Source organism: Sturnus vulgaris, chromosome 9 (assembly GCF_052056855.1).
Source record: "Sturnus vulgaris isolate bStuVul1 chromosome 9, bStuVul1.hap1, whole genome shotgun sequence".
Taxonomy (NCBI): Eukaryota; Metazoa; Chordata; class Aves; order Passeriformes; family Sturnidae; genus Sturnus; species Sturnus vulgaris.
The window spans coordinates 9,129,335-9,268,969 of NC_142251.1; the positions used below are offsets into that span (position 1 = coordinate 9,129,335).

The following is a 139,635-nucleotide window of genomic DNA, read 5'->3' on the forward strand; positions in this document are numbered from 1 at the left end:
CAACTGGGAAACGATCTCAAGGTGAATTTCCTGTTTAAGCACTTCCTATTAGGCAAGCATTTTTCGTTTTCTTTTTAGTAGCACTTGCTCAAAGAGGACAAAATATTGGCCACATGCTGCTGGCTGGGAGAAAATAAAGGCCAAATTTGCAGATTATTTTTGATTGATACTGTTTCCTCTTTGATCTTCAGTGAAGTTTAAACTTTATTTAAAAGTTACAGGGTTTTCTTTTTGGAGAGCATTTTGGTCTTACTTTGACAGTAGATAGTAATAAAAGTTTCTTATGGACTCCTGGTGTGTTCATACACCATGAATTTTATGGTTCTTTGACAAAAACTTGATTAATGCAATCTGTGTCTAGAAAAAAATCTCTGATCGCCAAATTCTGTTCTCAAGCCCTCGGTCCAGAAAGTGGTTATCAAATGAGAATGTAACAAGTGAAAAATTATGAACTGCTGGAGGCAAAGCAGGTGTAAGCAGGGGCTTTATAGTCTCTTGGGAACTGAGGGGGGATAGATGAAATGCATTGCCAAAAATGCAGGGTTTGCAAGTAACCAAAATTCACCAGCTTCAGAATTATTGCATTGAACAGTTTCAGTCTCATTCCATTGGAATGACCCATCGTTCACCCTTGGGTGGTTTTCCTTGTTGAGAAGGAATGTTTCTGCCAATTTAAGTCACTTCTTTTTTTTTTTTCTTCCTCTTCCTAACCAAATAAACATTTTGGACTCACTGCTATTACTCTGAGCATTAAGGAGGGATGATGTTCACATCTCATCTCTAATATTGCCTAGGGTCAAAAAATCCAGAGTGCCTCCGGGGCAGGTGTTAAGTTTGTATCCCAGGAGTGTTGACTTTGTGTGTCACTAATAGACTGGGCAGAGCTGGGCTGTCTCTCTGCAAATAATCATAATTAATTTAATGTCAGGTGTAGACCCAGAGCCACCCAAGTGTGGCCCCTCTCACTCCCACCTTGCTTCATACTGGGGCAGCAGCTGGGGGCCAAATTACCTATTTAAACATGGAGGGAAATAGTGTTTTCAGCTACACTGTTAATTCTTGAAAAATCATCTAACTCCCACAAATAGAGACCTAAGAATAGCTTTTTGATGGGAAATAATGGTTTATCTCTCATAAAGTTGTAGCAGGAGCAGACCTCCGGAGGGGGCAGCTCATCAGCTGCACCAGCTTCCAAGGAAAATGGAGTATCTTCCATGAATATTTCTGTTGTGCCAAATACTTCGGTTTGGGGCTTTTCTCTCATGCTTTAGTTTTCCTGACTGTGTCAAATCAGCCCCAGTGACCGGCAGAATTCTCCACTTTGCCAAAACCAAATGTATTTGTAGGAAGCAGATTTTTGGCTGCTGCTTTCAAAGGAGTCTGAGTAAATTAAAACCACCAAAGCACATTTACTCTGTCCAAAAAGAAAGTCACAGCTTTCATTTTTTGCTGTCTGTCACCCAAACCAGGGACACCCAAACAAAGCTTTAATTTTCCTCCGCCTTCCTTGAAAGGCTCTATTCACCTATATTTTTTTCTATGCCCTGCTAACCCCTGCACTGTTCTAGGACGTGGAGTTGCTTTGGGAGAGCAGAGCAAACACAAATTTAATTAACATCCCTCCTGATGTTGTTCTCTGGTGCCAGTGAACAAGTGAGGTAATTGGGTGTGAGATCAGATCTGCACTTGAGCTCTTTTTTAATTAATACAAGATGCCCATGAACCTGCAGCTCATGTCAGTGAATGTTTCAGGCAGAGAGCAGAGGGTTGCAGTCGCTCTTGCAGCATCCTAGGTAGGACTGGCATCTCTTCTTCCCATGGGGTTGGAAAGGGAGGCATCACACCAGGGCAGAGCCAACCTTACCACGGCTCACCATGGAACCCCAGCAGCCGCCACAGGAAGGTCAGAGCACACGGATTTATGGCAGCTCCTGCAAGGCAGGATAAACTCGCTTGATCCAGCACTAGATTTGCCAAGACGCCCTGGAGGGAGACAAGACCTTCCTTACTGAGCCAAGGAGGGAAACTCTTCCCTGTGCCCCAGTGCAAAAATTAATTCTAACCTTCACATCCTTCACACATCCTGACCGGCCCATGACCCTGACTCCCTTCATCCCTGTGTCACTGCTGATCTCCTTCCCCACAGGGGCTCGGAGCTGCTGCCAGGAACTTTCCCAGTGGAGCATCCCTCACCATTAAAAACCACTATTGGGATGAGGCCAGCACAGCTCAGGAAGCAAACTGGGAGAGGAGACATTGGGATCTCCATCAGTCCATAGGGATATTTGTTCAACACCATCCTCATCTGCCTCTGCAAGGAGCAGTTGACTGAGGTGCAGCTGGTCCTGGACCGGGGCATGTGAATATTTCCCACCTGGAGATTATTTCTCCCATTCTGAATCAGGTTGAAAATATTTAAAATTTTAAAATAAGCAGGAAAAAAAAAGAGATTGCCTTAAATACAGATGAGTCCCTGCAGTATTTTATGCAAAGTTTGGGGTTTACCTTCTTATGGTCAAGCTTAAATTCACCATGAGGTGAGTGAGCTGAAAAGCCAAAATTGACTTAGAAATGCAAAAATGCAAGAATTTAGGCTCACAGCTTGCAAAAGTTTAATAATTAATTATCTGTCAAAACTGACTCATTCCTGCATATTGTTATAAAGTCTCTGAGCTCTCGGGCTATTTGTGATCAAAAGAAATTTGTGAAAAAACATTGGGAAGAAACTCCCCATTCAATTTAATCCAGTGTATGTATTGGGAAGGCTGGAGGGACTGATTTTGCATCATTCTTCTTTGAACTGTGCAAAGCGGGATGTTTCTCTAGCTGGGAAGAACCCCTGCAAATGTCCTGATCTGCAATGTGAGGTCTGCTCGCCCTCTTTCCTTCCACCAGCCCCAGATATTTAGGAAAATGAAGTCACTGATGAGTCTCAGAATCAAAAAAGATTGAGGTGCCCCCTCCTCACTTCCAGACAGATCTGACACTTCTTAACAAATATTTTAGTTGGATATAATGTGGCTTCTTCCATCACAGGCATAAAATGAGATCCTACCTCACCAGATAACTGAGCTGTTTGGAAACAGGTTATAGATCTGGAGATTTCCCCTGCCAGCCTTTTGCCCTTCCTAGGGCTTTGTTTGCTTTGCTTCTCCTTGGTGAGCAGCTCCAGCTCCAAACCCTCCTAAGTGAATTTATAAAGGTTTTGTACATGGTCCTTGCAGGATCAAGGCCCAGGAGAAAATCAGTCACGATATTGAGGGCAAAAGTTTCCAGTTAAATGTCTTATACACTGCAAGAGAAGTCTAATAAGTATTAATTAAAAAAAAAAAAAAAAAAGAAATATTTAAACAGTGCAGGAGAAATGCTAAATGAGAAAGTATCCAGTAATGATACTGGAGGCTGAAAGGAAGCATCTTTTTTTCCTTTTTTTTGTCTTTTTAAATTTTTTGTCTAAGAAGGGGAAATGTCCTTGATGGTGAATTTGGGAATAAAGAGACGCATTTTTTTTCTTATATTTCCTTCAATAAAAATCATCATCTGCTGTGTAAGAAAAACAAAAAATGCTGCCAAATATGAAAATAACCATCAGCAAGCAGATCCCTCCACATCTCCTTTCTCATTTAGATGTTTCACCATGTGAAGAATTTTAATGAGCTCTAGGTATGTGTTGCCACTTCAGCCGGCCAAAGAAATGCTCGTTTTTTGCTGAAGAAGCACCAAAGTGGGTGGACACAGAGGTGGGAACTGTGATTATTTCTGTCCCTGTGTTCCACGTGTGGAACTTCCATTGACATGACAATTTTGAGCAACATCAGGACATTTCTGAAGAGTTCATACATAAAGGATTAAATAAACCTCTCTAGAAAAGGAATGCAAATTAAAATCCACCATATTCTATTAATTTAATTACAGTAGCTATGAAACCTAATTCAATTAAGCTTGAAAGAAGTCAATTACAGAACTTTCCTGCTGTTTTTTACAAGCTGTGTTGATTTTTCTTTTCCTCCCTTCTTAGCTCTCCATGTGCCCCTTGCTGGTTTTTTATGATCTGTTCTAGAGCAGCATAATACATCTCCTGATTTCTTTTTCCTTTTGAGTGAAAAAAAACCTATTTCTCTGCATAGGTCTGCTCTGAGCCCAAATCCATAGTGGAAGGATAAGAAGAGGTTGGTGCAATAAACAACAAAAAGAAAAAACCCCCAAAAATTTCAGCAATGCAAGATCAAACAAACAAAAAAATCCCCTGCCCTGCCGTGCGGCTGCGACTCTCCCCCCGTGTTACACAACAGCCCAGCAATGATTCAGGTTCTCTGTTTTCCACAGATTTTGTGGATTCTGTTTGGTTCCCAGCTGCTCAGGCAGCAGCATCCACATTGTCCCTGGCTTTCCCAGGCTCCTGGGGAAGAGATGCAAAAGCTGAGGTGCACAAATTAAGACCCTCATCACTGCTGTGATGCCAGAGTGGAATTACTGCACCAGTTCCACTGGAGCAGTGCTACAGCTGGGAGCAACACTTAACCCCCACGTTAATTTGTAAAGAATATACAATTTTTTGTATACTAACAGAAATAAATGAGATTATTTTTTTAATAGTCTGGGTTCCAGGCTGGAAGTTCTTTTCAAAATCTCTGTAAGACACACATTAAACCCATAGCAAGTTAAATGGTGCAGCTCGTGGCCTATGAATGGCCAAAGCCTTTTCCAACTGCTCTGGCAATTGAGTGGGGCCATCTCAAAAGGCAGAACTTTAGATGTGTCTGTGCGATGGAAAATAACTTTTTAGTTTATTTTCTCGTGCCAGGAGGCAATCAATTTATTCTTTTTTTCCCAGGTTCTGACCCAAGGCGTACAGTTAGCTCCAAAGTGTATCTGTGTTTGTATGTCAAACCCATCTTGCAAAGGAACAAAGGCTTTTAAATTGCAAAACGGAAATCAAAGTAATATACTGTACAGATCGCTGTAAAATTGAGCTGTAGTGTAAGAACTTGTGTTTTAGAATTCACTATTGAGGAACTCAAATGTGTATCATATTTATTTATTCTGGTAGGTAAAAGAAGAAGGGAAAAAAAAAAAAGAGTTTATATTCATTTCTGAAAAGCTGCAGCATGATGCTATGTACCGATTGTGCCAGTCCTGCTTTCTGTAAAATTATTGCCTGTTTTCATACTCCGCTAATAAAAAGGGAAAAAATCAAGAAAAATGCATTTTACAAATCATTCATTAACCTGAGGCTGGGACCACACAGAAAAAGCTGCACAAAAAGGTGCTGAGTAACAGCTTCCTGCTGCTGGGGTTGACATCTCCAGCTGGGGGGGCAGGTGAAAAGTCCCCCTTGGGCACAAGACACCAAAGCAGTGGCTGCAGCACCTCTTGTCACCTTCCTGCACAACCCAGGAAAAAATTCCTGCCTGGTGAGGTGATGATAGAAAAGACCTGACCAGACAGCCCATCTCTAAAACAAGGGTGCACAATGGAGGTGAGCACTCTCAAACCACCAGGGTTTCTGTGTGATTTTCAGGATGTTTCTGTTCTTTTGGTGAAAGACCTGTCCCATTTTCTACACCCAGCCATGGGGGGCTGTGCTCCAGGGGATGGCAGAAACGCTTCTGCAAACTTCTTCCTCCTATTCATTCAGGGTTAGTTTGAACCTAAAAGGTGAAACTGCTTCTTGGGCAAGAAGTTGGCAGTGATTTCATGGGCTTTTCACCTTGGGTATAGACCCAATTTATGTCTGGTGAAGCAGATGGAAAAAAAAAATACTTTTCTGAGGTTATCGATATTTTCCTGAAGTCATCTGATAACGAAGCTCTTTTTTAAAAAAAATCAAATTATTAAATTTCAGAATGTCATCCCCCATTGATATGATTTCCCAATTTCTTTTCTCAGCTGTAGAAATAATGTGAAGGAAAGCACATAGAAGGGGAAAAGGAATTTGGAAGGAAATGCATTTGTAACAATGATTAATAACTTTTCAGACATTCTCAAGAAAACTGACTTTTTCTTAAACCAGGCAGAGCACCAGAACAGTGGGAATGTGGGCAGAGACTGGGAACACCCCCGCCTGCAAAAATTTGAGTGCTAATAGTTTTGACCCAGTTCCATCAGTGCCTTTGAAGACTGTTTGATCACATGAACCCAAAATATCAGCCAGCCACAACTGTCCTACACTGCAGCCATTGCTATTTTTTTTTTTAATCCACAATAAGGGAAATATTAATCATTAGATCTCATTTTCCACTGCAGTTACAGATCTGCTTTGAATATTAAAAACCAAGTGGGTAAGGACTGTCTGTGACCATCAAGGACACCAAATTGCTCAGTAAATTCCTGCCTTCACAAAGAGGGAAATAAATGGATGAACTATGATCACATCCTTGTATGTGGTTATCTTCAATTAAAAACTCAATTTTTCCCTCACACAAGGTTGATGAGGTAAAGTCAGCCACCAGCTAAAACTGAAACCCAAACTTGCAGGAAGTTTAAGGTGGTGTTTTGGCCTTGAAGACCATGTCCTAAAGTTATCAGGAGGTTTGTTCCAGAAAAATACAATGTGAGGGGAAAAATAAGATTTGAAAGAGCTCCAGAGCTCAGTATTAACTGCACATGTGGCATTTTGATCCATTTCCATAAGGCATAACATAATATTTGCTAAAGAAGGAGGAGGAGGAAGGGGAAAAAAAAGACCAGAGTTAATATTCTCCTTCGGATTCCCCATTTGCTGATTACTCTGCAAGCTGTGTAATTGGGTGTCTCTGGCAATATGATGAAATGTGCCACAAACATCAAAAAACGGTGCTATATTAAATCTGCTTTTCATAATCTCTTCTCATTTCCCAGACCTGAGACATTTTATTCAATTTTTCCTGACTAAGTTGATATGTAAAGCCATATAAACATATCAATGCAAATAAATACATATATATTTTTCAAATGCTCATCGGAATGCACTCATTACAAAGATTTGCATCAAGGCTCTCTCACAAGACTGGTAGCCAAAGAAACCATTTTTTTTTAAATATTGCATTATTTTTAAGAATAGTTTACAAAAGTACAGGCTACTTCTTTGTATTTCATTAACAAACCAAACTCTAGCTATCATGTTTCAGCCTAATCTTACCTGATTAGAAAATCATTTCCCTATTTGCATTAAGGGCAAAAATCTATGCAAAGTCACCATAATGTTATTCAAGCCCCAGAAGAGCAGTGAAGATCCTGTTATACACTGAGGCTGCCTCTGTTTTCAGGAGCTGCCAGTCCAGCAGGGACTGTGCTGGTGTTTTATTTTAACCTGCTGCAAGGCACACATCAGAGAAACACGTCTATTAATAATGCCTAAATGACTTAAATACCTGCAGCTTTTGTCTGTGCATCACTTGGGGCTTTTGCTTACATTTTACCTGGTGTCTCCATGCTCCGTAGCCCCTTTTAGGATTAAAGCTGGATTTGAGCTCAGCCCTGGAAAATTCTTCAGCACCGACCCTCCAGTTCCTGCCACCAGCACATCCAGGTGAGGATGGGGGATGATGGGGATGGGGATGACGGGGATGGGGGAGGATGGGGATGATGGGGATGATGGGGATGATGGGGATGATGGGGATGATGAATCCCAGCCTCTCCACTGTCAGACTCCAGCCTGTTCTCTGCCTTTTGCAGCTGATGGAGGAGAATATTTCCATTCCTGTAGTGGAGGGATAGTGCCCAGCTGCAGAAATGGCAGGATTGCATCTCGCCTGCACCAGGCTCACCAGATTAGACACAGAGTCTGGAAGGTGTTTAACTCTCTGACTTCCATGAAAATCAGCAGATGTCAGGGAAACAATTTTCTCCAAGCCCTGATTTACCAAAGAACCATCCAGGTCGCTCAGCCCAGCCCAGTTAGTCCCAGACTCACATCCACATTGCAGGACTAGGAGCAGGGTGATCTATTGCCCCCTTGCAGCCCTAATCCTGCTCCTCTCTTTCACAAACCTGCACCCCAAGTTGTTTTCCTGCTGGGAGCAGGGCAGTGCTGGGACAAGCCAAGTCTATTTCTCAACTGTGCTTTTCCTGGAAGCCACGAGAGCAGAGATCATGTTTACAGACCTTTGAGCTTCCAGCAGCATCCACTCTGCATGGCTTTCCAAATCACCTTCCTGACAAGTGCTGAGCAGGGAATGCAGTGCCCTAAAGCAAAGTTAGTTCACTCACACACAGAGGCAAAAAGCAAGGTACAGATTTCCTTCAGCTTGGCTTTCTTTCCAGCACATTCTCTCTGCATTAGTAAGGTGAAATATCAATGTGAGACTGCACCATGTCCACAAAGAAACACATGGGCAAACTGAGACGTGGGAGCATGAGGTTATTTCAGCAGAACACAGCACCATCAGGAAGCTCAGGTGAGGCACCTGCAATTCCCAGGCTGACTTTTTTCCTGTCATTTTTGTACTACACAGTAAAATTTTTGTACAGTAAGCTTATTTCAAAGGCAGCTGCAAGAAATTTAGTCTGACATGCAATACTTATGCTAATTTTCCAATTATTTCTTTCTTATGAAGTCAATGAATAGGTCACAAGCATCACAAAGGCTCTGTGAGTTAAGCCAAGTGTCCATATCAGTGGTTTGGTGGCCATGGCCAGGGTGGCTGTTGGGGACAGGAGACCATCTCTCCAATGACACCATGAAAAGAAGCAGAGAAAGTTCCAAGCCACCTTAAAATCCCTATGCAGACCTCCACAGCTGCCCTGGGAAGCATGAAGAAAACTGAAATACACTGTGTAACCCTGGAAAAACATTTGCTGATGGATTGTCATGTGTACAGTCTCATTCTGTAGTTAAAAAATGAACTTTCCTATAAAAAGATAAATCACTTGCCTGGTGGAAGCAGCTCAGCTCCCTCCAGCTCGGCCTTGTTGAAGGCAAAAAAAATACTCAGAAATTATTTGTCAGCCTCAGTTTTGCTTCATGTCACCAAAAAACCCCAAAAAATCTTGTCTGATACCTCATGTAGTCCAGTCCTATCTTCCCCAAGGAAAGCTGGGAGCTTTTTAGTAAAAACTTCTTGGGATTGCCCTGTGGAGACCACTGGAGGTGAAACTCTTCCCCCAAGAGATTATGTGCTGTAGAGGGACCCACATGCAGAATTAAGGACATATTTATTGCTGTGTCAAGAGAAGCATCAGAGCTTCCTGAAGACCAGCCCTGCTTCACCCCAGCAAACCATACAAAATATTTGCCTCACCTCCCCATAACAGGCACCTTCAAGGAGAAAAAAAAAAAAATTTAAAAAGGCCCCTGATCTACTCTGAAACGTGAGATATCTCTCAAACCCTCAGTAGCATCTTAATTTCCTCTCCTTGCTCTCTGTGCTGGAGATGATTACACAGGCAGGAATGTTTCTGAAGACAAAAAAAATAAATTACATTAGTGGGGAACAATAGAGGAGAGACCTGGTGAAGCAGAAGTGAATTAGTTTTGCCTTCAGAGACACCCACGGAGAAAAGAAAGGTGTCTGAGTTACCTCAAAGTAATTCCTCTGCACACAGAGCTCCTCTAAACAGCTTAAGCAAAGAGACACGAGAGATGTGCTTTTGATTTCACTCCATTTCCCGAATTTTATTTGTTTGCTTTGCTTCCACCTGGGTTTTTAAGCCCCTGCACCTCCCAGGACGTTTGCAGGGCTGTAAGCTGCAGGTGCCAGGGGTGGGAGGGGGCTCCACTTCTGCCCATGCTCCTGCAGCTTCCAGCAAGAACAATTGCACTTCCCAAATAAAACTTTAGGACAAATTGACCTAAATTGACAAAAACCAGCAGGGAGAGCTGCAAGGAAAGCAGGGGAAAACAGGAAAGCAAGGAAAGGAGAGGAGCCTTTCACACAGGGAATCTGGAAGGGCTGAAATCCCAAATAGTTGAAATTTTATCTAGATGCCTTTTAGGTCCAAACACATTATCACATACTTTTCTCCATTTCACTTCATTTTCAACTTTTGAAAAATCAACTAAATACTTCTTTTTAGCATAAAGTAGAATCTTGCTAGTGAAGAAATTTTTCTTTTTTTTTGTTTTAATTTCCTAACAACACCTGCAAAAATCTCTTCCCCCCCAAAAAAAATCCCCAAACCCCAAAACCTAACAACTTGCTTTTCATTCATCTTTACTTGAAAAAAAAATGCTGAGGTTAAGCCCTTAAAGCCTGAAGCAGGACCTCAGCTCAGGCCTTCCAGTTGGCCTTTAAATCACTGCTTTTTTGGCACATTTCTAGGGGCACGAGGGGCTCCTACCTCTGAACTTTCAGGCTGTCAGGCCAAACAAAAGTGAGCACTGCTCTCTTTTTCTTGAGGGTGAAGTGGAACACACACTAGTCAGGATGCCTCATACACTGAAAAATTCCTGTGCTGTCACGCTTAACTGATAAATTATCAAGCTGTGTAAACAGGGCCAGGGATGCCCTTTATTTATTTATTTGTTTGTTTGTTTGTTTAAAAGGGGGGGAAATAAAAGATAGCTTGCCCATAGGTTGCTTGCAAAATGCATGCCAAGTCACGGGGGGAGGAAAAAATCAACAACAAAGGAGCTTAAAGAGAAAATATTAAGAACCCCAAATTGGGTGAAAATTGCTTTCTGACAGATATCACCTATTGCAAATGAGACAGAAATACAAGTAATCTTGTAAAATGAAAGCCAAGGACAGACTTGTACCTGCCTTAGATGAATAAGTATCCCATTATCTTGAAGAATGAGGGCCCTAGGCTGTGATTATGCCACTATTGTATTCTAAACAGCATGGTTTGTCAAATGGAATAAATCCTAGCAAAATCAAATTAAAAAAAAAAGGGGATCCAATTTGAGGGCCAGCACACAATTTATTATTTTGTTTAATGTCGCCCTCTCGATGTTACTGATTATTGGGCAAAAAGCACCGTGTTTAAGCATGTGTTTAGAGCCTCCTGTCCCCCTCACAGCTCCCAGATGTCCCCCTGAATGTCACCCAGCACTGGCCAGATGTTTGCTGCTGCTGGTGGCCACAACCCAGCCCAACAGGCTCAGAATGGCTCTAGATGGCCACAGCCCGGGCCAGCATCGTGGGGAAAGAAACTCAGTATTTGGGTTTCTGCTTGGATGAGTGTCATGGTGACACTGAGGGGTGGGGGCAGAGCACTTTGCACCATGCTGGCAGTGGCAAAACAAGCAGGAGCTAAAGGCACACGGTTGCATCAGAATTTATGAGGCAAAAGGAAATTTCATACCGATCTTGTTCTTTATGGATTTGGAAAAACAATCCATGTCCCAGTGTATCTTGAAAAGATTTCTCCTCTTCCACTTCTTGTTTCATGATGTCTCGAGCTTGATTAAAAAAAAAAAAAAAAAAAGGTAGTTAAAAGGATCAAACAGGTTACATACATCATGAAGTGTTCTATGAAATACTTGATATTGCTTTACCTGCTTGAGTCACAGGGGAGTGGACATGGTCCTCCCTCTGCCCAGGGGGGAGGAATTGTTGTAAAACTGTGATTATGAGTATTAAGGAGCCAGATCCAGAATCACAGAATCATTCAGGCTGGAAAAGGCCTCTAAGATCACTTGGACCAACCATTAACCAAACACTGCCAAGGCCAGCCCTGCTTTGCATTCAGCTGACTTCCAGAAGTTGGAAAAAGTTTCTGAAAGTTGGAAAATTCCTCAGAAAGCTGGTCCTGACATCTCCCACTTGCACTCAGAAGTGGATATTCAGGAGAAGTTGGTACAATCACAATCACAACCACAGGCAATGCAGACAGGAGGGAAGCTCTTGGAAATATTTCTGGACAGCAGTTTGCTGAGGAAGGAGCATTCCTGCACCCTGGCTCACTTCAAGGAGTTACTGCAGTTTCTTCACTTTTCTTTGATGGGGACTCTGATTTCCTCAGCTGTGAGAGGAAGGTAATAACACTGCCTTTAACTGGCTTGATCTATTCTCTGTGTATAAACCCTTGAGTTATATAAAAAACCCTGAGCCAGAGCAGAATGGGAGATGGAACATGTGAGTGACCCCTGTGGACAAGGACCTCAGAGCACCTTTTGCCCAAAGAGCCCTTGTGATGACCCCTTCTCCTCCCATAAACCCCATCTCCTTCAATTCTCCATGGATGAGCACTGGTTGTTCATTTTCTGGCACTTTAAAGGAACAAGGGGTTTTGGAAATGTAAGTTTCAAGTGCAAAAATGCAGCAGTTTGTCAGGTTCTTGGGGCAGGAGCTCTTAAGGCTTGAAAGTAGATTGCCCTCACCCAACATGGGCTGATTCCAGCAATGAGTGAGCTGACAAAGTCTAGGAATAATTGCAAGAAATTATGGATTTAAAGAGTCAAAAATAAAGTGGGCATATTTTATTTAGGCAAAGTTACAATTGAAATCAATAAGAATGAAAGAATATTGCCTTGTAATTTGACTTGAAAGCATTATTTGTTAAGGACTATGACAAACAGAGGAATTTTAAAAGTATTAATTTATTTTACATCATTTTGTGTGGACTATTTAACTTTCCTGAACCTCATTGCTTCTGAACATGGTAATGCCACTCAGTCTCTGTTTCATTCAAGTTTTATAGTACTGCCAGCCACAAGCATAATGAAAGTTACTGCTGAGTTTCTAAAATAATTAATGAGATTTTGTCATGTAGATAAAGGACAACTTGATTTCTGTACTTGACTGTCAAATTTCTGTAAACCACAAGAGAAAAACTCATTTAAAACCAGAAATGTTTTCATATTCACAGGTCTCCAGGAGCTGGATTTTAACCCCTTTGGCTTTCACACCCTCAGTCCCCAGACAGTGCAAATTCTGGGCAGCGACTTCCTCTTGCTGGATTTTTACAGCTTCTGCAAAGTTCTCGTTCATCAGCAGGTCTCTTGACATAGTTTGAAAAACACAAACTGTCATTATAGAATAACTACAAGTAGTCATGATCCAGAAAGTTAAAAAGATAGAAGTTGTTCCTTTCCCCAGATATTTTGAGCAGCCCAGAAATGACATTACCTGCAGGACTTCCTTTTCCAACATAAACCAGGAGCAATGGCAAGGTTTCTGTTTGCTTTGTGCAGAACAAGTGAAAAATATTCCACACCCACAGAGGCAAACGAAACCCAGATTTTCCTAAATGAATCTGAATATTTTACCAGAAATGCTGCTTTTCTACTGAAATGTACAGATCTGAGAGGGCTCACACAGGTCCATCCATCATGTTTCAGGTCGGGAAAAGTGAGGACACTGACCCCTTCAAAATCTTTTCTATCACAAGGTCCTAAACTGTAAAAAGACAAAAGCATCTTCCAGGGAAAATATCAAAAGCCTGCATGTCCTCAGCTTTCTGAAATGAGCACACAGGGGAATTTGATACTACCTGATTCCATTCCCCAGGAAAGCTCAGTGTGTTTGTATTTTTGTTTTATATGAAAGTAGCTTCCAAACTTTCCAAATTTTTTTCTCTTTCGCAACTATTTTTGCCTCTTGGTTTTCAAAACACGCTTTTTGTTTTCAAAATACACTTTCTGGTTCCTCCCCCACCCTCTCCTTATTTCAAAATTGTTCTGCTTTTCTGGAACTTCTGTTTCCTATCACCTGGAATGTTCAGAAGCAAGCCCCAAATATTTCCAATTAAGTTCCCACTGGGATTCCAATTCCACCTTAAGAAAAGGAGAAAAAGAAACCAAAAAAAACCAACCACTAAAATGCCCAGTGAAAGCCATGAAATCTCATGCCAGGAAAAAAAAATCAAGAAAACGAGCTTGGGACTTTCAAAAGGGAATATTCTCATCTTAATATAGAGATTTGCACCTAAAAATCCTCCAGCCATTTCAGCATGAATTCAGCATCACCACTGCTATTTTTTTTTTATTATTTTTATTTTTTGTTATTTTTCCCAGGCTGCCCACGAGCAATGCCCTGACCCCCTCTCCCGGCTCCTGCGCCGTGGGGCGATGCTCCCCAGATCCCACCTCTCCATTCAGGACCAGGATTGTGCTTTCCCCAGCAGGCTGAAAGCCCTGTGAGGAGGGGAGGGAAAGAGGGGAGAAGAATCCAAAGGCATTCTGGCACCCTGGCCCAATAAGAAACTTTAGCCCTATTCAGAGACTGACAAGCGCTTGTAGAATATGATCTTAATCCTGTTTCTAACATTCTCTCGCCCTTCGGCCGCCCTATTCCCGGCTGTATTCTTCCAACCGTCGCTCCAGCAAATCCCCCAAAGAGAATTACTGGGGGGAGATAAACATCAAAGGGAAATTCAAGAAATCTACAGTAGGTTCACACAGTGGGGGAAAGAGGGGCAGGTGGGGGCTGGTGGAGAGGGCTGTCTGTCCCTTCGCCCTGGTTGCATTCCTCAAGGCTGAGTGTCTGCAGAGCAGCCCCCCAAACCTGCTCAGCAGAGTGCCATTTTTAGGATTTTTTTTTTTTTTTTTTTTTATCCTGTTTGAGGCTTTTTTTTTCCCCTTGGGAGTAAGGGAGCCTGGTCATGCAGAGCTCTGTACACAGCCACTGTGTGTAAAAAAACACCCCTTCCCCAAAGAGGGGCATGACCTAAACAGAGAGGATGGAGGTGGGAGAAGGAGGGGACATTTTCCTGGTAGGAAGCAGAAATGGGGAGAACCAATGGATTTGCCCAGCAGCATATGAGAAGTCTGTTGTAGAAACTAAATGATTGAACATCATTTGGGAGCTCCCAGTAATTCCCATCAGGTGCAGGAGCCTTCAGCTCTCAGAGACACAGTCCCATGGTCTGCCCTACAGAGCTTCCAGCAGCTTGCCAACACCAGCTTGGAAGGAGCTTTCCTGTGAGCCCATGGGAAGCCATTCATATGTGTCACAAAACTGTGGGTCTCCTCTGATGTGTAACCTCCAGGACTAAGGAAAAGGTGGGATTTTGAGGATAGTGTCAGTCTTTCCATCCTGTCTCACTTCAGTCCTCCAGATATCAGGGCTCTGCTCTCTGCTTACTGTGCAGTTGGTAAAGAAGGATGAGCTCCTACCACCCCCAAATTCATGTGCTGCTTCCCATGGCTGAGGTGACACGTGGATCAGACGTCCTCCAAAGACCCCTTCTAACCCAAGTTACTGCTGCAAACACTGATTCAAAGGGAACTGACTTACAACAGGGCACAAAAAAATCAGGTTGTTAAAGAGAGTGCAGAAAATTGAGATGGCTAACTTCTTCCCAGCACTGCAAAAGCATCCCCTTACAAACTCCCCTTGGGTCTTTCCTTCCTGCTGGCCCTAGTCCACAGATATGTTCACACAAACTCCACCAGCACTTTCTTCCCAGCCCTTGCTAGCAGCTGTGAACGTGGGTAAACACAGCCTTGACCTGGAGCTGGCAACAGCCTGGCTCCAGGCAGGAGGTGGGTTTGAATTGCTCAGAGGTGCCCTAACCCCACCCAAGCGTGCTCCTCAGATCCCAAATGTTTAAAAAGAGGTTTCATAGAAAAAAAAAAAAAAAGGCTGTTTCAAGACGAGCACTATGAGGCTGTAGCAATTTCCAGGAGGTAAAAATCTGAAGAGCTATAAAAGAATGGAGAGACCTAAAAATAGAGCTCCCACCACCCACACTAAAGGATTAGCTTTCTGTTAGGAAACAGGACAGCCTTGACCTTGAGCAGGGCAGAGATGCCTGGCTTGCTACTGCTGTCTCTGCTGCCCCATTACATGTGGTTTGGAAAAAAAGCTTCACATTCTTGGTTCTGGTTTTCCTGTTTGTCAAAGGAGGCTGAATATCCTTGTACATTTACTGATGCTGTAGATTCTCAGCTTGTCAGATTTACTCCAGATCTCAAGGGCCTACCTGGACTGTGATGAATCATCTCCAGTTAACAGGGGAGGAGCAGTGGTGGAGTCCTTTCAGCTCTTTCCTCTTGCAATTCTATGTCAAAACCTGTTTTATTTGATGCAGAAAACCTTTAAATATAGGAGAGTGATGAAGACGTCCACCTTACAATAGTTATTTTACTTTCTTATAACTCATTTTGTGGTTTTGGCATCTCACCTTTGCAAAGAAAGTTGGGGGCGGAGGTGGGTGGGAGGAGACACATTCCTCATTTCCATCACATTCAAACAGAAAGAAAAAGTCACAAAAGAGTGTTCCATTTCCAGCCTAGACAACCCCTGTCACAGATTTTTGGTGCAACTGCTTTATTAAAGCCATACAACACCCTCGAGGTACTTTTACAACCATGGACAACCCTGAGAGAGCCCACAGGATATGGGAATGCATCTTCTTTCTGCTCATCTCTGGTTAAACCTGAGATGGGAAAAACATGTCTGGTTTTGAGAACCAGTTCAAAAAAGATATGTATTAGCTGGAGAGAGTCCAGAGAAAAATAATGAGAATAACTGGAAAACAGGATCCATAAAGAAAAATTAATATTATTGATGTTACGTAACCTGGAAAGAGAAAGCAAAGGGAGTTTCAGATACATGGGTGCTGTAACTACATAAAGGTCTGTTAAAGGGCAGGGACTAGCCCCTTTACTATGGTCTCAAAGAACAGGGCAAGATCCAGGCATAGAATACAATCCTTGAATTTTGCTGATCAGAATACATCCAGGGCTTTCTGCCCTGTTAGCATTTCCTAGGTCTCCTCTCTCCCTGGGATGCTCTCTCTCTCCCATGTCATCTGATACGTTGGGAATAGTTATTTACTTCACACACTTTGTGTGGCCTGAGGACTCTGCTATTGCTAGATTGGTCCCCAAACCTCTGTTTCAGCTTCATAATCTAGTCTGTCACTCTGCACATCACAAGCCTCAGTGAACTGAAACAGGGAATCCATCCTCCAGTCTATATTCTGCCAACAAGGAGGTACCCCCTACTTCACCTTCAGCAAATAATTACTGTGGTTAATCACCCCCTTAGCCCATGTTAATCTCACTATGAGATCCTGTCTCATCTTAAGGCTCACATCTCCTTCTCGGGTTGCTTGAGATTTCACCCCTGATTGCTGATGGCATCCATGGTCCTGATGGATATGAAAAGCTCAGATAGATCAGTTGCACAGGGAGGCTTAAGTGTTTCCAAGACCGTAATGAAAATTCCTTTCAGTAGAAACTGTGACCCAGACATGAAACCCAACCCTCAGTGGGAGACTTCTGACTTCACAGGAGACAAAAGCCAAACAATGCTAAAAAAAATTGTCACTCTCTCGGAGAATGGGAATTTATCATTCAGGTGGGAAGGGCTCCATTAGCCTCCACACATTGGTTTACTTAGGGATGTTTTCCTTGGATTTATTTTAAATCAACAGAATGGGTTTGGGAATACTTTGTGTTTGGCTTGTGTGGACGACAGAACAACCAAAACATTGTGTGGTTTTCAGTGTTCAAGGCTCCTTGCACACAAGGCATCCCAGAAGTGTTTATTTGGACTTGAGAACTAGTTTGTTGAAGATTGGGAGATGGGGTGGTGGCTACATAGCACTCACTGAGATGGTGCCACTAGGCAGAGGAAACAACAGGGTGAAGCTCATCCTGTCCACGGGGATGGGTTATCCCTCCACCTCAGCCTTGACTTCCATGTGCTGTTTGTTTGATGGCAGCTGCATTCACCAGAGTCTTCTCTACATGTCCAGGAATCATATCCATGCCTGGCTTGGTGTCAGGGTGTAGGAGCCCAGATCCAGAAATTCCATCACATGGAAAAGAGTAAAGATATCTGGGTATATGCATGGTTATTTGATTTCACCCATGACAATGTTAGCTCTGATTTAGATTTAATATTCCCACAAAATCTGTGCTTAAGGGAAAAAGAGCCCATGGAAATCCTCATCTTCACCCCCATAGGTTACCATGGTGTTAACAGAGAGAAGAAGGACCCAGTCAAGGGGCATGGTGATGCTGTCCCCATATTGGTACAGCAGCTTTGTGTTTTGGAGTCCCAATTCACTCAATTTCCTTGAATTTGTCTCATCACCTCTCTGCTTTATCCCTCCTCAAGCAGGGCAAGCAGGAAAGTGTCCATATTCAAAGTGCTGGAGGAAACAGGTTATAAATCTGGGCATTCCCTGTTTCTGGCCAGAACAAGAGATGTTTCTGTATGGCCAGGCTCAGGACTGATCCTGCATGTTCAGCCTGAGCACCACTTCCAGATGAGTGCCATGACCCCACCATATTCCTGCTCCTCTTTCCCAGGGCACACAGTTAAAGAGGAGAGCTGGAGGAACAGGATTTGTGAGCTGCAAAGTGCCCACATGCCACACAATGTGATCACAGCCACAAGGATGTTCTCATGCTGGGGAGGCTCTTGCCCATTCCCCATGACAAACCATTGCAAAAGCAGCTCCTGGGAGGATTCTGCTTCTCATTTATTTCTTATAGGTCTGTCCATGCTTCTCCCCATTAGCTTTGCCAAGTTTTAGCTCATTCTGCATGCTGAAAACAGTTCCAATTAAATGGCTTTTCAATCAGTTTGATCACAAGTGCACTTGCCAGAAGTGCGGCATGTCCATGAAATCAGGAATTTCCTGCAGGACAGCTACTCTCTGAAAACAAAAATTTGGATTTTTTCTTGGAAAATGATCAGTTCAAAAACTATTCGGCCTTGTAGCCAACATTTTTCTTTTTATTTCTTCCAGAATTTGGAGTAGATTCTCCCCCTCCCCCTAAAATTTTGTTCCCAACAAAATATTTCATGGATAGAAAACAAACCAAAAGCACTCTGTTCTGGCTTGGAGTTCAAACAGGCAGGAATTTTCACACAGCCCAGACCTGGGGCTTGGAAATACTCTGGCTTCTTGACAAAGCCCATTTGGTAAAGGAGCTCAGAGTGCCCATGTTTGTCCAAGGCACACCTCCAACCAGTTTAACACTGGAGAGGCAAACCCAGTCTGAATAATTCCTAATACAGACCTGCTGAGACTTCCCTTTCCAGTAAATATTTATTTTTGTTAGCAGCAACTATGCAAGACACATACTTTTGGGGCTGGCTCTTTCCCCTTTTCTCAGCTTCTTGAAGACCAAGTCATGCTTTTATGTCTTTTTTTCCCCTCGTTCCACACTCACCAGTCCAGAGGATCGCTGTGATTTATTCGAGAAACAAGGGTGCACCTGGTGGTTATTCCCTAAACCAGATTGCTGTGCAATAGAAGAGCTGGGCTGTGCTCCCCCTGCTCCTGATGAGCAGAGATTAGATGGGGAAGCCTGATAGCCTGGCTCTGGAAGTGAGCAAATGAGCAAGCCTAAATACCTTCCTAGACCCAGTGACCGTGAGTCCTTGCCAGTGACTGGGCTTGTGGGATAATTCCAGGAATAGGCATATTAAGCACATGAATGTCAAGTCCTAATTCATCTCTCTAATGTTGTACAGTAGCAGGACTGTACCCTCCTGCTGTGGTGTAATTTCACGCTGAGGAGTCTGATGGGGCTTCCTGCAGACTGATCCTTTATGGATCAGAAAACTCACTTTCTCTTTGTGTTGGTGGGTCCGGAGATTATCTTATTAACCACATCCATGCCAGCTCTATAAAACACTGGGCTCTGCCTCTTCTGAGGACTCCTTTTTGTGCTGCTTTTCCCCTCCTGTGGGTTCACATCGCAGAGGTGAAGATCATTAAACCTGAGCCTCTACCAGCAGGTTTCACACTTGCATCAGCAGATGGAATATTTTGCATTTTCTTGGCTCAGGTGCAACACTGACCCAGCTTGAACCCTCATTCAGTTTAAGGAGCTTGCTGCATCCACATTAGGGCTCCTGTGTCCCCTTTCCAGGCTCCTTTCACCTCTCCTTTCCCCACAAAGTCAATGTTTAAACTACTTCAGGTGATGCCCTGCAGGTACCACCTGCCCCATAGCAGCAAGTTTGAATCAGGAGTGGGTCCACCTCAAGTACTGCTCTCTGTAGACCTAGGCACCTGGAGGAAGGGCTTCTTCTCTTCCACCATCTCAGTCTACCAGCCTGCCTCTTCACAAACCTCTCCAGACCATGCCATGGTGACAGCAAATGTGGCAGTGAGCAGTTAGGATGTTCTCGTGGCCTCTGAAGGTGTCAGGCACTGCACACAGGTCAGGAAAAGGCTGCAGGAGGGAAGGCAGGACTGCATACATTCTCAGACACTCCTCAGGATGTGGGCTTTTCCAATCTGACAAGACAAAAGGCTTCTGCTTTCAGCACCAGACCACGGCTGCCTCCCCGAATGATGCCAGAGGGCCACCCTGCAGTCGCGTCCCAGCGTGTAACAGGGGATGATAGTTTATAATCTCATTTTCTGGGCTGGCTGCCCTTCTGGTGCCCCTCATGCTCCATGTAAATCATCTGGAGTCTGATTTCTTTGGCTTGCAGGGCTGTTCTTTCCTTGGCTGCTTCTAACAGGCTCCTGGCTCAGCAGGGACTTTGTCAGGGAAGAGAGTACCAGGACAGTCCCACCAGAAAAATTTCAATTCAGTCTTGATTGGACAAAATGCTGCAGCTAGGGCCAGGCTCCCATCCACATGCAGTTCCAGCAGACTGGAGTGGTTCTGGCATGCTCACATCTCCTGTTCAATGTGTATGCACCACTTCTTGAATCCCAGGGTTATCCCACTCCTTTTTGCTTCACCTGATGCACTTTACAAAGGCAGCTCAACAGAGCCCTCAGTGGATTTCAGTTATTTTTATGATATTGTTCCTATCTGCTCATGTTGTGTCGAGCTACAGACCTGGTGGCAAGCTTTGCCATCACCAACAGCCTTTTGCAGCTAATGAAAAACAACCTGCTTTTTATCTGCACAAAATAGCATCGCCTGGGTCTTACCATGGCAAACTATTTAATAGCTCTCCAGGTGGAAAAGTCCTTCCCTGTCTATAGGGCTGCATAAATCTCCTTCCAGCTGTTATCTTGCTGCATTGCTGAGCACCTCAACCTGCAAAGCAGAGCCACAAACTGTCCCATTTCTAGGCAGGGAGGCAGAGTTCCACTTGTTTGTAGAGAAGAGAAATCCACTGATCCCACCCCAGCACCTTGCACGCAGCCAGAGCATCCTCAGGAGAGCCCAGGGCAGGAGCCCAGCCTGCAGCTGCCTCTCCCTATGCCACAGTGGTATGGTCAGAAAAAAAGGGATTGTCAGAGGGATGTTGCTAAGTCAGGGGCTGGCTGGTTTTGAGAATTTGATCATTAATAGGGTGATTTGGTTCTCTTTTCTAATACAGGGAGAGTAGTGAAGGAATGGTTTAATTTGTTTAATTGCAATATTCCTCTTATTATTATTTTATTTTCCCATAAGGGAAGAAACAAATCCTTCTTTTCTAACCCAGCTCCCCTTTACAGCAATATGGCAAATGGACAGTAGTAAGAAATATCATCAAATTCTCCAGGAAGACTGAAGTATTCTTTTCTTCCTTCTTTTTGTTGGTTTGTTGTTGTTGTTTGGTGGGTTTTTGGTTTTGGTTATTTTTTTGTTTTGTTTTGTTTTTTGCAAACGACCTACTAAAGAAACACCCTGAAGAAAATGTGTTGCTTGCTTGAACCCTCTATTTCTGCATTAATAACTGGCAACTCTCTCCTTTGCCCACATGAGCTGGGTCAGGTTTGGCTTGGACTTGGGACATTTAGGCTCTTTCCAGATAAGCCTGTAAAGGTGATGGGGAGAGGCTTATGAAGGTGACAGGGAAAGGCTGGGGAAGGTGATGGGAGAAGGCTTATGAGGTGTTTGAGGGTGTGTGGGTCCTGAGATCCCACTGGATGGGAAGCAGCTGGCACCTACAAGGAAAGCTCCCCAGCAACAGAAGCAGAGCTGAAGCCATGACAAGTAGAGATCACTGCAGATCACAGGTGAAGCCAGAAGGGAGGTCCCCAAAGGACAGGTCAGAGTTCTCTGCTGCATGCAGAGCTGCCCAGCTGCTGTGGGACTGGAGCAAAAGCCATGGGAGAACTTTTTCCACCCTGTGCTGCTACTGCCCACAGAGCTGCAGGCAGAGCTAAGGGGACAAGTGGGGATGGAACATCCCTGTGGCACAGACCAGGGAGAGCCTTCATCCTGCAAAGGGGAAGATTTTCAGCCTGAATAAATGCAAAGCCCCCTATTCTGCCTGGCACAGTAGGTTTCCCTGAGACTCAGCCCATGCCTTACCGAAGGACCTTTTCCAATCCGTGAGCCGACAGATCCCAGAGCAGAAGGCAGGACTGTTTGTTTAGACCTATGTGGGTTAGGCAGCTCAGACTTTATTCTTGCACTTTGATAGGTTCCTAAATGAAAATCCAATAATATTTTAAGCAGAACGAGTTCCCATGAAAGTCATTTCTAAATCGCCCAGCTCATCCTACCTGTCGGCTGGATTCTCCATCCCCACTGGCCTAAGCCTGGCGTAACCTCACTGCTGCCAGCACTTTACTCCAGGAGCTGAGTCTGGCCCTGCTGCAGAGAGCAGCGCTGCTGCTGCCTTTAATGAACATGTAAATAGACAGGAGGCTTCGGAGCAGAGCGACCCTGCAGTCAGGAAGTTCTCCAAAGCAGCTCGGGAGAAATAATACTTTATTCCTGGCGGTGCAAATAACTGATAGGGACTGGCTAAGAAGGGTTCATGCAAATACTCCTGAATTAAGCTCCGTCTGAAGTTAGAAAGGAAAGATGATAAACACACCCGGCTTTAAAACTGCAAAATATGCTTTGCAGGCATGAAACTGGAGGAGTAACAAAACTATCTGACATCACATTTAACAGCAAAGCATTTCTTATTCTCAGGGATGCAGTTACCTAAACTAGAGTCCCACTAAAGATTCCTACCTATTATTTACATTTCCAAATCTTAAAACCATTAACAAAAGCCCCTTAATTCAATTACTTTCCCCGAGACCTGATGTTATTACATTAATGTCGTGAAGGCGAGTTTTGGCTCTGGTTTTCTCTTTTTTTTTTCTTTCTTTAAATTCATTCCTCTTTTCTCCACGCCGAGTGCCTCCCCACCACCTCCCCATCTTTCTCTCCCCCGATGTCATTGTGTAGAACTAATGGGGTAAACTGAAATGGTATCTGTCCTCATTGACAGGTTTATGAGAATTTAATAAAGCGTGGCGCGGATAAAATGAGATATTACAAGGCCACACAAAGCTGATTGACTTCTCCACGTCAGCATTTTTATTTGGTTATCTATTTATTTATTTATTTATTTTCAGCACAGGGGTGATCTTACCAGTCCTTTGGTGGTGCTGGACCGGGAGGGATGAGAGGGGAAGGGAAGATGCAGGCAATGGGAGGGACTGATCAAGGCATTGAGGTGTTTGCTGTGAGCACGGGCCATGATGCCCAGAGCTTTCCAATGGCTCTGGGAAGATGACACAGATGGCAGGAGTCACCACTGCCCGTGCACATCTCTGCCCCTCGAGCCTCCATGGTGATGGGATGAACTCACCAAAACCAGCTTGGCACGGGGGTCCCACCACTGCTCCATCAGGGGTGTGAACCTGGGACCAGCTGCTGGTTGTACAGACCCTGCAGAGACACTCAGCACAGATGGGGCAGGGGCTGCACTCCTGCTGTGCACTGTGTGTCCCTGCAGAGGTGACATCTGTGGTGATGCTCAAATGGACCCCACAGACCACCTGAGGACACACCTCAGACCACAGGGATGTTTTCACTGATCAACACAGAGCAATTCCAACTTTCAATAGGGCCCAGGAGGTCATCACAAAAATGCCACTGACCACATCCCTCCAGCTCCTGCCCTGTGCCTCAGTTTCCCCTCCTGCCCAATGCCTACCTTGCTCGTGTAAATGTAAATAGAGGGTCAGGGTGGGGGGGCTGCACAGATGAAACCTTCCCCCTGGGAAAGTCAGTGTGTATATCTAAAGTGTGTTAGCTTCCATCCCAGTGCGAATAGGGAGAGATGGAAATTTGGGCTGTGCTGTAACTGGCTGGCTGTCTCCCTCTCCTGGCTGTAAAGTAGGGATCTCGAAAGTAGGGATCTCGAAAAGGAAAGAGAGAAGAGAGAGAAAGAGAAAGAGAAGCAGGAACAGGGAAATTTAAAAAAGAAAAGGAAGAGGAAAAGGAAAAAACAACAAAAAAGGAAGCCTCGGTGTGTGTGTACTTTTTTTGCCAGGCAAGCAAACCTACAACGGCAGTGGCCAAGGAGGTTTGGATTCAGCCCAGTCATTCAGGACTTAGGACCCTGCTATGGCTCAGGACCCCATTTGAATCCACACTCCACACTACAGAATAACATAAATTTTGGGGAAGACAGTCAGGTTTAAACTTGGACCAGCCCCTGTTAGCCTCAAAACTTGGGCCATGGGGCTTCAAATGTAAATAATATCAAGTGTTTCCCCTTCTCTGCAATGAGAGGGTGGAGATGCCCTTGCTCATTCAATTCATTCCGGTGCCAAGCACTGGAACAGGCTGCCCAGGGAAGTGGCTATGTCACAAAAACTGAAGATACTTAAGAGCTGTGCAGATGTGGCACTTAGGGACGTGGTTTAGTGGTGTGCTCGGCTGTGCTGGGTTAAGGCTTGGAGTCAGTGACACCAGAGGTCCTTTCCAACCCAAAAGATTCGGTGGCTCTCCTCGAAAGGGCAGGCAGCCTGCCAGACCTGAGGCATGATCCTGGCCACGGCAACAAATCCTGGCAGCAGCAAAGCTGACAATTTGCAGGATCACATTCTGCTGGGATGCAAAAACAACGTGGTCCCAATGGATCAACAGCAGAACTCCCAGCACTTTATAAGAGCATTTAAACCCACCTGAAATCAAAGGGCTGCTCCCCACAAAAGCTCGGGATGCCTCATCATCCAAATAGCCCGAAAAGAGCTTTCTGCTTCCTGCAGTACTCCAAGTTCAGAGCACGTTAACACAGGGTTTAGGGTGCAGAAACCTCCGCGAGATTCCTGCCAGGCCAGCAGCTCAATCCTGCTCTCTGGTGGCTGCACCCGAAAGGCCAAATCATCCAGCAGCGATTTCTCCTGGGTGCTCCAAGCAATGCTCACCTGGTGTTCCACCTGCGCTGCAAACGCTCTTCGCCCTCTTTTCATTTAGCTCAAGGTTGGGCTCGGAAGGCAGCTGTGCACAAGGAGATGGAGATCACGGAAGGTTTTATGTTCCCTGCTTGAGCAGAGCATGGGTCCCTCACTGCCTGGGCTTTGTAAAGGGGCTGGAACCATCACACTTCTTTTAAAAACCCTTCCAAAGCCATGGAAAGCTTCATGCTGCTCGACACGCATTGCCCACAGTCCCTGCAACACCTTTTCCTGCAGACATTCTCCACAGTATCATCTCCCTTGAAGGGCCACAGGGTGGGGAACAAGCTGGGGAGAATTTCTTCTGCATTTCTTCACCCCACCTCTGCTGAGACGTGCCCATGCTCCCAGCCCCAAAAACAGCAGCACACTGGGCTGTCCCAAAGCACATGGCATGAGCAAATGTCCTTTGGGGACAACACCTCTACCCTTCCCACCATCACCATCAGTCTCTCAGGGCTGAGCAGTGAGTGCCTAGGACCCCAGGACTGATTTTATCAACTGATCACACCATGAAGCAGCATCCTACAAAGACAGGACTCATCCCTTGATATTCTGAGGAGCATTTAATCATCTTTTTCCATACTGGCTTTGCCCTATCAAGTTTTAAACAGAGATTACCCCCATTCTTCACTCTGTAATGCATGATAAAGAAAAAGGATGTGTGAAACTTGCCCCCCTGCTCACCAGCTTTTTTGCCCTGGCTCTGCTCTTCCCTGCCCGAGCTGCTCAGTGTGTAAGTGTATGTAAATGTGTGGCAATACACACAACACCCCCATCTCCTGCTCTCCTCCTCCGAGCAGACAGAGTAATTACAGTGCAGCAGTGCCAGCACGAGGCATTTCTGCTGATGAATGCACTCAATCTAAGCACAGTTTTATGTATCATTAATTCCTTTAGCGTTCAAAAAATAACTTTTTTGATGGCAGATAATACTGTAATCACTCATGATTGCCAATAAAATTATCTTCATTGAGCTGTGTAAAACAACTACAGGAGTAATTTTACCCACTTAAAAGTCTTCCTTTTTTTTCGTATTTATTTTTTAATGCAAAGCTGTTTGGCCTCAGATTCCTGTAACACAGACACTGATAGAAATAAGTCCCTACTCCCTTATTTATATAGAAAGGAGCTTTTCAGAGGCTGTTGCTTAAGGTGCCTTCAGCAGTAACAGGGATCTCCCAGGGGGTCCCTTCCACCCTAGGGACCCCTCTATTATGATTCTTCAGCTTTTCCTTCAAGCTACCATGCAACAGCTGCTACGTACACAAGGAGCAAGAGACTTTGTAAAAATGCAAGTTGCACTTGCAAGTCATGGTCCTCTCCTAGGACAGCTCCTCCTCCACTCTGCTGGTGAAGAAAACGTGTGATTACTTCCTAATCTGCTTCAGAACAGAGTCCACGAAGCTGGCAACGAACCATGTGCTCAAACTGATTATGGTAGCTCACTCACTCCAGCTTGAAGCAGATTTGGGAGCAACCAGCTCTCACACTGACAGAGCTCTGGGGCACAGGCAGTGAGGAGGACAAGTACCTTTTTGAGGCTGAAGTGACTAAAAAGTGAACAATAAAAGCATCACTGAGTGAGCAACTTGGTTGAAACATGCAGTTTTCTTGCAGGGACAAAAGAAAATACTTCCACGTGGCACTGCTCTTGCCCAAGCTGCTGAACAACCTTAAATTCCAGCTCTGAGTGGAGCTGCTTCACCTTCTTGCAGATCATGTTGATTAATTCCACTAGAGAGTCAGGAACCTACAAAGAGAGGAGAAATGAAGCAAGAAGGCCTGCTGGCTGTTGTAAATGTAGTTTGGATCTTCTTCCAGAGAGCCAGATCCCAGGAAGCAGGTGACTGGCAATTGGAGGCAGGAGCAGGTTGTTAATTTCTGGGAAACAGTCTAAAAGCAGCAGAGTGAAATGGAGAAACAAAAGTGTAAAATTCCTGGGTGAATAGCAAACAATTTCTTATTTCCTCCTTGGAAATAAGAGGAGTAAATTAAATCAGCTGTGGGAGGCCAACAGGAGATGCTGCTTCCCTACAGCACATAGATAAACCATGGATCTCCCTGCTCCAGAATGCTGGGAGTGCCAGAATCTGATTGCTTCACACAAGAAATATCTGAGTGAGACACAGCTATTAGTCACTCCAACCTAACCTCTGGCTTAAGGAGCCACAGCATCCGGATGCCAGGAGACAGTGCTAAGGAAAACACCACTGTGTGTTTGCCATGCTCTTGGCTCTTGGCACAGCTCTGGTGTCAGGTGAACAGGAACTAGCTGGTCCTTCAGCCCCAGCCAGTCTGGCTGACCATGTGTGATTGAAGAAGATGACAATTTTGTGCCCCTCCTTTGGTAACTGCAAGTCACAGCTCTGTGGACACAAGGAGGTATATGAGCAATAAGGAAAGAAGCTTCCCAGATCCAGCAGATCCTTTGGTCCTCCCTTAGCCACAGGCTCCAGCCCTGCCAGGCAGTGGAGGAGGAGTAAGAGTAGGACCAGTCCTCAATTCCAGCACTCCAAGCCCCATTTGCAGTAGCATATGGGCAGCCCTATGGACACAACAGCAGAAAGGTACTGTAAGGAGACACCAGTGCCCCAAAGGGACATCAGGGTGTCACTTGGCCCACGAGCCAGCAGCTGGCCATCACCCCAGGCCATGGGGAACAGAACCAGATCCATTTCACCTCACTTAGCCAGTCCCAGGCACATTGTCCTGGGCAGGGCATTGCCACCACCTGTGTATGCTGGAGCTCCCTGTCCTCTGCCCTGTGCCATCCACTGGCCCATCTCTGCTGGCAGCTGGGTCACAGCACAGACCTGCTGTGTTTTGGGATTTCCCATGCCCTGAGTCATCCTCCTGGACCTGGCTGACCTCAGCAGAGACCCAAGCCTTACCACTGTCCTGACTGATGCTTCAACCCCACTTATTCACCCCCCACATATTTCTCCAGGAAAGGGGAGGAGAGTCTCCTGCAGCAGCTCCTGGAGGCACAGGTGCTCCAGGCATAACTCTTTTGTTTTGTTTTCTTCCCTTTCACAAACTGACCTGCAGAAGTCGAAAATTGTTCCTGCATGAGAGACTTCAAGCAGGATTTAAATTAGAGAGAAGAAGGCTGGAGAAGTAATTTTGTCTTCCACAAGAAGTAGTTTCAACTTCTGTTTCTCCAAAGTTCCCCACCTTTCTTGTTCTCATATTGAAAGACCTCAGTGCACATGGTTTTACAGCCTGCAAGGGAATAGTCCCATTTTGGCATTGTGCTGCCATGGGGTGAGATCGGTGCAGGAGCCTGGAGACTCTAGGGTGAGAAAGAGGGAAAGGGGAGATAAGGATCACAGACATCCTGTGCTCTGCAGCCTTGAGCTGATTACATCTTCCTGACTCATGGGAAGGGCTCTCCTGCCAACCCACCCCTCTCTCCTGAGCCGACTGTAATGCCCTTGGCAGTTTGCAATCTTATAACCCTCTGAGCCCCATGGTCTGAAAAAGGGCAGGGAGGGGGAAGGAAAAAAAGAAGTTAAAGAAAAAGAAACTGCTGGGAAAACCGCTGTTCTTGCATGTGATTTCCTTGACGCGGGAGATAATGGGCAGCTGCATGTCCTCAGAGCAAGAAGGCCATGAAGTTCATGAGGACAGAGTACTTTCGAGGCTTCAGTACCCTTCCAGCAAAGAGCCCAGGACAGGGAGTGCGTCCAGCACACCCCAGGACATTGTGGATGCACAGCACAGCAGCTCCCTCCAAGGGTGCCAGGCTCTGGCAGGAGTGGCTGCCAGAGGAGCCCTGAGATCCTGAACACTGAAAGAAATAAAGCCAGTGGTCTGAGCAATAATACCAGGAAAATCGAGTCTGGGTGCATCTAGCTCCACCACAGTTTCTGGCTCAGCATCTGCCCAGGGTGCCTTATCCTGCTGGGAGGTGAGAAAACACCCCCGATTCTTCCCAACAGGTTTTTCACAACCCTAGGGGCAGTATCTAAACTAGATAGCTTGAAATATTTTCTGACAGACTTTTGGAAGTCGTGGGCAGTTTTTTTTTTTTTTTAAAGACAGACATTGTGGGGCTGGTGATGAAGAAATTATTTTGGAGTTTCCCTCACCACGGAGTGCAAGGCTGCAGAAAGCAGGGATGCCAGATACCGCTCTTAGAAGCCGCGGCACTTTGCACAACCCATGCTCTGCCAGCGACAAGTGAACTCCGCTGGGCACAGCCTGCGGCACTTATTGTTTCTTTTTCCCACACAGCCGCTTGGCTCCAGGAAACGCAGAACAGTCGGGTACCTTTGGGACTCCCCTCTGTGCTGCCTTCGTCCACCAAGCCATCACTGTTCCCAGAGGGGCTGAAAAACGACGGAGAGACCAGAACTTCCCTGAGCGAACGGAAAAACCAATAAACCTTATCAGACAGAGACCACCCAGCACAGGGAGGGGCGAGCTGTCCTCCAGCAGCTTTTCCTCCTCCCGAACCTCCCCCTCCCTGCCCGCACGGCAGCAAACCGGTTAAATCCCTGTCCGGCTCGGAATCCCGCCCAGGTTTTGGCTCGCTCTCCCCACGGGCGGGTGCCCTTGGCCGGCCGGGCGGGGCGGAGCGCGGTGCGGGCGGCTCGGTGCCGCTGCCGCCAGTGCCGGTACCGGTGCCGGTACCGGTGCCGCAGCCTCGCCATGCGGGTGCCGCTGCCAGCCCTGCTGGGCGGCTCGGCGCTGCTGCTGCTTCTGCTGCGATGGCGGCGGCGCCGGGCGCTCTGGAGGAAGGTGGCGGCGGCGCAGGAGCGGCAGGAGCGCAGCCTGGTGCGGATGGAGGCGGCGGCGCAGCGCTTTCGGGAGCAGGTGAGCGCCGGCAGCCCGCTGCATCCCCGCAAGGAGCTCCTCACCTGGGCCCCATGGCCGGGGACAGCCCGCCTGTCAGGTTCTTTATATGGACCCACGGGGATTTAGTGTTGTTATTTTCCCTTTCTAAGTCAGTGTGTGTGTGTACCCGCCAGCATCGCGGCGATCGGCGCTGTCACAGGGATGGGGAGGAAGCGCTGTGTGGGGCAGCGGGAGGTAACCCGTTATCCCAGTTACAGTCACGGCGAGGAGGGGGAAATCCCTGTGTGAAAGCTCCCCGTCGCTGTGGTGGGAGGCTGAGGCTGGCTGAGGAGGCAGCAGGAAGAGGCGACATGCGATGTGTTATCGGCAGAGGCCAAAGTGCAGCCGCAGCTGCAGGCAGGGATGCGATGGTGCCCCGCGGTTCCTGCGGGCAGCCCGGCGTCGGGCTGGAGCAAAGCTGCTCAAGTTCAGAGTCCAGTGATGTTTAATACATTTTTCGTGATGTTTGGTAGGTGGTGAAGAAACCTCTGCTGACCCAAAAATTACCAGCCCAGGGGCTCCCTGGTTTTTGCACTTCTCTGTGCAAAAATATCTTAGGGTGCTAGGAGAATAGCTGGCTCCTGGTTCATTCCTTGATGGAAAAAATTCTATAAACATGATGCCAACTCCTACTGTAGTTCAGCAAGAGCATTGCACTAAGCTGTTCCCCCAGGCCTGGCCATGATCTGCCTGAACAAGGCTGTGAAAGGCTTTATTTTAATTAGTAGGTGCTTGGTGAGACTGGTCTGAACAGGAAGAAAGGCTGAGAAAGCTGGGGCTAGTACTGGCCCTGAGGGTTTCACACCGTGCTCACAGGTGTCAGATAGAGCCAGATGTGGTCGTGAGGCAGATATCACCTTCAGTGACTAAATGGCAGATATTTTTGGGGTGAGTTACAGAGGGGACCAAGGAGAAAGGAGGAACCTATCAGCTGAAGTATAATTGTGATATTGCTTGTTCAACCTTTCCCTTAGCATCCTTCTGTGAAGCCGGTCTCCATCCTCTCTCTGCCTTTGCCGGAGCTCTCCAAGAAACTCCGAGATGGCTCCCTGCCTCCAGACCACGTCTTCTATGCCTATGTGGGCAAGGTGAGGAGCAAGGGTGGCAGGGCAGCATCTCACCCACCGTGGGGGCTGGCTTTTTTGGGGAGGAATAGAACACAAGGTTCAAACCTGCCTCGAATGCTGCAGAGCTGTCACTGCTCACTAACCAGTGGTGGGTCCTTCTGTGAGTGGTTATGGCATCTGGCTGCCATAGCTCTCAGCGTGGTTTGGAGGAAAAAGGAGCAGCAAGCAACATCTGCAGAGCCCATGCCTCCCTGGGAGAGCCCACACATCCCTAGGGCAGGTATACCTATAGGGAAGTTGCAGAGTGCTGCTGTTGTCTCCCCTCCATCTCCAAATGGTTTGCTAAACCTCAAAAAGTCAGTGTTCGTGTTCATTCTCTACTTTTGCCCTAGTGTTCTGGTCCCTTCCTGGGTTCCCTCTTTGGGACTATCATTTATGCCACTCCAGAAGCTCAAACAAGAGAACAGTCTGTGGTATTCATCTGAGCTGAGTGCCTCCCTTCATCACACACAAGCTGGCACTTTGGCTCTGCTGTGTCCATTTTAGACTTTGGCTTGAAAAGTAGCAGGAAGGCCCTGATACCAACTGTGCAGATGAGGAGGAGGAAAAGGGGGAAGAGGCAGGTGTCCTTTGCAGAACAGAGGTCATTGTGCAGCACCATGGGCTGTGGCTCACCTGTGGCCTTGTCCTGCTTTCCCCAAGGCCCTCCAAATTGCCACAGAAACCAACTGCATCACGGAGTTTCTGCAGGAAAGCGAGAGCCAGCTCCGCAAAGTGAAGCTGATGGAGAAGCAAGGTCTGCTCTATGGAGTGCCTGTCAGCATCAAAGACTCCATCGACTGCCAGGTACCACCAGCACAATTCCCCATGTATCCCGAAATCCCTGTGAGTTAAAGTTTGGGAGGGGGGAGCTTAGACCTCAGCACCTGGCTTGACTTTGTCATGGCTCCTGTGGAATGGGCTGCCTGGACAGGAAAGGGGCTTTGGGAGCCAACAGAGAAGTGTGCTCAGATCTGCCATAGACACACCTTTGAAGTGTGTGTGATGGCTGGGCTACTGGAGGTGCATGTATGCACTTAAATGTGTAGATAAAAGTATAGGGGCAAGGAGAATTGCAGTCCTCCATCTGAAAATCTCATTGTCGTCTGTTCTCAGGGTCATGATTCCACGTTGGGGTTCATAAAACACCTCCATAAACCTGCAGCAGAGGACAGCGTGGTGGTGCAGGTGCTCAAGAGACAGGGGGCAATTCCATTTGTCAAAACCAATGTTCCCCAGTCCCTCATCAGGTAGGTGGGTGCTCTGTTCCCTCAGCAGCATAGCAGCAGTGCTCTCTTCCTCCTCTCAGCTGAGGGTTTCTATCTGGTCTCATTCTCATTTCTCACTTCTTTTTATGTAACACCTGGTCTCCATTCTTTGTGTCTATACATTTCACTTTAAAAAGTAAACATGTTTACACTGAGGATAAAAATGATCTCTAGTTCCACATGAAATAAAGAAGCAGAAGAGGAGGAGGAGAGGAGAGAAACTGTTTTTATGTTTTTTTTTAGTTAACCTCTCAGAGATGCTCCTATTAACTGTAAAGTGCAAACACATATTCATGGGAGGGGAAGCTAGTTAAGCTAATGGCCTTAAATTATTCTGCCCCCAAACCTCCTGCTCTATCTGGCAAGACAACTCTTGGTGTCATTGATATGTGGTGAGCTCAGGTGGGCTCTGCTGTACAGCCACCCTTCTAAATGTCTTTTCATCCTGCCAAGTGAGCTCTGGCAAAGCTCCTCTGTGGGTGACTATTGCGCAAGCCCTATGCCTTCCTTAAGGTGATTTGGCAATGACTGATCACAGTTCCAAAAAGCCACACAAAGAGGTTGCCCCACTTTCAGATTTTACACCATTTTCTGGTGTAAAGTCCAGTGTCATATTTGTGCAGTTGGCACTTGGCCTGTGCTCAAGCAGGGACTCAGCTTTGGGTGACCTGTGGCACTTGGCTACCTGAACAGGAGCTTTCCAGGAGGGTTGATGTCTTTGTGCCAGAGGTTCTCTCTGGGATAGGTTTAATGGCAGTGAAATAAGCTGTCAGTGAATTCAGGTCCTGGGACCACCAGGAAAAGGCTCGTGGTCTTCATGACCACTGTAAATGATGTCAGTGTAACAACTAGTGAATTACCTGCTTGCCTTCTCAAGGTCTTTTAGTAGTGACTGGGCTCCACAGCAGCAGATACCTGAATTCTCATTTGCAATATCTCTCTCTCTCTCTTTTCAGCTATGACTGCAACAACTTAATCTTTGGTCAGACCCGCAACCCTCTGCTGTTCACCAGAAGCCCAGGAGGCTCCTCTGGTGGAGAAGGAGCACTTATAGGAGGTGGTGGGTCCATCCTGGGCATTGGGACAGATGTAGGAGGGAGCCTACGTTTTCCTGCTGCCTTCTGTGGGATCTGTGCAATCAAACCCACAGGGAACAGGCTCAGGTACTGTGAGAAATGCAGTGATGTCTCTGTGTGACACCCACTCTACCAACCACTGTGCTGGGATGCTCCTGTGGGCAAAGGAAACTCAGGAGGAGCTGGGAAGAGCTCCTTTATCCCTCCTGCCTGGGCAATATCTGAGGCCTGTATGGAGGGAAGCATGGGTTCCCCCAGAATGGAGGTGGGGACACCTCTTCATCTGCATGCTAAGGGGAAGGTTCTTCCTGACTGACACGGCCTAAATCACTCAGACCTAGACTGTGTCTCTTGAGCTTTTTCTTGGCCTTTCCTTCAGCTGACTTTCACATCTACAGTTTTAATTAATACTCTTGCTTAAAGCCTTTCCCTTCAACGAAAACTACTCAGCTGCTGTATTTTGTGTGTCTCTTTTCTTTACAGCAAAAGAGGAGTAATGGCTGGAATCGTTGGGCAGAAGGCAGGTAGGAGTTGATGTCTGTCCCCCAGCAGCAGGGCAGGGGTGAGAAGGACCCTCAGCTGGTTATGGGGGACTTTATCCATCACCTTTAGAGAGAAGCAGGTTCCCTTTCAGGGATTTTTTCAGAGAGATGCCCCCATACTGTGGTGGTTTTTTTTGTTTTTTTGGTTTTTGTTTTTTTACATGAGCTGAGAGGAGCTGTTTGTGTAGCATAAACCACAATATAACCTGTTACCTACAGGGTGTGGCTATCTGTCACTGCTTTGTGAGGGTGGGATTACCAGTCAAAGGGAGTGTCTGATGTTTTCCTTGTGTCATAACTGACAAAGCTTTTTGTTGTTTGTTTTTTAAGTCCTGAAATGGAGATGTCAGGGTGCATATTAATGGATAGTAACTCTGGTCCTTAATGATGGACCGGTGGGTGGGAAGACACTTGTGGGTATCTGTGCTGGTTTGAAAGCAAAAAGAGAAAAAAAAAATATATGCAATAGTACAAAAGAAAACCACTGACAGAGTCAGAATACAACCTGACACCCCGCTAGTTAGGGTGGTGGTAGCAGTCCAGATGAAGTGGTCTTATTGAAGTAGTAATCCTGTAGAAAGGTCTGGTAGCTCTTGTCCTCCGGAAACCAGTGGATAAGGGCTGCCTTGGTGTTCCAAATCTCAGTTTTTATCTAAGTAGGAAATGTTTGGCTCCTCCCCCTGGCTGGAGCATTTCGCAATGTATGATGATGTAATTTTATGAGTCATGCAGTAGGACTCAATGGCCCATTAATAACAGATATCTTCCTGGAGGAAGAATAGGTTGTGGAAAAGAACACTGCCCCACCTGTTATTTAACAACTGTCCCATTAGCAGAGGATATCTTTCATGAAGATAAGGATCACTGCTCCACCTGGTTTCAACAGATGGTAATAAAACACATACTTTTGGGCACATCTTTACATTGTAACCCAGAACAGCATCCCCTGCCCAAATTCTTAAAGAGGAACTGTTGCCAACACTAGATTAAGAGAAAACAGTGCCAAGGGGTCCTGGTTTTGCAGAACGTGCCCTTGAAAGACCCTGAGCCGTGAATCTCTCTTGTGCTCCCTTCAGTGGCTGCAGCAGTGGGACCAATGGCAAAAGACGTGGAGAGCCTGGCGCTGTGCATGCGGGCGCTGCTGTGCGAGGACATGTTCAGCCTGGACAGCACCGTGCCACCCCTCCCCTTCAACGAAGAGGTACAGAGCCTCCAGGGGCCAGAGATCTCTGGGGACAGCTGCAGCTGAAAACACCTGACCCATGGGTGGGCACCTGGGCAAAGCCAGGTGCTGCTTTCCAGACTCACCCCGTGGTGTGGATGTGCTGCTGGCTCCAGTGGCACCATTCCAGCCAGCATTTCCCTCTCCTGCAGGTGTATTCCAGCACAAAACCCCTCCGCATAGGCTACTATGAGACTGATTTCTTCACCATGCCCAGCCCGGCCATGAGACGTGCCGTCCGTGAGACCAAGCAGCTCCTGGAGGAGGCTGGCCACACGGTAGGGGCCTTGGGGCTGCCTGGACAGGGGGACAAGCCCATCCTGTGTCTTTTGACTCAGCAGTTGTTGCTCAAAGGGAAAACATTGTTTTCAGGGAAGGATGGAGGTTTTCCTGTGGGCTTATCAGGAAATGCTCAGCCCAGCTCAGCCCTTTACAATGGCCTCTCCCAAAGAAGTGCCTGTGCCACTGATACCCTCCTCTGTTGTCCTTCCAGCTGGTGCCCTTTGAACTCACAAATGTGGACCACGTGGTCTTTAACTACTGTGTCAGGGGAATGTTTGCAGATGGAGGCAGGTCCTTTGTCAAGAAATTGTAAGTATGGCCTGGAATAGTTTGGTGGGATTGGTGCCTGTCTATAAAAATCCTCCCTAGGGTCTGGCTGGACTTGGGATACAGCTAGCAGATCTGGTGGATGTGGGTAGTAACTGGTAGGCACTGGGGGGGTGAACATCACATGATTCAGCTGCACCTTTATTCTCTTTGGGATTGTTACCATCCTTGGAGGGAGGCTGGGAGCTGATATCCTGTAAATGCTGTGAGAATCAAATCAGAATGGAGCAAACCTCTTTTTGTCACTTGGGTACACTGTTCAGAGGGGTTGGCCTGGGAAGAGCTGATGTGCTGTGATTGCTTCCTAGCACTGCTCAGCTAACCCCCCTGTCCATTTCAGCAAAGGGGAGCTGGAGAAGGGCGGCTCTGCACTGTTCATCTGGCTGGCAAAGGCACCACGCTGGCTGAAAACTCTGCTCTACTGGATTTCCAAACCTTTCGTAAGGCCCATTTCTTTCTAGTGTAGACAGAGTTGAGCTGTATGTGAGCTCAACTGTGTACGTTGGCTCTCATTGCAGTAAGGCATTCTCATAAAGAAGTCTCTGGGCATTGTTATCTGGCTGTGGTCAGACACATCTCCAACCTGGAGTGATGCTATTTCTGTTCCTTCTCTCCCCACTCTGGAGAGAATCCACAAGTTTGGCCTGAACCCTGAGGAAACAGCTTCTATTTGTGACTAAGCTGTCTCAGAGAACAGAGCTGGGATGCATATAATTTTTTTTTTCGCTTTCTCCTGCTCAGGTGCCTCGATTTGCAGGTATCCTAAGAAGTATGGAAGAAAAGTGAGTAAATCTGAGCCTGAGTAAATGTGTGAAATGTTTTGCAGCAGTGTTTGCTACATTATTGATACTGCTGCAGCTGCTTGTGTCTGAGAGAATGCAAGGCAGAAAATGCAAGGGTGGGAGCAAACAGAGCAATTTGTGTCAACACCATAACCCTGCTGGATTTGGAAAACTGTTCATAAATTGAGGCTGGGAGTGAGAACAGGGTCATAGCCTTTTGCTTAGGAAGAGGATGAAGCCTATGGGAATTAAATATGGTGTTGGCTTCAGCACTGATTAATGCATTGTCATGCCAAGAGGTAGGGACCCCATAAGGCAGAAAGAAGGTGTATGCACAGGGAAGGATGCCTTTCAGTGTGTTTGTTTCCTTTTGCAGCACAGTGGATGAAGTCTGGAATCTTCATCAAGAAATTGAGGTAAAGTATTACAATTTGGGGTTAAATAGTTTTTGTTTGATTTCTCTTTGGGAAGAGGCAGATTCAGCACTCACCAAGGTTAGGAGATGATCGGGTCTCTGGTGATGTAAGATGGGAACACATCACTCCTCAATGGATCTCACTTGGATGTGCAAGTTCTCAACACATTTAAAGATTAGGACAACATATAGGCAACTTCATGATGCCAAATCAGACCTGAATTTTTGACACCTGCACATAAAAATGTAGGTCATCAGGCTTGCCTTTATTTCCATTCTGGTTTTCCAAATCACCATGTGCCTGTGCACTCAGTCTTTACCCACCTCCAGTTCACCAGGGAGAGGGTGCTTAGCGAGCTGGGAGGAATATTGTCCAGGCGGCAAAGCATTGCTGGATTTTAGCAGGATCAGGCCTGATGTAGCCTGTTGGCTGCTCCCAGAGAAGAGCCAAGAGCCCAGCTGGATGCCCAAGAGCCTCAGCCAGCAGCTGTGGGACCCACCCCACTGACCACCAGCACATTTCCTCCCCAGGACTTTCAGCACCAGTTCATTGCCCAGTGGAACAAGCTGAACCTGGATGTCATGCTCTGTCCCATGCTGGGCCCAGCTCTTGGCATTGGCTACCCTGCAAAGCTCTCAGGTAGGGGAGTGGCTCTGCTGTGGCACTGTGCCAATATCCATGAGCATTCCTCCTCGCCTCACATCCCTGGGGGCTGGCCAGCAGCAGGAAGAGCTCAGCTCTTGGGACAGCTGCAGCCCAGCCATGGGGTACCCCTGGAACAACCCCTCGGTGCAGTGGGAGCCAAAGGGCTGATTTTCATCCCTCAGCCTGTGCAAGTGCCCCGTTTCCCAGGGCAAGAGTCCCAAATCCCAGTGCAAGTGCCCCGTTAGCTGCAATCTCCCATAGAGGGGTGAAGGCTGCCCCTGTGCAGGCTGGCACTGCAAGCTCCCCCTCTCCCCCAGTGGCAGTCAGCTACACCATGCTCTACAATGCCCTGGACTTCCCTGCTGGCGTTGTCCCTGTCACGCTGGTGACGGATGAGGACGAGGAGCAGCTGAAGGGCTACAAGGGATACTACCGGGACTGGTGGGACCGCACCCTGCCCAAGGTGAGTGGTGCCAGCTTCTCCAGGGGCAGCGTGGAGCTCCCCCATCCCTTGCCCTGGGCATCCCCAAGCCCTGTCCCTCTCTCTGTGCCGCAGGCTTTTCGTGGCAGTGTGGGGATGCCCGTGGCCGTGCAGTGCGTGGCTCTGCCATGGCAGGAGGAGCTGTGCCTGCGCTTCATGAAGGAGGTGGAGACCCTCAGCCTGAAGAAGAACAATTTCTTCTGAGCTCCCAGCCTCAGCTGGATCAGGATCCCAGCTAACACCAGCGTGGGCCATCCTTTGGTCTGACCCACAGGACTCTGGCTCCACTCAGCGAGGATGCAGTGATGGCTGGGCTGGCTGCTGGCTTTGGGAGCAAGGGGAAAGCAAGGCGAGCTCTGATGTGGTGGAGCTCTTCCAATCATTGTCCTAACACAGTAATTTTTATTATCTGAGTGGTATTTCAAGTCTATGTTTGTGTGGGGGGTTGGGGTGGATTTTAATCAGCCCAAGGAAATACAAGAACATGAACTTTCTCTTACAAATGGGGAAACTGGGGCACAGGGACTGGTTCTGTCTGAGATGCTCAGACTAGACTGCTGGAGTGCTGTGGGAACAGGGATTTTCCCCTCTGTTCTCAGCTCCCTGAGGATGAAATCTGGCATTTTCCCTAGCACAGACCAGCAGTCAGAAGGGAAAGCTGAGCCTGCGTGCAGACTCTGGCAAGCAGGGATGGAGCTGGCCCACTTCCCACAGCACAGGGCTGCTGGCACCCTGCACAGCATGAAGGAGAAATCGTGGAACTACAGAACAGTTTGGGTTGGAGGGGCTCTTAGAGATATCCCCTTCCACAGACAGGGACAACCTCCACTAGGACAGGTTGCTCACAGCCCCACCTAACCAGGTCTTGAGCACTGCCAGGAATGAGGCATCCACAGCTTCTCTGGGCAACCTGTGCCAGGGCCTCACCACCCACAAGGAAAGAATTTCTTGCCTCTTATCTAAATCCACCTCCTTTCAGTTTGAGGCCTGTATTGAGCAGTGTGCCAGGGTCACATGGACAGCGGAGCCTGCCCTGCACATCTCCTCCTCCCATTTGGCCCATGCCGGGTTTTCCAGCAGGATTTTCCAGCCACTGGCAGCCACTGTCGCTGGGATTGGCAGCACTGGTTGCTCCTGGCAGGTTTCCAAGGGAATACCACAATGCAAAAGTGTTTTCTTAATGCAGGAATGTCAAAAGCAGATTGTAAAAAAGCTCTGCCACGATTAATGTTTGGGTTTTTGATTTATTGTTGTAGCTTAAACCATGCAAAAGCATGGAGTGTTTTCACTCCATGGACTTGGGATAGTGTTTATCACAGCCAAGGAGAAAGCAGCCCCCAAGCACCCCCCATTCTTTATCAGCAGGCTTTGAAAATAGGAGGGAGGGAGCTCCAGGCATCCCATGACTGAATGCTATGTAGGGCCAAGCCCTGAAGAGCCTGGGTGTGGTTGCAGGTGCTCTCTTCCCACACAGAAAATGCTGGATGAGGATGTTTATTTTAGAATTCAAGCCTGGAGGACTTGTCCCAGGAAAAGCAGTACCACGTGCAGCCAAGCACCACTGTGAGTTTAAACACTCTCTCTTTCTGGCACGGAGGTGTGCAGGGTGTGGGAGTCCAGACTATGGAGCCTCCAGTGAACCTGAACCTGTAATTATTCCTCACTGGAAGCCCTGAGCAAAGACCTCCAGCAAGCCATGCCCATGGGACTGCACCAGGCAGGGCTGGAGCTGCTGGGTGGCTCTGGGGACCTGAGGCTGCCACAAGGGCCAGCTGCAGGCTGCTCCCAGCCCAGCCTGGGCAGCAGGAGGTTGGTGAGAGTGGCAGCACTGAAGCACTAGAGGCTGGGATGGGGCAATGAAGACCAGTCAGTGGGGAGAGGTTGGTGACATCCACACTGAGTTGTCTGGCTCATTTTGCTGCAGTCCAAATGGGGAGGATCCTCCTCAGTTTTCCAGTCAGCAGTTTCTCTGCACGGCCTCACATCTTCCTCAAGCTTCCTCCCTCCTGCTGCCACAGGAATTATCCCAGGGACATGTCTCTAACAGGCAAGAAGGTAACATGATATAGCAGCATGACCACTGGCTTCAGTCCCCAAACAAGACCCCTCCACCAGAGAGCAATGGAACCATTGCTCTCCCCTTACAAGCTGTGCTACCCTGCTGACTGGAGCAGAGCCAGCATCTCTCCAGATATAGGAGAGTTTCTTTTCCTCTTGGCAGTGAGCTCTCAGAGGCATTCTGTGTCCCTTCCCTGTCAGCTTGATGGTGCTTGAGGGCTGAGAGAAGCCTAATTTTTCAGCCTCTCCTTTTCACACTAAGCCACAGAGCAGTCCTGGGCAGGGGAGCACCCTTGGGCAAGGGGCAGCTGGTAAGACAACATACTCCAGCTCTTTTGCATTTTGCTGGCTGGAGTATGGGTTAGAAACAGGAGCAGACTCTAGATCCATCAGAGGGGATTTTCCAAAAGTGCTCACCCTCTGGCTCAGGTTTCCAAAATGCTTTTCAAAGGGGCTTTTCTTGAAAATGATACAGAGCAGTCAGTCCTTGAAGGCACTTTCAGACAGTTCCTTCCACATTGCATTTCCAGAGTCACTGTTGCACCTTCATTCTCTTGGTTCTCCTGAGCTTCCCATCTCTCCACAGGCACAGTTCCACTCCCTACGTGAGGTTCCCCAGGACAAGCAAAACTATGTTTTCCCAGGTTCAAGGGGCTGCAGGTGATGCTGCCTGAAGGATAGGGATGATGGCTGAGCATTTCTTGTTAATGGGCTTAAGTGCCCATTAATTATTACACGTGGGTATAGCCAGGCCAGCCCAGAGCTGGGCTTTGCTGGCATCCACTCTGTGTGTAGCCAGGTACAGCCACTGGCAGGGGGAGACAGCCTTGGGGAAACCCCCCAGGCTGAGTAAGCTGAGCTCACTGCTTTGCAGCCTGACCCACAGTGCTGCTCCAGCAGACAGACCCTTTCAAAGTCCACAGTCTGCAAAGTCCATTCCTGCACTCTGTTAAAACCTCTCTGCCTCAGAGCTGATCCTGCACAGCAGGCAAGCGCAGAGTCTGCGTTCATCAGCCCTCCAAGGAGAAGGTGGGAGAGCCAGGTGTCTGCAGCTGGACTTAAAAGACAGAAATCATGAGCCAAGAGCGAGTGTGGCAGGTCCTGGATTCATCCTGGGGAGACCTTCGTGCCCTCTCGGCTCTGCTCTGCGGTTCAGCTGCAGCTGTGGTGCTTCTGAAATGGCTGGGAAGGAGGCAGGTCCAGCAGAAGATGGATGAGGCAAGGAGGTCTCGGCATCTGGCCCTGGAGAGAATGGAGAAGGCAGCTCGCAGGCTTAAGCAAGAGGTAAATTTGGGATATATGCAAGGAAGGGATTACAATTTGGATAACCAAAGAAATGGGGGGGCTCTGATCAATCCCTTGTGAATGGTGGCTGGGGCATGGGCATGTTTTGGGAGGGTCATCACCCTCCATTGCCTCAAAAGGTCCTCCCACAAAAGACAGTGCAAATCAAGTATTTCTCAATACAGACCCGAGGAAATCCTGAGCATGAAAGAAAAATTAGAGCTTGGGACCTTCTCAATCAGGTCACCACCCCAGACCTTCCATGCCCATTCTCCTCATCCATCCCTACTGCCAAGCCTTTCCTCTCCCATCCCCTTTCCTCCGCCCCTCCATAAGGATCTGTCTGCCCCATTAAACTTAAACTACAAGGGAGTTCCACATCCTTCCAACATCTGCACATCAGTAGCCAAAAGCCATTTCCTCCTGCCCATGCCCAGTTAAAAAAGCACCTGCATTTTAGGAGGTCAGGCCTTTGGAAGAAACCCAGAAGAAATACCTCCTGCTATTCTTTTATTGGAAAGGAGGTTGCAAACAGCCCACGCACTTTCTTTTCCCTTGTTAATGATAAATTTTAGCTGGTTGAACTGGTATTCAGTGAGTTAGAATTAGAAGGAGAGTGAAGGCCTGTAAGAGAGTAAACAGAGACAGGTCAAACCACACGTACAGGTTCATGCAGCTCTCCAGTCAAGGTGCAGTTTCCTGCCTATTTTGGATCTAAGACTCAGCAAATTCCCCTTCTGTAAATTCCCCACTCCAGCACACACAGTGCTCTGTGGGAGGTCTGTGTCTATATCCTAAAATTTCCCACTCAAGGTGATTGCTGGGCAGATATTAGAATTGGGTATTTGCAGCCTTAATTAACCTTTTCTGTCTTTTTCTTCCTTCTGTACCCAATTCTCCACCCTTTGCAGAGCCCGGGCACCCAGACCTCACACATCCTCTCACTGACAATGGTGGAGCTGGCAGAGAAGCTGAAGGAGGGGTCTCTGTCCCCAGAAAGTGTCCTCTATTCCTACATGGATAAAGTGAGTGATACCTCCAGCATGCCAGAGATGCTGCAGGGCCCTCCTACAGTGGGACTTTGAAATTAAAAATCAGCTCATTTGCTGAGAGAACCAGCAATGCTGGGGATTACAATTTTTGCTACTGTGATGTCTGAAGGGTGGCTTACAGGTAAATAAGCAGGAGAGAATCCAGGGTAGAAAAATATCTCAGATAGAAACATATAAAGTTTATAGGTAGTATCTCAAAAATGCTGAAGTTTTGAGAAGGTTGAAAATTCAGCTTGAAAACTCAACATGTAATGTCTCCTTCCATCCATTCGTCTTTCTTGCTGCTCTTCTCTGTTCTGGAGAGGCTTTGGAGGTGAATCAGGAGGTGAACTGTGTGACAGACTTCATTCATGGGTGTGAGGATCAGCTCAAGAAACTGAAGAAGCAAAAGGAGAAGGGGCTGCTCTATGGCATTCCCATCAGCATCAAGGATCACATTAACTGCAAGGTACATCCCCAGCTCCTCTGCCTTTAGCCTTGGGTCTGGGAACAGGCCAGGATGTCCTATCCTCATCAGGACTGGCTAAGACAAGGATGATCTGGATCCAATATTGTGGGACCAGCAAACCTGCCTTTCTTAGGATTAAAATTTTGGTTTCTGTAGAAACTTCTAACCTGTTCTGATCTGGTTTTCCTTAGGATAGTCAGGTCCTGTTCTGCCTCTGAGAAGAGTTAGGTGGGAACTTTGCCACAAGAGGCATTGTGAATTAGGTCTGGTTTTGTCACAGCTGCAAGCAGCATCTCTCCTGCACCTAAAGAGCTTTGTTTCCCATCCCCAAGGGCCACATCTCCTCTGGAGGGATGGTGAAGTTTCTGGGCCAAGTGAAGGAAGAAGACAGTGTCATTGTCCAGGTTCTAAAGCACCAGGGGGGGATACCCTTTGTGAAAACCAACATCCCACAGACCATGATAAAGTAATACCATGTTTGCCTTCATGGAAACACTGTGACACTTGCCTCTTGCTATCCAAGTTAATCACACACGTTAATTGCCTCCTTACTTCAATCTAAAATGATTTCTCTTGTGTTTGATGCCTCTTTCTTCTTAAATTCAGATGTCTCAACAAATCCACTTCATGCCAATTCTGCCTTAATTCCACACCCATCCCTGCACAGTGTTCTGTGTATTTATGGTTTCCGAGGCAGAAATTTCTCACTCACCTGCTGATCTTCCTCTTCCCAGCTACGACTGCAGCAACCCCATCTTTGGCCAGACATTGAACCCTCTCAACCCCCAGAAGAGCCCTGGGGGCTCCTCGGGAGGGGAGGGGGCTCTGATCGCAGGGGGAGGCTCCGTCCTGGGCATTGGCTCAGATGTGGCTGGCAGCATCCGCCTGCCCTCCAGCTTCTGCGGGCTCTGCGGCCTCAAACCCACGGGCAACAGGCTCAGGTACACCCCAACCTCTGTCCTCTTCTTCTTGGAGGCTGCAAGGTGTCCCTCACACTGCATCTGACTTCACAGAAGTGCCCATGGTTTCCTCCAGGGTTAAGTTAGCATTGAACTTGCTCTGTTAATGACACAAGATGACTTCAATCTGTGTCACAACAAAGACTTACTCAGTTTTTAATAGCGCTGGCCAAGAAGCTGAAAGTAAATACTACAAGATGATCTCCTTTTCAGATGTTCTCCAGCCGTTGCTTTGCTTATAAGAGTTTTCTGTTTTTCAGAGATGGTTTGCCCATAGATAAGGAATTAGTTGCAGTAGGGAAAAGAGATGATAAATACTGTCCCTAACAGTTTCCAGACCATGTAAATCTTCATAGCCTAGTAAGCGTAGAATCTTCAAATGGGAAGTTTGCAACTCATTATGGTGACCTGCCCTACAACCTGCTGCTAATCTGCTTCTCCCATTATGTTCCCAGCAAACAGGGAGTCATTTCTCCTCTCATAGGAATGCAATCAGGTAAGTCCATAATCACATGTTACTATGTCAAACCTTTGCCTCTTACATCTACCACTGAGACGCCAGCTAGTGTGCTTGCTCTGCTCTGTGCCTGATGGCCAGCCAAAGCAGTGACCTATTAAAACAGCCTCGTGTTATTACATTTGTCACCATTTGTTCTGTTCTGTGGGGTGGCCAGTGTTGTCTGAACCTCAGTGCAATGATGGAATGGAATCAGGCAGTGTAATGTGTAGCAGGAGAGCTGTGAGATGTGCATGCCAAAGGCTTGGGATGTCTCACTAGAGACGCTGCCAGGAGACTCTGGCAGCTTCAGCTGCTGCCAGGCAGCATTGGCAGGGAGGCTGCAGCCCTGTCTCCGTGCAGAGCCTGGCCCAGGAGCTCATTAGGCTCGTTAGGCTGGCTCTGTGTCGCTCTATAGGCAAGGTGACACACAACAGGCACACTATACTTCAGGAGGTTAATATCCCCTTTATTACAATAATGTACCACCTTTTATACCCTCTATGTAATTTACACCTTCTTATTGGTCACAACTAGCAACATAGCAGTCATTGGTGTAAAGTTCTCCACCCCTATTCTTCCCAGGAATACTTTCCACAGCTGTGGAGTTTTTTTCTCTAGCTATCTTCTTTTCTCCCTTCTCTCTTCTTTGTCTCCATACCAACACCCTTGGTCAGAAAGTACTTCTCAAAACAATCCTCATTTCTTAACCCTCTCCATCCCACAGACCAGCTGTGGGTTCCACTATACCTCTGCTCTGAGACTGACAGATCACTCTTGCTGGACCTCCTTGCTCATTACACTCATTCCCCACTTCTTTTCCCTAACCTGAAACTCCCCCATGCTGGAGCCCCACCAGTAACTCTGTGACAGCACCATCCCACCTGGCTGCAGTGACAGGCCCTTTGTTCTCACAGTGACAGGGGTGCTGGGGCCCATGGCCAGGGATGTGGACAGCCTGGCCCTGTGCATGAAGGCGCTGCTCTGCCAGGAGATGTTCCAGCTGGACCCCACCGTGCCCCCCATCCCCTTCGATGAGCAGGTGAGGCTCCAAGGCACCCTCATGTCTCTTTCCAGGGCTGCCAGCAGGGCTTCAGTCCAGGGGTTTTCCTCACCTCTCCTGGCTGGCTTGCCAGTGCTGATGCCTGGAGGAGCTGGAACAGAGGCTGCACAGAGTTAAGGGGAATAAAATGGGTATTTATTGGGGGGCCTTCAAAGGCCACTCTGGCAGTACCAGTGTCACAGTTGTGGCCCCTGCCTGGATGGCTCCAAGATGAAAGCAAAAGAGGGCTTGGTTACAAGATCTCACATTTTTATAGGTTTTAGTCCATCTGCATGCAGGAGTCAACTGTCCAATTAATAGTCTCAAATCATGAAGTTTCATCCTCCTTGCTTGCTTGCTTGCCCACCCTCCTCTTTTCACATTGTTTATGCTTAGGGCCTGAAGTTTGAAGAAATTGTCCTTGAGTCCTTAGCTGGAATTAGCTGTTTTGTCTTCACCACCCAAGCATAGCATAAAAGCACACCCAAGCAGAACAGAAAAACTTAAGACATCAATTTGCCCAGTACAGAGTACAGTCTCTGGAGATTCTGATCCAGTTTCATGTCCAAGATAGCAAAGGACCCAGGGAAACACATCCCTGTGGACAGAGGACACCCAGCAGGGCTGGCAGAAAGACCATACCAAGGACCACTGCTGCAGACCTGTGTTCTTGCTTTCCACCAGCCCTGTTCTGTCATTCCCCCAACCCAGCAGACCTCAGCTGGTGCCTCCCTGAGCCCTGGGAACAGTCCAGCCTTGCTCTTCTCCTGGATGCAAGCCATGGCTCCTCTTCCTGCAGGTTTACACCAGCTCCAAGCCCCTTCGCATTGGGTATTACGAAGAAGATGGTTACTTCCAGCCCTCACCCAGCATGAAACGAGCTGTCCAGCACACAAGGAAGCTCCTCCAGGATGCAGGGCATACGGTGGGTTCCCATGCCTGTGGCTGCCTGGAGCTGTTACCCTGCTCCTGACAAAGTCTGGATAAATCACTTTCTATCTCCTCTTTTGCTTCCCATAAAAGAGAAAGGCAAATGCAACAACTTGTTTTGCAAACTGGAGTGATCTTGCTTATATTTCTGACCTAGCGAAAGTGCTAATTATGTTCAGGTATCTCCAAGTCACCCTAAGCACTGTTTTTTCCATCGTGCTTGGTGTTCCCATAAACATCAAACTCAAAACAGTTTCCAAGATCCCTCAGCTGTTAAACACAGCTTATAGATGGTTCTTAGTGGGTATTATTTATTATTATTATTTAATAGTGGGCTTATTATTGTTCTTAGTGGGTAAAGGGGAAGGAGGAGTTGACCCTCCAGGGACTTCTTCTAGCCTACATTTTTCTCTGGTTCTACCAGTCAAGATTTCTATATGGTAGCTGCTCCAATGATGCAAAATAATTTTAAAAAAATTAAAATTGGTGGTTAGAAGCTTCTAAGAATTCTTCTCTAAGAATGTAGAGGAGTGGAGCCTGTGCCAGGTCCCAGTATGTATTAATACCTTGGATAGGACTAATGGGAAAGGACAGTAGGCAGATGAAAATGAAGCCTTGCTGTCCTAGAGCAGCAAAGGAGGGTGGAAGTTTCCCACTGACCTCTGGTGACCACTGGTGAGGCAGGGAGGCTCACAGAGGGCTCTGTGAGTCATTTACCTTTGCTGCCTCTTGGACAGGGATGGTTTTCTTGCAGCTGGTTCCCTTTGCCCCGCCAAAGATCAACTACATGGTGGATGAGCTGTTCACCAGAGGGATTTTCTCGGATGGGGCCGCCCACCTGGTGGACTGCTTGTGAGTAAAACCCCATTGCTGTGTGGGCTGTGAAACCTGCAACTGTGAGGCCAGGGGCTGCTTCCAGAGCGTTTATATGGTGTGTGCAAACTGAATGATGAGCAGCAGAGGAGCAGTTTCTGGCAGGGTGGCTTCAGCACGAGCAGCAGGCAGTTCACACACACAGGTAACGTGGTGGGTGCCCACCCAGCCACTCTCTCACCTCAGCATGCCCAGGGCTGTGTGTGGCCCCACCACTGCAAAGCCCCCCAGAACTCTTATGGCCCTGATGACACAGGCATTAACATACCGATTTATTTATCTGTCACTTTTGCAATGAACATTTACACCTCAGCATCTATTGCTCAGTGTTTTCTATTTAAATAGGCAGATTTTGTCTTCTAGCAACTCCCCTCCAAGACAAACCCTGCCTTGGGAGCAGCACTGTTGTTACTACTGCTCTGTGACTTGTCCTGACTGTTTCACTCTCTGCCCTTCCAGCAAAGGAGACCTCGTGGATCCCAACCTGAAATCCCAGTACAACACTTACAGGCTTCCTGCTCTGGTGAAAAGGATCTTGGCTATCATTTTGCAACCCATAGTAAGTGTGTGGATGTGTCTCACCTGTGCTACAGGAGATATGCAAGGTGGGGAGGCTTCCTTATGCAGGGAGGTAAATTGTACCACACGGGAATGCTTGGCTTCTTCATGGGCTTGATGGGCTTCCTAGTGAAATACATTTACTTTTCAAACACAAGCTGAATTTATCAAGTGAGTCTGACAGCCTTTTGTGGGAGTTCTGCGTGGAAAGGTTGAAATATGATCCTTTCTCAGGAAACCTGTGAGCATACAGCTTTTCCAGCAATGAGCTCCAGGAGAATGGAGATCACTAGCGAGGATCTAAACAGCATTCCCACATCCAGAAGATGCTCTCCAGGACTCGTAGTGTGGTCTAGAGCCTTATTTGTATGAGCTGTAGTAATTAAATGTGTAAATTATTGTGGGAGTAAACTCACTTCACTGGAACCGGCCTGTCCTTCAGAGCCACTTCTGCTAGGACAAGACAGAAGCCCAAAATGCAGTCCCAGGGTAGGCAGCTATTCCAGCTGCGTTGTTGTTGACTAATCCCAAGTTTTTCTCTTTCCTCCAAAAGTACCCACGGATTGCTCGGGATCTCAGTGCTCTCTGTGGAGTGGGGTAAGACACACTGGGGTAGCTCTGGAGAAAGGGGATGTGCAGGGCTGTGCCCACCCCTTCATGCAGGGCTGTACAAAGCCCTGTCCCGGGGCTGTGTGGCACAGGCTGAGCCCAGTGAGTGTGTGCTGCCTCTGCACCACCTGGGCTCAGCACTGGCTTATCCAGGGCTGCTCAGCCAGAGGTTGTTTAAGATTTAAGGCTGCTCAGAGTGACAGGGTTAGGATGACTCCATGGAGATCAGCACAGGGAGATAAGGGCTGTTTTCCCCATTGGGTGGCACCCAGAGCATCAGGTGCCAAGTTAATGCAGAGGTCTCTACCTGCACGTGTAGGGTGGTGTGAGGTACCTGCACCTCCAAACAGGGTACAGACACACCAAACTGGTAGCAAATGAATTTAGAAGACTGATTTTTATCCAAGTCTTCTGGCAGGCTTTAACAAAAGCTCTTTTGATGTGCCTGTAAGGACATCCCCCTGGGTGCCCCAGGGGATCAGCTGGGTGGTACCATACTTGTTCTCAGAAGGGTCCATGCAATTACCTTAAAAATGGGATGTCTGTGCGTTTTCTTAATTGTTTTCTGTTGCCACAGTCACAAACCTCATTAATTCTGCCACCTTTCCAGATCTGCCAAAAACCTCTGGGATCAGCATGGAGCAGTGGCGGTAATGTGACTTTTACTTCATTTTTCCTACTATAGTGAGAGGTCTCCAAAGATTCTAAGCACTCTTTTTGCTTTGCACTCTGTGATTGTCTTAGTGTTGGAAATTATGCACCATACTTTGCCCTGCATTATCTAAGCAAAACCAGCGTAGGAACAGCCATTAAAGATGAGGCTTCACTTTGTTTTTTCTGTCTCTTGTTGCAAATTCTTCATTTCAGGTATTAGGTGTTATTGTTCTGAGTTAAGGCTATGCTCAAACTATCAAGCAGAGGCATTAGAAGTCAAAAATTTTGTATATGAACCCTATGACTTATGAACTCGTTTGAGACCAGGAACCTCAGACAGGAAGCTTTTTCCTGGACAGCTGCATCCAGTGCTGCCACAAGCTGACTAGGTTCCTCTTTTAAACCAGCTGAGTTTTATGCTTCAGTTTGGTTTTATTGACTGCCTCCTCAGTCTCTGCTCTGATGGTTGGAAACCTTCATGTTTCCTGAGCTCTTTACTCCCTTCCAGTTTATCCTTATTTTATTTTTGTCCTTGGGTTTAAATAGCACCTCTCCTCTCTGGTATTTTCCGCTGCCTCTGTCTATTTTTAGAGAGTATCCTCTTTCAGCTGGTGTTTTGCAACGCTGAAGGGGCTGTTTTGGTGTCCTCCCACAAGGCAGGATCTGTGTTCCCTTGGACACCCTCGCAATCTTCCCTGAGGAAAATCATCCCCCAGCCTGCACCACCAGCCTCTATCAGTGCCACTCACTCCATGGATGTGCACTGTGGTCTGACAAATTATAGGGCACAGGAAATCTCCTAAAAAGCTGCCTGATCACTGGTGAGAGTGTTTGAAATGAAATGGGCAGGGTTTTTTTTTAAGGTGAAAACAGATTCCTCTCCGACTCCTGAAAAAAAACCCCACAGAAACCCAAACTCAACAAGCAAACAAAATCTCAAGACAGACAAACCAACAAAACACACAAAAAAGAGCCACCGCCAAAAAAAAAAAAAGCAAAAAGAAAACACTTGAGAAGATTTACTGGCCTCAAAGATATTTTGAATTGTTGCAGCTCAATGAAACCATATTCACTTGTTTTCATCTACTGCAAACAAGAGCTGATTCAAAACTTTTGGCTAGTGACCAGCTTTTCTCTCAGAAAAAAAAAATAATCAGGTTAGCTGCAGTGACTGTATTTCCTGGAAACATGCCTCATTTGTTGAATATTCAGCAGGAAGGATCTCAGACTGCAGGTGGAAATTGAGGTCAGACATAAAAATAGCCTCAAGGCCAGGTCTTTTGTGAGAGAGCTGGAAGACACTTGTACAGAACACTTGCTGTGAAAGGAGTGTGCAGGACAGGGGCTGTGGGACAGATGTGTCCCTGTAGCCAGAAAATGGCTGCAGAAACAACTGCACTGTGGTTCCATCTGTGCCCATTTGCTGAGACAAAGTGGGACATCTCTTTGGGGATGGATTAATTCGTTGCCTGATGTTCAGCAATGCTGTGGTAAACCAGACTGCAGATCTGTATCTCTCTTGGAGCTGCAGCACAGTCCTGAAGCTGTGCCTCCTGTGTTGTGGAGGATGTCCTGGGGCTTGCCCAAATGTCTCTTGCTGATTCCTTTTTTACCCGTATCCTCATGCAGAATGAAAGAAGATTTTGCGGAAGTATTTTGGATTCATGTTTTTTGATACTTCTACCAGAATAACCAAAGCTTTTAGGAAATGTGACTTCTTAGTCATCCAATCACCTGCTGTCGATCTCCATTCAATATAATTCTAAAACAAAGCTGTTCATGGAAAGGCTTGGGTTAATACTCAAATCAGTTCTAAAACACACACCTAGCATTAATGTCTAGGTCTGGGCAGCACATGGTATTCTGACAGGAAACCTAAAAGTGGAAGCACGAACTCCCTTGACTCTTTCAAAGCACAGCTCAGATTTTATCGTAATTTTGTTGTTGTTGTTGTTGTATCCAGGAAGGCTTTCTCCCTCCTTTTCCTCTGTGTCAGCATTGATCTGCCACTGCTGTCCAACAGGCACATCTGTCATCTTCTCTGCCTTTCCTCCCAGGCTTACCGCTCTGAATTCATCTCCAAATGGAGGGAGCTGAGGCTGGATGTGATCCTTTGTCCTGCCCTGGGGCCAGCCTTCAACCATGGCTATGCTGGGAAGCTCTTTGGTAATGTCCCCTGAGGAGCCTCTGCCCACACCCATCGTGGTTTTGGGCAGAGCTGTAGCAGGATGCTTGGGTCCCCTGGACACTCCCCAAATCATGCATGATGCTCACTCTTCCATCTGGAAGAAAGCAAAGGAGAAGCCTCTGGGTGGGTCCTCTCACACACCCACCTCATCTGAGCTGAGGACGTTTGGGTAATTATGGGGCAGCAATTAGTGGTCCCTCTGTCCCAGGTGTTCATTGGTGAGTTTTCCCTGTTTTTCTGCTGCAGAAAGCCCCAGAGCTACTCCTGCAGCAGAGAGTGGCAGTGAGGACAGCTGTGGTAGGCTTTGGTACAGGACCAGGCTCTTTTGGATGCAGCTGTCTCACATTTCCCAAGACTCTGCAAACAGCAGGAAGGCTCATTGCAGAAAAAGGCCTTTTTTAATAGCTTCCAGCAAACAGTCAGGGTCCTGGGTAACTGGACATCAGGAATATCTTGAAAAGATAGCTGGGATTTTTTCCCACGGATAGATGCAAACTCTGAATTGGTCCCTCCCAGACCACATCTACTCTCCACACGAGTGACAGGTGAAGGCACAGCTCACTCTCTGCTCTCTGGCACTCAAACCTCTCCATCAAAAGTCCCTTTGAGGCAGCACATTTTCAGGGCCTCCTCTGGACCAGCAATCCCAGTCTGCAATTCCTGCAACTCAGGTTATCATCTGAAGGCCACTGCTGGCCCAGCACATTAAATTTTGCCATTCTGCATGCTCTGTGTTCCAGCTGCCACCTCCTACACCCATTTGTACAACGTGCTAAACTTCCCTGCTGGGGTGGTGCCGGTCAGCACAGTCACGAGAGAGGACGAGGAAGAACTGAAGCACTACCGAGGGCACTACGGAGACCCCTGGGACAGGAGGCTGAAAGAGGTCAGCAGGAAAAGAGCTCGACAACCAACAGAGCTCAGCAACCAGCAGAGTGACACCTCTGGGACATTGTCCCAAGGCTTGTCCACACCTCCACATCTCCTAGTGAGAGTGGGAGCTGGTTTAGCAGTGCAGTTTGCATCCAGAGCTCCAGCACCCTGTGGTGCAGCAGGGCTGGTGTTTGTCAGCCTGGCAGCTGTGCCCTCGCTTGTCTTCCTCTGCCCTCCCTTCCTGCAGTGTCCCGTGCCTGTCCTGGTGCCCTGACTCAGCACTGTCCTTGCTTTGCAGGCTGTGGAAGGAGCAGTGGGGATGCCCGTGGCCGTGCAGTGCGTGGCTCTGCCGTGGCAGGAGGAGCTGTGCCTGCGCTTCATGAAGGAGGTGGAGGCTCTTGCCCGTGGCACAAAGAGAAATGTGTGATTTCTGGGAGCCAGCCTCCGATGTGGTGGCTCTTCACTCCCTGCCCTTCACTCCAGCCACCTTCTACCTGATGTGAATGTGGTGGTTTGTAACTGGAACCAGGACAATGAAGCAAAGTAGATAGTGAGTTGAAAACTCTGAACTAATATTTTAATAAAGTGGTACCAAATTTGGTTTAGAAATAGTCAGCAAAAATCTCACCTCTGTCTAAATTGTCCTTCATTGTTAGAGTTAAACTGAGTCAAAAAACAAAATAAAGGAGTTAATGCTCAACCAAAGGGATTATTTGTTGTAGGGTGTGAGACCACAAAGCTGTTCATTGCAATATTTTACTTCCAGCAGTGGGCAAGAGCAGATGTTTGTGGGGAAGTATAACCTGGTAAGTGCAGAATTCTCTCTCTCTCTGGCTGTGCCATTGTTTGGCCAAGAGACTTTTTGGCAAAGACTTGCAGTCAGCCTACGGGTTTAAATAGCTGTCAAGAGAGCTCTTCTCCACAAGCTTGTCCCCTTCCTGAACTCGTTTGCTGTCTAGATCTTCACACCATCCAGCAGTTTAGCTGTGCAGGGAGTACTGCAAAGCTTAATGTCCTCTGTTTAACCATAAACTGAGAAAAATGTTAACTGGTCTGTCATCACTCGTGTTCCTCATGATTTCTTCCAGTTAAGCAATGGGAAAAGATGAGTGTTTATTGCCTACAAAGATTTCAGGGAAAACTGAGAAAGTATTTTTGTGGCTACATTTTGGCATTCCACTCTTTGGTGCTTCCAACAACACTGTGATAATCGTGTGCTGTTTCTTGTCTCTTCACTCTCAGAGTGGAAGAAGAGGCTGGAGGACAAATGGGGAGTGATGAAGGAGATGCTTTGAATAAGCAAGTGTGTTTTGAAATAAGGCACAATCATTAGCAATGATGATTAGGGTGATTCCCTCCCCAAGCGTGCCGGGACAGAGAAGGGGTGGCAATGCCCTTGGCATTCATCTGCCTCCCTGGGGCTGTGCAGGGATGCTGCAGTCATCCAGTTGCCTGCGGTGGCCACCAGCAGGTCTGAGTCACACAGGGAGCGTGACAGTCACACAGCCTGACTCACCACGCTCTGACAGCGTGCAGCCAGGAGAAGATCCATGGCACGCCCTGCTCAGGGCAGATGGTATGTCAGGATTGCTGCTGCTGGGGGTACCAGCCATGGAGCCCCAGCCTGGGGGTGCCTGTGGAGTGACCATGATCCTCCCAGGCCAGGAGCAAAGGGTCTTTAGCTGTCCTCTCAAAAGTAAGATGGGAGCTCTCCATTAAACAATCTAGCATTCCTGGCTAGACCTGAGCATGCACAGACCTTATTTTGCAAGGAAAGGTTTGTGTCCTTCACTCCTGTATCCCTCCATATCTTTGCAACGCTGAACCAAGTGAAAAAGTCCTGTTTCTGAAAGGAACTTCCAGGCATACCTGTGCTCTGCATTTCAGCTGCTCCTTGTGGGTAGCTCTAGAAGGGATTTTCTGTTCCTCCTGCTCTCCTCTCTCCTGCCTCCAGCCAGTCACTAGATCTCAGGAGCCTGCAGCACTCCCTCCCAGAGCCAGCAGCCAAAGGGAATTTCTCCCTATCATCCAGCAGATGCTGAAGTAGAGAGCATGGATGCTCAGATAAAACTCTCCTGGCACTGAAGTGGATGAGGTAGAGAAGACATCCAGAAGAATGTTGAAAAAGTGTGAGGGAAATAAGATACATGTTTGGACCTGATTTAGGGGTCTGTTCAGGAATTTACAGATCAAGTAAATGCCTCAGGTGGGCAGACAGCAAAGCACCTTCCTGGGTAAAATTTAGGGCCCTTCTCCAGCCAGGTTGTCCATGACATCAGTTGCCATTGCTGCATAAATGGAGGGGAAAGTGGGGAGGGTGATGCTGAGAGGATTCTGGTGAGGTCAGGTGCTGAAACACCAGCAGAGAAAGGCCCTTAGCTGGGCATCACTGCAAGTTTTCAGCAGAGTTCTTCCTCCAGGCCTCCTCCAAGCTGGAGAAAGAATGCCAGCCCTTCCACAGGCACCAGCACAGTGCTGCTGTTTGCAGCCCTGCTGCAGCTCCTTCTCCAAGAGCTGCTGGCTCAGGCTGTGCAGCCCTTGCAGACCTGCATCGTGTGTTTGCACTGACCAAAGTCCAGGCTTTGCTCTGCCTCAGAGGATTATGTACAAATGCTGCTTGGGCCAAAAGGGACTCTGTTTTTACTAGTTTCTTTCATCTTCAGCACTATATCCTGGCTGTGGTCTTTGATCATTTTTCCTCCTCCCTCTTGATCTTAATAATTTAAATCTGCCCTTCTTAATCCACATTTCATTCTATGGCCAGATAAATAAACCAGTTCGAGAGATTGAGGCATCAGAAAATCTAGGGTTTTAATTTGTTTTTCCTTTATTTTGCAGGACTTTTTCTTTAGTTTGCCGTTCACATTGTTGCCATAATCACAAGACCAGGAGCAAATAAAACTCCCTAGAAGGACTTACAGCAACAGAAAAACTCCCTAGAAGGACTTACAGCAACAGAACACGAGTGGTTAGAATGGGTCAGGTGTCTCCTTACAGTATCCAAAACACACTGAGCTCTCTACGTAGCAGGCAGTGGAAGAGAAAATTAGGGACACAAACATTCCCAGGATGTCAGACATTCACTTCAAATAAGTTCCAAGGATGGTGGTAGTTGAAGAAGCTTAAAGCAAATATTCAAAAAACGGGTGAAATGAAACACCTGAACATAACAAAACTCACCCTTGAAACACACAAAAAAAGCAAGAATTAGGGTTGGTACATCTTTTACTCTGAAACATCTGTTTACTGCACAAATCCTCACCCCTCCAAGCATGGATCTGCTCTTTCTTTATTGTTTTTTCTTTCCTGTTACTGTTCTCCAGCTTCCTACATTCCCTGCTTGCCCATGGGAGCCCAGTGAAAGCCCAGCTTCCTGCTGTAAGATTTGTGCCCAGTCATGGAGCAGCTGGGAACATCCCAGTCCCTCACCATCAGGGCACTGAAGTCACAGCTGTCACTCAGAGGGGACAAACCTGTGCAAGACACCAGGCATGATGGAAGAAATGGGAATGCTCCTGGACTTCTGGTGAAGAACTGACAGCTCTCTGCAGCACCCTTTCTGATCATGTCTCTGCCTTGCTGGACAAGGTCTAAGTAGGATTCATAAAACTTGGCTATGGAAAATCTGAAGGAAAATAGTGCAATACCCATCAAAGTGGGAAAAATGTAGTGATGGTCAGGAGAGAAAGCAGTCCCTGCCGTCAGAGGTCTGAGGGTTGCTATAGGAGTTCTCTTCCCATCCTATCACAGTATATTCAGGAAAAGCCAACAGGGCTGAGCAACGTGAAAAAGGGTTGCTAGAGACAGGCCCTCACCTCTCAACTGATGTCCTTGATGTTTGGAAAGTTGCAGCTTAGGTAGGGGGAAGTTTCTTAGCAGCTGTTGTGTTCTGTGAGTACTGGTGTAGTTGGACTGGAACTGAGGAAAGTGTTATTCTTCCAATGGATATTCCAGGCTGAAATGAGTCAGAAACTGGAGAGTTCCCAGAAAACATTTATTCAGCCCTCCCAGCCAAGCTGAACAAGTTCCCTGGAGGGGTCCAGCCCATTTCACTATGATTTTGGTATTTTGTAAAACGTCTTTAAAATTCTTTCAGAGCAGCATAGTTGACGTGCCTCATTTGTAAATAGTTTTAAAAACAGCATCAGAGTGTTTAGTTACAAATACATGAACACAAGACACAGCTGTCAGGATTTATTCTTTTTCATTTTAATCAAAATAGGGTCAAAGCTGATAAAAACGTTTCTTACCAATTTAGAGAGAAAATAGTTCAGTTATAAGAATTTCAGAAAAGACCCAGCCTTGAGAGCTGAACCTGCTGAGAGTGAATCAGGGCAGTTTTGCTCTTGCAAGCAAAGATGGTGCAGATCTTGCTGGGGACAGGAGGGGACTCTCTGACTTGGTTTAACCTTTTTTTGGGATGGTCAAAGTGAAGGGCATGTTGTGAATGCCACATGAAAGCCCAGATGAGCTGTTACAGGCTGACTCTCCTTGTGAAAAGGGTCATGGCTTTCATCTGAACTCCTCTTGTGGGTTTGACCTTGGTCTTAGATCAATTCTTGGACATGGAGAAGTGAATATCGACCTGTGAGCCAGGCAGGTCTGTCTCCTCTGCTGTGGACTTGAGATTTCACTTGGGACATCCCTCCCCTTTCCTCCTTTAGGTTCCCTTGGATTTGTGGCCTTATGGTGGCAGGAGGAGCCATACCTCAGATCCATGTAGGATGTGGAGATGCTAGCACATTGGTAGGAGAAGGGTTTTCCCCAGCAGCATCCAGCCACCTGGAAATTTGCCCTTTGAAATGCCCAGTCAGTCCAGACACAGCTGTGTCTGTCTGTGTTAAACATTTACCAAGTGTCTAAAGGGCAGGATCAGGGCACAGATCCCAGTGCACAGGAAGATGTGGGAGGCCAATATCCTGACACTTCCCAGCTCAGGGACAAAACCCTCCCACATCTGCTCAGCCCATCACACACACATGTTGTGGTGCAGTCACACAGGCAAAGAACCCACCTCTGCCAGTGCTTGCATGGATTCCTGGAGGCTGGATGAGGACTGGGAGAGGGCTGGGCATTGCTACGTGCTGACTCTGCTCCCGTGCATCACCCTGCACCTTCTGGAAGCTCCTGCTGCAGCCAGCACCACGGAGCAGGAGCAGGATGAGCTCCAGGCATGTCCCCAAGCTGCAGCTCTTTTCACACCAGCAGTGCCAGAGCTGAGGGGGCATCCCCCAAGGAAGGGTGCCCCTGGAATGGGCATGGGCTCAATTTGTTACCACATTGCTGCCAGCTCCAGAATGCTTCAAGGCCACCAAAGCCAGATTTGTTCAGAGTCCATAAATTTCTCTAGTTAAGAACTAAGATAAGAACATTCCCAGCTGACACAAATTGTGACAGAAAACAGCAGTAAACTCTTACAACTGCTAAGAATGGATGTGACAATGGAAAATGGAGGACTAGAGGAGCACTTAGCCCTGAAGGGAGAGGGTTCTTCAGCTTCCATTCCATATCCAGTTCCACACTCTGCTGGAACCTTGCAAACTTTTGTAATGCACAATCCATAGCTGCCCAAACACTTTTCCCAAGGAGGGGACCCATAGGGAGGATCCACCATCCAAAAGCAACAGAGGAGATTGCAGACAGACCATGGCTGATGTTGGCTGAGCTGTTGCCTTCAGCTCAGTGTGTGGTTCTTAGTGCTTGTACTGAGAGGCCTCTGTGCTGGAAAAATGTCAGACATCAGCCATTCCAATATCTGGTGAAATAGTTTGCTTCTGGCCTGCAAGTCTGTGGGATTTTCCACTCCTAAGGCCAATGTGCTTTGTCACAGCGTGGAACAGCCTCTCCTGGTGCATGAGGACACCACAGCATTGCCAAAACATCCTCTGGCCACCATGGCAGCAGCAGAAAGGTCTTGGTGAGCCCAGGGTACCCCATAGTTATGCATTCCCTCAGCATGCCACTTCCCAGCCCTGTGCAGGGAAGCCTTGTTATTTCAAGCTGTTTTTTCTCTTCTCCCATTGTCCTCTCAGGCTACACAGGAAACAAGAGAGCAGCCATTTCCTTGCTTCATTTGTTCAGTTGATCCTACAGTCCTCTCCAGCAGAGAATTTCCCACAGTCCAGAAAGCCCCAATGAACCCAACACCCCAATGAACACAAGGTCCCATTGGCCAAGCTTTACATTCTCCATTTGGTGGTTAATCATTTTCACTGCACACTCCACCTACAGCAGCTTTGCAGAGGTCAGCTTTGGACTGAACTCTGAACTATTTGCTGACCCAGGATAGGGGTGCTGGGGGGTGGGAAGGTCTCCTGCATCTGCCTTGCTTTTCTTTCTCACTGCATCCTCAGAGACCAGAAATGCACATGATGATCCAGCAGCAGCTGAGAGAGCTCCTGCCAGACAGGAAGGTGGACACTTCTGCTGCCCTCGCCCTGCTCGGTGGCTCCGTGGCAGCTCTGGGGGTCTGGAAATGGCTGGGCAGAAAGAAGGTGCACAAGAAAATGGAAGAGGCTCGGAGGACCCGGGATGAGGGGTTGAAGAAAATGGCAAAGGCTGTCCAGCAGTTCAGGGAGCAGGTAACCCATCCTCCTCGGGGGTCTGAGTCCCACTGGGGTGTCTGCTCTTGTTGTCCTTCAGCTCCTCCTTCCAGCTCATGGCCCCATAGCTTTTATAAGGAGATGTGCCAGCAGCCCTCAGCAAGAATTAAGGGTGCCTTGGGAGCAAGGGAGATCACTGCCCTCCTCCAGCTGGATGAGATGTGGTGGGAGTCTACAGCTTGGGGAATGTGGATTACTCACTGAGAAGAGGTTTGTGAACAACACAGGTGCACTGGATCTTCATTGATCCAAACCCCAATTCTTTCATGATCTGAAAATGTCTCTTGCCAATAATGGGTAGAAGCAAGAAAGCTTTTTTCTCTACTTAACTCTAAGTTTGCACATCTGTTCACACCTTTGTCTCTAAAACCTGGCTTCTGGACAGTTCTGAGGGTGTCTCCAAAAGCAGCATTCGGTCAGTGGCACCTCCCATCAGATGCCTGGTCTAACTTTACACTAATGAAGTACAGGGTTTTCAGTGTCCCCTGGGAGAAACCAGGATGTGACATGGGGGTGAATGAGCCAGGCATCCAGCCAGCACAGCCCTGAATTCCTACTGCAACACCATTTCTAACCACCTTTCCTTTCTGCTCTTCTGAATACATACTGGGTAAACCAGCTCATGTTTATACAGGTAACACACCTGGAGATAAAGCATACCAGCTACAAGTGATGCATATATCTACAACATTTTTTCTTAAATATATATCCGTATAAGTACAAATATATGATATAAAACCTCTAAAAGCCTGGTGGCACTGAGAATTGCCAGTCTTTTTACCTGGGTAGATCACCTGTGAGTTCCTGCTGACTTCCTCGCAGTTTGATGGGCTTGAGCTGCTAAATGTTCTCAGCCCAGGCTGTCCTACACTGCCTGTATCTGTTCTGAGGGATGAAAGGACAACCTGAGACTTGTGTGCAAGGACTTTGGTACCTTCTGCCCCAGGCAGTGTTTGTTCAGCTGAGGTTACAACTTGGTCAGTGGGTCAGTCCCACTGTGCCAGGAGGAAGGCATTGCCATCTCCTCTGCTGCAGTGGGTGGATGAAGCCCCTCTACATCTGGGTTCCTGTGTATGCATCCTGTTTTTGATATCCAAACTCAGGATAAAACACTTGGCAGCTCAAGGTCTGAACTTTCACATGCAGGACCTGCCTTTCCAGAAAGCTGTGTTGACAATGTTGACAAAACTTAACAGCCTTCTCCCCTGAGCCAAAGGGTAACTGGAGCAGCTGCCCTGGATCCCCCTCACCTTCCCTCTGCAGGTCCCTGGTGTCCAGAGAGAGGCCATTCTGTCCCTGCCCCTGCTGGAACTCACTGGAAGACTCCAGGAAGGGTCTCTGTCCCCCAGGACTGTCCTGTACACCTACTTAGAGAAGGTGAGTGTCCATCCACAGTGAGATGCACAAAGCAAATCTTTTACATTCTCCATGCCATGGTGTGTGTGCAGGTGAATGAAAAGGCTTGTTGGAGCTGGACTATGACTAGCCTTTAATATAGCAGATATTAAGAGAAAAATATGCTCTGTCTCCTGGGTCAGATCCATCACTGGACAGTCCTTTGAGATGGCTTGAGCTGGGATGCTCTGGGGAGGGAGTTGTTCATGCTGTATTTTGTAGATCAAGGTAGATGCTAAATGCAGCTGTGGAATGACGCTGCTCTTATCTAACACCTGTTCCCCAAATGTCCAACAAAGGCCCTAGAAGTGACCCAGCAGACAAACTGCTTGCGACACTTCATCCCAGAGTGTGAGGAGCGGCTCCAGGAAATAGAACGGCACAAGGAGAAGGGGCTGCTCTACGGCATCCCTGTCAGCATCAAGGATCACATCGGCCACAAGGTTCTTCCCTCTGTGTTTGTGGAGTGTCCCATCGTGGGCTGGGCTGGCTGGGGGAGTGCTGGGAGTGGAGAATGGGAAAGGGGCCAAATCCCTCCCTGCTTGCACCACAGGAAACCTGGCTGTGTCTGAAGGCACTCACTCACTCACTCACTCCCCCCACACACAATGGGATGTGGGAGAGAGAATAGAAAGGGTAAAAATGAGAAAACTTGTGGATTGAGATAAAGACATTTTATTAGGTAAACTGCACACAAGCAAAGCAAAACAATGAATTAATTCACCACATCCCATGGGCAGGCAGGTGTTCAGCCACACCCAGGAGAGCAGGGCTCCATCATGTGTGATGGAAACTGGGAAAGGCAAACACCATCACCCCAAGCATCTCCCCTTCCTTCCTCTTCCCCCAGGTTTGTATGCTGAGCATGACTCCATATGGTGTGGAATGTCCCTCTGGTCACTTGGGGTCAGCTGTCCTGACTGTCCCCTCCCAACTTCTCATGCACTCCCAGGCTGCTCATTGGTATGAGAAGCTCTGTGCAAGCCCTGCTCAGTGATAACAATAACATCCTTGTGTTATCAACACTGTTTACAGCACAAAACCCAAAACACAGCCCTGTAGTAGCTACTGTGAAGAAAATAAACTCTACCCCAGCCAAAAGCAGCACAAGCCTCCATCAGCAGAGAAAAGCCAGGGATGAATAATTATAGACACAAATTATTTCTCCTCTGATAAGTTGGAGGCTTTAAGCCCAAAGCAAGCCCCAAATACCATAGCTAGCTGAAAAAGGCTCACACATTTTGTTTACATGGGATTATTCCTTCCCTGAACACCCACTGGTAGATTCACTCGGGCAGCTGGGTTTGATCCTGAGCTAGTGCACCTATGGAGTATGGAGCTGCATTGGGGTCAGGGGAGAAAAGGAGCAAGGAAAAGAGCAAGGAGAGCTTCAGGAGAAGCTTTAACCTGATGAATGCATGGCAGCCCTCTGCCAAGGATGAAAGGAAAGGGAGTCCTTCGAGCAAGGGCTGGTACCAAACGCACAACCCCTGAAGGAATGCCAGATGATCCTTCCATAAGAGCAGGGGAACTGCACTGACCGTGTCCCTTGTCACTTCTCCTCTCTGCAGGGCCACTTGGCAACCTGTGGGCTTGTGCAGTGCCTGGACACTGTGATGGAGGAGGACAGCGTCCTGGTCAAGGTCCTGAAAAGACAAGGGGCCATCCCATTTGCAATGACCAATGTGCCACAATCCCTCTTTAGGTGACACACACTATTAAAAATTTTCCCTCTGGTTGTGCTTCTGAAGGAAAATCCCAGCCCTGGACAGGCTTCTCCCTGGCCTGGAGAGTCCCTCTTCCATTATCTGGCAACAATATCAGCTGAAGGAGCTGTCAGATGAGACAAAGAGGGGAAAAAACCTACCATGAGTTAAGAGAAATGGAGTGCACTTGTACATGGGAGGGAGAGCAGAGGCTGGTGGGAATGAGCTGTGGATTTATAGGATGAAAGGTTGGGGTTGGCTGTGCCACACAGGTTCTCTGCAAGGGAAAGCAAACAAACCCAAGGCTGTTCCTCTCAGCCTCTTTCCTGGCTTTTCTCTCCCCAGCTACGAGTGCAGCAACCCCATCTTTGGCCAGACCTTGAACCCTCTCAACCCCCAGAAGAGCCCTGGGGGCTCCTCGGGAGGGGAGGGGGCTCTGATCGCAGGGGGAGGCTCCGTCCTGGGCATCGGCTCCGACATAGGCGGCAGCATCCGCCTGCCCTCCAGCTTCTGCGGGCTCTGCGGCCTCAAACCCACGGCTCAGAGACTCAGGTGGGTGCTGGCCCTGCCCCTCCAACCCTGCCCTCCAACCCTGCCCTGCCAACCCTGCTCTTCCAACCCTGCCCTGCCAACCCTGCTCTTCCAGTCCTGCCCCTCCAATCCTGCCCTGCCATCCCTTCCCAAGGCAAGCTTGGCCCAAGGGGAAATGCCCTGGGTGAGTGCTTGGAGGGAGGAGAGAGGGTGGCTCTGAAAGAGTGGCTTGCTTTGCTCAAAACCTCTCCCGGGATGGTTAGATTTTGTGAAATGGGAATATTTTCATTGTAAATCTAGCCTTGATTTGCTTACTTAAAAGGGAGTTAAAGTGGTTAAATAATGCCAAAATGGAACAGTTTTGGTTAAACCAAAACTAAGATATGTTGGGGTTTTGGTTTGTTTGGTTGTTTTATTTTGGCCAAAATTTCCTGTTTTTAATTACTCAATTCAAATTTTTGAAATAATTTCCTTCTGTTTCTGGTCCTGAGCTGGAGACCCCACTGTGCTTTTCAAACACATTGTGAATATTTCCCCATTACTGAAATGACAATATACTTCTTTTCCCACAGCCTGTCTGGAGTGACTGGCCCTATCAATGGCGTCCTGGCAGGTACATTAATTTTAAATTCCTTTCCTATATATCCTATGAAGAACATGATGTTCTCCTGCAGGCCAGAAGAAAACCTGAGACAACAAAGGCCTGTCTGGAGTCCATCTGAAACTTCCCTCATTGCCTGCTCACCCCAGCATGGCTGTTCAGGGGGGTGGGTGGTGTTTGGCACTTCCATCTGCTCAGTGTGGGTGTTTGTTCTTGTCCCATGCAGTCCCCTGTGCCCTGGGGCCCATGGCCAGGGATGTGGACAGCCTGGCCCTGTGCATGAAGGCGCTGCTCTGCCAGGAGATGTTCCAGCTGGACCCCACCGTGCCCCCCATCCCCTTCAATGAGCAGGTGAGCCTTCACTCAGCAAGCCCTGGTTCCTTCCAGGGTGCCACACACCCTCCTGAAGGGTCCACTTATCTTTACAGTACTGGTTTTCAGTAAAATAGATCTCTTTGAGGGCACAGTTCATAATTCTCATTTAAAAAAAAAAAAAAAATCAGTACTTATCCTGTCTGTCTTCTCAGCTGGAATGCAGCTTATTGAATTGAGAGGATCCAGGAAAGAGCAGGGAAGAAGGCAACACTGGGAGCAAATAGCTGGAAATCTTCAGGGGAAGATGAGACAGGATCAGAGACTGCTGCAGCAAATCTCTTAATTGAGGGTAGATTCCCTTTCTCTCTGCAGCAGACCAGCCTCAGGAGGTTTTTGCACCTCCACTCTCTTTAGCAGTGGTTGAATCCACTTGTCTAGAGTGACTGTGCTCCTCCTGAAGGAAGGCCTGGAGAAAAGGGCAGGGGTAGACATTTGGAAAGTGGAACTATAAACAGCAAACCAGAATATTAGTCAGTCCTTAGCACTTGGAGCTCTTGCCCCCTTCTGCAGTGGGTGTCAGCATGGGAGCAGACCTACCCTCAGCAGGGTGGGTGTCATGAATGAGTGATTTAGGTCAACTAAAGAATCACTGCCAAAGCCATTGGAAAAAGCAGGGTTTAATATAAATTTGCAAAACGGTGACATAGTTCAATGACAGGGTTCACTCTGTTACTTATTACAAAGATGGAGCATACAAAGGAAAATCAGCTTAGTGTCACTTTGGAATGATTTGCGTGGAGACTGGGGATGCAAAGGACAAAGATGCAAAGGGCAGGGAAGACCCTCCCACTGAGTCACAAGGTTCAGAAAGGACCCCCTTGCTTTCTAAACTCCTGACAGAGCCTAGGTACAGCTGAGTCCAGTCCTAATCCCAGACTGGCCAGCAGTACATATCTAAGAATTTGGTAGGGAAATACAAGGAGTAGGGGAGACCTTCCCACTGTATCACAAGGTTCAGAGAGGACCCCCGTTGCTTTCCTGATGCAGAGTGGGTGTGGCTGGATCCAGTCTTAGTCCCAGACCTGGTCAATGGTGTACGTCTAAAGGATTTTCACAGCAATCCCATTAGGAATAGGAATGCCAAACTGGTGTCTCTGTTCCAGGTGTACTCCAGCTCCACTCCCCTGCGGGTCGGGTACTATGACACCGATGGCTACTTTCCACTGCCCCCCTGCATGAGGAGGGCAGTGAGGGAAACCAGGTGTGCTCTGCAGGCAGCTGGGCACCAGGTGAGCACCACCACCCCCTGCTCTTCTCCCCAGGGTGTCCCCAGCCTCGCTCCTCACTGAGGACATCACCCTTCAGAAACCAGACACAGCTCCCAAGCACATCTGTGGGGAAAATGCCCTGGCTGAGGTATGGGATTATGTTCCTCCAGCCACGTAACACCAGGCAGAGACCCCTAAGGGAGCAGTGCAACTCTGGACAAACAGGAGGAATCATCTCATGGGGAGATGCTTGGATGGAAAATGGTTGAACCAGGGCTTCTCTTGGCACATGGAGCCCAGGGAGGTGCCTCTCTGCCTTTGAGGAATATCCACATTCGAGTCTTGGAAACTATTCACATCCCTAGGCTGCCACATAATCTTGTGTTTTGGTGCAGCTGGTGCTCTTCTCTCCTCCTCGGATCCCCTATGTCATGACTGAACTCTTTTTCAAGACTTTTTTTGCTGATGGAGGCCGTAGCTGGCTGGATGTGTTGTAAGTAGGAGCCCTCTGGCAGCAGTGCTGCCAACACCTCCATCCCCACACTGTGAGCACAGGCACAACTCCCATCCCAAAGAGGCAACACTCAGGTCTCTGAGAAAAGGCAAACAGCTTCTCTGACATCCTCTTGTCATCTCTCAGCACAGGAGATATTTTAGATCCAGCCCTGAGACCACAGGTGAATACCTGCAAGATCCCGAGGCTGGTGAAGAAGATGCTGGCTCTGCTTCTTAAACCTCTGGTGAGTCCCTGTCCCTGAGGACAGGAACAGGGCCTTCCCAGGGTGACACAAGTTACTGCAGCCCCATGTCATGTCCCTAAGGAACCTCTTGCCTTTCCAGTTTCCCCGCCTGGCCGACTACCTGAGTGCCTTGGCTGGAATGAGGTAAGATGGCATTGTCCCCAAGGACTTCCATGGAAATGGGTGACACCTTCTCCTCTAGGTGTCCATGGCTGGGGGGCGACTGGATTCACAACAGGCTGTGATCTGAGCTCTGCAGGGGCTGTCCTTCATTCCTGGACATGGCTTCACTGCCCCTAGTGATATCCTGACAGGAATGAGGCACGTGAATGGATAAGGTCATTACAGGAAGCCTGTGGAAGAGATGAGTATTAAATCCAGGCCGATCAGGAAAACCTTCTCTCCAACACTTCCAGACATTTGCTGCTTAATTGCTTGGCCAGATGCCAAAGGAAACTTCAGGAGCATTGTGCAAGCTGTACTGTTTTAAGCAATTGCTAAAATCACCAGGGCTTATCAACCCAGAGGGCTATTTAAGCAATTCCTCCTCCTCTTAAAGCTTAAAGATGTTACTATGATTTCCATTTGCAGGTCAGTGAAGGAGATGTGGAATCATCACCATCAAATACAGGTGTGTTTGGAGGATTTTCCTCTCTGGCATCATGTTACAAGTTGAGGCTTTGTGGCAAGTGCCAGGTCAGAGAGTCATCGTTTTGGAAAGGGATTGTGCAGGGGAGGGGTTGCTGGGGAGGAGACAGGATGGAGGGAAAGGCACAAAGGATAGGAATGGGGTGGATGGGCTTTTGAGTCAGCCCAGACAGGATAGGAATGGGGTGGATGGGCTTCTGAGTCAGTGCTCGTGCCCAGGCACAGTGAAGGCTGTCCTGGCAGCGGGGATGGCCTCAGTGAGACCTTTCAAATTCCTGGCCACCTCTGGCCACATGCCGTGGAGGCAAACACATGCTCCTCTGCCTCATCCCTTGAGCATCACTGCCTGCTGCTGCCTCCTCAGGTGTGCCTGGAGAGGCTGGGAGGCTCCAGGCATGGACATGGCCCCTCTCCTCCCCCAGGAGTACCGCTCCCAGTTCATCACCCAGTGGAAGGAACTCCAGCTGGACGTTGTGCTCTGCCCTGTCCTGGGCCCTGCCTTCAACACGGGATACCCCAGGAAACTCCTCAGTAAGTGAGTCTGGGGCCTTCCCAGGAGGGCAGAGAAGCACAGTGGTCGAGACAGGAGGGAAACAAACATCCACTGCCATGGAGCTTCACTGCCCACTCAAGAATTTCATGGGAATTAGGAAGGAAAAGTAACTACAGAAAGCTCTCTGAGCAGGTGGAGACAGACACAGAGTTCTCAGGGCCTTCAGTGAATACAGAATGTGTAAATTTGAAGACAGGAGGCTGTGACTGTCTGCATCCTCTCCTGCTTCTCTCAGCTGCCATCTCCTCCACGATGCTGTACAACGTCCTGAACTTCCCTGCCGGGGTTGTTCCCGTCAGCACCGTGACAGAGGCTGATGAGGAAGAGCTAAAGCTTTACAAAGGATGCTGTGATGACCCCTGGGACAGGACACTGAAACAGGTATGGGAAGTGGTGGAGCAGAGAATGCTGATGGGAGTTCAGGTAACAGTTTCAATGATATCAAGGGCTCCTAAGTATCTCCATCACTATGGGCACAGTGCAGAAACATTCGTATCCTCTTTATACACCCCTTGCTAATACCCAAATCTACCTGGAACACACCCCTTGCTTTCCTCCCAAGCCCCAAAGGTAAGTCACTAAGCTTTGGGGAGGGCTAAAGGATCTATGGCAGGCAGGGTAGGCTGAAGCCAGCAAGGAGCCAAGCAGCAAAGCTTCTGGGAGCAGGTCCTTGCAACAGCCACAGCCCACAACACTGCACTGCACTTTCCTCCTGCTATGTTGCCTTCAGCCAGACCCAGGCTACCAGTGGAGCATAGATCAGGAATGAGGATGCTGAAGGAAAAGAGATCTGCCTACAGCACAGCTCAAAGCAGGGCTGTGTGGGGGAAAGTGTCTCAAACATATTACCCAAGATTTGGCAGCCATTTCTATCAGAGAACAGCAAGAGTCTTCCCTCTGCTCAGCACACTAACAGGGCTCAAACTCCAACCTCCCCACTGTCTGGGATGAGCCACAGGCCTAAACCAAATTCCCAAAATCTGCTGGAGGTCTGAGCCCCCGGGTAACCCCTCACTTCTTGTGCACCTGCTGCAGGCTGTGTCAGGAGCAGTGGGGATGCCCGTGGCCGTGCAGTGCGTGGCTCTGCCGTGGCAGGAGGAGCTGTGCCTGCGCTTCATGAAGGAGGTGGAGACCGTCAGCCGTGACAAGAGAGTGCCATAGCCACCATGGTCCCCAAGGAGAAGGGACAGTGCTGCACGACTGCCACCAGCAGTGCAGACATTACACCGAGGAGGGGAGGAGGAAGGAAATGTCACCTCCTGACCCCTCGCCTTGCTAATCAACACAGATCCTATAAGGAACCAACATGCCCTGCAGGACTGGCTTAAGACAGGTTCAAACAGTGGTAAATCTAGGAACTGCACTTCTGGCAAGGATGGCCATGGATGTGGGTTCACCCCTTCACCCCTATTTCCACCAGTGCTGCCTCCAGTAGAAGCAGGGCAGTGCTGAGAGGAAAGGATTACAGAAGCTCAATAGTATTTTCTTGCTGGCACTGGAATAACTTCATATGGATGTAATATGGGTTGCCCCATGAGGAATACACCCATGTCCATTACTTCCCATCACTGTGTTTTGCTCACATAAATAAAAAACTATTAGGCAACTCTTATCATAAATTCCAGTAATCCTTCACTGGTTATGATGATTCAATAAACGAAGTTACTACTCAGAATCATAAAAACACCTGCCCACTGGACATTAAATGGCATCTAGCATGGGAACATTCACACTTATCCACTAGGATGGCAACAGTCACTGGCCTCTCCACAGCATTAAATCTCCAGCATCTCAAACACATTTCCAACCCCACAGGAGGGGCATCTTAGGAACCTCTGGTTTCAGGACCTCAGGCTGCTGTCTCTGAAGGCAGGAGATAAGCACGGGCAGATGCAACTCATTTATGCAGATGGTGAGATCTGGGACAGAAAGGCTGAGATCCCCAGATGGTGTTCGTTAACCCAAACCTGCTCATGTAGGATCAAAGCAGTCAGACAGGAGGAAGAGAACAGGGCCATTTATCCTGTCCCACACAGATGGATAAATCGCTCCCTCTGATAAGACCTCTCTCTCTTTCCCAGATTAAACACCTTAGTCTCAAACAGATAAATATTCAGGAAACACCACAGCAGGTCTTTCTCATTTATTCCCTCTGTCTGCAGTAAAAAAGCAGGCTTCCTTTAGGACATTTTAGAAAGAAAAATAAATATAAAGCAGTTCTGCTTTCTCTTAAATACTGGGCTATTTCCAGACAGCAAAGAGAGTCTGTTGCCCCTTCTACATCCGACGTAATTTGCAGAAATACATCGGCCCAAAGTTGGCTGTGAGGTGAGGCAGGACAAGCTCCCCGAGCCGGCAGTCCGAGAAGAAGGAAAACGTGTCCTGGAAGAGCGTCCGGAAGTGGCTCAAGTCCTCAACGTGGACACTGATGTTGAACTGTGTTTCTGCAATGTCCAGAGCTCTCTCCACCACACACTCGTTCTGCAGTGGGGACAGGGAGCACGTGGAATACACCACCTCCCCTCCTGGCTTGGCTGCCAGGATCCCAGCCCTGCAGGCAAGGGGAACACACACATGGTCAGGGAGGACTCTGGGGGAGGGACACAGACATTCCCACCCACCAAAACTGGGAGGCCAACAGGAACTCATAGAAGTGACAGACAAACCCCACCGAACTCCACAGGCTCAGCAGTCTGTGTCGCTGCAACATGAGGAGTGTTTAGGCCAGGGCAAAGAGTCAAACAGATACATTGATATCTTATACTGATAAAGAATTTAACATGGGAGATGCTACTGGGGAGCAGCTGGAAGGTGTAATCCCGCAGTCACATCCAAAGGAATGGGATATATGTTCAGGGGAAGAGATTCTTGCAGTTCAAGCGCTGCCATGGGACTCTCTAATCTGCTTCCTTGCTGTCACAGCACACAGTGACAAGCTGTGGCACTTCCCAGCACCACACATCCTCTTGTGTGCTGGGATAGGTGTGCATTCAGGAATCCTTCGGGGCTGACGGCCAGGACTCAGGAGATCACCACCCAAAACAACTGTACCCATCTTATTATCCTATGGCTACTGCTGGGGACAGAAGGACAAGTGATCTGACCAAGAATACTTGCACTTTCTTACACTTACTGTGATTTGATATGTTCTAACTACTGCCAGAAAACTACACATGGTTTCCACATTTTCCAGTTGGGAACAGAGTAAGTAGAGTTTTCAGTGCTGGAGAGCTGCTCCCAGCACCCGGGGAACACAACACAACATAACACAACACAACACAGCTGAGCTCACTCACATCAGCAGCTCCAGCTGCAGCATGGGCAGCATCTGACGCTCTTTGGTTCGCCTCTTGTGGAAGATGTTGTTGTCCTCTTCCATGGCAGAGTGTCTGTCTGTCGTGCAGGGCACATCCACCAGCACCTGCAGCAGCAGAGGTCCCACCTCAGCCCCCTGCACAGGTCAAGCTCAGCGAGTGCCCTCCTGCAGCCAGCCTCCTCCATCCCTCTCAACAGCTCCCAGTGCCCAAACACAGGTGTGCACCACGCTGAACTGTAATCATCTGGCTGCTTTGGCATTTTGGGAACGTGAAAAAATGGCGGAAAACATCTGGCACTAACTCATGTCCTCACGTAATGTCCCTGGTCTGTGTGTGTTCCAGGCAATGCCCCTGCAGCACACACGGGCATTGCTGCTGCAGCAATGCTCCCCAGAGTATCCAACCCAGCCCCTGGAACACCAAATCCAGCCTCTGTGGCTGGACATGGCTGAGAAGCCAGAATTATCTCATCTTCACATTAAACCCCTTCCAGATGATAGACAAGAACAGGATTTCTAAGGGGTATTACACAGGCAAATAAAGGTGAAACTCTAGATGCACACATGCACCAGATCCTGAAGGGACAGCAGAGGAAATATTACTCCTTATGTGGCTTGGTCTTCTCTCTTTCTCTGCATTGATGATTACAGAAAACTACACAGTTATATGGAAGGATAAGCTGCTGTCTTCCTCAAAAAGAGGAGAGAAGTAAACTTGATGGGTTTATCTTCACTGGTTCCCAAACACATACCTTATGGAAAGTGCCACCTTCCACCTGGTCCCAGTCCCTTCCATCATAGGACGTGACACTCACAGTATCCCTGACTTCTTTGGGGACATAGCTATGGAGAATCTGGTACAGCCTCTTTGTCCGGGAAATGGAGACATCGTTGGCTGCCAGATGCCCTGACAGGACAGAACAAGCACACTGGGAATGTCACTTCTGCAAAAACACACCTGATTTCCAGCTCTTACACACAGAAATTATTAATGATCAGACATGAATGGGTGCAGTACACTCCTCCAGCCCTGTTTTACACACGAGAACAAGGGAACACCCATCCCCACTCACCACAAAACCCAGTCTGCAGCAGAGACAGAGTCTTCCCACCCGGAGCTGCACAGAGGTCGAGGACAAAGTCATCTGGCTGCACGTTGAGTGCCAGGACAGGCAGGAGAGAGGCTGCATCCATCAGGTAATAGTCGAGGAGCCCCAGAGAATCCGGCCTGGAAAACATCAGTTTGTATAACAAAAGCAAATGTTGGAGGGGAAAAGAAAATAAAAAGCAGTTGGAAGTGAGGATGGGGACACAAGGAAGCAGACCCTGAGGCTGGCAAAGACCAGGGTGGTCTGTCAGGGATGTCTCACCGTGCAGGGCGAAAGCGTGTGATGTCACCCCTGGGGAAGGTGTAACACTTGATTTTGGAGCTGATGGAGGTGCAAAGTGGTGGGGACATCTCTGCCTGTGTCACCATTCCTGCCTGCATCACAGTCCTGCCCTCATCAGAGCCGTCCTGGCACCCTCTGGCTTCCCCCACAGCTGCACCCAGCTGCCAGTGCTGTGCCTTTTGGGGGGCCTCAGAAATGAAATCGGTGGCATTGAGCAGCTCCAGCTCTTGGGGAACATGGTCAGCAGCAGCAAAGTTGTTGAGGAGGGCCCCGTATTTCTGCTCACAGAGCAGGGCAGCACGGACCGAGGGCCACAGGGCCCCCAGGTGCAGGCTGTAGCTGGTGTCGAAGTGGTGCAGTGCCAGCCGCGTGGACGGGATGCGCGGGGCCGTGGCAGCCTTGTGGGGAAAATAACACAAGTGTTAAAAGAAAAAATACCTCGATATCCCCATACCCAGGCCCCCCTCCACCCAGCCTGCATGTTTTCCTGGGAGAACCCAGCACTGGGCTCTGCGCTGCCAGAAGTCCACAAGGCCTTTCCGGAGGGTGAGTGTGACAGGACACGAGGGAATGGCATGAAGCTGTGACAGGACGCTTATGCTGGATAACAGGAAAAGGCTTTTCACCCACGGGGTGGTTGGGCACTGAAGGAGCTCCCCAGGGAAGCGCTCAAAGCACCAAGCCTGTCTGAGTTCAAGAAGCATTTGGACAATGCTCTCAGACACGGGGCGGGATTGTTGGGAGTGTCCTGTGCAGGACCAGGAGCTGCATCCTGATGCATCCCTTCCAACTCCACTGATTCCAGAATTCTGTGAATGGCCGGATGTGTTTGGGGTGCCGGGTGGGCACGGCTGCACATAGAGTGGCGGCACGAAAGTGCAGCGAGCGGTAAAACGGGGGGATGAAAAGGGGATTTGCAGCGGGGTGCAGAAGGGTTAGCGGGGACAAAAGCGGGCTGCAAGCAGCGCCCTGGGGTGCGGGTGCTCCTGGTCCCGGCCCGGCCCAGCTCACCCACTTCTCCTTGTGCCGGTACCGGCGCGGCCCCGCTCCCGGTGCCGCTCCCGGTGCCGCTCCCGGTGCCGCTCGCCGCCGCAGCAGCGCGGCCGCCGCCCGCCAGCGCCCGCCCAGCGCCGCCATCGCCGCTCGCCTTCCGGGGCGGCACCGGGAAACGCTCGGGGCGCGGCTGGAAAGGGCTGCGAGCTACCGGGGATCGGGGAATGTGGCCGTGCCCAATGATCTTTAAGGTCCTTTCCAACCTAAACGTCCGGCAATTACTGAGATGGGTTTGGGCATCAGCTGCGGAGAAGGATCCGGCAACAAAGGCACAGGCACAGCTGGACCTTGCCCTGTGCCACAGGGAAAAAAAAAAACAAACAACAAAACCACGCCAAAACCTACTGGAACTTGCATGATACGCTTACCCTAGCAAAAGGACCATGAACCAATACATGGATAAAGAACAGCCAAATTTATAAGGTGGTGGCTTTCACTCCACTTTGAAGAATAGCCGAAAAATTTTCTACCCCGTGAGATACCCGAGGTTTTCATCCTACTAAACATTCTCTCTCGCCAAAGGAGCAGGCAGAGCACAGACAGTCCCAGGGCGTGCAGAACAGGCTGGTAACTCACACAGAAAGGCTTTAGCTCCGCCCAGGTGACCCTGGCCGGGGCTTGAGCAGGTGAACCAGCCCCAAACGGCTCCAACCAGCCAAGTGGTTGGTTTCGTGGGCAAGAAGGCAGAGCTGGCTGCTGCCAGGAGGCTCTTCCGGCCGCTGGTAGAAGCAGGAGACAGTGAGGGACAGGTGACAGGTTTCCCCTGAGGGTGGGGAACTTTTCTCTCCTAGAAAAGGGTCACTCCCTTAGTCTAACTTAGAACATACTGTGTGTACAACACTGGTCTTGCGGGGCTTAGGAATAATCTTTGTGGCTCCAACAGACAAATTCTTCCCCATGGGATTGGGCTGCAACCTGATCATGCCAGCACAAAATGACATTCTCTCAAGTGAGGAAACCCTCTTGCCCTTAACTAGGCTCTAACACCCACTGATCACATCTTAACCCAGTACAAGTCAAAAGCCTGAGAACTAGGAAATAAACACAGGCACTTCCACAGGAACTCTCAATGTTTAATATGGAAAATTACAGAACATCAACACGTTTTTGTTTTTTTTTGCACAGCTGCACATCTTCCAGGAGCACAGAGGCAGTGACAGGCTGCCAGGAAGCCGTTTCATTCATGCTCAGCATGGAGGATGGACTGCAGGAAGCAGAACTGTGATCCAGGAACCGCTGGCACCAGCTGTGGAAGCAGATGGACAACCATGCCCTCCTTCACTTCAGCTTACTGAAAAGCTTGTGAGCAACCTGGAAAGAAAGAGAGACCTCAGTAACTCATGGTTTAGGGATGGAAATCAGCAAGGTGCCACCACCTGCCTTTTGGTTTTCTGGGGCACCAATGCACAACAGCTACACAGCCCTGGCTTTTGTTCTGCAACAATTCAAGAAAACTATTGAGATGCCTTACAAAGTTTTGGCTCAGGTTCAAACGGTTTAACTTTTAAATAGCAAATACAAGACAGAAATAGCCAAGTGACATTTGCAGGGTAGAAACATGGGGTTTGAGTTATTTAATTGTTTAATATCGTACCGAATCCCAGCTAGATCTGTTATAACAATGAGGAATCAAACATTAAACAAGAAAACAGGACTGAACAGCTACCACAGCTCACACTCAACCTGGCAGCACTGTCAGCAGCATGGCTGAAGGCAGCTCTGCTCAGAGCCGCAGCAGGGACTTACACAGTGGTCCCTGGCGTGCAGGAAGTCGAAGAGCTCCTCTGTGCATTGCTCCTCTGTCTCGGAGCGGGAGGACACCCGCGCGTCACACAGTTCCAGCCGCTCCCGCGCCTTCACGCATTTCTCCGTCTGCTCGCATTGTTCCCGCACCGTGGTCAGGGGGTCCTGCGGACACGGGGCTGCGCTGAGCACACGGACACCCCCGCATGCCGCTTCCCTCCGAGCCCCGGCGCTTTAAGAGGGAGCCCTGCATCCACACCGCAGCCCGGCCTCCCCACAGAGCCGGCACAGCCCGGCCCCGCCAGAGCCCCCCGAGCCTGCTCGTTGGCGCTGACGGACCCGGGCAACCGCCCCCGGCAGCGACGAGTCCTCGCCGCGGCTCCCCGTCTTACCACGAGCTCTTCCTCTTCCTCCTGCGGAAAGAAAAGAGAGCACAGCGTTACCGCCCGCCTGCCCGTCCGGGGATGCCGTGCGGGCCCGGCGCGGCCCCACACTCACCTCGGGCTCACCGCGCTGCCCCATGGCGCTCCCGCCGCACAGAAGGACTCCACAGGGTCACCCGCCGGAAGCGCCGCCGCCCGCTCCGGAAGCGGAAGCGCTCCCTCCGCAGGGCGGTGCTTCGCCCCCGGGCGCGGCCCTTCCAAACATGGCAGCCGGCAGCGGCCGCCCGTGTGGCCGCGCTAAGATGTCTATTGCTGCCCTCTTGCCTTTCCTCTCCCTTCTATCGGTGTGTCTCGGCCTCGGAGCCGGTTCGGCCAGGTACTGCCGCCTGTCTGTCCGCCGCGCTGCTCGATACGACCTCCTCAACATGGCCGCCCGCTCTGGCCGCTCCCCAAGATGGCGGCACCGTGCGGGCGGTCCGTGCTCGAGGCTGCGATGGCGGCCGAGCGGCCGCGCAGCCTGTTCGCGCTGAGCGCGGCCGCCGTGAGCCGCAGCATGGCCGCCCTGGAGCGGGACGTCTGGGGTAAGGCGCGGGCGGCGCGGGGCGGCGAGGCGTGGGGCCTGGGCCTGCCCGCACCCTGCCGCCTTCTCCCTCTGGCTCTCCGCAGCGCTGCCCGGGCACCTCCTGCGGGGCCTCCTGCCGCTCCTCACCGTTTTCCACCTCGAGCGGGCCGAGGACGCCGCGCGGAGAGCAGGTGAAACCGGCGGGGACGGCGACCAACCCGTGGGGACACCCCCGGGCGGGAGGGACGGGCCCCTCAAATTGATGGGGTGAGAGAGTGGAGGGACATCCCGAAACCTGGCGGGAGGAACCCGCAGCGCAGGGACCCTGATGGAGAGAGGAGCCCTTCCAGGCTGGAGCCCCAACCCAGAGGGGCGCAGGGACACCGCCCTGTGTCCCAGGGCTCTGCCCCTGGCGTCCCATCAAGCTCCGGAGCAGGACACTGGGAGAGGGTGAAAGCGCTCGGTTCATGATTCTTTCCCCCAGGCCTCTCGACACAGCCCATCTGGCGCAAGCTGTGGGACGATGTGATGAAAACCAGGCCACCCAACTCGGAGGTGAGGAAATGCCCTATTTCTGCTGTTTTCCATGAGGTTTTCTTTCTGGGTGCTTCCAATTAATTCCTGGCACCTGTTTATAAGCGTTTGTAGAGCTCTGAGCCAAAGCATGACTCTGGTAATACAAAAATTTTGGGAAGTGGGATTTATAAAGGAAGCATAGGGCACAGCCACACCCTTCATCTCCCAACAGTGAGTTTGCCAAAAGTGCAAATCTTTGTCTTCAGAGATTCTCACTGAAATAGAGGATCAAAACAGTATCTTATATCATGTTTACACCTACACTGGTGAAAAAAGATATGCTGATGTCTTAGAAAGCATGAGAAAAATAGAGAAGACAGTGAGTTTGGTTTTATGTAGAAAAACTGAAGCAGTTTCATTGCTTCATCATTGTAAAAGAATCATTAACAGACAACTCAATGACAGCCAGCATATAGATGCTCTGGAAGAAAATTGCTGGTGACATGGCTTTTAATAGGCAAAAAAAGGGCCCAGCTTCAAACCACTGAGTGTTTAAATTAGGCCAGAAGGAGGATGATGAGAGCAATGGGATTCACTCAGGTTTTCAAGGAATACACCGAGGAAGGATGCTGAGAACTAGAGAGGTGGTCTCAGTGGAGCCAGCAGGAGGGAATTTTTGAACACCAGGTTAGCAGACTGAAGTAATTTAACTTAAAAAAGCCAAGAAAAATAGATGCTGACTTTTTGTTCCCACGCCCTGTTGTTCAATTGCAGAGTATAACATGCTGGAGGAAGAAGTTCCTTGAAACGTTCTTCTCCAACGTCCTGCATGGTGTCTTGGATGTTTCCTCTGACTGGCGCCTCAATGACCGTCACTTTTCACCACTGCTCCACAGCTCTCCACACGTTTCCCAGCTCACCCTGTGCAACATGCTCCAGGGGGCTGTGGAACTCACTGCTGAGCACAACCACAAAGTGCTTGAAAATCTGGCTGGCTCCCTGCGGATCCTGAAGTTCCAGCACCTCCTCTCCTGTGACCAGTCCATCAGGCGCTCGCTGGTTTTGCTCCTTCACCGGCTGATCCACCACGGCTCTGTCAGCCAGGTGTCCATGTATTCCTGGCCTGTTCCTGACACGGTTCTTCTCGTTCTCATCCTGACCATGAGCGCTGGGTTTTGGCACTCAGGAAATGCCTTCGCCTATCATAGCAGCCCGTGTGGCCTTTGCAGAGAGGAGGACAAAGCCCAAAGCCAAGAGTCAGCACAGGAGGAAGCAGAGAGGGGCTGTACTGCTGAGCAGGAGGGGAGCAGTGGTGAGAACCAGAAGAGATCCCCAAAAGAGGCTGATGCTCCCATGAACTCTGTCCTCCCTGACCCCAGAAGTCCTCCTCTGCAAAACCCAGCATGTGAGGAGACAAGCAGCGAGGTGCCCTGTGGCCACACCAGCATTCAGGGGGGTTCTTCCCCTCGTTCCAGCTCAGAGCAGCTGTCCTGTCACCCCATTCCTCGAAAGACACGCAGACGGCTGAAACCTGCAGTGGGGAGGAAACGTCGCTGCCTCAGACGGAGCAGGGGACGCTATTCTGACCCAGAAGATCTGTATGATTTTGTTTTTACTGTTGCTAGAGAGAATAATTCAGGGTTACTGGACAAAACCAGGACCACAGAGGGAGAGAACACTGAGAACTGGACTAGTTTCTCCCCAGGATCTCCATGCACTGGCCATGCTGGCTGTAAGCAAAGAGGAGGACCTGCTGGAATCCTTTCTCTGAAAGCTGCCCACCGCTTCCGAAGTGTCTCCACGCTGGAATTATTCTCCATTCCTTTGACTGGGGACACATGTCGGACTCTGAGTAACCTGCTGAGCTCCTGGGTGTCTTTAGAAAACCTGGTTCTGTCCTACAATGGTCAGTGCTGTGAATAAGGCACTTCCTTCCAACCGTGCTCTAATGGTCTGGGCTTACTGCTTGGGTTTACCCTAGGGTAATTTTCACTGGAAGGGGCATTGTAGGAGTATTGGTGCCCCATCTTGAGAAAGGTGTTGGGTGAGATGTTTAATAAGTGTGATGACTTGAGGGAAAGAATGGGATCCTTCTGTCCCGGAACAGCCCCTGGCTTTGTGCTCAAACGCCCTTCAGAGAGGGCAAAGGGAAGAGCCAATTTCCATCTCCCATGCACAGAGCGTAGCTTAAGGGTGCGTGGATAAAGCGGTCTGTGAGTTTAGCCTTTGACTCTGGCTGCCATTGCTGCAGCTCCAGCTCTGCATGGCAGTGCCTACACACATGGCTGACACTTCTCTGTACAAATGCTGTTCCAGGCCTGAATGCCAACATCTCCTGCATCCTCTCCGGGCTCCGGGCCCTGTCCCGCCACCCTGAGTGCCGCTTCCGCGTGCTCCGCGTGAGCGACGTGTTCTCCCACATGCCCTGCATGGAGCTCGTTCGCTGCATCCTCAGCGCCCTTCCCCAGCTCCACACGCTCTCCGTCAGCTTTGATCTCAAAAACCAGCTGGAGGGCAGCAGGCCAGAGGCGAATCCAATCTGTGGCAAGGCAGAAATCCCAGGTAGGAATCATCATTCTGAGTGATAGCCAGGACTTGGCAGGCAGGTAGAGCTGTAAAGGCTTGGTACAGGCTTCACCCAACACTAGTATGGGGGTTTGTTGTTAGGCAATTACAGCCTTACTTTTCTGAATTAGTTGTTGCAGTTTGTCCCTTCCAGTCTGAGATGTTCTGTGGAGCTGGAATGTTGGAGAAAATATTTTATTGCTGTATCCCAGCCTGCTGCAACATCAGCTTTGTACAAGGCCAGTTATAACCTGCTACCTGTGACTGTCCACGGGGAGCCTGTCCCACCAGATCTGTAAACTGACTGGGAGCTTCCACTTTGTCCGTCCCATTGACTGTGAGGCTGTCAGCTTTAGACGTACCCACAGGAGATGGCAAAGCACTGCCCAAGCCTTTGGATTACAGCCTGGGATCTACAGCAGTGTGTGCTCAGCTCACAGGTCTCCCATCACCGTTATCAGCCCTTGAATTGCAGAAAAGCAGTGAGCAAAGCCTATGAAAGTTTGGAGTGGGGTCAGGAAAGACCTGTGCTCTGGGAAGACACTGACTGGCTTGTGCATTCAAGGGTGACCTTTCCTTAGGCATTGGTGAGCACAGTAGGAATTGGTGGCCCGGTGGTCTGGCAGGAATCCCAGAATGAGCTGTAAATGATTGACATTACCCCAGGTCTGAGTTGCCAGAGCTCCTCAGGGCAGGGCACGGGTACATAGGCAGTTTCTAGCAACCTCAAGGATGGCGGTGTTGGGCATACAGGCTTCCTGCTTGCTGTAGCTACACTGAACACAGGCACTCCAGAGCAAACTCTTTCATTGTTTTTCTTCCCTCAGAAAGCTGCCTGGAGGTGCTAGAGATCCGATTCCCCAGAGAACCTCTGCACACTGCGTTCCTGCTGCCAGTGCTCAAGGCGTCAAAGTCCCTCCAGCAGCTGTCCCTGGACAGTGCCACACTGCCCTGCCCCCAGGAGCTCGGGCTCCTTTTGGAGGCGCTCAAAGGTACTCTGCTAACCCCTAGGCAGCATCACTGGGGCACACACACTGTAGCTTCCATGCTGTGGTCTTCCATCCTCTAGCATGAAGCCAGCTTAGGTGGGTCCATCTCTTCAGCATGGACATCCTTGAAGTCACCCGAGAACAGGAAATATCAGTCATCCCACATGCCATGCCATGTGGATGATCCTGCACAGCACAATGCTTCCTTTTTAATTATCCACAATCCAGCACAAATTATCCAAAGTCTAAGCCAGTTTCTGGGTGTTAGCTGATAACTGGGTCAGGGTCCTTTTATCCCAAGGATGTGCAGTGCTTTACCTGAGAACTTGTTTTGTTTTTAGAGTGTACTCCAAATTTGAAGAAGCTGAGCTTTCATGATGTCAACCTGGCTGAGCACCAGAAAGAAGTTCTGCTTCTGCTTCAGGATCCTGGCCTACAAGGTACACCTAGCTCTTGGGTGCTGTTGCTTGGAAAGGTGCTGTGGGTGGCTGCTTTTGACTGGCTGGCATTTAAGAGGGGAATCTTTGGATGTGTAAGGTTTAGCCAAATGTCAGACATTTGGAGCAGATCTGCAGGTATTGTCAGAGTGGGAACATGCCTGGTTCTCTGTACCAGTGGAGCAGAGGAGCTGCTGGCAAATCCTGCAGGGAAGTGTCTGCAGTCACAGCTATAAAACAAGGATTTTTAACCTGCAGAGCACATCAACCTTTCACTGGGTGAGCTGGCAGAGCCACTTGCCTGGGTGTGATCTCTGCTCTCTTCCTGACACAGCAGAAGTGCTGTTATACACAGCCCACTGCTGGGGGAGCTTTGTTCTTGCATGTGGATTAGGGGCTGGGGCTGGCTGCAGAATGTAATTATGGAATAATCAAGCATAGGGACTACTCATACATACTGTAAATCCATTTCTTCATAGAAATCACGTTTTCCTTCTGCCGGCTGTTTGAAAGCTCTACTGCTGAGTTTTTGTCAGAAATAATCAATACAGTGAAAAGAAATTCATCACTGAAGAGCTTAAAACTGCCTGGGAACCGCCTTGGTGTGTATTCTGTGTGTGTGGGGGGCCTTAGGAGGAGCTCTCTGGAGGGAACTTTGGCCAGGAGCTGCTGACTGCACTGCTCAACTTACCATAGATGCAGAAACAGAGGGGGATTTACTTCACAAAATAAGGAGCACTGGATCCATTTTTAAAGGCAGAATTTCAGTTGCATTCAGCAGTGTACCAAGGTGCCATAAAGGAATTATGGCTGCTTGCAGCGAATCCAAGTTCCAGCAGACTTCCAGAGTTGAGTGAACAGGAATAGATCCAGCATCAGATGCGCTGCCTCTAATCCAGAGGCACAGATTTTGCCCAAGTTTGGGCAGTTTGTGTCTTGACAACAGTTGGCCACTGGAAGGATGAGAACAAGCCAAGTAATGAGAACAAATCAAGAAGGAATTTGTGGAGGAAAATAAGTGGAACTGCATTTAAAGAAGTGAGAGGCTTTTTGAATCACAGGCCAAGTAGAAATGTTCAAGAAATTAATTGCAGATAAATCCAGTATATTGTTTTCTGTTCTTTTAACAAAGTAAAACAGGAAAGCTTGGGATAACGTGAATACACATAATTTCTAAAACAAAGCTGCATCTAGACTTCTCAGCCAAAACCATGGTTTTTCTAGGGAAGCGAACTACCACATCAGCAAATTATTTCATTGCCTCAAACACTGTGCTCAGGGGGATAATTTGCTTGATGTCACTGAGGGTGCAGAGGTGAGCTCTTTGTGGTGCATTCATATGCTTGCAGACCCGTTTTCTGCACTATTATCCCAGCCCTATGGCAATTTAAAATTTAAGACCACTTCCAATTTGCATCTAATAGTGCATTTCTCCTTTCAGGGAATCATAGGCTGGTTGCCCTTGCCGACATTTTCTCTGAAGATTCCTCCTCTTCTCTCTGCCAGCTGGATGTCAGGTATTCTGCTGCTCTAAACACTGAATTCCTTGTTTTGGGAGGGAGAAAGCTTAACTGTACTCTTACAGCAGGAGAACCCGAGCATGACTTTGTTCCGTGGGAGAATGTGTGCCCAAGAAAAGCTCAGAGAATGCTGCAGTGGGCACATACACCTTCAGGGACCTCCAGGATCTCTGAGACATTTTACCTTTAGGAGGCAAGCTCCATCTTTAAAGCAGCTTTGGTTTGCTGCTTTCTTGGGAGCCTCCTGTAGGCCCTCCCTGAGCTGTAGGTTATCCCTACGTACTTTTATTCTTGGGCATCAGCGTGAACAGCTCTGTTCCCACTGCCCCTTCATAGCAAGGGAATGCTGTCACTGTTCCTGGCACATTCTGAGAATGCTTCTGCATTCCTTTCCTCAGCACTGGTCTTCAGTCAGAACTGCTGCTCTCTTCTTGACCCTGAATGCCCTTAGAGAGAGGCAGTAACCTTCATGAGGCACAAGGGGGTGGCATAGTCTTGACAATTTATTTAACCATGGCCAAACTCCTTCAGTAGGCTTGCAGCCTGATTACTGTGCTTCTGACAAGATTTAAATCCAGCATGCAAGTTGTTATTTATTTATATATTGACTTTTTAATCTCCTAGAAATACCAGATACATGCCCTTCAGATTTTCTCAGCAGGAAGAGATAAATGATCTCTTCCTGCTGAGTCTTGCAGGTTGGGCCAGGCCCCTTGGTCCAGAGAGCTGACAGCTGCAACATTTTAAGGCCACAGCTAGGTCTACTTAAATCGGTAGTAAGAGGTCTGGATAATGAGTTTAACTTGGCAGTTGTTACCATCTTGGTTTAAAATGTTTTCCAGTCTTCATACTCGGTTTTGTTTTTCATGAGAAACACTTATATTTTGTATTGCTGAAAAAAGGTGCACCTGGCCTTGAGACATCCTCAGGTACCTGCACGGGCAGTTACTGGAAGGAACAGGAATTTAAACTGCTCAAATTATAGCCTAGACTCTTAATGTTTTTCTTTTTCCTCTTTCCCTGGGAAGCTCAAATTGCATCAAACCTGATGGGCTCCTGGAGTTCACAAAGAAGCTGGAAGGCCACATCCAGCAGAGAGGGGGACAGCTTCCATTCACACACCTCCGCCTCTTCCAAAACTGGCTGGACCAGGATGCAGAAACAGCGCAGGAGGCGCTGCGGCGTCTCAAAGCCGTGTGCAGCGTGGTCAACGACGCGTGGGACTCCTCCCAGGCCTTCGCTGACTACATCAGTGTCATGTGAGGGACACCGGGGCAGGAGGAAACCCATCGGCTTCTGATTTCACAGCACAGGTGGGGACTTCTTCCCCAGTTCAAGCAGTACGGAGTTGTTCTTTTCACTCTGCTGTTCATCTGAAGAAGGGGTGTGGCACTGCCATGACACAACAGCTGGGCCAACAGCTGTACTTCCAGATCATCTAACTTAGCCATCTTTTTGATTATTATAAATGGGACATCAAATGAGCTTCTGAACAAACAGTTGTTCATGTCACTGGGTGTTGTGACAAATCTGATCTTGTTTTAGCTAATGTCTCACCAATAACCATCTCCAGTGTGGGAGAGACTCAAAAGTCATCGGATTGTGCTCCTTAGCAACCAGGTTTAGGTGATCTTGTTTTTGAGGAGGAATATTGGACAGCATCACCTTCCAGGTGATATTGGAAGGACATCCCTTCCAACTTCATCATTCTGTGGTCTGTGAAGTAAGAACTCCTCCCTCCACTAAAGGGACTAGAAAACAAGGTATTGAAGCCCTCAGGCTTGATCTTTTCCATTTGGAAAGTTGTACTTTATACCAAAAAATTCTTTGTGTACCAAATTAGCTGGCTGTTTATTTGCAATCACACTGCCCTTTTCCAGTGCCTGCAGTCATTTTACAGGTTTTGAATAGTTATTTTGTAACATTTTTATAATAAAATTATAATTAAGACCCAAAATGTAGCAAAGTGAATTTTATTACTGTCATGTAATGTGTAAAACACTGCTAGATCAGGGGATCCTGCCCATAACAAAGCAAGTAGTTTTAGAAATGGAATTACTGGGATAGAGCCTGATTTTCCTACTGCTTGCATGATCTTTAAGGCCAGATGTTCCAACAAACGAGCTAAAATTTTTTCCCCCTGTACAAAATCCTGTTGTTTCCAAATAATTAGCAAGATTCATATTTCACAGCAAAAATGGATCCTGCACGTTTTGATCAGCAGCTGTAAGCCAGAGCTGTCAAAGAAAAAAACCTGACTACACATCAAGTGCTATAAAACTCCTGGCTCAACTTAAACCTGAAGACAAAAAGCTGTCTGAGTAGAAGGCACAGATACGAAAGGCAAGAGAACCAGTGCTAAATCTGATCAAACATGAAAGGTCCCGTTTTTCCCAGTTCCCAAGGGGTTGTTTTTCAGGCACACAATACAACAGCAGAGAAAAAGCCATGGACTCCTTGCTGCTGCAGCAGACTGAACACTGCCAAGGGCCTTCCAGCCACTCCAGAGCCACACAACAGTCCAGCATGCAGAGCTGCCCACTACCCCTTTCTTTGAAAGGCATCAAAGTGGGGCAGGCTGCCACAGAGCCTGCCCTTGCCCCCACAGGGGACAGTAACCTGTTAGGGAATCCCTCGCTGCTCCTCGTGGGAGTGATGATGGAAAGTAAAGGTGACAGCAGCGTCCCAGGCAGCCTTCAGCACAGAGTCCTGCAGGCCCCGCTTGTCCGCGCAGTGCTGCCACTGGGACAGGTCCGAGGTGCAATCGGAACCGTCGGGAGGGGGCCGCACCTGGTGCCCGTTCACACAGCGCCGACACTTGATCCTGCCACGAGGTCAGCGACAGATCAGCACAATGCTCCTCTACTCTTTCTGCATTTGGATTAACTCCCCTGGAGCTAGATTTTCAGTTTCTGAATTACTACTGCATTTCATTTAAACACAGAACTACCTTCTGGTGTGTGTGACAGGTAAGGAGTGACTCACACATTTTGAAAACTTGGGGGCTCTGTTTCCAATGGCAGCCCCTCTTCATGTTTAACCATTTGGGAATAGTAGAGCAAGACCTTGAGGAAGGTCAGGAGAAGTTTTTCTTGAAAGGTGTGGGATGTTGCTTAAGACAGATCTTAAGTGACTGCTGTTAACACGTTATTAGTATTGCATCAGGACTCCTAAATTCAAAGAGCACACCATGCTCCAGAACACTCCACCCTGGCTCCCACCCACCAAAGCCACCAGGTTGTGCTCAGGCTATTTTGGAGGTAGCCCACTGAGCTGTCACTTCAGGAGACAAAGAGCAGCAGCAGCCAGGCCAGCAAGGGCTGTTGCCATGCAGAATGGATACCGACATTGAGCTAAGCTTTGATACAGCTTAAAACTAATCCTCTTCACTTCTTCCCTGAATTAAGAGTCTTAATTTTCACAGTGAAGCATTTTTCCTGCACTCCCTGTTCTCTTTCTGGTGGCTATAATACCACAGGTGTCTGGGCTGGGGGAGAAGGGCAGACAATGGAGAAGAGTATTCTTTTAATTGCCGGAACAGCCCTTGGGCTGGCTTCCTGAATTCTTAGCCAATTGAGAAGCCCTAGTATGGAAGCAGTTCAGCATTTTTTCACCAGTTCACCAGAAAGAGAGCAGTAAGGAAGGACCAAGTTAGGCTCTACCAATTCAAATGGCTCTGATCAGGTTCTCTTTTCATTAGCTGCAGTCTCCAAAACAGGCAGCTACAAGATAGTTTGCTCACTTGTCCAGCCAGCACAACTTTCCTAGACAACCAAAAGGCAAAACAGCAAGGAAGTGCTCATGTCTAATTGGTTAACCACTTCAGAAGCAGAAACACTTGAGCTCACTTCTCTGGACTTCCTCCTGCTGCCTAGGAGACCCCTGAATAACACAACCAAACTTTTGCTATCCCAGCCTTGAGTCATTCAGAATACTCACTTGTCATGGGTGTCACTGGTGGTGGTCTCATTCAACGTGAAGAGCTCCTTCAGCTCCCCAAGTGAGAAATGCCTTTCTACATCCTGCTCTTCATCCACCACACAGCTGCTCAGGGCTTTCTTGTGGGTCTGGCGCTGGAATATCTTCTCCTCTATGGTCCCTGTCTACAGGCAAGTCAGAGATGAAGCACAGTTGGAACACTGGTGTTAAAGGAGTTCTAAATGGGGAAAGTGTCACAGATCAAATGGCACTAAGCTGTTGGGACCACTCAGTGCCTCGCCAGTACAAGTGACAGGCAAGTTTTAGTAGCTGCACTCCAACCACACGGGTTTGTTGCAGATCTAACCCAACTCTGCTTGTTTTTCCCTGTGTCTGCAGGAGTGGATCCAGTGCAGATACGGATGAGAAAGAGGTGGAACTGCCATTCATGGCTAAAGCTCACACACTGCAACCTGTCAGGTTGTGCTAACAGGAAGGAAGGGAAAGAAGCTGAGCAGCTACAGCTGTTCCCTGACAAAAAAATCCCAACCACAATCTCCCCAAGAAGCAGCAACAAGGTCTAGCCCTGGGTGACACCAGCATCAGCAGTATTTTCTGGTTCACCCACACACAGATCAATCACATCCTGCCTGAAGGGAGATGTCTGCTTCCAGAACAGATGTGCAGAAAGCCCAGCATGCTGTATTTCTAAGGCAAAAATTTAAAAGCAAAATGTCTGCTTTGCAAACAAATGTAATACTAAGGAGGGGGGTGATTAGTCATGACTTTCAGACTGATTTCCTATTTCTAAAAGCAAAGACCTCCCTGCTTCCAAGTGCAGCAAGGTCAGAGAAGAAGTCCCTTAAGAGAAGATGGGCAAAGAATGTTTGTTTTCTCCAAGTAAAAATAATAATTGAGCAAGGAACCTAAGCTTACACAAAAAAACCCAAACAAAACGAAAAACCACACACAAAACACCCACCCAATAACTTCCCCCTCACAACCAAAACAACCCCACAGTCTAAACTAATGAGAGGTGAATAAGGGCAGAGGAGACACTTCTAAGCATTAATCACTACTGGCACTGCTGGACAAAGTGTTAGAGCAGCCTGAAAAGAGCAGTCTCCTTCATGGTTTTCCTCTACAGAGCAGCTATCTCATCTGCTCACTGGCAGCTCCATCCCAAAATGCTGCTGGTAATTCCAGGAACACATTTGCTGTTTCTAAAGTACACGTACACCCAACTAAAACAGACTGCAGCCTGACTGAAAAACAGCAACTTCTGCATCAGACACCCCATGAAATTAGAGAAGTCAGATGCCTAAATGACTTCAAAGGAACATCTTATCTGCAAAGCCACAGTTGTTTCTATTTCTCAGAAGCCAGCCACTGCTAGAAAGCAAGGGCTGCAGTAATGACCCTCCAGCTAGAATCTTCATGGTTTTCCATGGCAACACATCTAAGGGTAGGAAGCAGCTAAGTTCCAATCAATTCTGGTCACCAACACAGAAGAGTTCTTTCCCTTCTGGCCCCAATCACAGCAGCTGCAGTCTGGGCTGGCACCCAGAGCTCCATGCTGAGGGCAGAGCAGTTTTCCTCACCGAGAGCAGTCGGTAGATGTAGCACATCTTCTTCTGGCCATCGCGCCACACGCGAGCCATGGCCTGCTCGTCGTTGGCCGGGTTCCAGTCAGGGTCGAACATCACCAGCCTGTTGGCCCCAATCAGGTTCAAACCACAGCCACCTGCTTTGCTGCTTAACATGAAGATGAACTCAGGGCTCTGCAAAAAGGCAGTCTGGGATTAGACTACAGAGGCAGCCCTGCTTTTACTGGCAGCACTCAGAGCTGCTCACATCTGGCAGGTTCTACTCACCGAGGGGCTGTTGAATCGCTCCACGATCTTTGCTCTCTTTTTAATGGACATGGTGCCGTCCAGCCGGACATACAAATACCTGGAACATACAGAATTTACTGCCATCAGACTGCTGCCATCTTTAGAGTATCCTGCTTAAAAGAGAAAAATCTGTCACCATCAGCGTTGTAACAACAGAATGGGCTTTAGAAATGTTAGCAGAAGGCCAGAGATTTTCTGCTGAGTGACCCCAGCAGATAAAGCACAAGCTACATTAGCTCCAATTCAGGAACACCTGAGCTAAAAGACAGATCACAAGTTCCTGCTGATAGAAAGTGTAGAAATAGTCAGATCTTTCACAGCATAGACAACATGTACAGTCTAACAGGATTAAACCAGTGAAACCCAAAGACAAACCTTCTGCTCCTGCAGAGCTTTTCAAATAGATCCAGTGTCTGAGTGTAGTTGGACACTAAAACCACCTTGTCATTACTGGTGCTTTTGGTAACGGCAAGGATGTAATCCAAAACCAGCATCTTTCCTGGATAAAAAGGAAAAAGAAAAAGCTAGAGCAGAATTCCCAAATTCCAGACCCCGGAGGGGTACGTGGTAAGATGCTAAATACAGTCTCATGGTTGCCTGTGTTAGGCAGCACATCTGTACTGCTGAGCTCCACCATACCTGAAAGCTGGGGCTCCACAGATTTGGTGCTATAGCCAGAAGGGAACAAGCCTAGGGCTCCCATAAATCCTTCTTCCTCTTCCACACACTTATCATAGATAAGAGCAGGATCTGGAGAACAAACAGAGCTCAGAGATCGTGGTGTGCACAAGGAGAGCAAAAAAAGCTCCACCAACAGTGCAAAACCCAAACCCACGTGAACAACTCACGATTACAGAGCTTCTTCAAGGATGTGATGGAAGAGAGAGATGACACACTGATTTTGCCCTCCTTCAGCTCTTCCACTGGCTTGGCTTGCTTCAGGAAGTTCTTGTACAGCTCAATCTGCAGAGGTGTCAGTCTGAAACACAACAAGAGCTCTGCAGTCCCAGTCTGCAGTAAACAAAAGCCTGCTCCATCTACAGAATGTTCCTTTCAGCTCAGTTTTTCTAGCTACAGCACAGATACCCCAGAACTGCCCCCAGGGCTGCCAGTATAGTATTGCTATCTTCCAGAGCTGGAAGAGAAGCTTGCAGAGACTGCACAGCCCAGGGCTCCGCTCGACACACCTGCCCAGAGCTCACCAGCTGGCTGGCAGAGCCACTAGTTGTGGGTTGCAGCTTCAGGAGAAAAAGCAACATATTGCCAATGGCTACAACATTATTCCTAGAGGGAAGCAGTCACTTCAAGAACTGAAGGGCTTATTGCAATTTTTCAGTCCTTCCTGTTGTTTCCACTATTTCCCAGACACAGCAGATGCTTTTTGGTACCTGCAGCAGACCACCTGTTCAATCTTCACTGGCAAGTATTTGGACAGGATGTCTGAAGTTCTCCGAATTAAACACCTGCAGGGAGAGAAATTAAGATCAGATGCTTGGATGACTCTTGGATCACTTCTACTGATAAAACTCGTTTTTATCACTATTATTCCTCAGGTGGTCAACAGACAGTCCCTTTGATATTTTCTCTCAAAAGGTTTGTGACAGTTCAACACATGGCTGAGGCCAGACACCCACAATCCAAATGAAGCCATATTACAAAGTCCCATATAATTCATTGTTTTGCAAGGCTTCCATGTGGTTCATGAGATTTGGAGGGATTAGACATGATTCCACCTACACAGAGAGCTCAATCACAAGAGAAACTCTGCTCTTCCTCTAACTACCAACAGCATTTGCAATTTGAGCTGCAACAGACCAGCAGCATGGACAGCAAACAAGTACAAGGATCGACCACCACGAACTGTGTGTATAACCCAAAATGCAGGCAGGCAATTCCTCATTTAATAACTCAGTAGCCACCCTCACCCATGATGGGCTCATGGCCTGGCCCAAGATTCCAGCAAAGGACATATCCTTTGGCCTCTCAAAATGCCCCATGGAGCAGTTTTGCCACACTGCAGAAAGGTGGCATGGACTACAGAAAGTGCTGAGCTGAGCAACCAGAGTAAGAGGTGCAGAAACCCAGTTCTGCCAGGAAGCATCAAAAATATGTTACAAAACCTATAGAAGAAAGACAGCAGGGATATATGACAACCTCAAAATCAGTCAAAGGCTGGTAAATAAAAGAATAATCTGATCTCCAAACTCATAAGCAGCAGGATGAAAAGTAATAGGCTTAAACTGCAGTAAGGAAGATTTATGTTACACATTAAGAGCATTTTCTAACTGCAAAGACAGCGGTGCCCTGGAAAAGGTGTCCTAGGAAAACTGCAAAGTCTTCAGTGCTGGGTGGGGGTTAAGAGATAGTCTAGGTCTAACACCTTCTACCTCAGGACAGTAAGACTGATTAGATGCCTTCTCCAGGGCCCTTCCAGCCTTACGTCTATGATTCCATATGTCTTTGCATCACTGTCCCATTTCCAATTCCTACCAAATTCAACAGACTCATCTGGTACTACTTTTGTGGTTTGTCTTCCCTATTTGTGTACCGTGACTATTGAACAATAAAAGGAAAGGACACAGACCTCAAGAGAGCCAGGCACAGGCATTCCTGAACTCACTCACATCCATTTTTCATCAACTATAAACAGAAATAAACGCACCTCGAGAAGAAATAAGCTTTTCTCCTCTCAACCTTTCCTTTTTCCTAGGCTTCTGCAAGCTGATCTGTGTCAAGGTCAGGACTATCTCTATGGAGTAATTCTACTTAGTGTGCAATTTAATTTACCATGACTGAACTGCAGGACTGTATTTGTGATGGCTGCAAAATATCAGACTAAAAAACAAAAAAAAACCCAACCAACCAAAAGCCACCAAACAAGAAACAAACAAAAAATCAGAAAAAAACCTGAAGATACCAGCAATGCTGGAATTTCAAGAGTCTTTTCTAGAAAGTTCTTAAAGAGAAGATGTGGATAAATTGGTTGTATTCATGAACATAAAACTGGTTTAAACAAGTACCACAAATCAGCCAAAGATAAATAAGACAGCACTTCACATCACTGAGGCGCTTCTTGGGGATCAGAAGTCCCATCTCTGACACTTGTAGTCTGTCCTATCAGCCCTACAGAGCCAACAAAACTGTGGAAGTGTGAGCTGGACTCTTCTGTGACCTGGGCAATCAATAGCGGAATTGAGAGATACTCCTTACACTCCGGCTCCTCAACACCTGGGGCCAGATGGATCTCAAGTCTGATCCAGCCCACATTTGCAGCTAACATAAATTAAAAGATGCTGCCTGATTATTCTGGCCCCAGGAGAAAACAGAAACATAGGAGTCAAATAATAATTGAGTACTTGAGAGTACTGTTTGGGGGTGACTGCAGCTGACTGTGCCATGTCAGTTCCATTTATCAGACTAAAGCCCCATGCTATGTGGATTTCTTAGGTAATAAATATTTCCACAATCACTTGCTGAATAGACATAACAGGCAAGAGAATTCATTACAGCTACAACTGTAATTTGGAAAGATAGCAGAGCTTATGCAAAGAGCTTATGCAAAAGCTCTGCAAAGAGAAGAGGGATGAAGTTCACCTGTTCACAATACTGATCAGCTCTTTAAGCCTCTCTTCTCCCTTTTGTCGCTCAGCTTCACTTGCATCTGCATCTCTCCCTTTCAAGATGGGCAGTTCAAAATGTCTTTTAAATTCCTGTGCAGTTCCTGTATAAAACAGAAGTGAAAATGTGACATTCTACTACCAAGGAACCTTTGATCAGGTTCCCACAGCCTCAGTTACCACACTCCAAACACTGATCCCAGCAGATACAAACCCTTATCCCATCCATAAGATTGGTATTTTTTTTTCTAGCCAAGAAAGACTCACACAAGGCAGACAAGTCAGTACAACAGATAATCACTTCTGTACTCCAACAACAGTACAAAGCCAAAGGTCATAGAATTTTACTTAAACAGTCATGTACATACTGCTTTTGCTCACATTCCAGTTATACTTTTATTCCCAGATTCTGTCCTTGCAAACAACAGCACAAGCATTATCTGTGCCTACTCCAAAATTATCTGTAATCAGTTGCTTATTACTGGCACAGGCTGAAAGTGGGAAAAATGCCTACTGAGTGCATGCAGCTTTGCTGCAGTAGTTACACCATTAACCTCATCTCAGAGAGAACGAACTGCAAGTACAGGGAGAGTAATCTCGCCAAAGTACAGGTCAAGGGAGGAAGGTGAAATCTCATCAGCTCCCTATAATAACTACCCAAAATTGAAGCACATAGAAAAAGTAGATGTAGAATATGTACCATCCTGTTCCATCCTTTCCTTGGGAACTCCTGGGGGCAAAACAGCTGAACGGAAAAAGACACAGCCCAAATTGTGCTTGCAAGACTAAGAATTTGACGAATTGTGTTTAACTAGAGTTGTACACATACTAGAATTAATGAGAAGCCTCTTGGACTGGATGCCCAACAACCTGAGACAATCATGGGTGATGAAAAAATAAATCATTTACAGTAGCACTCAGTTTCACAGATTCATTTTCCCTTAACTGATCCCCCTTCCAAAATACCTGTTAGACTGGTTAGACTTGGCATTAGAATCTTGTTGAAACAGAGCTCAGACGATACATAGCCCCTAGAGCAGGGCACCCTGACCTAGGCTTTCTGGATACAAACTGAAAGAGGACAAATCTCATAGAATCACAGAACGGTTTCATATGGAAAAGATCTTAAGGGATCATCTAGTTACAAGCACCTGACATGATTTTGCACCAACGTCTCAGCTGTTGCTTCTGCTGGCATTGAGTGAAGCCTGGCCAGCACCTTCCCCTCCCTCCCATCTCCCACACATTCATCTCTTACCCAGGATGCCCGAATTGACAAAGTGCACCAGGCTGAAATACTCCAGCAGGTCATTCTGAATAGGAGTGCCTGAGATAAGGACTCTTCGAGGTGTGTTTAAGCTGTTGAGAGCCTGATAAGTTTGGTTTTCAGAGTTCTTCAGTCTATGGCCCTGTAAAAAAAACAGAAAAGGAATAAGGCTGATAAATCCAGTGGTCCTGTCAGGAAGCAGCTTGGAGAGCCACATCAGCACTCATAAAAGGCATCTCACTACTTTTCCCATTCCTGGTAATGGAGTAAGTGTTGCAACAGACTTGTTTCAAAGACAGGGATCTAGTGAAAAACCTGAAGTGAGCAAACAAGACATTACAATCTTCCCAGACCAGAAATATCTGAGCTCCACCCAGGCAAGAAAGACTATAATGAAAATAACAACCATCACACAATATTACTCTAAGAACTACTTCCTGTTCTAAGATGGGAATGTTTTCAGCTATGAACACAAGCACTGAACTCTGGACCAGTAAAATTGCTTCATTCAAGGTCAAGACCACAAGCCACTCAGACCACATATACAGAGGATTGCTTTGCACCCTAATAAAAAGTGGTTCTTCACCTCTCACATGGGTAATCTGAATAGAGGCTCTATTTCTCATGCCTAGGAAAAGCAACTTTATTAGCATCTGAGTGCTGGGTAAGACAAAGCACAAGATAAGATGTTTTTCATGAGTGCCAGATTGCAGCAGAGGTATTTATTGGGAACATGTAGAAGCCACAAGGCCAAGGACTTGGGTTCCCAGACTCCCTAGGTGCTGGCCTCCTTCCAGGGGTACTGAGAGGCGTGGGCAGTCATGGACTCATAGATAAAAGGTTTATGGAGCTACACTCCTGAGGACACTCGCTCTTTTTATGCCACTCTTGGCACTGTTCTGGCAAATACAAAGCCAAACCACTGGGTGGCACCCCTATTTAATAAATTCCTTCTACCCAGAAGCAGACTACACCGCAACCCCTGCCAGGCCCCAGCCTGATCTTTTCAAGGAGGCAGAGGACACTTGTTTTATTTTGTTTTTCAAAGCATCTCTTGACTCTCACTACCTATAACCACAAATAAGGAATGGCAAGTGAAAAAATAACTCAATTTCAGCCATGTGAAAGCAGAGCTTGACACACACCAATGCATTAAAACCAGTAAGCCACTTGGCACTTCCAACAGAGACAGGCATGGACCTCCCTTCTGCTACTGTATCACATGGAGAGGGCCTTAGCAGGGATGAATCAGGGACCTACAAGTGGATGCAGTTACCACCAGCTGGATTTTCTTCATATCTTGGCTCATGAAGACACCTCTCTCGCTCAGGCTCACACAGTATGGTTGATCTTACTTAGAGCCTCTGAAACACCAGAATGGGTGTTGTCCACAGCTATGTCTTGCATCCCATTGTCCACTCTCCTTTTAAGAAAGCAGATCCAGTTTCACCCGGATGTTGAGAAAACATCAGGAATGGATTCCCCTTACAGGTGCCCCCGTACCTCATCACATATGACCAGCCCAACACTGCCCTTCTGCAGCACCTCGGCGTGCAGTCGGAAGGTCTCGTAGGAGATAATCAGGATGGGTGAAGGCACTCGCAGGCCACGCTGGTTCATAAAGCCAGCTGCAGATGGGAAGGGGAAAAATGAAAAGAAAGGAAAAAAAAAAAAGGGATGAGGAAAACTAATAGAAAACAGGTCAAATGGTCAAAACATTTGCCTTAAAAAATTATGAAAACCCTTCCACCCATATATATACATTTTCCTTCCCCCACAACTGTTCCCATTTCGTGTCCTTTCTGCCTCCTTTCCTCCCTTCTGGCTGGAGCAAAGTAAGAGCATTGGGACTACCCTAACACCTGACTAGATCTGGATTATGGCAAAAGATCCACTATTACCAAACACACAAGAGTCAGATCTAAACATGTTAGTGGAAAGACAGCCACCAGTGTGCAGAGATCCAGTGACTGCTCAGAGATGTTCACATGAGCTGCTGCAGCCTTCTTTCAATGCAAGACTTTGACCCCAACCAGCTGAACACCCAGACTGCAAACATTTCTGTACCTAGTTTACGGTCAATCTCTTCCTTGGAGCCTCCGTCAATGGCCAGTGGCTGGATCCTTCCCCCCAGCCATTTCTCTACTTCATTGTACCAGTTTCTCACCAGGCTGGAGGGAGACACCACCACGGCTTTCTCGATTTCAGGCTTGCAGTCCGGGCTTTGCCGAAGAAGCGTCCACATGAGTGTGATGCACTGGAGAGTTTTGCCCAGCCCCATTTCATCTGCCATGATACAGCCATGACTCCCAGGGATCCGCCGGCTCGTCACACAGTCCCAGAGGAATTTCACCCCCTGCCAAAAAATTGTTCTCTCAGAGCACGATGAGGACATCAGCAGAGTGACAACTCCATTACCACAATGCACAAGACTGATAGCACAACAAACAGATCTGTGTGTCACACACGTCCCTGGGGACATGCAGTGCTCTAATGAGACAGGGAAATCACCCGAGGCACAGCTAAAATGCTGCCACATCTATAGTGAAACTGCACTACTGGTGCCAACATGTACTTCACAACATGCACAAATCTTGCTACATTTTACTTGTACAATTCTAACCAGCTTCCTAACATGAATTCCCAGAAATTTCTACCCTTTTCTGAATTAGACAGGGCCTGGCCATGAACTAACATGCATCAATCATTTCAAAGAGGTTTATCATCTTAACACCACCAAATCAGGTAATTTTAAAAAATCAGAGTGAGTAGAGTTGTTTCTGCTGCCCAAATAATTCCCAGAACACCATCATCAGCCCTCATCATTTCTGCCTAGAAGCAGTGACTCACCTGGGGGCTCAAGGTCCAAAGCAGATTTAGCTTTAAAGACACAGGGCTGAGGTTATAACCCACGTCACATGGTGGGAGAAGAGCTCAGCCCTGCATTAGGCTCTGACACATCACTAAGACAGATAAAAAAAAGGGGGGGAGTGAAGAGACAAACTTCAAAATGTTCCTGTACCATGTGATGATAAAGTCAAAGAAAACCAGGGCATTGTGCTGGGAATGTACAAGCTAAACACACCTGCAAGGATTCATCCTCTCTACTCCACTACTTAGGACTTGAAGATGGAGCACCTTGACCTGCACTTTCAAGTCTTTTTCTTTCTTTCTTAGGCTTTTAGTAAAAGGCTAATGGAATTTATTTAAGCCAGCTGTAGAATTATGAAGTACATTACTGGCTATAAGACTGCATTTTGCTGCAGAACCAGCACCTAGGCAAAAGTCACAATAAAGCTGGAGCAGAGCTGTACAACTATGTAGGAGCATCAGCTGAATAAAGCAGCATAGGAATCTTAGCAGGTAGACTTACTAGTCAGCCTAGAGCAGAAACTGCTTTATCATCAACATTTACCTGCCAAAAAATAGTGTGCCTAGGATACCAGCATAACTTTGATTACTTGACAAAAGCACCAGCAAAGCAGCAGCTTACCCAAAACCAGAGTGCCTCCTGCTATGTAGCCAGAGATGCACACTACACTGGGTCACAGGAAAACTTACTTCTCTCTGATGGGGTCGTAAAACACGGCTGAGGACAGGATCCACTACAACATGGACAGGTACTTTGTCCCTGCAGGAGGCAGTCAAGGAAGAAGAGAGAGTGATAAGGAATTTGGCATATGTTTAGGTTTAAATCTCATTGCTATATTGAGGACTTCCCTGTGGTACAGGGGAAAGAACTTCAAACAAGAAAGTGAAAAATGGATTAATGCAGCTTTGAGAATGAAGCTAGAGACCTACCCACAGTCTGAAACATCAGTGAAACCATGTACGTGGGCTGTGGTAAAACAAGGGCAGAACTTGGTTCAGAGACACAGTTAAAAAGTCAGTATTGTTTTTTTTGTTTCTGTAACAATATTGTAACTTAATTTCAGGCAAGAGAAACTCCTCCCACTGTCCATGAAAATCCAGTTGACAGCCTTTTTAAGTTATAATAATAGCACAAAAGAAACTACTTCAGAATAAAAACCAGTAGGCAGCCTAACATTTGACAGTCATCTCCCTTTGCCTGTCCTTAGATGCTGATGTTTTCTGACTAATGACTAAGCCATGAGATTTTTCTAAGCAATTTTTCCATGTGTGTATGCTCACTCCCTGCAACAGGTTTAAATTTTTGATGCATGAGACAGAACAGTCAGTGAAAGAACACAAACAATCCAGCAAGGGTACATTCCTTCTTTGATTGTAACCATACCTGAACCAGTCCAGTCAGAATACTTGGAATCAAACTCCCCTCGATGCTCAGACCCCAGCTCAAACACATTTGGGAGAAAAAGCACATAAACCTACACCCAGAAAGAGGTCAGAGCTGTAGCATTCATGCCAGGTGATGACTCACTTGTCTATTTTCAGCTGGTCATGGGCACTCAGCACGGGGGGCTCGTACAGAACCAGAGCTCCTTCCTCAAATGGGTCGTGGAGAGGACCCCTCAGTCCTGCTCGTTTGACACCCAGCGAGCGCAAGCCCAGGGGCCCTGAAAGCAAACAAAGGCACAGCTCAAACAACAACATCTTCCTGGAAGCAAGCAGAGCTCGATTACACCTAGGAACAGTGAATTAATTGGGTGCTGGAGTGGAGGTGCACGCACAGCTGGTGCAGACAGCAAACTAAGTGGGGCCGTTGTTTGGCAGCGCTCTGGCAGCACACAGTGGGAAGCTCTGCAGCAGGAAAAAACAGAACGAAGGAACAGAGGCAAAGATGGAGCAATGGCACTGCTCACCCAAGGCAGCTGTTCAAGTCTTTTGAAAGCCAAAGAGGGCTCCAGAATGCACATCTCAACAAATACCCTCCTACGTATAGAATATGCTGGGTAAAATCCTCTTTAAAATCCACCTAACCCAGACTTAGCAGACTTGTATCTTTGATGCAAGGTCAGGAATTGATATTTAACAGTGACAAAGTTCTACAGCACCACAGCCAGCATCATATTGTCACTACCCACTCTGGGGTATTATTTTTTCTCTGCTGAGCAATAGTAGATATTTGGCCTTGGAGCCAATTTCTGTGAAAAGCAGAAACCAAGCATGAGTCCCTTTTCCTAGTACTGTATCTTGATGTCACAGTTCTGAAATGGAGAGGAACACAAGAACATACAAAAAAAAAACCCTTTTCCATCAAAATTCAGGCTACTGTGCTCCCAGGATTGATTTTGCTTGAAAAATATTCTACCAGTCTATTTGTCCACTGTTTACTAAAGCTCCTTGCAAAACAGGAGTGTATCCCAAGCTAAGGCAGCAATGCATACACAACAAGAAAGCAAGCACAAGAAACAGCCACTTTTCCCAATTAAAGAGCAAGGTAACAGCCACAGAAAGCAGCTTTCCCAGTTATAGTTCTGCTGGAGTCTCCTGACAAATCCGCTTCTCAAGAAGCAAGATTTGCCAAACTCTTTTGGGGCTTGTCATTCCATATTCAGTGGCTGCTTACAGACATTTTTATAACTAAAGTTTGAGTGAAACTGGTTGATCTGCATTAGAGTTCTGCAGCTGGAGGGTGAAGGGGAAGCAGGGGACATGAACAGGCCCATTTGTTTCTGAGATCTTATGTTTCACTGATTCAAACCAGCTGAGGCTTTGAACTTCAAAACAATCTCATTTTGAAGATCACCTTGAGGCTCAACACACCAAGCCAAGTAGAAATAAAACTGGCATATACAAATCTTTTTCACCTCAGCCTTCTGTCTGTTAGCATCATTATTTAAATGATAAACCTTAGTGGCTTGGAATTCATTTTGCTTTTGTATTTGTGATATGGTGTAAAATCTCCTGGCACTACATCAAATACATAGCAGTAAGACTATAAAATCCAATTCTGAAATGTAGGATTATCCAAACTAAACACTAGTAAGAAATATGAAGACTTTGCTAATATGCCAGTATTTTTCTTTCAAAATTAAGTCAGGATTTCTGGAACATATGCATCAGTGCAAAAAATAACAATAATCCCCATAGATATATTTGACAGGCCTAAGCATCATCTGTTTTACCCGAGTCAGCCAACACAGACAATCCTTAAACCTCCTCATCTTACCTTTATAATTTGGAATGGGGACTTTGAAGGGTTTGGACAAAATACTGCGGATAAAAGCCTCCTAGGAATTCAAAAAGAAAACACATTTCAGAAGTCTGAAATCAGAGATTGCTCAAGAAAGCAAGTCCAGGACATTTTTTGAGAACTCAGTTTTGCCAAGTACTCAGAGTCCTCTATTAAATCTACTCAAGCTTCAACTCCAACTACTTTCAAGACTATCCAAAAGGAAGAAAGTAACAATTCAGCACAATTTCCTCCACTACTTCTGCTTTTCAAAATTATTTTCCTTTGGGTTTTCTAATACATGAAATTGATTTTTCATAGCTCCCATCTTCCTAAATCCACTGCCTTTATTCATCTCTTTAAAGGCTATTGCTTCCCCCTGCCTTGGTAATTCAGTCAGGAAACTCATTTCCTATAAAGAAGCTGGGTTACCACTGCAGGAACATCCATGCTGGATCAGCAAGCACCCAGCTAGTCCAGCATCTGGTCTCCAGCATTGGAAGCCCAGAGAGAACTGGGCAGGCAGACAGTATTTGACCCACCTGGGTGGAAACCAGCTCACATCTCTGGGTACTGTCCTTCACCTGAACTTACAGAACTCCCTAACTCAGGATTTCCACTAGAGCAAGTTCCCCCACCACAGCTCCTTCAAGACTGAAGAAGGGCTGGAGCTGGCCAAAAGCCTCTCCAAAAGACTTTGTGTCTGCATGGCACTTCCATAACACCTCAGTTTAAATGGAGGCACTTGGACTCCCTTGCTGAGCGAGCTGTGGGTGCAGCAGCAGCAAGCCCACTCACGTGCTGAGTGCTGTCCAGGCAGTGGGGTCTGTTGGTCAGCTGAGCCAAGGGTTTGCGGAAAGGCGACCTGTAGCATTCTCCACTCTCCGCCTCACCGGCTGCCTTCTGCCTCTTCCGGCTCTGGAAAACAGAACCAAACAACTCAGGGGCAGCTGGGCAGAGCAGAAGATGCTCTGCAGTCACACTCAGTAAGCACCAAAACACACAGACCATCGCCCAGGCAGCCGAGCAGCTCTGAGCACACACAGCCATCGCTCACCCTCGCTGCCACAGGACTCACGCAGCAAGGTCACTGCACCCTAAAGTTTAATTCACACGAAGCTTAAAACATTCTCCTAGTTAAGAAAATAACTACCACTTTCTAGCCTGCAAAAGCTAAGATTTGTCCTCTCCTGCCACTCAAAAGAAAAAAGCAGAATTAAGAAAAGGAAGGGTCAGTAGCATGGAACAAACTACATCAAAGTCCCCAGAGGCACCATGGCACCTGGTGTTATGCAGGTGAAAGGCTTCACACTGAACCCTACATTTCAAACACTTAGAAAAGCATGAAAATAAATAGGTTATTGATCTGTTTCCTGATTTAACACAGTCCTCTTCAGTGTGAGGCATGGTTTCAACCATCTGCTGGCACTGAAAAATGGAATTGACATAGAAAACATTACATGAGAATCTTTAACCTGTACGACATAGAACATAACTGTAAATTAGGATTAGGGCTGGCACTCGTGTCATTATGAATGGCTAAACGAGGTCTTTACTATCTCTTACAGATAATCGCCAATACTGATCCTCCCGTGTCCTGTTCCAAAAATACATAACATTCTGTCTTAAACAGCCTACTCCTAGCTACCCAGTCACCCTTCCTTTCACACAGCACTCGAAGCTCTCACAAGGATAAGTCTTTCCATATCCACGAAGCACCATCTGTGCAATGAAATTCTCCCACCAAGTACATGCCGAACACAAAGTTTTGCAGCAGCACAAACCGGGGGTGCAATGCCCAGAGAGAGGATGGGCAGGCTCAGGCACCGGCGAGCGACTGGGATGCAGCGCCCATGGCTGCGGGCTCACACGGGGCCGAGAAAACGGGGCCACGTCCCGGCGCCCCTCGCTCACCGTCGGGGGCTGCCAGTCTTCCTCCTCCTCTTCCTCATCTTCATCGCCCGCCTTCCTCTTGGCCAGCTGGCTGGGGGCCAGGCTCCTCCTCTGGAAGAGAGGCACAACACATACAGTGAGGAGCCGGGAGGTTCCTGGCACTATCAAAGACACAGGCACAAGCACAAGCAAACGGTTGGGTAGGGTAGGGTAGGGTAGGGTAGGGTTCGGTCGCCCCCCCCCCCAGCACCCACCATCGCCTCACGGGAGCGCGCGGACGCGGAAACGGCCCGCGCGCGCCGCTGGCGGGAAAACCGCCGGGCCGGCCCCGCCCCGCCCCGCGCGCAGGCGCGGCCAAGCGAGCGCCGAGCGGCATCGACCCGCTCGGGGCTCCGCGGAGGGAAGCTGTGCCGAGATAATGCAATCCACTGCTTTTAGAGCAATAAGAGGACTTGGGATTTATCGTTAATTTCTGTGTCAAGTAGAGGTGTTCAAGGGAGAGAAGAAATTTAAAAAAGGAGGAAAAAAAGTGAATTTTTTTTTCTGTCCAAAGAAAGATCCTGCCCCGTGTGCTCCCTGTAAGCAGGAGTAGTGCTGGCCTACAGAAGCTGTGCCACAAAAGAATTGTAAGGCTATAGCAGGGAAATCAGTACAAGGGAACAAGCAGTGAAGCCATTTCTTTTGGCTCTTCAGGGTGCTGTCAGTGAGGGAACAATGTCCACACAAAGGTGTGAAGGCGAGAGCGGGGCCATGGCTGCAGTGGATCTGCCAGCAGCAATTACAGCCCTGCGTGTTGTGATGTGACCCGTGGCAACCAGGGAGGAGCAGGGCAGAAGGGAAAGCTGTCCCTTCACAATTTTGTCTCAATTTGGCACAATCTTGGGTTATTTTGTGAGCTTACCTGTTCTGAAAGGTTTGACATTACCTATACTGTGTATGACATTGTGGCTGACCCAAAATCTCTGATTATGGGCCAGCGTCGTTTTCTGCACCTATGGCACAAAGAGAAAATGCCTTTGGAGGGCACCTAAAGGTTATTTGTGAGGGTTCAGGGCGAAAAAGCAAACTCAGGGCAGCAGCAATTTCAGCGTAGATTTGTTTTTCTTCAAAGAGAAGGGTGGGCTAGTGCTCAGGAAAGAGCAAGGCTGTGGCTGTTCCATGGATCACAGCTGACATGATAAATGAGGGCTGCTGCTCACCAAGCAATTTAAAGGACAGACATTTTACAGGGTGTGAAACTGCAGCATTTTGAAGACACACAGCTAAATTATCCTTCTGGCTACACAGGGAAAGCCCCAAACAACTCGGTGAAATGAGCCAAGTCCTCTGACACATGAAGTTAACCCTTCCATTTCTGGATGGGAAAGGCATCCACCTCAGGATGAGATTCCTACACAGCCTGTGGGGAAGAGGTGCTGCTCACAGACCTTGGAGCAGATCCCCCAGAGCCTGTGGGTTCCTGGTGGCTTCAGCATCTGATACCATTAGTAGATCTTGGGAAACCTGACAAATCTCCAGACATTTTCCATGGATCACCTTGGGAGAGGCAGGGAGTGAAACGTGGCCTTTAGTGCAGTCCAGCACAGCAAACATATTCAACACCTTGCAGCTCTTGAAAAGACCTTGTCTTTTCTTCCTCCTCTAAGAAGGAAAAGAAGTAATGGGAAGATGGATTTCCCCTTTGATGGTTGTTTCACTGGTAAACCTGGGAAATGAATGCAAGAATTTCCTTGTGTCACAGTTGCCCAGCTAACCTTCTTAAACATCAAGAAAGCACCTTTGGTAGTGTCCCCACCTCAGTTACATCTTATTTCACTATTCAGTTTATTAAACATCTACATTAATACAGTTATTTAATACATAAAATAGAGTGGATATAAGACAAAGCCAAATTCTTGCATCTGTGGGACTTGAGGTGTAAGTGGGCATTGATACCCTGCAAGCATTTTACACCCCTGAATATCTAGTGCCTTGACTTTACTTTTTTCCACTGTCTTTTTCAAGTCCATCCATTTGCCAGTGTTTTATTCCCAAAGTACTTTCAGAGCTCTGTGATGAATGTTAGATGTTGCAATTACTGTCTCACTGGGCAGAGAGTGGTTCTATAGGAACGTAATTGGCTATTTTTCCTGGCATGAATAATATTAACAATAATAGCCTCCCTCTCTGTGGCTCTGAGAGCAGTTCTGCTGTGTGCTTTTTTTCCTGCAATGGGAACAGACACACTTTATGGCCCAGGCCAGACTGGGTCAATAATAAAGGGAAGGGGAGGCAAAATTCCTGCTCCATGTAGAGCAGCAGGAAATATCTTAGTCATCTTACACCCAACATAGAACTGCTGGGGGTTCCATTCTGCAATGGCTTTTCTCTTTTAACCATTCATGACAACTCCCAAAGGGAAATTTGGGGTGATGCCAATGTCTGAGTGCAGCCTTGTAAGGCAACCACACTGCAGGCCTGGGGCAAGGTGGACATGTAAGAGGGACTTTCTTCACAAAGAAACTGGTCAAGAGTTCCAGCAGAAAGAAATATTTTGTTCTTTCTCCAGAAGGGAATATCAAAGGGCTTGCACAAAGCAACAGGAGCAGCCATGGACCAGACCAGGTCAGCCCTTTCCAGGGCTGTGGGTCCCAGAACAGACACTGCTCAGTGTTCTCTTTTCCACTCTTTTCTCCAAACCAGCACCTTCAGGCAGAGGTTAAGTCCTCCCCTCTTCCCCCTCTCTAATTACACAATTTACTCCTTTTCTACTGTAATCAGCTCCCATTTATACAGCCCTAAGAGATCACAGGATAATCACCATGGGGAATAATCCTGTCATTTCCCTTGCTGTCTCTGCAGGATACTGAGTCCCTTCAGTACAAGTAAGGAGAGGGGAGGATGCCAAACATCTTCCTCAGGGACTCTACAATTAGGCAAAAAAGCAGTCCAAAAATATTTATTATTTATATTGTTTGTCCACATCAAACAAAGCCTGTCTTCCAGTCACCACCATGGTATGAGCTTGTGGCACTCCCTGGATGTCAACCACTACTGCATTTCCTTGGGACCACTGTTGCACTCAGACCCTGTGGATGCTGAGACTCTCCACTGACCTCCCTGACTCGTGGGATTACCCTTCTTTTACATCCTCCCCGTTTTTTTCTTTTCTTTGAGGCTCCTTCCTTTTCTGTGGAACGCAGGCCTTCCCCAGTTTCCTACAGAAACTTTTAAGAAGTGTTTTGGAATAACTGGGGCATCTTACCCAGCTCTTCACAGGCAAGAGAACTTATGACCTTTGTAGCAGGCAGAAAATAGCATGAGGCAGAGATAATGTAAGAAAATATCTCCTAATGGAAGGACACCTCAGACCTCGTGTAACAGCTCCAGCCATTCTGCAATGGAAAGGAGAAGCAAAAATCTGTAATTATGACCAGAAGGGCAGAGCTACAGATTTAACAAAATTCAGCAGTGCCACCTGGATCTTCTCAGGTGAAGGGACCAGAACTGCAGGATGCTCCAGCATGGCTTGACCATATTCACCTGAGAAAGTAATTAAATATCCTTCCAGTTAATTCCTTTGCAAACCACGAGAGGGAAACTATGATCATACCAAGTTACTGCCAGCTAGAGTTGTGATCCTATCTCATCACCACCAGAGACAGCTCATCTGTCCTTCTAACAGAGCTACTTACTGAGAGGGAAAACACTGAGTTCTTTGAAAATATTAACTTCAGGGAGAAAAATCCTTTTCCTTTCTGGAGGCCAGGTGCCATTCTACATGCAGCCAGGTCACAGGCTGGAAGGAGACAGGGGATGGGCAGCAAAGATCCCAGCAGTGCTGCTGCTCTTGGCACGTTTGCATGATTACCACCCAAAAGAACACAGTCACGAGCCCAGAGTGATGTGAGTCAGGCGGCTGATCCACATCCCACCCCCAATGTCTGGATGCTGAGCTGGCACAGCCTGCAGCTCTTACAGCTGTGCCTGGCAGGGAAGGGCTGGGGGGTGACCCTCATCCCACCCTCAGCCCCTCCATCACCCACTGCAGGCTGAGCACACCCAGGGCACAGCTCTGTGTCCCTCGGCAGGGTGGCACAGCTGGGTGACCCTGTCTGAGTCACTCTGGGGGCCCTTCACCTTCAAACATTACATATCAGATTTCAGTATTTCTTTTAGTTAATTTGACTTTGGCTCCAGTGGTACCTAATTGTTACACTGTTAGAAAGGGAAAAAATAACGAGGGAGGGAGGGAGGGAGGGAGGGAGGAAGGGAGGGAGGAAGGAAGGAAGGAAGGAAGGAAGGAAGGAAGGAAGGAAGGAAGGAAGGAAGGAAGGAAGGAAGGAAGGAAGGAAGGAAGGAAGGAAGGAAGGAAGGAAGGAAGGAAGGAAGGAAGGAAGGAAGGAAGGAAGGAAGGAAGGAAGGAAGGAAGGAAGGAAGGAAGGAAGGAAGGAAGGAAGGAAGGAAGGAAGGAAGGAAGGAAGGAAGGAAGGAAGGAAGGAAGGAAGGAAGGAAGGAAGGAAGGAAGGAAGGAAGGAAGGAAGGAAGGAAGGAAGGAAGGATTTTGCTTCTTTCTTTCTATCTCCTTAAATCAGCAAAGGCAAAAGGAGCAGAGGAAAATCTCCCCAGCCAATGCTCCAGTGAGCTCTGACCCCAGAAATACTGCAAGCTCACTTTCTTCCTCATGGGTTTCCTGCATCCCTCTCCAAATACCTCCTTGTCCCTGTGCTGGAAATCAAGGACAGGGACCTGCACACCATGCCGAGCCACAAGCCATGGCTTGAGAGTCATGAGAAGGAGAAGGGACCAGTGGTACAGAGACAGGAGGAGAATGTGAGATCAGTGGAAAAGCAGCAAGAGGGATGGCCTCCAGGTAATGCAACAACTGCCTCCAGAGGCAAAGCCCTGGGCTTTCTCCTTCTACATTGTTCCTGCATCCACCATTAATCAAAGTCTCTGTCTCTAATTTCACATTAATCAGCTGATTACTCTTCAGGCTCGTGGCACTGGCTGAAAAGTACCTGTAAAGAGAGGCTCATTCACCAAGTGATGTCCCCCCACTCTGAGAAAAGCCATCAGCAGCTTGACTGCTTCAGGCATTTTCTCACTAGTTGGGACTGCTTTCAGGAGCCAGCCCTTCATTCAGGAGGTAGGCAGTTCCCACAGGGTTTTTTCCCCTGCACCACCTTTGTGTCTAATTTTTTTTTTTTGACAGAATGTTTTTAAACATGCATAAGTCTGACTCAGCAACCCAAAATATTTCATTTGATGCAAAGCAAAATGTCCTATTTTGTTTACAAGCTAATTAGCCAGTCTTATCTCACTCACCTTTATAAGCACATGCAAGCCAACAATACAACCTGTGAATATGCAAAAGCCTGGATTTAGGAAACATCAGAGTCAAGCTATATTGGCACTTCCAAAAGCACATCTCTCATTTCTTATGGGGAGAATGGGAGGCTGAAATGACTTCCCAAATTCAGCTTGATTTTTCAAATTGGTTTAGCCCTGCCGAAGGTCCATTTTTGCAAGAAATTTAAAATCAGTTACAATTTTCTTTGCCAAGCTCAGACACTTAGAGAGCACTCAGAAAGCTGCAGAGCAAATCCAAGGGCAGATCTCAGCCTTATGGACCGTGGACAGCCCCTGATCCTGCTGGGTTCTTACCAGGCTATAAGGGATGTGTCACCTCTAACCATATAGGACTGCTCTCCCTAACCCCTTTGTCTTTGGTTAGCGAGCCCTCCTTCTGGCAAGAGGCAACATATTATTCTCTCTGCCCCTGATTAAATATCAATATAAAAATAAAAAAGTCTGGCTTCTATAAGTAATGGCTCAGGACAGAGGAAACATCATTTCACTGGGGCAATTAGAGCAGTCTAATTAAACCCAAGTCTTCCGATCAAGCTCTGCTGGTTAACTGGGTTACAGGCACTCTGGATTATATTAACGAAATGAATCAGTTAATTATATGACAATCAATAAGAAGCAAAAAGTAGGACAAGCAATTTGCCTTTAAATGACCATCTAAATTCATCAACATGATACATGTTTGTAAGTGCTAAGGGAAGGGCAGACATGATAGATCTCTTAGGTGCTGTGACAATCATTTCTGATATCTGCAATTCCTGAAAAGCAAAGAACTGACAGCATCTCCTTGAAAAAAAAAAAAGCCTGCCTTTTTATAATAGCTTGCAAAACAAACAGAGCACCAGTGAACAAAGCTACTGGGAAAAAAAAAACAAAAACAAAACAAAAAAAAAAAAAAAAAACCACCATCAAACTTAGGGCTTTAATAAACGGAAAGTCTTAGGTTTAGAGTTGTGAGCTCAAATGGTCAGCACTGCTTTGAACCAGAGACATTGTGGTCTTAAATGATTATCTGACTTAGAGCTCCCATCCAAATTGAAAACCTTGGTGAAGTGGGAGCTGGAAAATGACATTGTTAAAGAGGCAATTTTTGCCCTGAAAAGCTCACAGCCTGAATGGAAAGACTTAAAAAAAATACAGGGGAAGAACTATTTCGTGAAAAATACAGAACTATCTGTTGTTCTCATTTTGCTGGGTTCAAAACAGGCAGACTGTGAGGGGTTTTCAGCATTTGTAATGAGGGCTTTTAATCATTTGGGTTTTTTAAAAAGCAACAGAAAGCGTTATCAAGATGGCTATTGAGAAGTTCTCTCTGAAAGCAGGGTTTTCAGTCAAGCTAAAAAGCAATAACATTTTCAGGAAAAAAAAAATCAGCGAAAGTGTCATAAAAAATGAAATGTCTGACAAGCACAACAATCTTTCCAGCCTTGAAAAAAGGGATTGGGTATTTTATTTTTGACTTTCTGCTTTATGATTTCAGCTGGATGGGTAATGCAGAATCAGGAAGGTGACTTTCCCTTTACTGGAGATGGAGACCTCAGGAGCAGAAGGATGAGTTTTACCCCAAATCATGCCTGCAATCACAGGCTCATTTTGGTAAGGAGGGACCTCTGGCAGTCTCTGGCCCAACTTCATGTTCCAGTTTCCAAGGACCAGCTTCAAAGATTAAATCAGTTTGCTCTGGGTATTTTCTGGTCGAGCTTTGAAGACTTCTGAGGATGAGCACCTCAACCCCTTGTCTCACTCACACTAACTCAAGTTTTCAGCCTTCTGGATCAGTGCCCTGATGAAAAATGTCCTAATGCCTCTCAATGCCCTGGGATTGTCATGGAAGGAGATCTGGGATGTGCAGTGGCATCTACAGTCATGGGGGAAGTGGCCTCTGAAAGGAAGAGATGTGGGCCAGAACTTTTTGAAACCTTCAGGCTCTGTCCACAGCAGGAACATGAATAATGGAATGTGGGTGCCTCATCCAAGGCAGCCGTGCTGGACACACTGAGTCCCACCACAATACAGACCTCAAGATGAACTCTAAAGCTCTGACACCTTGTTTGTCATCCTTATTTTCTCCTCCTGTATGAGAATGTTTATGAGTCTCTGCAGCAAAAAAAAAAACTAAAAAGGAAGAACCTCAATGCCACAGGCTGGACTGCTAGGCAAGGAATTGACTTGCCAATTTTGAGCAATCACTTACCATCTTGCACAGGAAGTGGATCAAGCTACTGGGGACTTTCAGCTCAAAGAAAACACTCTAAAAAAGCTGAAACTGCCAGGTAGCAGAGGAAAGCGGATTGCAGTGAGATGGCTTTGCTATCCCAGTGGCAGGTTTTACTGACAGTAAGAGCTCCAGGCTCCTGGAATTGCTTTCCCAAATTCTCTCCAGCTGGCTGCCGAGTTAGAGCCTACAGAGAGTGAAGGCAAATACCTTTCATCTTTTTTAAGCTTTATTTTTGAAGGAAGCAGAATTATTCTGCTGTTCTCTCTTTTTTTTTTTTTTCCCTTCTTTTTCCTAATAACTTTAAAATCCTTTGGCTGCTTGCACCAAATTTTTCACAGGGGAACCAGACATGCCATTCTGACAGGTCTAGAGTAAATAGGCAGCTAGGGAGAGGAGAGAGAAACTGTGCTAGTGCAAAATGCCTCTTGACAGCCACACCAGAGCATGGAACATCTCATTTACAGGACACCATGGACTCCAAGCAGAACTCAGCCTTCAGGAATAACTCCATGGGAAATGCACTGTGCTCAGATCAGCCCACATATCTCCCAAGTAACTTGTCCTGCATTACAGCAGGGTTTTGCAGTTTGCTCTGAGCAATGCCTGTGTGCAAGCAGCAATAATTTCTAGCACGGATGGAGGTTGTGCTCGGGGCTCCTTTAGTCCTCAGCTGCTGGAGCACCACATGTGCAGCTGTTAAAGAGCTCTGCTGCATCCTGCACTGTATCATCAGACATTAACCATCAGATGCCACACAGCATCCTTTCCCTCAACACTGCAATTCCATGTCCAGTTTTGGGTACCCAGTCTTAGTGTGTTAGGAGGTGAGAAGTGACCAGCATTATCAAAGCCCTTGAAAATAGGAAGTGCAGAGGGAAACTGGAAAGGATATTGTTTTAATCTCAGAAAAGGGGAATATGAGCTCAATCTGCCAATTTATAAGAAGTTCTTGCAAAGTAGGACATTTAGTCTGTGGTGAGAAGTAAGAAAGGAAAGTGGTAGGCTCCAGTTGGAGCTCAAGAGGACATGTATAGGTCAGAAGTTAGGGAAAAGCTTGTCTGGACAGGAGTGGCCTTCCACTACTGCAGTTTTTAGGAGCAGGCAGTACACCTTTCAGCTCGGTTTGTGCTTTGGATGAAAGTGACCCCTAGACCTCCCTCTTGACTTAATTTCTAGTTTTCCATAGGAAACCACCATCTCTGAGAAGACCACCAGCAGCTTAATGCACTGCTTGAAATAGATGGGCAGGACACAAATCTTAGAAGAGAGGATGTCATTTTTTCAGCTTGCCTGGTGTGCTCAGTGCTGCACAAAGCCCAAGGACAACTCCTGCCCCATTGCTTCAGACAATAAGGATGCTACAAATTCCAGATTATCATTCATGCCTAAATGTCTTATGTGCATTCAGGAAAACCTTAGGGTTTTCCTCCATGCCACAACTAAACTACAGTGAATTGGCATTTTCAAAGCTCCACTGAATCCATATTCAGTAAGAACAATGTGATTGTTGCCAATTTAAATTCAGTCAAACCACTATCCCACCATATAGTGGTCTGGATCTGGACATTGGCATTTCTATCCAGGACATTTAACTGTGCAGTAAATCAGCCCTTGCAGCTTGAACTGCAAAACATTACTCACATAGGAGGCACCTATCACACAGCCCCCAAATCTCTCTGCTTGCAGGAGCAAAGAAGCCACTGCACACATCCAGGATATATGTGCAGTGCGTATGGATGCTCATGCTGGACACTGCTGATGCCCCTCTGAAGATTAGGAAGAAGGCTTTTCCCCTTCAAAGGCCACTTAGTAACTTGTTCTTCTTGGAGGGTCTCTTTGAAGGCACAAGGGCTCTGATTGTGCCACACACAGTCTAATCAGCAAACCTGGCACGTCTCTGTGCAGGAAAGGAAATAAAAACCACCTTGATCACTACTTGCCTTTTACCTTTACCAAGCCTGCCTTGATCTCACAAAACCCAGGGTGCTTGGAGTATAGAGGCACAAGTTCAAAGAGACAGCAAGAAGTTAATCTGAAAGCAAAAGGTGCTCTTCAGGCAGGTGGGAAGAAGTAATTAGAAAGCACAGCTATTCCAAAGCTTCAATAAATGACATCAAGGCAGCCATTATACACTCACTAAAGCACAAGGGTCCTTCACTCCTGCCAGTCAAGGAAAAAAATGCACAAGGCTGTAGACATACGGGCCAGACTGCAAAGGCAGGAGTTCTTGAGCTCTCCATCACCCTGCTCTGCTCGAGGCAGAGACTCTGTAGGAAACAAGCAGTGTCAGGTGTCCAACACCTGTAAAGACTTTTCTTTTGTTTAGTTGTGCTTCTCCTGTCCCCTCCACCATCAATTATTTACTCTGCTCCATGAGTTCTGTGGTGCTCCATGAGGTTCAGCTTTCCATGGGCCATGTCCCATTTGGTGTTACCCATCAAGATGTTTTTTACTTCAGCATTTTCGTTATTATTTCATTCACCTTCAGAAATTGTAGCATGTCCCACTCTGAAGCCTGGTGGCACATCAAAGGACACTTATACTACTGAGACTCCCAGCCCCAGGCAAATGTAGCTCTGGATTCAGGATCCTGTTGCTTCAAAACTGCAGTTGCAGAGGGAGGTTCTTTCCTTCATAATTCTTCCATCTCTAGCTCCTTGTCTATAAAACACAGCTGATCACTGCACAGCGTTTGTCTGTGTAGGCTGGGAGCTCTTGGGGGCTGTCCAAGGACACGGCAGGCGAGCAGCCCCTCTGTCAGGCAACAGAGGACGACCTGTATGAGCTGAACACAGGCAGGCTGGCAGAGAGAGACTGCATCTTTTATCAGAAAAATTGATTCACAAAAGCCAAGAGGAGCAGTTTTCTCTCTGTGAGCAACATCAATACACACATATGGATCCACAGTTAGTGTTTTTCCAAAGGATTTCACTGCTCCGTTCCAACATCCCTTTCTATCCCTTACTGACATTCAGACAACTGCTTCCCAACTCAAGCTTTTCATACCCCACAGCTAGGCCTGAGCCCCACATGGCAGTGGTGCAGACCCAAGCCCTCTGTTCCACACCAGATGTGTGCCAGCTGCAGCAGAGCAGCACGAGCTGTGACTCTGCTCAGCTGCCTCTGCCTGAAGGAACAGGAGGAGGTTGTGGTACCCGGCTGCTCCCAAAGGGAAGCAGTGCCATGGGCAGCACAGCACATCCCTTCTGCAGGCCAGCAGCTCCTCCCTCCTGCTCCCCCAGGCCCAGGAGGCAGCAGCCACATTCTACAGCATGATGCTGCTTCTGATCCTTGAGGGCTCAGAGAATCGCCTGGACACCGAGTCCTGCTGGACTTGGGAAGGCGCCCGTGTGAGTCTGTGATTCCACCCTCTGCTGTCAGCTCTGCTCATGGCCACAGACCCCTCTAAGCCATCCAAGCCACTGTGGAGCTGGGGCTGCCAGCAGCAGTAGGAGCCCTTTCCCGTGCTCTAAGCACTGATCCCTCCTAAAACCTGAAGCGATCACATTAATCAGTTTGCTTCGAAGTAGGCCATGTGAAATGTGTTTTAGCCTGGCTGATAAAATGGGGAGAGGAAGAAGTGCAAGGAGATTAGAAAGGAATCATGCTTAATTTGGGAACATCTCTGAAGATTTATTCCAAAGCATGAAAGCCATAGAGAATGCTCCCTCCCAGAGATTAAAGATGCTGTGACTCACATCTCTGAGGCCTGACAATAGCTTATTCGGGAGAGCTGCCTGTAGCCACGAGACAGAGGATACAGTTTTCCCAAGGCATTTCAATTTTCAAGAGGAAAAAAAAAGATTAGACTTAATTTCACCAAATAACATGAGACACCATTGGACCCATCTCTCCTGAACGGGCTGTAGATCTCCACGCTTTTGTCAGCCTGAGAAAAACCAGAGCCACCAACTGGAGACAACTTCCACCTTCTGGTATTTCCTATTGCATTTGGCCTCCAAACAAAAGCAGAGAGAAGAAGCCAATGCAAGGTCCTTGCTGCTCATGGGGGAAATGCAGCAACCATTGCTTGCCTATTTCTCCTTCCACAGAAATTAAATCCAGGGGGCAAAGGTGTTCAGCTGTTTTATCATGTTCTACCTGCTGCTGTGAGGATCACACAACTCCTGAGCAGGTGTCCCCATTCTGTGGGATGGCCCACTAAACACTGGCTGAGTGGATGGTGCCAGGACCTCAGCATCTCTTTCTCCACAAGCTCATGATGGTCCCAGTGTCCATGCCAACTCCAGGTGAGCCTTCAAAGGAAAGAAGGTGGCACCTGTAAGAGGGTGTGTGTAGGACTTAGTCTTGTGGTTTCTGCTTAGCTTCTCTCATTGGGTGCAGAAGGGAAGGGGATGGTGAGTTTGGGAGAGGGAGATGGCAGGCATAGGGAAGAGTGGCAGAGCAGCCATGGCACTGCATTGATGGTGCACAAGAGGTTCCCCTGCATCACTGTGCAGCAGATCATCTTTGGTACAGCATTACAGATGGTCCTTGCTGAGCAGCTGACACTGCTGCTCCTTGGTCTGTTCTCCAAGCAGGAGCAGAAACAAACCCAGCCCCATAAGAGGCTTTGCAGACTTTGTGTTGATCTTCCTGATGAAGGGGAAGGACAGCCAGAGTCTGCTGAACCTAAAAGGCTGTGTACCAGCTTTAGGCATGCAGGTGATTGTACTCATCTCCCATACATCATCCTGGGAACAGCAGCCTCTCTTGCCAGATCTAATGCCCTTTATGCCATTTCTTTTGTGGAACCAGCTTGAAATTGATTTTGAAACAGAAGCAAGAGGCTGTATCAGTTTTCCCCTTGGAGGTGTGACTGCCTGCTTTCTGCCAGGTTAGGTTATTTCTGTTCTCTGCTGTATGTGTGTGTGTTCCCCTGGCTCTGTTCACTGAGACAGGTAGAAGGGATCCCATCTTCCCCAAGTCAGGCTGGGGGGAGAGGAGATGACTGATGACATGATGTTGCAGAATGACTTCACACTGTGTCCATCTCCTGCATTTTATTTGACAGGAGAAGGGTTCAAGGCAGAGATCTAAGGGACATTCATTCTCCACAGCTTATTCAGACCTTTCCAAATCATGAAATCCATCTGCCAAGCTGTGGAAGAAAACTGAGCTTACGGGCTAATGCACAAGGTTGCCTCACCTGTGGCAAGAGGATGCCATCAAAAGGCATCCCCAGATTTCTAAGCAGTGCAAGGTCATAGGATTGCTTCTTTATGTCGTTTTTTGAGATTCCTGCTTGAGAATTTGTCTCTCTAACTCAAACCTGTAGCACCAAGAACATGCAAAGAGGTGACAGCCATGCCTTCAGGTGCCCCTCTTCTGTAGCTGTGCAGCAACATTATGATCTTCTGACTGGAAATGGAGTTGCAAAAGAAAACCCAAATCCAGAAAGAGTGTGGAATGGCTTTTTTTTCCCCACACAGCTTTCAGTTTAAATATTAACAAAGCAGTCAAGATTTCCCCCATTCTTAAGCAAAAATCTTCTAGCACCATCTGTTCTTAAAGATTCCTATTAGCAGCACAGTGTCACTGAGCAAACACAGCTGCTAGATCTGGGCTGATGGCAGTCAGAGACACTGCCAGCTGGTGTAGACCTGGTGTGAAGATCCTCTCAACCCCAGCCAGAACCCAGGCAGGACTGGGGGAGCCTTCTCAAGGTTAGTCCATGCTCCTAAAAGAGTCTGAACATATATTTGTTCAAGCTCCCCTTTAAGACCTCCTCAGAATGGCAGAGTAGAATGTTGGATGGTGAGGCTGACAGGGACTGAAGGTCAACTGGTCTGCATGGCTCAAGCAGGGCCACCTAGAGCTGTTTGTCCAGGACCATGTCCAGTCAACTTTTGAATATCTCCAAGGATGGAGACTCTACTCTGGGCAACCTGTACTAGTGCTGGACCACCAGAGTGTACTGGTGGTGCCTGGGGGAGTCCCTCAGGTGCAGGACTTTTCACTCTGCTGAACTTCACAGGCTTCCTGTCAGCCCATTTCTCCAGCACGTCAAGGTCCCTCTGGATGGCAGCATGACCCTTGGGTGTATCAGCCACTCCTCCTGGTCTTCATGATCAGCAAACTTAGTGGGGATACACTCTTACCCCATCAGCCACACCATTAATAAAGATGTTGAACAGGACTGGGTCCAGTACTGACCCCTGGGACACACTGTGACCTGCTGGACTCCAACTAGACCTTGTGCTGATGATGACCACCCCCTGGAGTGGCCCTTCAGACAGTTTTCAATGTATTTCACTTTCTGTTCTACCCAGAGGTCTTGCATTTGTCAGCAAATCTGCTGTTATGCTTCACTATTCTCCCTCCTAGGACTTTTTTCCTTCCTCAATGCCTTTTGAAGCTGATTTTCAAACAGTGCCTCCTTGGGCCTGGCTAAGCCTTGGTGCCACATGCAGGAGCAGGTGGGAGAGATGCTGCTCACAACGTGCTCTGTCACTGGAGTGCCCTGCTTTGTAGCACAGGCTCATCCAGCAATGTTTCATGTCTGTGCATCTGAGCCTCTTGTTTTCAGATTACTCCAGGGCTGGTTTTATTAGTGGTTGATTGAGTGGTCTCAGCATGGTTCTTGTGGAATACCCACATTTTCCACTCACCATGGAGCAGATGGAAATGTTCTCAGTGAGACACTCATGCATGTGCATTATCTACAGAGGAAATATCCACATCTCAGGTCTTATTGCTGCTGCCAACAATGCCCCCTGTCAGCTTCTGGGGAAATTTGACTGATATTTATTTGGGCACTATCAGAATGGAGCACTGGCAGAAAATTCTCCAAGTCATGTAAAAATACCATTGATTGTCCTGGTAGAAAATGTTCAAATGCTGTAAATACCCTATTGAAATCGCTTTTTTTATCACTGTGTGTTGAAATCTTGACAAAAAGCCTGGAAAAAAAGTTCCTTATGAACGTTTTGACCACCGTTTCAAAAAGACTGTGATTAATAAACACAATGGGCTCTTTTTTTCCACTTGAGCTGCTCTTTTTACCTGCTGGAGTCTTCTGGGTGAACCAGATTAAGGCATGAAAGACTTCAGGAAGCAAAACCACCAACAGATCTGGAAAAGACAGAGCATTAAGAAGGAGCACCAGACAGGCCCATTTAGAGGTACTCTGGAACTGGCATTAGGCCATTTTTGTGCTGCCCAGGGGTTATATGGCTAAAAAAAGGATATACAAAGCAATCCCATGATTGGAGTTGTAATTTTGGCACCCTCACGTTAGGAGGAACAAGGAAGAAATAAAAGAAGTGGAACTGTGCTCTCAGCAGCTGGAAATGGATGCTGTGGTTGGTGCACCTGCATAGCACAAACACATTCAGATTTATATGTATGACTGAGTGAATGATGATCCTGCATATTCCTGTTTGTATGCAGTACAACTGACCATCTTTCCTCTCCCACCTACCATTCTTAATTATTGCTGGGTTGGGATTTTGAATATTAAAGTCATGTTTTCCATCAGTCATGTCCATTCTCTAACCATCGTCCTGGATCCAGACTGTCCCTCCACTGACCACAGATAGCCTACAGTCAAAACTCCAATGTTCTCAGCAAAACACAAAAGGTATAAATGTTTCATTTTAGTAGAAACTGAGTTTTTCTTGATTCCTCACATGTAGACACAGGTTTCTGTAAATTCTGTTCTGAATTCTTTGAAATGCTGAGTGGCAGAACCAGTGAGGCACCAGGCTCAGGCTGTGCTTGCATCGATTAGCTGAGCCCCAACTGATGTGTGGATGTTTTATGCTTTGTTCACTAATGTACCTTCAGCAGCACTAATAAAATTTCCTTTGAACAAGCAGGAACAGGTGATCACACAATTATGTGTGTCTTGTCTGTCTGGATGATTCAGCCTCATGTTGTTGTCATAGCAGCATGTCCTCATCGTGGGCTCACACATCAAGGTAGGTCTGGTTTGCAATTTCCAAATAATAAACAAAGCCCAGTGCCCCGATTTGATAGAAGAGAATTTGTTTTATTGTTGGGACTGTGACTGTGGGAGGAAAAGTGGAGCTGATTTTCAACACCCTTAGGACACCCCTGAAAGGAGTTCAAAGGATGCAAGCTCAGCCCCAACTGGGACACGGCACCAGGCTGTGACAGTGCATGGGAAGGACTTAAATGAGTGTCACACACATAATCTGAGAGCCAGCAGGTCCTTGGGGTCACAGAGAGCACCTCTGCTCGGCAAGTCTCTTGGTACTGCTTTTGAAGGAGCAGCTCTCCTTGCAGCTGATCCCTGCAAGTTCAAAGTGACAAACATGGAGGCAGATTCTCAGTCAAGATGGATCACCCTCTGACTAATTCAATTTGTTTCATATAGAGAGGGCCTGAGCAAGTCCATTTGAGGTTGATTTCAACCAGTTGTGGTTTGGGGCATGTGTTCAAACACCACAAAAAGCCAACACACTTGCTCAGAGATGGGTAAGGAGGAGGAGAGTGGAGATCCTGAAAGAACCCTGCCTAGGACCAGTCTGAGCACCACGAATTTTCCTTTTTTTTTTTCCTCTGGCAGACAGAGCACAACATGATTCAAGTGCCTAAGGAAATTTTCAATCATACTGAGAGAGAGAGAGGAAACTATGAAATGGGATGGGATTGCTCTGCAATGCTGTGACCCGTGTGCACCCAGTGCTCTGCCTCAAATTGGAAGAAAAGTGCCAATTAATCTGACACTGAGGAAGGCATAGGCAACAAAACCATTTCATGTCTGCTCATTTCCCCCCATGACATGTAGTTCTCTCCACCTTGCTAATTGGAGAAAGCTTGCTAACAGCAATCTGATGTGGGTTTAATTAAATATCTTTTGAATGCCTCTGAGCAGTGGGAAAAGCTGGTGGAGTCATTCCAAGTCTGACACACTTAGGAAGGGCTTCAAATCTGGAACTCGTTGCTTCATCGATGAAAAAATGCGGAGGCTGTGGGAGCACTGGAGGATCTCTAATAAAAACAGCACCAGAAACTAAAGGCTGACAACATCTGGCTGCAAAAAGCAGGATCTTCCACATCCTGCAGTTCTTATAATACTGCAGAGAAGATGCTTGGTCATCCTGCGGCAAAGGAAGGGCACTGAGGGAGGGAGACACCTCTGCAAGGGACATGTGCAGGGTGAGGATGCTGCTCTTGTGTCCTGAGGAGAAGGGCTGCAGGCCCATAAAGGGCGTGAAGCAGTGAAGGGTGCAGGAGGAGAGGAAGATGTGCTCTGGGAAGGGGGCAGCTGCAGAGAGGAGCAGCAAGCACCAGATGTGTTGGGGCACAGCTTTGTCCCAAGTCCACGAGAAACACTTTGGCAGGTCTGTTCAGTGGGTGTTGAGTGCTCCAGGTGAAGAGGATTCCTGCCTGGGAATTGGGGCTGACATGTGATGAGACCGTTTGTACTGAAATAGGAGAAGTTATTTCAAGAAGGGGGAATTTGGGCATGTGTGGATACAGGAGGAACATGCCATGGGTATCAGGTAGGCTGTGGGCAGGTAGATGCCCTTGAAGAAGTCAGACCCTAAGCCAAAGCCTCAGCTATGCCACAACTTTTCCCATTTCTTTAAAAAAACCATATTCCACCTCCCCATCCTAGGAGGAGGCCGGGAGTGCTGCGTACAGGCTGAGTGCTGCAGGAGAGAGCTTGCAAATAATCTGAGAGCAACAGAAAAAATTTCAACAAGACCTTGAAAGAGTCTATTTAGCTTATCAGAAAGGAGGTCAAGAGGTGATTTGATTACAGTGCCTAAGTGCCGTCAGCAGAAGAAAACACCAGTTTCTAAAGAGCTTTTTAATCTATCAAAGAAAGCCGGAACAAGAGCCAGTGGCTGAGAGATGAGGGCAGACAAATGCAAATAAGACACGGGGAGTATATCTTTAGCAGAGGGGAGATAAAGGGGAAGAGCAAACTCAAGGAGAATGGCCTCAGCATCTCTGGGTGCCTTCAAGTGGGAGCTGGATGACATGCTCAAGCCAGAGAGGAGCCAGGTCGGTTCCAAGGTGCCATTTAGAAGCCTGTAGTACATGGGCACGTGAACAAAGTGCTCTGGCACTTCTTTGTCTCCTAATTGCAAGAAAATCCAAGTTCCTTGATCTTGTCAGGACAGAAAAATGTTTGAACAAAGGCTTTGGGAAAAACCTGGTCTAGTCACCAGGAAGAACTCAGCTCAGCGTCCAGGTTTCTAAGTCAAAACTGAATCCTGGGGACCTGAGTTTCCAAAGGCTTGGTGGGCTGAGCCTGTTCTTCCTGGCATTGGACCAGCCATGTGCTGGTGAGAAATTCCAGTCTAGTGGAAGGAAAAGCTGTCATGGGTAGGAATTAAGGCATTGCCAATGCAAAGCATAAACCAAAAGAGATTACCAGAAGTCTATATGATCCTGCAGCTGTATCTGGAAGTGGTAGGGAATTCTAGCAGGGGGTCGTTTAAAATAAAAACCCCTCAAGTTTGGAGTAATTTTTCCTTGGAATTTCTTCCTTCTTTCAAGCAGTTTATGACTGATGGACTCCTGAATTGGACGTTTGACACAAGCTATTAACAGGCCCTGGTGCTTCTCCCATGAAAACTCCAGGCAGTTTTTGGATCTATTACATTTTTGCCTGGAGCAATAACATTCATCACTAAATAACTCAATGTGGGGAAAAGTATATATTTTTTTGCTTGTTTCAAATCCTCTGATTTTCACTGGTACCCTTTAATTTTTTATGTGAGGAGCATGATATATTTACTAATTGCTATTTTTTGTGCTATTCAAGGTGGTTGAGGCTTTTCTCCCACCATTTTGTATATACAAATACTATGTGAGAAAATGCTATTATTTGGGATTTTCCTTATCTTGGATTGGCCAGGAAAATTCCTATTTTTTCATTTTAATTTGACCTATTTCTAACAAACATCTTTGTGCATCTCTGGAGAACAGACACTGAGCTCAAGCAAAAAAAATTTCTAAGCACTAATTTCTGTGTTTTTCATCTGAATCCCTCCTGTTTGGTGATAAGAGAAGGTTTCTAAGTCTGGATTCTCCTGGGATGTCTGAGCAGCTCCCTCTTTAGTACTGCTGTGTTTTCTCCTTTTTTTCTCTGAACAGCTGTGTTCAATAAAAGAAAACTACGAACAAATAAATAAACCAAGCAAGTCCTTTCTGGCCCAGGGGCTGTTTGCTGATGAAACTGGTATTTAAATATTTGCCACTTGAATGTGAAGGAAATTCCTGGGTTGTGCTGTCTGGAAAATAAGGCAGATTATTCAACATACAGTTAAAGTTCTGGTGAAGTGTAGGAAATAATTTCCTGTCAGTTATGGGTGTTTACCAGCAAGTAAGTGAATCCTACTGAGACTGGACCCATCTTCTCTCTCCTTAACTCCATGAGCTGTTGTAGTGAGGGTCCATCTACAGGTGGGAAAAATGGGCCAAAGGTGGGTCACCCTGCCAAATGTTTGCCAAACCCTGCTGAAGGCAGCTATTTTGTCTGAAACAAGCAAACAAAAAACCCAAACAAACAAACAAACAATAAAAAAAAAAACAAAAACCGAAACCAAACTAAAAAAGCACTCTGATTCATTCCACGTTCTTTCTTTATATGGCTATAGAATTTTTAAAAATCCAGTTTCAGACATCAGCTTTTTATTCTTTTCAACTTAATTAATTTAATTCAGAAAATAGAAGTTCAAATAAAGTTTAACTATCAAAAAATTAAAATAAAATATATCAGAGTATCTAAAAGAAATATAGTATTTGACCCATGCTGAGGGTTAAGTACTTTGGTAGTGTAACAAAAGTCCATGTTCAGCTTTCCAATCCAGCCCATGCTTGGAAAGTTTTTTCCAGCTCTTGAAAGGTATTTTAGTTGTGACAGCTGTTTCCTTTGTTTGTTTGGGTGGAAATCTGAGTGAATAATCCTGCCTATTCGAGTCATTAGGGACATAAGGGAATTCTCTTCACTGTTTGCTACAAAGCAGCATGTGCCCAGTTTCCATCTGAAAATTTGACCAACAATTCCCATCTGGACAAGCTAGGAGGTAATTTTGATGTGGAAGTGTTTGCAGTGTAAATACACAAACCACAGATTGTTAGTCCTGCTTTACCAAGTCCATAATAAAGGCCAGAGCCTTAAAATCTAGAATTTGATAATTCCAGTAAGGGGTAGAGAGTCTGCACAGAACTTTACTTTGGTTTTCTGAATCTGTTCCTTGTTTTGAGTAGATCACCCTTCCTGCACAAAGGAAAAAACTTGACCAAAATATCCCTTCAGAGCATGAACTTTTTTTCTCGAAACCTACTTAGGGATGAGGGAAAGGCACTGTTAAATGTGGCTTTTCCAGTTGTGATTAACCACTCCTATTGCTTGGAAGCCACGTGAGGACATAAACATGTGACAGCAGCCATCTGGAGACAATTCTGGTCCAGCCAGACTGTCTCAGTTGTCACTCACAGCTGTGCCACCCTTCCCAAGAGTGTGGCAGGGATGGTGTGAGGTTCCTGGGCACATGCTGGAGTCATTCCTGGTGGGATGCACATGGGACTGTTTGCTCAGTACCATCAGCGCTGCTTCTCCAGAAAGCAGGAGTGACAAATCCTGGCCTCATACACATTCACAGCATCTCCTGCCATGGAGACCATCCCTGTGGGCAGTGGCAGGATGATTAAACAAATAATGCTTTGCATTAAAGCCCCCAAGGTACAGGCTTGTCCTTCTTTGAGTAAAGGAATGACCAGTTTTGAGTTCACCCCTTTTCCTCACTCCAGGCAGTGAATTTCAAAGGTTCAAAAAGCACATGCATGGTTTCAAAACATAATAATCTACTTTGCTCATTTTATTTTTCCTCTGAGCCTTTTGGGGCCATCTGACCACCTTTCTCAGTTTGAGATTTCATCTCATCACTGCAAAGCTCTAAAAACCCAAGTAGAAAGGCAAGGTGGGATCCTCAGCTCACCCTGTGGCTCCTCAGGGCTTCACCCCAAGCACTGGTTTTTTAGAAGGCTCATGCTCCAGCTCTCAAGGAAGACAATGCCAGCAGCCACAACACACAGCATCCAAATGCCATTCATCAACCCAGCATGGTTTGCTTTCAGCTGCTTTTAATCTTTCCCAGGCTCTCTGAGGGAACAGCTTGGATCCTCCTGTGAATTGGAGAGTTCAGTCTCCCTCAGCACACCCCAGACATGGGCAGTTAACAGCGACAGGCTTTTCAGCAGCCACAAAATAAAGGGCTGGATTTTTTTTTTTTTAATGGATGCTATTAGTGTTCTGGGAAGAGCCTGGATTCATGCTCATTAAGTCAGCAGTTTCCCAAGTATTTCTAGAGAGGAAAAGAGCATAACTGGTTGAAATTCTTATTGTTGTAACAAATGATCAATGCACTTACTCACAGGGGCTCAGTGGCTGTGATTAATTCATAGCCAGAAATAATAGTGGAGGACCTGCTGCGATGCCATTACCTTATCTCTGCCTCACTGGTTGATTCTCAGGTACAACTGAAAACAACCCTTAATTACTTGGTTAAAAACCCACCCGAGAATAAATGAACTGATTCAGCCACCTCTGCCACCACCCTTCACAGCTCCCAGAGATAACTGAATGGAAGGAAATGCACTTCAAAGTCCTCCAAGAGCCAGCAGTGAGAGGAAATACCTGGGTGTGCCCAGTGGAACAACCAGTGAGCAGGGAATGGTCAGCTGCAGGAATGACCAGCCTGGAAGGACATTTCCACTGGTGGAGGGCTGGATTATTCCTGTGGGACTCCCAGGAGCACCTTCACCATCCCATTGAGCTGTCTCTCACCTGTTTTGCAGTCATCGGTGCTGGTCCTTTTTTTAGAGAGAAATTGATGCCTTCAGACCTGTAAGCCAGACAGTAAAGCTCAAAGGTGGCCAGCCAGCACCCCTCTGGTACCAGCTAGGGACACCTTTGTCCAGTCAAGGCTTGCATATCTCTAAGGACTGAGACTCACCACCTTCCTGGACCCCTGTCCCAAGTATCTGATTATCCCGAGGGTGCATTTCTCTCCTAATTTCTAATTGGAATTTCCCTGGCCACAAATTGCATCCAGTACTCTCTTCCTTTCACTTGGGATCTCCAAGAATAATCTTGCTCCACCTTCTCACCCCAATCAGTAGCCCTGTTCTTAAAATTAATTTTCATCCTCTTTCCCTTGCTGCATTGCTGGCTATGCCAGCAGCAGAAGAGCCATCTCATATGGAGATGTGCCTGCCTTGTGGTTCTTCAGGTGGATTAGGGCATATTCTTAGAGTCCAGGTTTCCAGGGCTGTGTAAATACAGAACAGACTTTCAGATGTCCTTGACAGGGGCAAGCAGACGGGCTCGTTCCTGCTGCAGTGGGATGGATGTTATTGCTTCTGAGCCACTCTCTTTAAGGACACAGGCAAATAAAAATGCAGGAGAAAATCCGCCACTTTACATGGTGATGCTTTTAATTGCCTTGGCTAAATGGGAAATTAAATGCTGGAAGCTTCAAGTCCTGTTTGATGTTTAGCATCCCTGCTCCGAGAGCACGTGTTCTCCGGGCACAGCTTTGGTGTGCCCAAGGAGCGTGAAATCACTCCCAAATTGCTCGACGTGAAAGGTAATTGGCCTCCATTGCCTGAAACGTTCCTGCTGCAGGCTCAGGGAGCAGGCACCACCTCCCAGGTGCAACAAACTCAGAGATCCCTCCCAGGCTGTGTACGTGGCATGGAGAGCTCCTTGTCCAACAGCTGCAGGGAGCATCTCCTGCCTCTCAGGAGGAGCTGGTGCTGGTGCATGGCAAGGCTGAGGAGATCAGTCCCCAGAGACAGAGCAAGAGAGAAGTGTCCTATCACCAGCCCTGTGCTATGCCTTTTCCATTTTCTCCTTCTTTTGCTCAATCAAGGCACATATTAGGAGCATGAGGAAAGAGAAAAGATCACAGGTTAAAGCAGGTTTCTGCTCCAAGACTGAGCAGTCCTGCCCACTTTGTCCTGTGCACAGATACCTCACACACTGCTGGCCATTCCTGCTGCCTCCCTCAGTCCTGCCATGCCTTTGGAGTTGAGGTCTTTGGGTGTGAGGAGGAAAACCAATCTTCAAGATTCTCATTCATGGATTTGTACAGTGGCTCAGAGACATTCCCTGCTCTCTTTTGTCCTTTCCTAATAACTCCTTGCAGCAACGGGAGAGGTCACAAGAGTGCTTTGCAAACCTGAGCAGGACTGAGGTACAGTTCCAAGCTTCAGAAGAAATCTCATCCTTTCAAGACCTTCTCCCCACAGCTTCTGTAATCTCCAGAAGCCCAGACACCCCCACAGGGAATGTGCAGCAACTCCAAACTTTCCACACTTCTAAAAGCTGTTTCATGAACAATATTCCTAGGCATGATCTGCTGCCAGACTGCAGGAAATCTTGGCAGGCTCGTGGGATGTCAGGGCTTGGGAACCAGCACGAAAGTTCCTTTCCATACACATCAGCCCTATGGTCTGATGCTGCTGGCCTCTCTTGTTCACTGACCATATATTTACTTAAAAGTTAGGACCACAGGATCAGAAGACAACCCGCAAGATTCATGTACAGCTGTGAGTCTTTTGGCAGACAATGGGGCCGTCGCCTTGAGAGGAGTTATTCTTCTCCAGCTGAAGGAAAGAGAAAAGGTGGTATTTGCAAGCTTTGCAATCTTGGTTTTTTGGGGTTTTTTTGTTTGTTTTTTTGGGGGTTTTTGTTATTGTTGTTTGTTTGTTTCGTTGGTTGGTTTTGGGTTGATTTTTTTGTTTGATTGGGTTTTTGGGGTTTTTTGGTCTGTGTTTCTGTTTGTTTATTTGTAGTTGTTCTCTTCCTAACCCTTTTTTTGCCCACTCCAGACACAAAAGGCCAGACCGGTGTAAATAGTTGAAGCTATGTTAAAACCTATTTATAGCTGCTGAAAAATGTCATGTCTTCAGATTATTGCTTTCAATGCTTGGATTATTGGTCATTTGGGGAACAGGGGAAGGATCGTTGTATCATTACACTGAAGAAAGCAAGAAGGGAAAACATCCTGAGAGATCACCTGACCAAAACCTAGTTCCAAAACTTTTAGAGAAGGCATTTCCACCTCTTCCCCAGGAGATAAGAGCCATCAGTATCACAATGCTGGTGGGAAAATACAGATTAACAGGGAAAAATAAAATCCTGCTGCCAAGGGAAGGGGACAGCCATTGGCAGCACAAGGAGGTGTCAGGAGCAGAGATGCTTCTCGGGACACCACACACTCAATGTGTAAATTGCTTTTGCTGGCCAGCAGGAGAGACAGGAGGGTTTGCCCAGTTTTTCTCCTCCACGAGGGATAGACCCACCTGATTTCAGCACTGATAAAGATCACCTCATTATCTCCTGCGAAAACCACACAATTGCAGAGTGTCTCAGATGAGAGTGATAAGCACCAGCATGAACTCACCTCCTCCATTCACTCACTGGTTTGTTTGGGAGGTTTCTTAATATGCCAAGAGAGAGTGAAACCACTGCTAATCCACCCCCGAGAATGATCTTGGCCAGGAAAGAGGAGCTGTCATCACCACCACATCCTTTCAGGCCGACACTAGAGATCAACAGCTGTGATATTGCACGGAAATTCCCATCAGCGGCTCCTGGCACCAGCATCTCCTCCCTGCGGTCCTGGTCCTTGCCTGACCCCTCTAACCAAACCATCTCGATCCCTTCTGTCACCCCAGTACCACAAGCAGCCTCAAGGCCTGGCAGGTCCTGGAAGGGCTCTGGTGACACCAGTGCTTGGTGCTGTCCTTTCCACCCACTCTGCTCTCTCTTCCCAACCTGAATCCTTTCAAGAACAGGTGGGTAGATCTTCTCAGAGCCCCCAGGATTTACATAGCTGATCCATCACACAGCTGGCAGGGGGCACATCCATCACACATTTCTAAAAGCCCACGGAGCTTTTCTTCTCCCTGCTTTCTTCCTTCTCTTCCTTTTATTTTTTATATTCTCAGGTGAACACAGAATATTTCAAAGAGATCTCTGCCAGCATTGAGGCTTTGAAGCCAGCTGGTGGAGCAACCTCAGGTAACATGGAGAAGGAGCAGGGCTCAGCTGGGTGTCTTCCCAGGAGAACTGAATCAAAGCCAAAAGAAATGACAGCACAAGCTGGTCCGACTCAGTCTGTCTGGGCTTTCTCCCTCCCTCCATTATTGAGCTCGGCCCAATAGTCCTTCCAGGTTTAAAATTAGCAAAACCTTTGCTAAGCTTCAGATTAAATTCCTGGGTCACCAGCAGAGATAGCCTGTAGCAAAGCCTTGGATTTTATCTTTAATTATCAGCAGGAATATTATATTCTTGCAGAAACTGAGCTGAGAAGAAGCCAGCATCTGTGATCCCTGCTGCAGAGCTGAGCATCTGCTCGAGGGAGGGCTGGTAATCAGGAGGAGAGGGGTCAACAGAAGATGATCTTCTAAGTCTTCCTCTATAGACTGAATCTCTAATATGTTTACTTAGCCGGATGCAAATCCTTTTGCAAACTCATGGCACTGCTGAGTACAAGCATGCACAGAAAATTAACAAAGCTGGAGCATCAATTCCTCATCTATCGCCAGTGTAAGACTCCTGGTGACTGCGTGGGAGGAAGGAAAATGTGCTCTTTCCAGTGTCCGGGGAAACAGAGCTGAGTTTCCAACAGCGTTCTCCAATTCATAACCAAGAAAGCCTGTCCAGCACCTCATGGCTTCCCTCTCTCTCCTGGCTGCTCTATTTCCCTGATCTGCTTCTGGGCTGCTCCTTCCCTGTGTCCCCAGTGCTTGAGTCTTGCCCTTGTCCACACCCAGCAGCAGAGTTTGCCCACGGCCAGTGAACTAAGGCAGGAGAGCCTTAAAACACAGGAATGGCATGAAATGCAAAACCGCTGCATGGTGAGCAGTTGTACTTCAATGATCCCTTTCAACTCAGGACATTCCATGGTTATTTGGTCTCCAAGTGTGCTCAGAAGCAGATGAAAGAGTACCATAGCAGCCTGGGATATAGACCCCTCACCTGGGCATCCTGTGCCTGCTGGAGACAATCCTGCTTCCTCCTGCCTGCTGGTTGGAGGTTATATTCCTTGGTGGGAACTAGAGAAGCATCCTAGTGACCACTCTGCTAGAGGAGAAACCTCTCATGGCCACCGTATTTCTTGCTGGGACTTGGAAAGTGGAGACACTGACTGCATTTGTCTATTCACGTGTGTCTGATCTATGCTGGAGGAGCAGGAGGAACTGGAGGCCAAGCTATGAAGTATTACATGGTTGTGGAGGCGCCAGAAAATCCCTGTATAGCATCCTGGACTGGACCAGAAAGGGTGCTGGCTGGAGAGGAGGCATGGGCAGGAAAGGCCAGGAAGGCAGCACAGCGTGGGCTGAGGTACTCACAGCATGGATGGCCCTGGCTTGGGACAGGTCAGTGTATCTGCAGCTCATCTTTTCACAATTCCTTCTTCTGTCTACTCTTAACAAAACATGCTCAGGTGTATGTGTGGTGTGCCTAAGGTTCAAGGTCACCTTGTATTCAGCCCAGCACAATGAAATCTTAAAGGAACTGGGTATAACAAAAGAGCTCGGTGACTTTGAGCCTCTCAAGGAGTGAAGGGACTTGAAATAGATCACAGCTACCTGGAGTTAGAAAGCTCTCTGTCCACTGCCTTCACTGGCTGCTTGGTGAGACATCCTGCTCCTGTAGTGCAGAGGTCTGGGGATCCCCTCGGAGAGCTGATGGTGACAGCTGAGGAGGAATGAGGCTGGCTGAAGCAGAGCCTGTGTAATGCCATTCCAACCCAGGCAGCTAGGTCAATTAAAAAATAAAGACAAAGGCTCTTGGTGCAGGTCTGCCATCCCTATCAAAATCATTATCTCCCCCCACCAACAGAAAGAGGGCAACTGTTCACGTAAGGCACAGCTAATAATATCTGAGTACAGGACATTGCTGCTAAATTATAGGGAGGGCTTGGGAAGGGAAATTAGTGTCATTTGCAAGCCCAATAATAGGGGCTGTGCAGCATGAATGCCGATGCGGGAGCAGGCTGGAGGACAGAGAGTGGCTTATGCAACTGTCCCTGTCCTCCTGTGGTGGCACAGCCAGACTGGCAGCAGGCACAGGGTGGGGCTCAGGAGCAGGAGAGCACAGCAGAAGTGGGCTTGAAAGCCAAAGGCAGGTTAAAACAGAGGGCAAAGCAGATGCCTGTGTGTGACATTGGAATCTTCCCTTAGGGAAGAAGGCTCAGCCCTCCCTTTCCAGCTGACACAAAAGACCCAGAGCAGAGATTAGGGGCCTCACAGTTTAGGGTCCTCCCTCCAGGGTGCCACCTGCGAGGGGTGGAAGGTCTGGTGGTTTCAACTAAAGGGGCACTTTATGGGCAATATCTGAGAGCAATCAAATTCAGTGGGAAAACTGAGGCACAGAGAGACTGCACAGTCTGTGCTGTGGCTTGAACCCTAAGGCAATTCTTGAGCACTTCTGTGATGTGAAACGTGGTGCTGCTCCCTGGGACAGTTGCATTCCTGCAGCAAGCAAAGCATTTCCCATTTCTGACTACAGACACATCTTCAGAAAAAATCATAGAATCATTGAATGGTGTGGGTTGGAAGGGACCTTAAAAATCATCCAGTTCAAGCTCCCACGCCATGGACAGAAACACCTTCCACTTGGCCAGGTTGCTCAGAGCCCCATCCAGTGCAGCTTTGAACACTTCCAGGGATGGGAAATCCACAGCTTCTCTGGGCAACCTATTCCAGTGCCTCACTACCCTCACAGTAAAGAACTTCTTAATATCTAATCTAAACCTGCTCTCTGTCAGTTTGAAGCCATTCCCCCTTGTCCTATCTCTCCAGGTCCTTGTAAATAGTCCCTTTCCTTCTTCTTTGTAGGCTCCCTTCAGCTACTGGAAGGCTGCAATTAGGTCACCCTGAAGCCTTCTCTTCTCCAGCCTGAACGATCCCATTTCTCTCAGCCTTTCCTCATAGCAGAGTTTCTCATCCTAAACCCTTCTCAGCAGGGCTGCTCTCAATCTCTTCACCTCCCAGCCTGGGCTTAGTCCTGTTAAACCTCAGGAGATCCCCATGGTCCCTGCCAATGGCATCCCATCTTTCAGGTGTGTCACCCACACCACTCAGCTTGGTGTCACCTACAGCCTTGCTGAGGGTGCACTCAATCCCTTCATCTGTGTCATTAATGAAGATATTAAAAAACACCAACCCCTGAGGGAGCACCACCACTTGTCACTGATGTCCATCATGACTCTGAGCCATTGACTAACACCCTCTGGATGTGACCTCCAACCAATGTTACAGAGAAGCAGAAGTGCTCTCTGACCAAATGCTCTCAGGCTGCTTCCAAACTTAAAGGGTACCCTAACAAAAAATAAAAAAAGGAAATGGAGCTGTGTCCGATTCCTGCAAAGACCAGCATCCCCTTTCTGCTGCTGAGTTATTTTTCAAATTTCTTGACCTTGGACCCCTCTCAGGGCCCCTCCTGTAGCTGATTAGGAAATGCTCCATTCCTGATGAACAGGTGAAGCTGTGATTATATTAATCAGCTGCTCATTAGGGTTGCTTGGCTTCAGCTGATAAAACACCAGCCCCATGGTGTATGGCCAACTCTGTCATGGGGGATGTCAAAGATCCTCAGCTTTGTTGTTGTCCCCACTTGGTTTTGCTCACAGATGGGGAAGGGCTCTCCAGGACACAGCTGGGATCTGGCAAGCAAATTTCATCCCAGCAGGTGCGAGCCTCTTTCAGGCTGTGGATTGATCACCACTGAGCTGTGCCTCTGACTCTCACACAGGGAATTTTGGACACTGACAGACCTGACTCCTCATCTGGAGCTAGCAGGGACCCTCAGTGCTCCAGCCAGCAGAGGCTGGTTCAAACTCCTTTCCATGTTCCTATGGATGGGGCAGCTCCAAGAGTCAGGCCCTGGGCAGGTAGAAGAGTCACTATTGATCTCATCCTGCCTCCTTCACAACTGTGACATGGGACAGAAATCGCCCTGGGCTGCCTGCACTCCCTGGAGACTTCCTGAAGAAACTACTGCTCTTCTTTTTGGGTCTGTCCTCCTGACAGCTGTCCCCAAGGAGATCTGAAAACCAAGACCCCGGCACAGCACAGTGCCAGAGAAACTCACACCACTGTGCTCTGGCCTCCTCCAGCCCTCCTCACCAAGCGCTGGGGACACAGCCATGCTCTTCCCCTTTTCTTTCTTCCTTTGTTCCATCCTCTCAATCAGGCTCTGGCTCAGAAAGGTTTCATTGCACAACAGCTACACTGGCTTTAGAAAGATGCAATTAAGATGAAACCCACTTATTTAAAGCAGATCCTCTCCCAGCATTGCTCTAATGTCACCTTTGATCACTGAAACCAGCCCAGCTCACAGACTGCCAGGGACATGTCCTTTCATTTCTCCCTTTCCTCCTCGCTCCATTCAGACAAAACTGGTTTCTTTCTTCCTGCTGCTGCTCTGAGCATTTTGCAGAGCAAAGGACGGTCATTTTTGCATTGGCCAGCAGGAAAAAAAAGAGTGAAATGCCCTGGCTGTGGGCCATGAAGGTTGGAAAGGTCACATAGATCATGTGTATTTTGGGCTCAGACAGCTTGGGCCAGGCACAGTGCTGCCCTGGGGCTGTGCTGCAAATAAAGGTGGGTGTGGGATGGGCAGGGACCCCTCTAGTAATGAATCTGAAAGGAAGTATCCTGAATTTATTGGGGAAGTCTGGACCATTTCCCCTATTTATAACAGTCAGTTCAGTTCAAACCATCACTTAGGCATGGCAGATCCTGCTTTCACCTGCACTCGGGAGCTGCTGGATCTGCTCAGCAGCCTCCACCCATACACACTCACACATTTGATTGTCAGGCATTGAAATCCCAGATTTCCTTGTCATTAATGCATCCATCAGGTGGCATTTTCTATTAGACTGGAGGTTTCCTGGTTGTCAGTGCTTCCACCCACACAGGCAGGTCTCTTCTGAACTCCATCTCTGCCTGCAAACCTCTCTGCATCTCATTTTCTTTGGAAATGGTGAGCAAATACATGTATATCCCTCTGTTCTCTCAGGGAGAGGGCAGAGCAATTTGCAGGGTTCCCTGGGTGGACAGGTTCCTTCATCTGAACTGTTAATTCAAACTATTTGTTTTGATCTGCAGGAGAGATGCCTCTTCCTGAGAGAAGAGCAAGAAGCTGCCCTGTTACAAAACAGCAGTGATTAGCAATTCATCACCAGCCCAGGGCCAGGTGCCCTCCCCACTGCCATCTCAGGAGTTTTTTTCTAATTCTTAGAAGTGGACATTGGCATGCCAAAAGTCTCAGCACTGGCATTACAGATTCCTTCTGATGTCTCCAAGTGTCTCTGATTTAGCAGCTTCTGAGGATTTCTGAGCACAGAGCAGATTTCCACCCTACCAAGGTGGCAGCCCATGGGCCACATTCTGTGTATCAGTGAATGCTGAAGTGACACTACAGTGAGGGACCCCAGCCCCTGGCTCAGCTAAATCATTTGGTCACCCCTGACAGGGGGAAATTTGTCAACTCTCAGCAAAAGCTGCAGTTTTAGAGGCATCCAACTTCATCAGACTGCTGGGGGGCTGCATGCTCCATTCTTGCTTTGATCAGGAGCTGGGGGCAGCAGGGGTTGATGCACCCTCTCCCCCTCCTGATCTACGATTCCAGATGAGCTGAGGCTGACTCCCAAAATCTAGGTGCTTCAAGAGAGAGGTGTCACTGATGGCTCTGAGAAAAACAGCAAAAACCCAGCCCAGGTGCTCATTCTGGCTGTGAATCAGTCCAGATGGGCCATCACTGCTGAGTGCTCTTCCAGGCAGCTTGGACACACATCGGGTATCAAACATGACAGAGCTCCCATGCACACCCTGCTCAGAGCAGCCGGGGAGGGTGAAGCACAAACCAAGTGGTTTCTTGGGACTCACTGAGATCTCCACAGCACATCCTACTCTGCCCACAGTCAGCCACTGCCTGAGAGGCTGTGCCTGCCTCCTTCAGGTCTCTCCTCCTCCTTCCCCCTCCCTGGAGACGAGCTTTTGGCACTTGAAGTTGTGATCAGGAAATGGAGGGCTTTTAAAAACACTGCTATTAAGAGCAATAAAAATAATAGAGCAGGAACATATGTCTCTCCACAGGGCCATCACCTTCTGCTCACTTGGATTGAAGTGTTTTACCATCAGAGTATGACAGCATGCTGATACCTCACCAGAGCAACAAAGCTGAAGGTTTTATTACTGTTATTAACCTGGTTTTCTGAAGAAAGGCAACAGAACACCACGTGTACCCACCAGTGTTTCAGCCCACCCTCATAACTCCTAATTGGTCAGCTAATTTAAACCTACAGGGCTGGAAAGGTGGAGGCTGCCAGAAGCCTCAGTCTGTGCACATGGCACTGGGACAGGCAGAGGGCCAGGCAGAGGCACAGTGAACACCCAGGATGACAGATCAGCCCCTTGCCAGATACCAGAGAGCATCCTGAGAAAGCATGCAACCCCCACCTTTTAAAACCCAGAGAGACACAGAAAGACAGGGTGTGGGCTTTTCAAAGCCCTTATGGGCTCCCTGGTCCAGGATGGAGCCAGCACCAAGGTACAGGACTCAGGGGAGGCTGGGCCTGAGCTCTTGGTCCCCATTTGTCCTGTCACAGCACTGCCAGCAGACAGTTCCCAGAGCCTTGGTTTGATATAAGCACTGACACATCCCATGTCCCAGAGAGACTCCCAAGGGGCTTTCAGGTCCTCCAGGCTGGGCTGGCTGAACAGGGATAACTGGACACCCCAACCCAAGCTCAGCAGCTGTACAGGGCTCCTCTTGAGGGATCCAGACATGGTTTGAGCAGTCAGCCATCCCTCTTCATGGTCATTCCTGCAGCACACACCACAGCCCTGCTGTTAACACCACGCTTCCCAGTCACCTGCTTGGGCACTGGCTGTCCAAGGTTTCCCATTTCACCCCTCCATACTCCTCCAGAGAGGTCAGAGCTGCCCATGTCCTTCAAGAGCCATGGGGAAGAGCAGGGAGTTTGTCTCCACGCACAACCACAGGCAATGCCACACATCAGGAGCACAACACCAAGGTTTCATTGCCTGGGTGACGTCCAAGGCACCATCCATCACCCAGGCACTGACCAGGCAAGCAGCCAGACTGGCAAGGACAGGGAGGGTTTCCCATGGAAAGCTGAAGTTAGTCCAAGCCACGGTCACAATTCAGCCAAGAGTGCTCACTCCTCACACTCCCTGAGGAGCAGGGAGAGCTCTCTATCCATTACCTGGAGCTCACAGGTTTTGGTCTGTCACTTGAGCCCACTCCCACACAGCTGTGACCAGGCTGCTCACTCTGTTTAGCAACACATGCACGGGTTAAACAGCAGGTCTGGAGCAGTTTAGTTTTGCTCATATTTTCTTCCTTCATTACTGAGGCAAAGAATCTGTTTTAGTAAGCAGAGGGGCATTGCTCTTTCTACTTTACATGCTGCTCATTGAAAGCAAAATTGCCCTGATGTCAGTCTGTGTGAGGCAGATTAAGATAACTCCATAACTGCCCTTTTTCTAGTAAAATCTCAGTTGTTGAAGTTCTCCTGTCCCCTCAGCAGTGTCAGGAAGGAACAATTTCCCCCTGTCCAGCAGTTTAATCCCTGACCCACTCCAAACTGCTGAATGTTGTGTACAAACAGCACTGTTCAAGGGGTGACCAACTTCCTTATAATGAGAAACCCCAAGGGCCTAAATCACCTCTGGGGTGAAGCAGTCTCAGCATTAGGCTGTTCAGACTGGCAATAAGCAACTATAAAGGAGTGGGAACTAAAGATCAATGTACACCAAGGGCTTAAAACCGAGCTGAACTTCTGGCCAGGGTTTAAACAGCAGCACACCCTTGGAGTAAAGCAGCAAAATAAATGAAGTCACCGAAATAATCCCACTCCCTGCATCTTTAAGGTCAGGATTTTCACACCATCCTCTCTCCTGTGTTTTGGCTTTCAGAGTCTATTTTTCACAGGTACAGAAAGTCACAAGCCTGTGAGGGGGAAAAAAACACAACAAAGCCAACAAAGCAGGGAAGTGGCTTTTGCCGTTGTCATTTTCCCTGTCTCCCAGCAACAACCGTGTCTTCTCCACCTTGCTCCCCTTCCAGCACCTCACAGCTGGCAGAGATCTTAGGAACAAACAAGGCTCCCTGCAGCGAGAGCTGCCTGGCAAGGGCTGATGCTTCAGTCTAGCATGAGGACGATCTTTTCACCTGCAGAGGTGACAGCTCTTGGTTTATGTCTAACCATCAGCTCTCATCCTCCATCTGCGAAGATTCCCAATCCCATTCCAGGGCTGAACAGATGGTGATAGTGTCTGGGCTAATGCCCAAGTGTCAACAAGACAGCTTCTTGTTTCCACACAGACTTATCCCTGAGAAGGGAAGTGGAAAAAAAAGCATGTGATAAGACACTGCCACCTCACCCTGTCTAAACAGTCACACTAACCCCAGGACAAGTTCTCTGAGTTTGTATTATTAATGTTCCTCCTTTTAGGCTGAGGGAGGGCTTCCCAGGGGGTGGATTTTGCTCCAAGAGACCTTTCTGTGCCTGTCTCAGGAGGGGAATTAGCAATCGGAGCCTCCTCCAGAGTTTGTCTTTTTTCAAATTTATACATGAATAATCAGCATAATTTCATGCCAATTGTTTTGTGTTCTGACACCACAGATATTCTGTGCTACTCTGCTACCCAACTCCTCTGCTCCTTTTAATGGAATTGATTAAGTGCTAAACCACAACTTCCACATCCTCAGAAACATTCACACAATTGGTGTTGTGACAGAGCTGGGCACAGGCAGAAGCACATCCTCAGAAAGATGTACCATTGGCACGTAAAAGTCAAGCATAGTCAGTGTTTGAGGACTTTGAGGGCAAAGTTGTTGAGAAGAGATTGTGGCTGAGTACCTCTTCTGAGGTGGCTCTGAAAGGATCCCATCAGCTTACCCACATCTGTGATAACCATGCCTGCCAGGAGATAGCAGAATTTGACACCTCTATAGATGTATTTTCCTGACATTTTCATCATCAAACACTGATTTCAGCTTCCAGATGGCTTGGAATGCCTGCATGCTGGGGAAAATCCATTGCTCTGTACTGCCTCATGAAACCCATTCTGGAAACACATTGTGGGTGTCCATCCACTGCTTACTGGTCTCAGTGGTGATGGGGGACCAGAAATCTTTCTTTCAGAGCACTCATGAGGAATTTATGCCACCCCTTTATCTATCCCAGGCAGGAAATACGACAACGTGCTCTCTATGCCATGAGATTTCCTTTAGAAAATTTCAGGACAAAAATCCACAGGCAAGGGTAGAAAAATGTCTTTGAGTAGGTAAAGTCCATAGGGCCATTTAGGAATTCAGAGATCACACTATGGCCAAAGGCAAGATGAAGCTCTGTATCCCTGAGGGCAGACCTGTCTGATCTGCTGTTTATACTGCCACCAACCTTGGTGCCTTTGCGTGCCATGACAGACAAATTTAAAAAGATACTGTGAGCAAGTGCATTCAGCACACACTGGTCAGGCAGTGCCTCAGCCAGATACAAGATCACTGGGGAGCTTGGGACCACCAGCAAAATTATATTCAAAGGAATTATGATCCATGCTGGATTTATCCAAGGGACCAACAAAGATGTATGGACTGTCACAAATATAGGAGCATATTTGAGTTTGCTAACCCTGTTTCCATTCCATTGGCACATGCTTGAATTCACAATCTCCCAGGCAAAGCAGGCTGGGCCCTGCTCCTATCACATGTGGCCTATCCCCTAAATCCAAGGGAATCTCTTCTTTGCTGTCCAGGGATGCTGGATCAAGGCTTCCTTACATGCAGGGCTACCGGGAGGAGACCAAGGGCTGTGAGCCATAAAGGTCCTCTGGTAGCCCAGAGCCACAGCCACTTACAGGCACCACAGGCCTCCTCCTGACCCGTTTCCTCTGAGTGCAGAACAACAACAGAGTTATTAAAGCACCAGCTGGGCTGGCAAAAAGAAATCTTTCCAATCTGCCTGCAAAACCAGAGTGGCACAAGATGACTCTTGACTTCCTCCTGGGTGCCCCTCTGGGCTCCGGGGCACCTGGCATCCTCCCCCCTGCAGGTTTGTGGGCATATCCTCAAGCTGTGTTTACAGAGGGATTTCAGGCTCCTTTAGGATAAGACGTTGCTATAGAAACAGCAGAAAGGAGACTGAGCTCACTGGGGGAAGGCCTGGACTCTATTGGCTTAAACAACAGGAAAGCCCATGAGGGGAATGCAATTGTCTGGAGATTGAGCAGGGAGCAGAATCTGGTTTAATGAACATATCCTCCTTTTTGGGAAAAGTAGGAAACTGAGTTTCCACAGCCCTCTGCAAGACCAAAAAGTTTCCAGTGCAAGAAGAATGTGCCCGACACAGGGAACACCAAGAGACATTTTCCAGCCTTGAGGTGGGATCTGGAGCTCAACCACCCTGCCAGAAAACTTCTACCCAGCTGGAGCTTGAGCTCATACCTCAGCACTGCTGTCATCACTGCGTGGTGTCTCTGCATGGCAGATGGGAGTGTGACTGGAACAGGAAATGCAGAGGACCAGAGACAAGATGTAGATGGATAACTGATGGATACAACAGATGAGCTCTGAATAAATCTACAACAGAATCATTAAAAGGGTAACTAGCTCTGATCCAGGGGAGAGCCATTGCAAAATGCACGGTACAAACTAAGAAAACAGTAAGTTAGCCCCAGGGTCACATTTCCAAATGGAAAAATCTGACCAGGGAAGTCAAGCTAAGATATTTGGCTGTAGGTCGATGCTTGCCCCTTTTCTTGTTTCCTACTGCAGCCTCAGACAGGAGAAGGAATGGAAAAATACATACTACATACAAACACACACACAATAAAATATAATGAAATAAAGCAAAATGCCCAAACCAACATACACCACCTGGAATAAAAACCTTCCAAAGAAAAATCTCTGTGCAAAGCTCAGCCAGGGCTCATCAGCAAAGGGCCATCATTAACAGCCGAAGTAGCAGGGCGTTTCCTTTTCCAAAGGCACAGCTACCATACAGCCCTGAGAACACCTCTCTACAATCAGCCTGTGTTGAAACAAACCCAATCAGTGAGAGACTGAGAATGAGTGTCCCTCCATGGATCCCTGCGGGGAGCTGATCTCATTACATAGTGAGCTGGGGAGGGACCAGAAAGCACCCAGTGGGGGGTTATGGAGAGGAAAATCAGAGCAAAGTCTCAGAGCTGAGAGCCTGTGAACAATAAACTCCACTGGGTGCAAATAAGACACACTGGGGGAGAGTCTGCCTTGGAAAAGCTGCAGCTCCACAGCTGCAGCAGCCTCTCGTGAAGTGGTCAGCTGGGAACAGGAGAGCACAGACTGATTTCCACACTGCCCTGAGTGGCCTGAACAGCTGAGAGCCCAAGGGAGGAAAGCTCCAGCCCTGTTAAAGCCTGGTGACCAGAAAGAGAATCTTTCTGCACCTACAAGCCACACCACAAAGGCTGCAGAGCCAAGAAGCACACCCTGGATGGCTGGAGCCTTGGCATGGGCACAGGGTGGAGGTGATATTTTCTCATGAGTAGGCGGGACAGGGCTAGCAGCTGTCCCCAGTCAGGCTGGGAGGCCATCCCACTCCCTGGTGGATGACAGGGCTCAGATGTAGTGGCAGAAGTCTGTGCCTCACAAGCATCTCTGGTGTCAGCTCCAAGGAGATGTTTTTAGAATGAGTTTGACCCCACGATGCACAGAAACCAGCATGCCACCAGCTGCCCCTAAGATGAACACTCTGGGACTTCTTGTATGTTGTCATTTGTCATTTGCCTCTCCCCAGAATGTTTCCCAGAATTTGCCTTCCCCAACATCTGGGTCACCTAAACCCTGCCAGAAGTCCTATTTCCCCTCCCCCAAATCCGAAACCTGCTGGCAGTGGGGTTTGAACTCAAACACAACTCCCAGGAGATACCTAGGTCTCCTCAAAAGCTTTTGGATCCACTGCCTAGGGTTAAGCTCCTGCATGGGACTGGCGCTTAGGATGAAGCCCTCTCTTTCCTCATGTCAAACACCCCAAACAGCAGAAAGGGCCCAGAGATGGTGACCCTGAGCCCCCTGGCTGTTGGGTGGCAGTGCACAGTCACAGTGCACAGTCCCTCCTGTCACACTGCCATCTGGGGGCTGTGAAGAACTTTAGGAGACAGGCACCAGAGGGAAGATGTGCAAAATCATCTGCAAACCAGATGCAAATCTAATAATATTGCCAGCTCCCTGAAGGGAATGAGGAAGTGAAGCAACCTGGAACAACTGTCAAAATAATACACTCCCCAGCGTGGATGGGAATGGGTTTCTCACTAGGTGCCAGAGTCACTGGTTTAACCTTTCTGCTCACCCCTGTCTTCTTGCTTTAAAGTAAAATGCTTATTTAACACCAAGAAAAAAAAATTTAAAAAGAAGAGCAGAAAACAGAACCAGAGCATCCCCTGGAAGTGGGGATGAAAGGACACTAGAGGACAGAAATAGACCTGAGAGAAAGGCAGGTGCTTTGGGGAGTAATGTGTGCTCTGCTTGGGGTCAGAACACCCTCCCCTTGGCCAGATCCTGTTACAGGCAGCAGGACTTAGATATACACAGAGAAATATAGAGATACAGTGATGGTAACTGAACAAATCCTGCTGAAGTCAGGCAGAAGCTTTTCATCCTGTTTCTTCTGGAGTCCCAGACAAGGTCCCAGCCAACTGACCCTTAAGTGGAGCAAGAGACCCTGCAACACACTGAAAGACTTTGGTGTGTCTACACCACACTCATCTTTCTACTGATGCATCCACCCCTCCATTCATCTTTCAACTCCTTTATTCCTACCCACATCTCTCTGATTTACACACCCATGCATTCAGAGCAGCACTGGAGCTGTCTGGCACAGTAACATCAAAACTCAGGAAAAATTCCTTTCTGAGCCAGGAGGACCCATCCAGTCCCTAGACATTCAGGGAACAAGGCATTCCAATTTCCCAAGTCCTGCATTTGGGGAAAAACAACTTTCCCAGAGGAGAAATCAATGTCAGGGCACTTGGAGAAAGTGAGGTGTCTGTGGCCTTCCCTAGGATCATCCATCTGTAGGCCATGGGAGCATTATCCTGTTGTAATTAAGAATATTCTTCAATGCTGATGGCAGCAACAGGACACAAATGGAAGAAGCTCTGTTATACTGACGCCAGTCCACCAGGAGAATCTCTTGGCTGAGACCAGCTCAGTTTGTTTTTCACACAGGGGACAGTTTGGGTTTGTATCAAGAGGAAGATAAAAACACACTTGTTCTTTCAGTTCCCAAGGAAGAATAACCAGCTTTGGAGGTCAAGGTCCAGGTCCTGCTCTCAGGTGAGGGGCAGGACAGCACCCACTTAACTGGTGAGAGGGGCTTAACTAGAGTTATATCAGGTAATGGGATAGAAGTAACCAAAAAAAGTGGAGGTGGAAGGACACTTAATCCCTTCAGTAAATAGTCACGCTAACATCTATATTTGCGTATTTTCTGTTCACAATTCAGCTGGACACAAAAGCAGACTGGGTGGCAGAAAGCACCAAGAGCTCCTGAGGGAAAGCGAGCAGAGAGCAGAGGTGGAGGGAACCCCAGCACCTGAACAGGAGGAGCAGAGCAGGTGCTGATGTCAGGTCCATTGACAACCCAGTTAAGGCAAAGTGATAACTCAGGCCCAGAGAGACAAGTAGAAATAAATCTAAAGTAGCAAGGGGTGTTTCCAGATTTTTTTTTTTCATATCTTATTGCCTGCCAGAAATAAGAGCGAGGGAAAAATTCACTTCTTATCATACCTTCTCAGAGGTGCTGAGTAGGGTAATGAAATAGAAAATCTGTTTCCAAGGTACATTCAGCCCTGAAATGTGAACATATTCCCCTGGATGATTGGAAAGGGGAAAAGAAATAAATTATAACTGCGGTCTCCCAAAGTCATGGCAAAAATTGAGGTGTTCACTTAAAAAAAAAAAAATAAAAATAAATAAATAAATAAGAAAGAGGGGCTATGTTTCTGGAAGAATATCTCAATAGAACTAGTCATTCTGATATTTGGCAGGCAAATTCAGCTCAGAGCATGATGCCATGGCAATAAGTAACTAGAGATTCACTGTGGCTTAGCCACTGTTGGAAAAAAACCCACTGGATTTGGGGATTCAGGGCAACACTTTCTCTCAGCTGCATTAAAAGCCAATGTTCAGATGCCCCCAGTGGGCCCCATCTTGGACAGCCTGTATAGACAAAACACACTGCTTATCTGCTGAGCATGGTACAAGCAGCAAACACAGCATCTGACTGCGAGTATCCAGGGAACTTTGCCTTCACAGTCCTCTGGCCTTATACCCCACAGCTGAAGTTATGGATTAGGGATGCAGACCTGGGAACAGCACCTTCCACTGCACTGCAGGGACAGTTCAGAACTGGAGCTTGGGGTGCAAGATCCTCAAAGCCACCCAGGCCTGCAGACTGGAACAAAGCTCCCAAATGTGCCCCGGAAAATAAGGAAGGTGTTACTGAGCCCATGTGGGAGTGAGTTAATCCCCTTTTGCCTGCTATGTAAAAAAGGTCCCAGTAACAAGAAACCGAGATATTCATGAGCATATCTTTACACTCTGAAAATCCCCTCCTGCTATCCCTGTCCCCAAAGAGGGCAGAGAGGCTCTGTACCCCAGCCCAGAAGCACTGCCCAAACATCCTCCCCCTCCTTACACAAACCTAGCTAAAATGTATCATTATTTGAGCCCAGTTCTTACCACTCTCTTCATAAGAAGAGATCAAACAGCCTCTTTGAGCCCCCACTGACTGCAGGGGCACACTGTGGTGCCCTGTCCCCTTGGACAGGTCTTCACCCTTTGGTGCTTCCCTCTCCTTACATGCCATTTTTCAGGTTACTCTCCTGATGAAATGTGCTGAAAAGCCCATCTCTCTGCCTGCAGGACAGGCAGCTCCTGACAGATGTGTTGCCAGTGTCCACACCTTTCCATCACTTTCCTGTCTGCCACTGCCTCTTGGATATTAAAAATCACCTGGAGCGGTGATTCCTCACTGCTCTGTGCTTCCTCCTCCAGTCTGTCACCGTGTAAGCCACTTGACAGGTGATTATTGGGTCACTGAAGCCAGGGAAGCCGGGCTGAAGGAAATTAGTGTCTCCTTAAATAAACACGATTTGGAGAGGGTTTCTCGCCGGACAAGTGGCTATTTTGGGATTGCACCACTAAGCTGCATTATGGCTTTGTGGACAGACTGGCTCAGAGCAGCTGCCCTGCTGGCCTTTTGCACCCCTTGTTCCACCCCTGAGGCACTGCTTAGCCTGAGCCATGGCCCATAGCCATGGTTTTTCTGTGCCTCTTGGTCAGACTGGGCTCTTGTCCCTGCACAGTCACTGATTTGGTATCCCTCTTCCAGGAAACACCACTGTCCTCTCTGTTATATAACATGAATAATAAGCAGCTTAATTTCCTTGGACATGCACTGTGCTGTTCTGATTAAGGCAATGCACTCTTTGGCTTTAGGAACTGATTTGTGCAGTGTTAGTCTCTGGTGGTCTGCCATCCCAACTGGAGACATCTCTGCTCCTTGGCTTTGGTTGAGTTTACACCTGAGAAGGAGA

At 47.7% G+C, this 139,635-nt stretch overlaps 7 protein-coding genes across 9 annotated transcripts; 4 read left to right on the forward strand and 3 right to left on the reverse strand.

Annotated features, from left to right (window-relative positions):
* Positions 1–29,162: 29,162 nt before the first annotated feature.
* On the forward strand, positions 29,163–38,320 carry FAAH (fatty acid amide hydrolase). The gene is made up of 15 exons (XM_014872201.2): positions 29,163–29,739; positions 30,735–30,848; positions 31,530–31,673; positions 31,983–32,116; positions 33,091–33,297; positions 33,694–33,734; positions 34,829–34,953; positions 35,127–35,252; positions 35,468–35,565; positions 35,924–36,023; positions 36,325–36,365; positions 36,742–36,781; positions 37,312–37,420; positions 37,744–37,889; positions 37,983–38,320. The coding sequence occupies exons 1-15, from the start codon at positions 29,575–29,577 to the stop codon at positions 38,109–38,111; spliced, it is 1,719 nt and encodes a 572-aa protein (XP_014727687.2). The 5' UTR covers positions 29,163–29,574; the 3' UTR covers positions 38,112–38,320.
* A 135-nt stretch (positions 38,321–38,455) lies between these two features.
* Positions 38,456–58,067, forward strand: LOC106850593 (vitamin D3 hydroxylase-associated protein). The gene is made up of 15 exons (XM_014872039.2): positions 38,456–41,249; positions 42,161–42,274; positions 42,606–42,749; positions 43,082–43,215; positions 43,484–43,690; positions 44,164–44,204; positions 45,122–45,246; positions 46,046–46,171; positions 46,931–47,028; positions 47,509–47,608; positions 48,161–48,204; positions 48,827–48,866; positions 50,928–51,036; positions 51,799–51,944; positions 52,230–58,067. The coding sequence occupies exons 1-15, from the start codon at positions 41,040–41,042 to the stop codon at positions 52,356–52,358; spliced, it is 1,767 nt and encodes a 588-aa protein (XP_014727525.2). The 5' UTR covers positions 38,456–41,039; the 3' UTR covers positions 52,359–58,067.
* Positions 58,068–58,136: 69 nt separating this feature from the next.
* LOC148222794 (vitamin D3 hydroxylase-associated protein-like) lies at positions 58,137–67,909 on the forward strand. Of its 2 annotated transcripts, XM_014872038.2 has the most exons (15): positions 58,137–58,512; positions 59,797–59,910; positions 60,228–60,371; positions 61,500–61,633; positions 61,980–62,186; positions 62,738–62,778; positions 62,993–63,117; positions 64,245–64,370; positions 64,745–64,842; positions 64,990–65,089; positions 65,190–65,233; positions 65,681–65,720; positions 66,160–66,268; positions 66,526–66,671; positions 67,326–67,909. In XM_014872038.2, exons 1-15 carry the CDS (start codon positions 58,294–58,296, stop codon positions 67,449–67,451), a joined length of 1,773 nt encoding a protein of 590 aa, XP_014727524.1. In that variant the 5' UTR covers positions 58,137–58,293; the 3' UTR covers positions 67,452–67,909. The 2 variants fall into 2 exon arrangements, with proteins under 2 accessions (XP_014727524.1, XP_088025885.1); XM_088169759.1 differs by lacking the exon at positions 67,326–67,909 and having other exon boundaries at positions 58,138–58,512; positions 66,423–66,559.
* A 509-nt stretch (positions 67,910–68,418) lies between these two features.
* NSUN4 (NOP2/Sun RNA methyltransferase 4) lies at positions 68,419–72,149 on the reverse strand. Its single transcript, XM_014872041.2, has 6 exons — positions 72,009–72,149; positions 70,977–71,395; positions 70,680–70,834; positions 70,359–70,513; positions 69,587–69,711; positions 68,419–68,841 (listed from the first exon to the last, which is right to left on the reverse strand). The coding sequence occupies exons 1-6, from the start codon at positions 72,132–72,134 to the stop codon at positions 68,568–68,570; spliced, it is 1,254 nt and encodes a 417-aa protein (XP_014727527.2). The 5' UTR covers positions 72,135–72,149; the 3' UTR covers positions 68,419–68,567.
* A 953-nt stretch (positions 72,150–73,102) lies between these two features.
* On the reverse strand, positions 73,103–74,414 carry UQCRH (ubiquinol-cytochrome c reductase hinge protein). Its single transcript, XM_014872042.2, has 4 exons — positions 74,292–74,414; positions 74,186–74,206; positions 73,797–73,958; positions 73,103–73,361 (listed from the first exon to the last, which is right to left on the reverse strand). Exons 1-4 carry the CDS (start codon positions 74,313–74,315, stop codon positions 73,329–73,331), a joined length of 240 nt encoding a protein of 79 aa, XP_014727528.1. The 5' UTR covers positions 74,316–74,414; the 3' UTR covers positions 73,103–73,328.
* A 201-nt stretch (positions 74,415–74,615) lies between these two features.
* Positions 74,616–82,722, forward strand: LRRC41 (leucine rich repeat containing 41). Of its 2 annotated transcripts, XM_014872202.2 has the most exons (10): positions 74,616–74,757; positions 74,843–74,929; positions 75,223–75,293; positions 76,029–77,160; positions 77,571–77,816; positions 78,647–78,811; positions 79,150–79,248; positions 79,725–79,847; positions 80,687–80,762; positions 81,794–82,722. In XM_014872202.2, exons 1-10 carry the CDS (start codon positions 74,631–74,633, stop codon positions 82,026–82,028), a joined length of 2,361 nt encoding a protein of 786 aa, XP_014727688.2. In that variant the 5' UTR covers positions 74,616–74,630; the 3' UTR covers positions 82,029–82,722. The 2 variants fall into 2 exon arrangements, with proteins under 2 accessions (XP_014727688.2, XP_088025886.1); XM_088169760.1 differs by lacking the exon at positions 78,647–78,811.
* On the reverse strand, positions 82,723–99,783 carry RAD54L (RAD54 like). Its single transcript, XM_014872036.2, has 18 exons — positions 99,704–99,783; positions 99,471–99,560; positions 98,355–98,474; positions 97,554–97,614; positions 95,862–95,997; positions 95,024–95,093; positions 93,530–93,818; positions 92,966–93,090; positions 91,454–91,604; positions 90,173–90,299; positions 87,967–88,041; positions 87,427–87,557; positions 87,218–87,328; positions 86,954–87,077; positions 86,558–86,636; positions 86,285–86,464; positions 84,705–84,868; positions 82,723–83,589 (listed from the first exon to the last, which is right to left on the reverse strand). The coding sequence occupies exons 1-18, from the start codon at positions 99,704–99,706 to the stop codon at positions 83,388–83,390; spliced, it is 2,238 nt and encodes a 745-aa protein (XP_014727522.2). The 5' UTR covers positions 99,707–99,783; the 3' UTR covers positions 82,723–83,387.
* Between the last annotated feature and the right edge of the window lie 39,852 nt (positions 99,784–139,635).

Coding starts and splice junctions, on each gene's coding strand:
- NSUN4 (XM_014872041.2), bottom strand. CDS start 72,134: ATGGCGGCGCTGGGCGGGCGCTGGCGGGCGGCGGCCGCGCTGCTGCGG. Junction 71,396..72,008: donor ACCGGCACAAGGAGAAGTGG/GTGAGCTGGGCC, acceptor TTTCCCCACAAG/GCTGCCACGGCCCCGCGCAT. Junction 69,712..70,358: donor AAGGTGGCACTTTCCATAAG/GTATGTGTTTGG, acceptor CTGCTGCTGCAG/GTGCTGGTGGATGTGCCCTG.
- LOC148222794 (XM_014872038.2), top strand. CDS start 58,294: ATGCACATGATGATCCAGCAGCAGCTGAGAGAGCTCCTGCCAGACAGG. Junction 64,371..64,744: donor TGCAGGCAGCTGGGCACCAG/GTGAGCACCACC, acceptor GTTTTGGTGCAG/CTGGTGCTCTTCTCTCCTCC. Junction 65,721..66,159: donor ATCATCACCATCAAATACAG/GTGTGTTTGGAG, acceptor CTCCTCCCCCAG/GAGTACCGCTCCCAGTTCAT.
- LRRC41 (XM_014872202.2), top strand. CDS start 74,631: ATGGCGGCACCGTGCGGGCGGTCCGTGCTCGAGGCTGCGATGGCGGCC. Junction 75,294..76,028: donor CCAGGCCACCCAACTCGGAG/GTGAGGAAATGC, acceptor GTTCAATTGCAG/AGTATAACATGCTGGAGGAA. Junction 80,763..81,793: donor CTCTGCCAGCTGGATGTCAG/GTATTCTGCTGC, acceptor TTCCCTGGGAAG/CTCAAATTGCATCAAACCTG.
- UQCRH (XM_014872042.2), bottom strand. CDS start 74,315: ATGGGGCAGCGCGGTGAGCCCGAG. Junction 74,207..74,291: donor GGCAGCGCGGTGAGCCCGAG/GTGAGTGTGGGG, acceptor TTCTTTCCGCAG/GAGGAAGAGGAAGAGCTCGT. Junction 73,959..74,185: donor AGGAAGAGGAAGAGCTCGTG/GTAAGACGGGGA, acceptor CCGTGTCCGCAG/GACCCCCTGACCACGGTGCG.
- FAAH (XM_014872201.2), top strand. CDS start 29,575: ATGCGGGTGCCGCTGCCAGCCCTGCTGGGCGGCTCGGCGCTGCTGCTG. Junction 31,674..31,982: donor AAGACTCCATCGACTGCCAG/GTACCACCAGCA, acceptor GTCTGTTCTCAG/GGTCATGATTCCACGTTGGG. Junction 36,782..37,311: donor ATCTTCATCAAGAAATTGAG/GTAAAGTATTAC, acceptor TTTCCTCCCCAG/GACTTTCAGCACCAGTTCAT.
- RAD54L (XM_014872036.2), bottom strand. Junction 93,091..93,529: donor AGAGATTGACCGTAAACTAG/GTACAGAAATGT, acceptor TCCCATCTGCAG/CTGGCTTTATGAACCAGCGT. Junction 87,329..87,426: donor CTTGAAGAAGCTCTGTAATC/GTGAGTTGTTCA, acceptor TTTGTTCTCCAG/ATCCTGCTCTTATCTATGAT.
- LOC106850593 (XM_014872039.2), top strand. CDS start 41,040: ATGAGCCAAGAGCGAGTGTGGCAGGTCCTGGATTCATCCTGGGGAGAC. Junction 45,247..46,045: donor CCATCCCCTTCGATGAGCAG/GTGAGGCTCCAA, acceptor CTCTTCCTGCAG/GTTTACACCAGCTCCAAGCC. Junction 51,037..51,798: donor CTATGCTGGGAAGCTCTTTG/GTAATGTCCCCT, acceptor TCTGTGTTCCAG/CTGCCACCTCCTACACCCAT.